Source organism: Trichosurus vulpecula, chromosome 6 (genome assembly GCF_011100635.1).
Source record: "Trichosurus vulpecula isolate mTriVul1 chromosome 6, mTriVul1.pri, whole genome shotgun sequence".
In the NCBI taxonomy this organism is placed as follows: Eukaryota; Metazoa; Chordata; class Mammalia; order Diprotodontia; family Phalangeridae; genus Trichosurus; species Trichosurus vulpecula.
In genome coordinates, this window is record NC_050578.1 from 225,356,475 (window position 1) to 225,500,653 (window position 144,179).

General features: G+C 38.8%; 1 protein-coding gene across 1 annotated transcript; it reads right to left on the reverse strand.

The window, feature by feature from the left end:
• Positions 1-7,186: 7,186 nt before the first annotated feature.
• STK33 (serine/threonine kinase 33) lies at positions 7,187-114,744 on the reverse strand. The gene is made up of 14 exons (XM_036763750.1): positions 114,343-114,744; positions 112,923-113,045; positions 99,442-99,555; positions 89,840-89,944; positions 78,194-78,332; positions 75,804-75,892; positions 58,841-58,925; positions 53,119-53,194; positions 44,893-45,005; positions 43,699-43,784; positions 30,595-30,819; positions 17,604-17,627; positions 16,632-16,715; positions 7,187-7,393 (listed from the first exon to the last, which is right to left on the reverse strand). Exons 1-14 carry the CDS (start codon positions 114,742-114,744, stop codon positions 7,187-7,189), a joined length of 1,872 nt encoding a protein of 623 aa, XP_036619645.1.
• Positions 114,745-144,179: the final 29,435 nt, after the last annotated feature.

The window sequence follows — 144,179 nt, forward strand, 5'->3', positions numbered from 1 at the left end:
ATATAGAAAACCATGTTACAGCCTCCTCGCCCACACTCATCCTGAACCTCCCCTCCCACACTGTTTGCCCATCTCTCCCCACAAGCCCAAGGAAAATTCTATTCATCCTTCAAAACTCAACTTTTAGGGCGCCTCCCAAGGAAGTCTTCTTTGAACACTGTGTTCTCTCTTTCCTCTGTGGTCTTACTAATCTTTAGGTCTGTGTTACTCATCTCATCACTTGATCACACATAATGAGAATCTCTGTTGGAAGGGGCTTCAGAAGTCTCCCGAATTGTAAATTCCTTCTACGACATTCTCCACAAGGGGTCGCCACAACTGTCTCAGATTATCATGCGACTGTTTGACATCTATTAATTCAGTTAGTGCAATGGAAGTAAATGCTTTGACTTGGGAGGCCCCATTCTCAGCTCAGCTCCTGATGCTGTTTGTGATCCTGTGAGCGCATGAATGGAGCTGCTAGCTTCCGGAGGGCAGGGACTGCTTCCTTTGTGGCACTTTCAATGTGAAACACAATGCTGAATATGAAACAGGCCTTCAATCATTATTTATTTAAATGAACTTAAGCCCAAGGGGGCAGTTAGAGTAGCGTAGTGCTGAGAACACTGGATTTGGCCTCAGAAGACCTGAGTCTGATTCTTGGTTCTGTAGCTTCCTGTGACTGGGTGATTTCTTTCATGAAACCCTTCAGCCTCATTGTCCTTGTCCATAAAATGGGGGTAATACTCTCTCTTCCAGGATTGTTGTAAAGAAAGGGCTTCATAAACCTTAAAGAGTTATAAAATCATGATTTGTCTTATATGCATACATATTTATGTGTAGATGTGAATATTTGTGTGTTTATATGTAGATAGATAAAACTCATGTCTATGGTACTTTGTTTACGAAGCATTTTCCTCATACACGATATTACACACATACACACACACACAGCACATTGCTTACCACTAAGTAGTTGTGTAGAGAGAACCCAGCTCTTCAGCTATCCTATCACAATCTTTTTTTTTTTTTTGTTCAAGGTACCTCTAGACAAAATAGTGGTTATTGCTGTGACCGACCTATAATTAGGGACCTCTGCAGCTGCCAGATTATGAGACGGGACAAGACTCACAAAGTGAGCATTAGGCTCTTCTGACTGAGATGGTTGTTATCACTATAATTCCTTTAACCTAGATAGCTTTACCAGGTGGTCAACGTAAGTATGCTCAGATATACGCATTAAGCATAATTCTCCTTGCCTTCTGTGAGTTATCCGCATAAGCTTATCTGATTTGCACTTGGAAAGAACTTTATAGATCATGTAATCCAACTGCCCCCTTTTATATGGTGTACTCTTCTAAGTTTTACCAGCCAGGAAATCCTCTAATAATGGTGAAGTTAGTTTGTGTAGAAAGAGAAAGTACAAACACCCAGGGGCCAGTCCTTGGATATGGTGGCTTCGCTAACTTTCCCTTTCATTAGATTTTCTCTTATGACCTTAGGAGAAGCAGAATTCTTTGGGGTGTCTATGTGGGGGAGGTAGGAGAACTTCTCTCTCCTCCCAAGCAAATAGGAGAGTTTACCAGACATTTCCGTTTTTTATGAAGACTCCGATTCAAGCCTGGGCACAGGATGATGTATGGCGGAAGTCTGGGTATGACTATCCAGGATTAGCAGGCAAGGAGGAGACACAAATGACCTAGATAACATGGCCTATTGCCAAGGATAAGACCTTTGAGGAAATCATTTCAAAAAGTAAATGTTGATCACAAATCTGCTGTTTTGAACAAGTGCATGTCCAGATGAGGGTTTGGTGTTCCACTTTTGAAATTCTTCCTTTCTCATGAACTTCCAACACAGGAACTAAGTTTTAAACCAGATGACAGGATTCTAAATTATGAATCATTTTCCTTCCCTGGGGACAAAACTAAAGCAGGCGGTTATCTGATTGGGAGGGGCTGCTATATCAAACTTGGCTTGGCTATCTCACCAGCACCGAACGCTTTCCCCAATCTTGTACTGTTTCTGTGTCTCTTAGAATGATCTACGCTCTTTGAAACAGGATGCTGTCTGCCTGATAAGGAAAACACCATCACTCCACTTAACGCTATCCTACGGCAGTGTCAACAGCTAGAGCTAAGAGGGAGAGGCAAGGACTCCAGCCATGGAGGTAGGTGGAGGAGGAGTGAAACGCTCCAGCAACTGGCCATAGATTCAGCTGCACAGCTTGCCCGTGCTCCTCTGATGAGGAATTATAGGAAATAGGAATGTTACAGTGATTCTTCAACCCCCAGCTGACCTGTAAAGGCAATTACGACACTTTTCTTACTGCTAGCATCAATCTCCTGGAGCAGCGCACGCATGAAGGCCCCCAGCTATGGAAATGCCTGACCAGGAAACAAGCTCCCTGTTCCCTCTTTGGTTGGGAGCGCATTCCAAGGTTGCTGGAGGCCTTATGCTTGCAAACGACTATCATGGCACCATGGATGGGATTTTAAAACATTTTCAAGTAGTCTTTATTATAAAATATTGTCATTCAAAGAGTACAGAATGCAGTAAACCAAATACAGAACTGAATTATATCCTGCTTTTGCTCTTTCTCACCTAAATTTCTCGGTGACTAACAGGAATTAAAATGTATACCTTTTGTAAACCCCAGGGCCCAGAGACTACTCCAAGGAGCTTACTCCTGGTAGCAAGACCTGAGCTCTCCCAGGTGGATAGATGCAGGGCCTCCACAGGCTTAGAATATTGCTCAGCTTTTCAAAAATCTATGCCCAAACTCAGAAACAGTCAGTCACAGGCCTACACTGTGAGGGAGCAAAAATACCCAAGCCAAATGGAGCTGAGCTAGATGGGGACATTTCTTCAGAAATTTCAGAGACACCCTTTCACTAATAAATGCTAAAATGCAGTTTGTCAAAGACCTTCAATTTCCAGGGAGATTAGTGCCAGCCAGCAGTTAGTCCCCCTTTCACTCAGCCTGGTCATTTGTAGGGTGGGGATGGAGAGGGTGGCACCAGTTGGCTGGTCCAGGACAGGTCTGGGTGACTCAGAACAAGCACAGTTAACTCTTCCACATGCAAACAGCTCAGGAGTGGAAGTCATTGCATATAGCTAGAATACTCTTCATGTTCAAGAGAGGTCATGGGCTATGGCTCTAGACCCCACTCCCATAGAAGGCAGCTGGTCTTCGGTAGCATCTGTCCCTGTAAGAGGAAGTAGGATGCCAAGAGAGTGTGCAATTTTATGGGGAAAGGAAATAATAAGGGTTAGTAGGGCCTAAGATGCAGCAACACCTTAGGGCAGGGAGTCCACAGAGCTAGTCCATGGATTACTTTGGAGAGCACAAGGGGCTGTGTAACTTCCTGCAGAAGCCACAGTGATTACTTAAATCTTCAGATACTAATTACTTGTAGGCTAAGAGGGGACAAGGGGAGTTATTTGGGACACCATCGACCTTCTACTTACTGAATGTACCTAATAATTCCAGATAATAAAATATTCAGATTTTTTGCTAGTGAGGTAGAAAAAAATTTATTGTACCAGCTACTGAACAGGGCTGAGGAAGGTAACCACAAGAATATAAGACAAATACTGTATTACTTTGAAGGAAAAAAAAAGGCAAAAAAACTGGCTTCACCAATAAGCACTAAAGTGATAATCATTTCCTAAACAGAAATCAAAATCAAACTTAAGTCCTGCTTACTGAAAAGAATTCAGGCTCCTGAAAGGGAAAATTTAAGTATGTGAGAACCATCTTGAATAGTGAATGACCAACTAATTGCTTTTCTAAATGACTTTAGCACTTGTGCATTGGGGTTGCAGGAAAAGTACAGGGAACTCAAAGTCTTTGTCTTTCTTTGTTACACATGACCCCAGTGCTAATGGCTGTAGCCACAAGTTGGCGTAGTGGGTCAATGCCTAGTCTGGAAAGCCTGCAGGTGGAGAGATAGTAATGGTCAGCTTCTACCCCCTGGCTGTCTCCATCTGCTAAAAGGGACCCTAAAAGGTACTCATTGTGTCTTATTAGGTATTGAGGGGTCTTCTCCGCTCAGAGACCACAATTCAAAAGACCTGAAGTATATGCCACCAAGGTTTTGGCATTCATGAATTTTGGTGTTTTGTACCTTGGTGGGCCTGGGTTTGGTTCTCTAGTGACTTATGACTTATATCAGGGTCCTCAAGTGTCTTCTGCCTCTAGTTCTGTCTTCTAGAAACAAAAAGGAAGAGAATAGTTCTCAAAAGTCAGGTACATTGAAGCTGTATTTAAACAATTAGAAAGTATTCTTTTAGGTGCCTTTCTACTTTGGGTTTCCCAGGTACTGTCAGAAGTGATGGGAAGGGCATAAAAGAAGGGATCATTTCCTTCCCTCCAGAGACACATATTGATCTCCACCCAGAGAAGTTTTTGAGAACAAAACTTCTTTGGTCAATTCCAAAGTTTTACTTAATGATGAGAAAGCATACCCGAACATAGCATTTAATTTGGATTCCCAAACCAGGTTTGGCTCTTGAAAAAAAATCCATATTAAGGAACAAATGCTTTGAATTCACCTAACCTGGAGCTTCCATATTGAAGTCAAATAGAATTATTAAATTAATGTATTTCAAAAGCAAAGAAATGCTTTTGCTGTACTCATCATTCAGGCACTCGATTTAAATATTCTTATTTAAAAAGAATGGAGGATTTGGCCACAAAGCAAGCCCATACATGGAACTGGCTGGGACAATGTAAAGCTCCATTCTGCAGGTACTCATTGGGAAGGGCCTACCCTTCTAAAGTGCCAAAAGGTCATCCAGCTCCTTCCCTGAGCATAGCATAAATTGTTGTCTTCATCAGTTACTCTTTGCTTGGTTTAAGCCCTTCTCTGACTTCATTTGTTTCCCTAACTTGTCCTTTCCATGGATTCAGTCACATTCACTCTCTCCTCTTCTGACAATCCTAGACCTCATACTTTTATTTATTGCTTACCCGAGCTGATGCTTGATCTGCATTTACACGGCCTGGACAACATACCTACTCTTTTGCTTTGACTGATTATGTCTCTCTGCTGCGTAGCAAAGCCTCTCTCACTCTAGGACTCATGGGACGTAAGTGCTGCCGAGAAAATTAAAGCATCCAGCAGTAGGCTTATGGTCATCAGAAGTCAAAATGAAATGGAATAGTTTGCTCACGATCCTGACAGCAGGCAGCATATTAATGGCAGGGCAGGAAGAAGATATGGCCAAGATGCTTAAGAGATACTTCAAAGTAACTCTTAGAAAGAAGAGTTCACCCATGGTGTGCTCTTAGCTACATTTGTGTGACTGACAGACAACTTTAAACAGATCCAGGGTAGGGAAGAGTATATGTAAATTTATATAGTATAATAGTGCTTTATTTCTCAAACAGCTGGTTTCATCTGGACCTCAACTCAAACCTACTGAGTGGAATAACTAATTTCTCAGGACCAAAGAGTAATAATTTAATAGCACCAATTTAACAGCAGCACTTCCTATCCTCAGAAGGCCATGACTCTAAACTAGATTGCTGTAAAAATTAAGAGCAGGACGAGGGCACTGAGCCTTCATTTTGAGGCCCTGGGAATCGACAAAGTTAAAACCCAAAGGCAGAATCAAAGCTGGGGCTGTGCCTTATTTTTTTCTGCAGAAAGCCCTGGCCAGACTCTGGGGCATCAGGGTTGGTGCCCTACAGGAACTTTTATGTGGAAGATAAAAGACTGGTGGGTTACACTTCTTTGAGAATTACTAGGTGAGGTGATCTCCAACTTGTCTAATGAGGCCACCTTCCTAATCAGGTGAATAGAAACAGGTTCTTCAAAGATGGGTTCACTTAGCATTGAAGAAAAGCTAAAGGCTAACAGAGCTGGTGTGTAGGTTGGTGGGCCCCCAGTGGTCTGATCAGGGATCAGAAGGCCTTTGGAGGAAACTCTACTAAATCCAGTTTGAAAAGGAAAGTTAAGCCCATTAGGGTGAAGTTGGATGGGCCAAACATTGCGGGAGAGCCCCAGGGGCCACCAACAATACTCGCAGAACCATATAGTTGGGTAGTAGGACTTGACAGTGGATCTACTGATAGCCAGGAGGTCCCAGCCTGCAGATGACTCACACCTTCTTGCCTCTGGCCATCAGGTAGATACACAAGGCCCCCTAAGTTCACACTGGCTTCCAGGTTTCACTCCTGCGAAAAGACTCTGAGATGATCTCATAAGAAGGGTTTGGAATGAAACCAGGCTACTACTCTTGAAGAGGAGAAAAGTAACTTCTTCTTCCTTGTGGCCTGTTTCTAATTAGTCTGAGAGGCCTGCAGAAGCATCTAATTGTTTGGTACAGACTCAGATGGCAAACCCTCAGCCAGCTGGCTAGAAGACGCTTGTGACACAAGTCTAAGGGAAATTAAACAAAACCTTCTGGAAATAGTTTCTCAGTTCAATACACTGACTAGCCACAAAGAAATTCTGCACACAGAAAAATAGACATCCCCTTTTTAGCAGCAGAACAAGTTCAGAATCTGTCCATGAGCTCAGCCAATCTCAATATGTTCATCCTCTCTTCTTTTATGTAAAAGTTAACTAGAATGGGTAATATCTGTTTTTATTGATATACTCAATACAACTGAGAAGATAACATCAGGTAGTTTAAAAAAACTTCTCCAATTTTCCAAGTTTAAAATGAGTTGTTTAAGTAATCTAAGATGACCTAAAAGAACAATGATCCGCGTCATGGCTGAAGACTTTGTGCTGTATGCCCAGAGCAAGGTGACGAGCATTTTCCTAGCAAAATCCTCCAGGGCAAAGTGCGCACAAGTAGTAGGATCCCCAGGGACCAGTTCTGCCCTCTCATACTTTTCCCTAAAAATATCTGTGGCTAAATTTAAGAATCTTAGGTAAAACAGAGCAGAAGGCTCATGAAACCCTCATGAGGGGGCTTGCCGACTCAGACTAAAAAAAATACTTACATATACCTCTACTCAGTGACAACTGTGCTCTGCCAACACTGCTGTGAATGGATGTTTGTTAACAGGGTACACACTGCTTTAGAAAGAGCTTCAGGTTTGAGCTGATACAGACAAAGAATCCTGCCCTGACAGGGGGAGGAGAGCTAAAAGCCTCAATGTGGCCCTGTCTGTTTTGTCCCTTATACCTTTGTTCCACCAAAAGGAATCCCAGCCCTGGTTCTGTACTGCACAGAGCTGAAGGATACCTTAGGATTTCTTTTTGATTTTAGATGTGGCAGGGGTTTTGGAGTAGTTTTTTGGTGACAATCCTGGGCATGGGGTGATGGAGGACTTATCCAGCTCCCCCTTTGGTGAAGGTGTAACTGGTTTGGAGGATGGGGAACCCTGAGGTAACATATTTTCTGAATTGTCCATGTTCCGCTTTGGACTGGCCGTTTTTCCACTAGCAGGGACCTAGAAACAAAAGAAAAGTCCAGAGTGAATTTTTCAAAAACCACATTAAATATTGGATAAGCAGGTGAACAAAAATTCTTCTGAATGTTGGGATGCTAGATGGATTTTAGGTAAAACAAAATAATGTAAGCATAGTGCTCTGAACATGTTAAGTTGTCATATAAATGTCACTTATTTTCTGTATCTATGTAAAACATTGTTACATAACAACAACCATTACTCACATATTAGAGTGCTTTAGGGTTAGTGAAATAAGCCTGGGACACTGTAGGCAGTATATGACCTGTTAATTGCTGTTAATCTCTAGCACACCGTAGGGGCAGGGACTCAACACTCGGCTACATCATATCACTCTACTGACATTTCTTTCTCAAAGGTCACCAAAGATCCCCTTATCACTAAATCCAGACCACTTCTCAGTCCCTTTCCTCTTTGATCTCCATTTTATAGGTGAGGAAACTGAGGTTCAGAGTAGGGAAGCAATTTTCCCAAGGTCACACAATTAGGAGGTGTCTGAGATGGGATAAAATTTGAACTTAAGCCTCTGACTCCATGTCAAGTACTGTTTCTACAGCACCAAGCTGTAAAATAAATATGAAATGTCAATGAAAACTCCTGTTAACAGCTCCATGGAAGCTCAGAATTGTGGAGTGTTTGATGTGATGGGAATTGAATAGGCTCAGTTTCAGATCCTCATCTGAGAACAGAAAATAACCCTTATATGGTGAAGTCCACTTTGACCTGACAGCTCTTATCTGATGTCATCGGTATTTAGAGACATTTTGATCTAGATTCTGTAATTTAGAGGAATGACTTTAAAAGTGCATTTTGACCCCTGCTCAGAGTGATCCTCTTCTTCATGGTCAGGAAATACATTTCCTGAGCATCAAGGGGATGTGTTTGGACTATTTCCTATTTGCTTCCCATCCACTAGACTGATACCAGTATTTACACCTATCTACTCGCTCCCCTGCAGACTTGAACTACCCTTTAATGTTCAAAAATGATGAAGATGGTATGAAGAAGGTAAACTGATTTCCTTCTAGCCACCAAGATGCATTTAGGAAGGGACTCTTTCCCATTGTTTCTTGGTGTTCTAAGGGAACTACACAAGTAGTAGGCAATTAAATGGGAATTGAATCACAGTAAATTTATGTTCATTTAAAAAACCCTTCTCTCGACCCTTCTAGTGCCCCATATTTCTGTTCTTTTTCATTGCCAAACTCCTTAAACAGTCATCTACATTTGATATCTCCCTCATTTCAGCACCATCTGAGGGAGGAGGAGGCATGATTATCCCTACCACAATAAAAGAAAACAATTCCTGGGAGATACCTTGCATGTGACAAGCTTTCAGTTATCAAGGCTTTGGGCTTCATAGGGTAAACAATTAATAGAAGGGACTTCAGATGTTAAAGAGCCCAAACTCCACATTTTGCAGATGAGGGAACTGAGGTTTTAAGTGGCTTGTCCAAGGGCAGGATTTGACTCCAGGTCTTCCTGATCCTTGTCCAGCACTCTATCCACCATGCTGCCATTTACTTTACGACATCGGGAAGCAGAAAAGACAATCCAGAGACCTCAATTCAAACCCCATTTTGGATACTTTCTAGTCAGATGACCTTAGGAAATTAATTTCCTGTCTCTGAACCACTTAGATGGCATGTGAGGTTATCAAATGCTTTGCCGAAGCCTCAGTATTCTATGTCCCTTGATCTAGCTGCCAAAAAGAAACCAAATTTGTTTTGCATGGCCTATTTCTTGATGTAGTGATGTTAACTCTTGGTGATCATCACTTCCATTTCTACATGCTCACAAACCATCTCTTCAACAATATAGTCTAGAATTTTTACTAGTAACAGAAGTCAAGCTTATTGGCCTAAAGTTTCCCGACTCCATTCTCTTTCTTTTTTATCAATTTGGAACATTTGTTGTTCTTCAGTTCCAGATCACCAATGGTGGGGTGAGACGTCTAGGTTTCTCCAAGACTCAGTTCACTCCTAATCTAGTTGTCTACACTAGCTGCTGCTGTGAACTCCCAGCTTTGTTCTCAGCAATGCTCATTCCTTTGGACTTTATCCTCCTCTTCCTCCCCTTTACCCATCCCCACCCAAGATTTCTCTTGCTTTATCTAGATCTATAAAGTGCAGCTAATTTCTAGAACACTGTAGGGAGCAGCATGATAAAACCCTTCTGTGCCATTCCATTGATATTGCTTTCTCAAAGGTCGCCCAAGTCCTATCACCAAAAATTCAGGCCTCTTCTCAGCCCCTTTCTTCTTTGATCACTCTGTAGCATTTAAGACAGCTGACCACAGTGTCATTTATTCTCCCTTGTAGTTTTCTGCAAACATTTCCTCCCCTAACCTATATACTTATAAGTTTCTTTGGCGGGAGGGTGGGAGGGGTGGGGGAAGAGGGCAAGTGTTCCTGTGTCCTATCTTTTTAACTCCGTTGCCTTGCATAGGACCTTGCAAATAGCAGGGTCTTAAGAAATGTGTGTTGAATTATATGCTACATGCAAAACACTTATCAACAGAATGAAACATATCTAATTTCTAATCCAATGGAATTTATAGGAGGAAGATTAAAGGGATACAATTAATTAGAACTAGTGGTGAAGAGCTAAGGAGAGAAGTCAGGGCTGGAGATAAGGTCTGAGGGTCATCTACATAAGAGCTGATCTTAGAAGTCTTGGGAACATATGAGATTGCCGAAGCAGAGTATGGAGAAGAGAAGCCATGGGATGACCTTTGCCAGGAAAGAGGAGACCATGAAGGAAGGGCTTCTGTGATACCACACGTAGCTAGTTCTCCTCTCACCTCTCTGATTGTGCCTTTTCTGTCTCCTTTGCTAGCTGATTCTTCACAAAATTTCTCTAGCCCATTAATAAAAATAGCTCACTTTTATCTATTGCTTTATGTGGATTTTCTTACTTAATCCAGGGAGGTAGATGCTGTGATTATCCCCATTTTACAGATGAGGAAACTAAGATGGTGAGGAATTAAACAACATAACCAAAGTTCCATCTACTAAGTGTCTAAGTCAGGATTTAAACTTGGTCATTTCTAACTCCAGTCCAATACCGTATCCATGGCACCACCAAGCTGCTTAAGATGAACATTGTCCAAAAGTCATCTTACAGGGCATGGTGAAGAAAGATGTCCAGAGACATATGGATAGGGCTTGTAGAGGAATTTAGCAGTGAGCATTGCTGGCCTAGGGGCCCTTTTTTAAATGGGAATTTCCAGAAAGAAATGCCCAATCAGAAGTGGCCTCTGGAGCAGAGGAAGAAGGTGGAGAGACCTTCTAGGATAAGGAGACTGCTAGAGCATGGTGGTGAAGGCAGCTTCCAGGCTAAGAGTCTACTGCAGCATGGTGGAGAAAGAAGTCCAGAGAGGCAGGAGCAGGGTACAAAGAGGAAGGAAGACCTTCACTTGACTCGATGTGACTTCCCTTCTGGCAATCTCATTCAGTCCCATAAGTTCTCATATTTGTCCTATTCAGATGATTCTCAATTCATCATCTCCAGCCCTGAATTCTCTCCTGAGCTCTAGAGCCTTAGTCCCGATCCAATTCCATCTCAATATAACTTCAAGCTAGTTTTAAACAAACTGCAATCTTTCCCCTAAACAGTATTTTTGTCTTTAACCTGGTATGAGAGGTCCTCCACACCCTTGCTCTACCTACCTTTCCAGCCTTACTTCATGTTCTTCTCTTCCATGAACTCTACACTCAAGCCAAATTGTATTACTCACTGTCCCTTGTCCAGTCCAAGACTTTCCTCACTCTATGCCTTTGCTCATGCCATTCCTTTACCTGGTATGCCCTCTCCACTTTCACTGTCATCTCTGTTTTATGAAACTTTATGTATCTTTCAAGACCCAATTAAAATGTTACTTCTTTCAAAAAGGTTTCCATGATGTCCTTGGTCTGAAATGCCCTCTCTCCTTGCACTTATCTCTTTTGACTTTGCCCTTGGCTTGGGTTAGTAACATGGTCTGCCCCATGCTAGAGTTATTGGATAGCCCTGCTTATCTGTGTCTCATCCTCCAATCTCTCCCTCTCTTCCTGTATATCCTAAGTTTCATGAGGGCTGGGACTATGTATTATCCTTATGTCCCTGGATGCTTTGCAGACAGCATGCAGCTTAATATACATTTATTAAGATTCAGCTATTTGCAAGGTCCTATGCTAGGTAAAGGGGATATAAAAATACACTGAACACAGATTTTGCTCTCAAGGTACTTACACTTGAATGGGAGGAGTCAGGGAATGAGCCAAGGATAGAAGAAAAGGTGTTATTGAAATAGTGGACCATAAAGTCAAGATTATGTAAGGCAAAAATGGGTCTAATATTTTGGGATAATGAGAAATCAAAGAACAAAAATTATCAAAAGGGGAAAAATAATAAATATGGAAGGAATAATGGATCAGAACTGGAAATACAGGTGATTGTGGTAAGAAAGGAGGATTTCTTGGTCCTATATATTAGCGTTTCAAGGGATGGTGAGGTCTAAAGAGTGGCACAGTGTATAGAGCTCTGGGTCTGGAATCAGGAAGACTCCTCTCTGTGAGTTCAAATCTGGCCTCAGACACTTTCTAGCTATGTGACCCTGGGCAAGTCATCTAACCCTGTTTGCCTCAGTTTCCTCACCCATAAAATGAGCTGGATAAGGAAATGGCAACCACTCCAGTATCTCTACCAAGAAAACCTCAAGTGGGTCATGAAGAGTTGGACACAACTGAAAAACAACTAAACAACCAAGAAGAGCAATCATCTTAGTAGGTGGTTGAAATAGAGTAGCTAAATAGGAATACAAGGTGTCAGAAGGGTCATTGGGATGTACACTGAAGTCTCTAGGATAATAATAAGAAAAAATGTGGAAAGGAAAAGTGAACCAGGTTCCAAAGTCATGAGAAAAGATGGAAAAGAGTCCAAGAGATTAGTCAATGGCATAGACTAAGCTTGGGGGAAGGTGGAATAGTTGAATGAAATGAACTTTAAAAGAGAAAAGGCTATTAAATGATGTTGGCAGAGCAAAGACTTGGATGCAGCAGTGACTGCGAAGTGACTGTGGTGGTGACTGTGACTATGCTAATTCTCTCCCCAGGCCTTGCCAGGAGTGGGGAGAGTAAGAAGCCAACAATGGAGAGGGCTGCCACAGATTTGGAGCCCTCAGGAGAGAGCCCCATTTCAATAAATGCAGGCCGGCAGAAGAAATACAGCAGGAAACAGCTCAAGGATGACGAGGAGTTTATCAACAGTGGAACAGTTTCCCAAGGGCACAGTAGAGATGATGGCAGGAAAGAGTAGAGACTAAGGTGGGTGAGGAATAGGGAGTAGAAGGGATAGCGTGAACAGGAGGGAGAATACAAGGAGAGGTAGCGAGGGGACAGGGCTTGTGCCTAGTGAAGTTCATCTGGATAACTGGCATTAGGAGAATGGGACATTGGGAGCAATCTTACCAATATCTCCAAACATCTGCCTGCCAGGGAAACCATCCTTAGCATACTTTCTCTTTTTAGTTTAATTTTTTTTTTAGCTTCTCTGGGATAAAACTGATTCCTTTTCCTTAGAGAGGACCCTGGAGAAATTCTCTGCCCATGACTTTTGATTTTTGAGAAACTCCACTTTGTGAGATTCTAGAAAAATTTGGCTTTTTTTAAAGCTGTAAATTTATAGTTGATTTTTTTTCTGATGAATGTTCCCTCACAAGTAAGTTCCACTGATCTAATTTGCAGACTTCTCATTTTTCATTGCTTGGTTATAACTTTTTATATTATTTAATTCTGTATAAGTATTGATATACTGCTATCTCATAGTGATAGTGATACTGTTCTGTATTACTGAATCCTGTATAAATAGCAATATTCAATTTAATGTGAGAAATCTGAAATCACAAGATTGCTACTCTCTAGTAGAAATGCTCATATTGTTCTTTTTTATTTACTATTTTAGTTTTCAACATTGGTTTCCACAAGATTTTGAGTTACAAATTTTCTCCCCATTTCTACCCTCCCCCCATTCCAAGATGGCATATATTATTCTGATTGCCTCATTCCTCAGTCATCCCTCCCTTCTGTCACCCCACTCCCCCCATCCCCTTCCCTCTTACTTTCTTGTGGGGTAGGATAGATTTCTATGCTCCATTCCCTATATATCCTGTTTTCCAGCTGCATGCAAAAACAACTTTTTTTGAGCATCTGCTTTTAAAACCTTGAGTTCCAAATTCTCTCCCATCTTCCCTTCCCACCCACCCTCCCTAGGAAGGCAAGCAATTCAACATAGGTCACACATGTATCATTATGTAAAACACTTCCACAATACTCATGTTGTGAAAAACTAACTATATTTCCTTCCATCCTACCCTGTCCCCCTTTATTCAATTTTCTCCCTTGACCCTGTACCTTTTCAAAAGTGTTTGCTTTTGCTTACCTTCTCCCCCTATCTGCCATCCCTTCCATTATCTCCCTTTTTTTGTCCTCTTCCCCTTACTTTCCTGTGGAGTAAGATTCCCAATTGAGGGTGTATGTTATTCCCTCCTCAAGTTGAATCCAATGACAGCAAGATTCACTCATTCCCCTTCACCTGCCCCCTCTTCCCTTCCCACAGAACTGCTTTTTCTTGCCACTTTTATGTGAGATAATTTACCCCATTCTATCTCTCACTTTCTCCCTCTCTCAGTATATTCCTCTCTCACTCCTTAAATTTATTTTATTTTTTTAGATACTATCCCTTCATATTCAACTCACCCTGTGCCCTCTGTCTATATATATGTATATTCCCTTCAACTATCCTATTACTGAGAAAGGTCTCATGAATTACACACATCATCTTTCCATGTAGGAATGTAAACATAACAGTTCAACTTTAGTAAGTCTCTTATGAATTCTCTTTCTTGTTTACCTTTTCATGCTGCTCTTGATTCTTGTATTTGAAAGTCAAATTTTCTATTCAACTCTGGTCTTTTCACTGAGAAAGTTTGAAATCCTCTATTTTATTGAAAATCCATATTTTTCCTTGGAGCATTATACTCAGTTTTGCTGGGTAGGTGATTCTTGGTTTTAATCCTAGCTCCTTTGACCTCCAGAATATCATATTCCAAGCCCTTTGATCGTTTAATGTAGAAGCTGCTAGATCTTGTATTATTCTGATTGTGTTTCCACAGTATTCAAATTTTTCTCCCTGGCTGCTTGCAGTATTTTCTCCTTGATCTGGAAACTCTGGAATTTGGCGGCAGTATTCCTAGGAGTTTTCTTTTTGGGATCTTTTTGAGGAGGCGATCAGTGGATTCTTTCAATTTCTATTTTACCCTCTGGTTCTAGAATATCAGGGCAGTTTTCCTTGATAATTTCTTGAAAGATGATGGCTAGGCTCTTTTTTTGACTATGTGTTTCAGGTAGTCCAATAATTTTTAAATTATCTCACCTGGATCTATTCTCCAGGTCAGTGGTTGTTCCAATGAGATATTTTACATTGTCTTCCATTTTTTCATTTCTTTGCTTCTGTTTTAGAATATCTTGGTTTCTCATAAAGTCACTAGCTTCCACTTACTCCAATCTAATTTTTAAGGCAGTATTTTCTTCAGTGGTCTTTTGGACCTCCTTTTCCATTTGGCTAATTCTGCCTTTCAAGGAATTCTTCTCCTCATTGCCTTTTTGGAGCTTTTTTTGCCATTTGAGTTAGTCTATTCTTTAAGGTGTTATTTTCTTCAGTATTTTTTGGGGTCTCCTTTAGGAAGTCATTGACTTGTTTTTCGTGGTTTTCCAACATCTCTCTCATTTCTCTCCCCAATTTTTCTTCTACTTCTCTAACTTGCTTTTCCAGATCCTTTTTGAGCTCATCCATGGCCTGAGACCAACTCATTTTTCTTGGAAGCTTTTGATGTAGGCTCTTTGACTTTGTTGACTTCTTCTGGCTGTATGTTTTGATCTTCTTTGTCACCAAAAAAGGAATCTAGAGTTTGAATTTGAGTCTGAGTTTGAGTCTGAGTTCATTTTCACTGCCTGTTCATGTTCCCAGCCAACTACTTGACCCTTGAGCTTTTTGTCAGTATATGACTGCTTGTAGAGAGTACTTTGTCCCAGGCTTTAGGGTCTAAGAACTGCTGTTTTCAGAGCTACTTCTACTCCACCATCATCCCAGGCTCGGTCACAGCAGTGCTCCTCCTCCCCCAAGAACTGCCAACCAGGACCACAGTCCAGACTGGTCTGTCCTGGTGCAGTCCATGCTGTGTGATAGACCCTTCCCGGTGACCATCCAGGCTCTCCTGGACTGGAGACCTGTTTCTCACTGCTATTTTGTGGGTTCTGCAGTTCTAGAATTTCTTTATAGGTGTTTGGAGGGATTTGGGGTGGGGGCTTAAGGAAGTCCCTGCTTTCCAGCTGCCATCTTGGCTCTGCCCATCCTTAGTGTACTTTCTAATAGCATGACCTGATACTTGAGTTGATACTTTTTAAACAATCTGTTTACTACAAAGTAAAGATTTGAAAACCACAAAAATATCCCTTTTCCTACAGCATTTTACTCCAAAGGAACTGTAGATTTGCTTTCCTGGATTTTCTTTCAAGAGGCAGATGTGATTTTAAGATCTTCTAAAGAGTTCTAAAGACTTTAGTTACTCTTCACAACAGTAAGAGAACACACACCCACACAAATTGTTTCTCTCTATTTAAGTATTAGTTGTTTTGTGGAATGAAGGCATAGCATGCCTAATATTATTAATTGGGTTTGTGAAAACAGAATGTGAGGGGGGCAGGAACTACATTGACAGGGGCATAAGATTTGTCAGGGAGAGTGAGTGTCATTATCCCCAGAAAAGTTGCAACTTGTTCAAAGTCACCCAGTTAGCAAGTGACCAATCTGATAAAGAAAACCGGTTTTCCTGACTCAAAGAGGGGACTCACTGCTACATAGCACTCCATCTTTCCAAAACATCCAATTAAGATAATAATGTTTCAATTATTGTAATAGCTGTAAAACAGCACTGGTCAGGGCAATACTATGTGGTATACACTTTTATGGTAGTGTTCATCAAGAGGTGAATGTTATTAGAAATAATCAGTTCATAAAAATCCATTCTTTACCCAAATTACACTGAAAGGTAGTCGGTCCCCTCTTGCTCCAATCTGAAGTGATCTTGTGAACAGAATTTCAAATGTTTTTTATATGTACAATATGATCAGAATAGAAATGAAAATGCAGTCATTTTATTTCATTTTAAAAATGTACTCACATTACTAGATGGCCTCAAGTTTGCATTTTTCTTCTTTACTGTCCCATTTGCTAATGTACTTGTGTTATTTTTTTTCTTGCTGACCTGCAAAATACAACAAAGAAACTGTAGTCCAAGAAGGAAAACACAGGAAAGTGCTTCTTTTCCACTGGTTAAGCATTTGAGGTTTATCAAAGAATAGCTGAATTTCGGATTTGGATGGGGGCTTCATCAGTCAATCCATATTGAACCATACTAACCAGTCAGTTCAATCTATACCTCAAAAAAGACCCCTGCTACAACACACTCAAATAGTCATCTTGGATCTACAGACAAAGGTTGGTGATGGTGCTTTTTTCTTTACATGATACCTTAAACAATATACATGCCCATTAAGGAACCCCTGAATTTTCAGGTGAATAGGGAAAACACCCCCAAGTCCCCCCCAAAATGTTTTCTAATTTGATGTGGAAATATCTCTAGCCTCTCTCAAATGGTTTCTTCCTGCAGTCAGCAGTGGGGAAAAGGACACTTGATTATGCACCTTTTTTGTTTTACTAACTAATAGCAGAAATCCCATTTTAAAATTAGTCCTAAAATAAATTTAAAACTAACTGTGAAGAAGTAAACCACGACAACTGTTTCTCACTTGAAGAGAGATGATCAGTTCACTGATTATATTATAGGTTCTCTCATCTTCACACGTTTCTTATAATTGAGGAGTGGCTTCTGTTGGTGGTATTTGCTAAGTTTTAATTCTGTTGTTTGGAAAACTGTGGGACAGCTGGGGGAGTTCTCACAAGAGACCGATTGAGTCCTTTCCTAATAAAAATCTCTTATTGGAATTAATTCTTTTATTTGAAACCTCTTTAGATTCTCACTCACTAGCCTTAAACCTGAGAAACATCACATCAGAAAACTATTATCCTACTCATTGACAACCCTTACTTCTATGTGGAGGGGGGTCCATGATTATAAAGGACTTTCACATACCTTCATTTGATCCTCCTGGGATTCCTGGAAGGGAAATAGTACACATATTTATATTTTTACATATGAAGAAACTGAAGCTCCAAGCAGTCTAATAATGTACCCAGGTCACATAAGTGACAGTATTAGTTCCTTCTGGTCATAACTTTAGTTTCTAAGGGTGGTCATTATTTTTTCCTCTGAAAGTAATTTTCCCATACAGATACCAACTTGGAACCTTGTCCATATGAATACAACCAATCCTAAATCATTAGGACCTGATTTTCTAGGCTGGGAATGATCCAGGCCCCAGGTTCATCTTTGTTCTTCTATGGTGTTTTCTGGCTTGTGAGATTCTCCCCAGAATGAAAGCTTGGCCTAGTATTGTTTCACTCCTTCATAAAATAGACGGTCAGTATTATTGACATCATACACCAAGTATGAAAAGGGATTTCTTGAGCACCAAGAAGTTCTGCAAATGTTCCTGACTATGCTCATTTCAATGAGCCCCAAGAAGACAAGCCTTCCTCAATGAGATCCACAGGGATACAATAAGATAGATCTGCCACACTAAGGCAGGGGATGCAAAGTAGGCTAGTGCACCAAGCGTCAGAAAGGAGTCAGAAAGACCTAGCTTCTGATACACGCTAGGTATGTGACCTTGGGCAAAACTTAACCTCTCCATGCCCCCCGCCCCAGACAACTCTAAAACTCTAAGTTGCCAGTGAGTTGCCTATGCTTATCAGTGGAGGGAGATTCCACAGTTGGAGTCCCCCACTTCACTGAAGTCACAGTTCCTCAGTAAAAAAAGAACATGCAGTTGAAGGAGTGGTTTGCTGAGTTGGTTCGCCAGAATATATAACTCGGTTATTGTTGGTGCTTCAGCCTGGAGATGAGCTGAGCCCAGAACTGAACAGAAGGGATGGAGTTGGGTGACACTGTGCTGGGAAAACCCTGCAGCAATTCCAGTCATGTGACATCGATCCTCATCATAACAGTCCACCATTTTCACACAATATGTTTCTGTTGATGCTATGTGGCAATAAGTCATGGAGTACTATGATCCTAGAAGAATTAAAGTCACAGGGGTTGCTCTCCAAGGGCAATGGAGAGACTTGTGGAAAAATTACTTGCATGCAAGACATGGCCTAGAAGACATTATTAGGAACTGATGTTATCAGATAAGGAGGTGGACCTGTCATGCTGCAAGGATGAGGGATGGGCAGGGGTAGATAGCCCATGGGTTGCACTGGTATCCGCAAGAATATATTGTTACAGAACAACCAGAAGAGAATCTGTAATTCATTGGATGATCCTCTATGGTGAATTATGGCAAGACATGTAGAGGAATTTCATGGGATTAGAGGAAATGAATATGAAAGGTGTATCCGGGCTGATGAAATCGCCAATCCCTTGAAGTATTGAAGAAGTCACATTTCATGTGTAACAATGAAGGCTCAGCATGTCTTGTGGACAGTAGTCTCCCAGGGGTGCAATTTTTCAACATGGTACAAACACCTGTTCCCATCAGGCTGTATTTACTAAGGACTTCAGAATGGTGAAATACCGAGTAAATAGAGTGACAAAGCAGGAAGTTCTCATGGGATAATTGAAGAAATGTGGCAGATGAGCTTCAATGTGAAAAAGTATGAGGTATTAAGGAAAAATAAACCAAACCAGAGTTAGAGAATTGTACCAAGAGTAGCAATCCAAGAGATGGACTACAGAATCGGGGGAGACTTAAACCCAATATTTTGCTGCTAGAAAGGCCAACAAAATTCTGGGGATCATCAGAAAAAAAACTTGGAAATTAAACCTAACATTATCCTTTCCTTGTACACCTTCATTCATTTATTAAGCATTTATTATGCACCTACTATGTGAAAAGCACTATGGTGGGAAACAGGGGAAGCAAAGATAAATGAGAAACCGTTCTTTCTCGCAATGGGCTGATGGTCTAGTTGGGGAGAGAAGGCAAGGCAACAGATAACTAGAATCCAAATTATGATAAAGTAAGTACACAAAAGGGGTGCAAGGATGGAGGCGCTGAGTAAATCAATCAAATCACCCCTTTCTATTTAAAGTGGGTGATACGATGTCGTGCCCTGATGGTTCTGTCAGGGAAGAACTCATCCTGATTTTTCACAAAGTGTGCCTAGGTACAACAGGAAGTCTGTTCCCATTGACTGAGGGACTTAGCCACACCCTCTTCAGCCTGTTGAAAATCAGCAAGCTAGTCGGCATTGGAGATTTGAGTTCCGGGCAGGGGAGAGAAGAGAATGTCTCAGCTAAACCTCTGAGAAGCAGCCAACTGGAGGGAAGAACAAAGATGCTCCCCCTCCTTGGCTGAAGAAGTTGTTTGAACACTGAAGTGCACAGAGGATTTGAACTCTTTCCTCAGCACCCCCAGAATGGCTGGCAGCGGTGTCTGCAATGGGAGCCAAAAACAAACAGACCATACAGCACACCCACGGAGGAACATCTCAAAGACTTCACTAGTTACTCCTTTGCCACACATGTTCTCTAAGCTTAAGCATAGTTGCCTCTAGACTCTGTAGGTACCCATGAAAGGGTAATGTTTGTACCACCTGAACCAATTATACCACCTCAGTAAATGCTCCTTTTGAAAAACTAATTAAATTTGGCTGACTAATTGACATCAACTGATAATCACTAGGAAACACACCAGAAGAGGGCTCATGAGCTATAACATTAGAAAGATATCCCTGAACCCTTCTGGGCTATTCTAAAGCCCTAAGGGCTTTGAAACCCTAGTAGCCATCTTCTGGAGACCCAATCTGTCCTTGTAAGTGGAGGTAGGGATAAGGACCCTCCAGAGTCTACATGTGTTAACAGGAGTATAAAATGATATGAGATTAGGTGACAGAGATTACTTCCAGCCAAGGTGAACAAACAAACCTTCACAGTAGCTGGAATCCGAACTGGACGTTATAGTATGTTGATATTTAGAGCTGGGGGGAGGCACATTGAGAGGCAGAAGACATTTTAGTTGTAGAAAACAGTAAAGCCCTGGCAGTAAGGGTCTATAGGTTGTGTTTGGAGGACACTAAATTGTCAAATTGATTAGAGGTTAGAGGTTGTGGGAGTTAAGGCTAGAGAGAAAGGTTTGAGTTAGGTTGTGGAGGCCCATGGATGCCAGATTAATGAGTCAAGGTTGGGGCTACTGAAGGGTTTTGAACAGGGGAGACACATCATAGGGGGAAAAGATCATGTACTTATATTTAGAGCCAAAAAATCTGATGGAAGCCATCACATCCAACCTCTTCTTTTCATAGAGATGTTGTGATTTTCTCAGGGTCACACTAGTTAGTAAGTGTCTAAGGTGAGCCATTAACCCAAGTCTTCCCGATCCTAAGTGTCTGCTCCACTATACAATGTTGTCCAACTCCATTTGAGTTAATAAACATCTATTAAGTATCTACCATGTGCAAAGCATGAGGCTAAGAGCTGGGGACTCAGGACAATTCCTGCTCTCATGGAGCTTATATGGAGCGAGTCATTATACATACAACATATACTACACCAGTAGGTATCATACCAGATGGAATGTAAGAAGAGTAAAGGAAGGATCCAGACTCAGCACAACTTAACAAACTAAAGAGGAAGAAGTCATTTCAACTGTGGCTGGGGTGGGAGCATCAGGGAAGGCCTCATGGAGAAGGTGTCAGAAGACAGGGAGGAAAAGAGAGTGCGTTCCAGGAACAGGAACAGAGCAGGCTATGCTAGTCCCCAGCAGCAAAGGGGGGAAGCTGGGGCATGATGGTAGAAAGGGAAGAGTCCTGGTTCTGGAGTCAGAAGATGTAGTTTCAAATGGTACCCATGACATGATGTATGCAGTTTAGGCAAGTCCCCTCACCCTACCTCTGGCTCAGGGTCCTCATCTGTAAAACAGGTGCAGAGTGGAGTAAATGGCCATTGAGGTTCATTCCAATTCAATGCTTACAATCCTAAGAGATCTATGATTGTGTCTGTGTATGAGAAAGACAAATGTGTCATCATCTGAAATCTAGATTTGATTGAGTCACGATGCTTCCATATCTGGTGTCTGGCAAACACTTCAGATTGATTATGGAATCAGAGCACAATAAAAACTTACATGTTTAGAGTGATTTAAGGTTTACAAAGTACTTTGCTTCACAAGAATCCTGTGAGGTACGTAGTGAAAGTGTCATTGCCCCAATTTAAAGGCAAGGAAGGGAGGCTCTGAGAGGCTGAGGCAGCCTTTCTACATAGGAGCCAGGGGAAGAACTTGGGTCTGACTTCAAGTTCATTTCCCTTTTCCCTACATCTCCCTGCCTGTCTATGTTGATGAAAAAGACATTGGAGTAAGGGAGAAAGAGTGAAGCGTATGCTCTAGACTTTTTAGAGCTAAATTTTAGATTGCCTTGTCCAGCTCTATCATTTTACAAATCAGAAAACTAGTCTCTGAGAGATGAAATCATTTGCTTAAGCTCATAGAGGTAATAATCGGTATTTCTTTAAATAAGAAAATGCTTCCACATGGGAAAATAAAGGCTAAGAAAGTACCTATCTAATCAGAGACCATAAAATCCTTATGGGTGTACACAGAAGACAGCCTCATTTGCCAAAACCTAGAAACACTAGTACGAAGGTAGATTCTCAGTCCCTTCCACCCACCCAATAACATCCATCCCTTCCTTTAGAACACTGTCACACAAAATCTTGGGTTGGATGGACCATGGTATGATGGTCATGACACTGCTAGTGTTCTGTCCTTAGCAGCTTTTCATTTGTCTGGGGAAGTTTGGGTATAGTTCTAGATGGAAGCAAAAGGATGCACAAGGTGACCATTCTAGGTTCATTCCAACCTTAAGATTCTCTAATTCAGTGACTTCAAGTACACTGGGCCAAATTCCCCCAGAGCAAACGATTAATTTCCAAAGGGGACACCATGTGTGCAATGGGAGATATGCTCTAAGAAAATTGAGGCTAAATATACATATCTTGTTATTCACTGGCATAACTTTAACCTGATGAACTCATCTGGTGATAATGGATGCAAAACCTGTAAGCTCTAGGCGTATCATTGCAAGTTAATACCAGGGCATGATTACGAGAAACTGTTACCATTTCTCTGAATTTTGAGTAAAAATACATGCTATTTAAGTAAAGTGGTTTATCACCATAGCAACCATCTTCAGAGTCATATTAAAATTATAGACCAATATGGAGTCCAAAGTGGCAGGACATTCAACTACATGCTCTGCTCCATGGTTTTGCTAGGAACTAGCCATTCACCTCTTGGAAAAATCTCACTGTTTCCAGAAGGACAAGGAGAGAGCAAACAAGAGGACTGTTTCTCTCCTGATCTTTTCTGAAGCAGAGGAGCTTGCTTCTCCAACCTTTTCTAGGCTCCACCTCCAGCCTGGGAGATCTGAATTCTGCACGGATTTAATAGAAATGAAATCTAACTTGTAAGTTAGTCAGGGATGCCAGTTTCTTTCAGCCCCAGCATATGGGGACTAATTCCATGGTCTTGATTCAGTAGGCAGGGCCCATAGGACTAAGCCCATTGACATTAATGCCTGTGACATATGTGTCCCAAGTAAGGGGAAAAAAATCCATCCAAAATGATGAGCTCTCTAAAACAGCAAGCTGGCCAATTTTATTAAAAGCGAGCTTCAGACATACTCATTTTCATTACTATATCAACGTACAGGAAAAGAGAGAATCGGAAGGGAAAGACATTAGGCTGTGCAATCCTGACTAGGAATGATACTCTTCTGGGATTGAAATGATGCTCATTGCAACCCAACTCCACTGGGCAGGATCTATATGGAGAGTGCACTAAAGCATGATAACCAAGGTGCTCTTATACGTGCAGTTGGAGGGAGGTAACCCCTCAGGGAGAACAGAAAACAATGCCTTGAGGGACTGACATCCCTCCAAACCCTAGTGGCCTTGCAATGGCTTGCTGGGACACTGGAACAGGCAAATGGTTGAAACTGGCATAGAGGAATCAAGAAGGGTGTGGGGAATGGGTTTTCTGAAAAAGGCTTTGGGTTATTTGTGCCCGGGTCCCAGTGCTGCTGCATGCCAGCATCTTGCAGCCTCCTACACAAGGATGAGCAATAGAATATGGAAAAGCTCCAGGGCCACAGTGGTTACTGACCTTGCAACAGGGTCATCGCAAAGGTCTATGCTCTTTGGTGTACTATCTGTTTAAGACCTCAGGCATGTTATAGCACAGCCCCTTGAGACTTTTGCCAGGAACGCAAACAAGAGACACACAGGCAAAGCCGTCATGCCAACCAGGTTATCCAGAATTTCATTACTCTGCAACATAGAGGCCTTGCCTGCCCCTTTTGTTCTTCAGTTTTCTAACACCCCCAGCTTAATCAGCACAGAATAATGGCTGACCTAACCAGCAGCCCAGGAGCCTGGATTCTGCCTACTTTTATCTGTTGCCTACGGGCACCCTCAGAGTAATAGAGGAGCTAGTGCCCTTGTAAAGGATATTGGGAGCAGCTGCTGACACACTCCTGCCTACACAGATCGACTGTTTTGACTTCTAGATCATAGTAAAATCCTGTGAGACCAAGAAGGCTCTGCCAAATGGGATAGGATGGGACGACAATAATCATGTGGACAGTATGCACGCTACTGTCCACACATGGCTAGTTCCCACTATTCCCAAGAGAACAGTGTTGACATTGCCTCTGAAAATGAAGGGAAAGAACATGGTTTATTTTTTAAAGGCTGCCTCCACCAAAAACTCTGATTTACACTCCCTGACAATGTGTTCCTATGTCACCCAGATGCACATTCACCTAACGATTGTGGTGGGCCTCTCTCACTTCGGCAGACAGGTGATGGTCTAAAGGAGTTGTATGCTGTATAGCGTCACTAGATACTGACTTACTTTGGCTTAATTGTTTTTCTTTGTGACAATGGAAGGAGTCTTTTGGGTAGAGAGGGGTTAGTAGGAAATTTTTATAGTATGAAAAACAACAAATATCAATACAACTTAGGAAATATGTTCTAGGAAAGGTTGAATTTCCCCTCCTCCTCCCACCAGGGCCAGAAAATTTTAAAAAAGGAATTATAGGTGCATGCAAGGGAGTATTGTCTAGTGGAAACTAAACAAAAACACCATTAAGAGACAAGAGACTTATCCTGAATCCCTCCCAGCTATCTTGCTCCCCAATTGTGGGGCCTCAGTTAAATAAATCACTTCCTCTCTCTTGCCTCCTCCTCTGCAGAATAAGGAGCATCTAGAAATTCCATGGTAACTTTGCTCATATGTCTTGTTGACATGTGTCTTGCTGTCGGGTTGTTTCAGTCACGTCTGACTCTCCCTGACCCCGTTTTGGGTTTTCTTGGCAAAGATACTGTTCTGGTTTGCCATTTCCTCTTCCAGTTTATTTTACAGATGAGGAAACTGAGGCAAAAAGGGTGAAGTGACTTGCCCCAGGTCGCACAGCTAGTTTGTGTCTGAGGCCAGATTTGAATTCAGGAAAAATGAGCCCTTCTGACTTCAGGCCTAGCATTCTATCCACTGTGCCACCTAGCTGTCCCCTACGTATATCTGGTGAGCTGAAATTGAGTTAGATTTTGCTAAAAATATAAATAAGATTTCTCTCATCCCACTGAATCGAATATTTTTTTAAACCTGACTTCTTTTATGACAAAGTAATGTACTACACTTTAATTTCTAGCCAATGGAAAACTATTTTCTATGAAGATCTTGCTTCCTTGGCTGTATATTTTCAAATTTATGGGAAGAGATCCTCCTGCAGAGGAATACCACACAAATACATGAGTACTCGACTCATCACACAAATTATTTTTTAAGTTTCTGAGGGCCAGACACATCAGTTTTTCTTTTTCATAGTTTAAAGTGTCAATTACACTGACAGATACTATCCCCCCAAAAGCATGAGTTTAATAGGCCATCCTTTCACTAAGCAAAAATCATTGCCTGAGGATTTTATCTTATATTTGCATTACTCTAGTTCATTCAGGACTGTGTCCAATGAATACTGTGACAACTAGGGATTCTCTTCATTTATGAAATGCCAAAGCAAGAAATCTGAAATCCAGACAGAGTTCTGATTCATCAGATGATTTCATTCCTTCATGCCAGCCCTCTCCCCTCCCTGTCATTGTTAGGGGCCAACTTAATTGGCAGACTCAATAATTTCTCTCCAGTTGTCTTTGCAGCTTAATGAGTAATGGCAGAATTTTATCATCTATCAGGCTCCTCTAAGGAATTAATGCTAAGTGATATGTTGGAGCAATCGGTAACCTTTTGTGAGGTGCCTCATTTGATGACTACTGGAGTTTAAGCCTTTATTTTATTAGTATCCAGTGCAGTTGATTAAGAGCCCACCACAGAGAGTTTGTAGGATTACTAATAACGAGAAACATTAACTGAATGTCCACAGCCTGATAGTTACCATACTGGATACATAAGAAATGTCATTTCTACTCTGAAAGAGAATGATTCCTCAAAACAGGCTGAGATGTTCATTTGAAGAGAAAAACAAGATTTTTAGGTACCATGTATCCCAAACGAAAGAACTGTCAGGTCACTACTAAAACATGAATAGTGTGCTATCTATCTATCTATCTATCTATCTATCTATCTATCTTTTTTCTATCTACTTTTTGTCTATTTATCTATCTAGCCTACATCTGTCTATCTTTCTGTCTAAACATCTATCTATCTTTCTGTCTGTCTGTCTGTGTAGCCATCTATCGTTTTTGTTTATCTTTGGTTTATCTATCTAGTCATCTGTCTATCCATCTATCTATCTATCTATCTATCTATCTATCTATCTATCTATCTATTTATCTCTTTTGTCTGTCTATCTTTTGTCTATCTATCTAGCCATCTGTGTATTTAACGATCCATCTATCTAGCCATCTATCTATCTGTCTGTCTGTCTATCTATCTATCTTTGTCCCTATCTAGTGCAAGTTTCTCCCCCTCAATTGGTCTGTCTGCTATTCTGTAAAATGAAAGAGAAAGAACCAGACGATCTGTATGGCACCTTCCAGCCCCGACATTCTATGACTAAAGTAGTTCAATATATAGAGAATAAGTGGAATAGAAATGTTTTAGTATCTTAATGTCAAGTGTATTAATTATTATATGAATCACGTGTGGACACAAGAGTAAATGGCCAGTCCTATTTCAAGCTTATCACTTCAGAATTTTAAATTCCTCAGTCCCATCAATAATTCTTGCTGTTCTACAAGGTCATCAGTTCAAACTCCACTGTGTACTGTTAATGAGGACTTGAAAGAACAGAAGTAACTCCTTAACATTAACCTGACTTCTGTATAATTTACAACAAATGCATATTGATTCCTATAATGCATTAAGAACATTACACTTTCCAGCCCTATAATGTGAAGTACCCTTTATCACTCTTTTTATAAACAGTCAGTACAGTTCAGAATGGCTTAGAAATGCAGCTCCTGGTCCCAAAGAAGTAACAATTATGAACTTAAACAACCCAAGTCTCAACCATTAAACTATGCAGTTGGAAAGTAATCCCAATGAATACCCACTACTTTGAGGCTGTTCCTGGCTAGAATGAAAGGAAGGGGAGGAGGAAACATTTTTAAAAACTCATTCGTGGTGTTATCTTGGATTTCTTCAATATTTCAAAAGATCTGTGGTTTTGTTAGTATGGATATTTCTGTCACCAATGCAAATCATAGCTTCTTGGAGACAGTACTTCATGAGCTGTTATGGCCAAAAACACTAATTCCCTTTTATGAAAGTCTTCTCACATTTTACTACCAGTGTTCTTGAAGCCATTCCCTCCCTTCTATCTCAGAAGCTTGCCACACAAATCATTCTTTCCCTCCCCCCTTCCAGCACCACCTTTACTATCTCCTTATCCATCATCTCCTTTTGTGACTCTAACAAACGTGACCTGGTCTGTCCTAGACTTAGAGAATCTTCACTTGCCCCACCATCTCTTAAATGTCATCTCTTAAATGATTATGTTGTATCTCTTCTCCCTTTCATAGTCTAAATCTGGATAGGGTTATTTACACTCATTTCCTCACCTTCCATTTACTTCGCAATCTCTTTGCAATTTTGCTTCCAATCTCACCACTTAACTGAAATAGTTGTTCAAAATTACCAATGGCCTTTTCTTTAAAACTCATCTTTTTTTTTTCTCTTCAGCATTTGACACTGCAAACCACTCCATCTTCATGAACCTTTTCACCTCCATGGACTACTATGAGGCTGCTCTGTCCTGGTACTTCTCCTACCAATCTTTCTGCTTCTTCTTGGTTTCCTCTACTGAGTCATTATCCATTTCCCTCCCATCAGACATGATTTCCCTCCAAAGCTCTGTCATGGGCCTCCTCCTCTCTCTTATTAACTCCCATGGATTCGTTTGTCTCCATATAGATGCCTCTTGAATCTGTGTCTCTAACTTTACTCTCTCTCCTGAATTCTAGTCCCAGTTTTGCCATCAGTTGCCCGCCATGCATTTGCTATCCATGATGTCCCATAAAATTTAACATGTCCAGTGAACAAATGTTGTCCATGTTACCTCTACAACATATCTCACATACTTCCTCTTCTCTCCCTCTACATGGCCACCACCCTAAATCAGGCTGGACTGCTACAATGGCCTCCTTATTGACTGTGCTGCTCCTAGTGTGTCTCCTCTCTACTTCTACCATCCAGATAGCTGCAAAATTGGGATTCCCAAATCACAGATAGGTCTGACCATATTATTCCCAGAATTTAACATAGTGCCTGATACTTAGTAGGTACTTAATAAATGCTATTTGACTGACTGATTTTCTGACTGGAAAGTAGCTGAGGCCCTGAAAAGTTACATGATTTGACCAGAGTCACGAAGCCAGTAGAGGGAAGATTCCAGGGAAGGGAAATTCAATTAAATGGCATTGTTTAGCACTACTCTTTCAAGAGTTTGAATAAAACAATGAATGAATAGTTCATACTTATATCAGTATTTCCATCTCATCCTTCTTTAGCTCTCTGCAGCATTTGACATTAATGATCACCTCTCCTGGGTACTCTCTCCTCTCTAGGTTTTCATGACACTGTCCTACTCAATAAATTCCAAAGTTCCTTGTCGCCTCCAGGATAAAACAGAACTTACTCCATTTAGCTATTCGACTTTTAAATATTTTATTCCTTTTCCTGGTCCTCATTTCAACTCCCATGTCTGTCATGCCTGGAATGCCCTCCCTCCTCACCTTCATTTCTTAGAACCCCTTGCTTCCTTCTAAGCTCTGCTTAATCAGTACCTTCTACATGAGGGCTTTTATGACTCACCCCCCTAAATAGTAACCCCCCAATTCACCTTGTTTTTATTTATGTACATGGTGTATTTTATTTCTTATATCTCTTAAATACTTATTTCTATACATGGTGTATATTTTGCATACACTTATTATCTACATTCTGTCTCCCCAATAGCATATAAGCTTCCTGCAGACAGGAACTATTCCATCTTTGTCTTTGAATCCCCATCACCTGGCACATTGCCTGGCACATAGTATGTACTTAATGAATACTTGTTGACCACCATCTAACATTATTGACAGATTTTGGTCATCACCCTTCAGACACTGTTCATTAACCTATGTTATGACTTGCCACTGTACATCATAGATAAGCCACTGCACCTTTTCTGCTGTTTAGGCAGTGCTTCTAAGACCTCTTTGTTAGGCCAGTTGATCTGTGGAGCATGAAGGCACAAGTTGTAACTAATACCCCTAAAGAGGGCACCAGGCCTCTCAGAGACTGCTAGTAAGCAACACATAAAAGCAGGTAGAACTTTGGTTTTTTTTTGGTGGGGGGCGCGATGTTGAGGTTGGTCCTTTATTCTGCTGTTTCTCAGTAGGAAGTACAATAAGAAAGCTATGAAGCAAGGCCCTGTTGGGGTGGAGTGGGCTCTAGGGAATTGGTTGCTCCCAAGTGACTTTCCCTATGTGTTTATGTGTGTGTTAATTTATGTTGTGTGTCCCTTGGGAATTCCTGGGCATTGTACTGAAGCAAAGGCTAATTTGTAATCTATAGCAGCAGGTTGTCAAACACTGACTGAGGAGAAGAGACAGAGATCTGCTAGCTGCCTAAAGAGTGAGGGCACAGAGAACATAGAACAGTTTGGAGGATGGGTACTCGCTATCCTGAGGTTCATGACAATTGCATTCTTGAGGCCTTGCCCAAATGACTGGTTGAGCTTCTGTCAAAAGTGCCAGGATCCTGGCAATTCAGAGGTCAGAGGACACTGGCAGTCCAGGTCTCCTCACAGCTTCCTGTGACTCACTCTTTTGGCACCTCGGCTAGATGGGTCAGGATAAATGTTCAGAATGACAATCTTGAAGCACAGTAAGAACACCAATTAGCAAAGATTAATTTATCAGGAATACTCTGTTCTTCCACTGATGCCCTACTCCAATGGCTAACTGTGGTGTGGGGGTGACCTGGTGATATTGAAGGTTATACTAATGGACCATACACTGTGTAACAGGTTCCACCAAGGTACAAGCTGGAAAGGAAAGTATGCCTGGTGGTCAACTGTGGGTCTGTCCTCCAAGGAGCAAACTGGCTAAGTTCATAAAGATTCATCACCTTGTCCTAGCCTTCTTTCCTTCCATATTCCACCAGGATCTCTCCCTGCTCCCAATCTTCCTTCTAGTCTCCCCTTCTCCTGCCCCCCTCCCATCTGGATACCAACCCTTCCTCCTCACCCATGAGGAATTCTAAAGGTTTCCACCAACCTTCAGGCCTGCTTCTCCCTACTCAACCATTGTGCAAACCTGTCAAGGAAGTTGTAGAGGGATTCCTACCCAGAGAAGAGTTGGAATGGATGCCTCCCCACAAGGGCATCTTTCAGCTCTGGCATTCTAGAATTCTAAAAATCTTCTGAAAACAGAAGCCTTTCCAAATAAATAAAGATCAATAATTATTGCAGGCCTAGGGGCTCTGCTATACTTTGGAGGAGAAGGAAACTTTTTCTCCTACCTGCTTTTCTGGCAGAGGGGTTTTGGCATTCCTATCATCAGTATTTTCAGTCACATTCTCATCATTGACATTCTCCTCTGGCTGAAAGTTTGTATACACGTGTATCTTGGTAGCGAGGTCATCCTTTAGCTCCTCCAGGTCCTCTTCATCACTTCCAGGCTGGTTCTTCCATTGTTTCATCAGCTCCAGGACATTTGTGGGTCTCACAGGAGTCAGTGTATTGCCCTAATGTTAACAGTTAATATTTAGTGCTTTAAACAACATGGATAATTAAACATTGCCTTATCTGATCACATAGTACATATACTATTTTCAGTTAAAACTAAAAAAACAGGCAACTTCAGAACTCACAGCCTTCACAACCATATTAAGCTGAAGTTGTAATAATTAAAGTTTGGAGGGTAATTACAACAAGGATAGCGTAAACAATAAACAAACAAAAACAAAATTGTGGAAAGGAAAAAAAAACACACCTCAGTTTGGGAGGTAAAAGACCCTGACCTCCAGATGAATTCTGCTTTCCAGTTTCTGGTGAGTGTCTTTATTGAATGAAGTTTCTGTTTCTCTTTTCAAAAGTAGTGGAAAGAGCATCATCAATCAGAACCAGGGTGACAGCTGCCTCTACCTCCAATTTTTGGCTGTTTCCAAAAATCAAACTTCCCTTCAAAGGACAAAGATTCACCAGAGGACAGTGCATTCAAAAACACACGCTCTAAAATCTGAAAGCAATGGTTCCCAAAAGTTTCAAACAATGGTGTCATCCTTAGAATCTCTCTAAAGCCTCCTAAGGTAACTACTTTGAATTAGATATTATTCATTTGTATGTGTTCTGGTATGGTTGTTAATCAGTTACAATGCTTTATAACCATACCTCATTTGTAAAAATATTACTTAAACCTGAGTCCTTTCTTTGAAATTCAAGACCTGTGACATTCACATGTAATTTGTGAAACTTAAGTATATTTTTGTTTACTGGAAGACACTCGTGTCTTAAATAAAGGTAGGAGACTTTGTTTAAATACTAGCATTAGCTACCACAAGGAGCATCTCCATAAAGAAATTTGCTAACTGTTCTCTCCTTTACAAAATCAGCCTAGCTTAGCTTTTATCTATAGCATATGTTATATATGTATGAGTGTGTGTGCATATATATCTATATATATGTATGTATGTATGTATGTGTGTGTGTGGTGGTATTCAGTTGTTTCAGTCATGTCTGCCTTTTTGTGACCCCATTTAGAGTTTTCTTGGCAAAGATAATGGAATGATTTGCCATTTTCTTCTCCAGCTCATTTTACAGATGAGGAAACTAAGGGAAACAGGGTTAAGTGACTAGCCCAGGGTCACACAGCTAGTAAACATCTGAGGTCAGATTTGAACTCAGGTCTTCAAGTGACTGGCAAGTCACTTAACTTCCATCTTTCTCAGTTTCCCCATCTATAAAGTGAGGAGAACATCTACTTCCCAGGATTGTTGTGGGGATAAAATGAGACAACATTTGTTTAAAATGCCTGCTACTATTATTATTCATGCAATTTAACAAATTTTCTTTTAGGGTCATTATATGGAAAGACAGGTTCCCAAGGTAGAATATTGCCTCATCACTGATTACACATTCAAAAAGCAAGTAGCTAGGAACAGAAAAGAATCCTTAAAAGCAATATGAAAGGAATGGCAGAACCAGTTTAACATCAGTGGAACCCAGGGCTTACCTTCTGGGGTCAAAGACAAAAATACAATACAGCTAAAAACAAAAGCAGAAGGTGCAGCACAATGCCATCCTGATCTCCTACCACAAGAGAATGGGATCATTCTAGTACCTGATGGACCACACTGTGACCAAGAAGAGTCTGCTGGATATGGACTGCCTATTCTGGATCTGCTGAGGGTCAGTCTTTAGGGGACCTTCAAGAAGTCAGTTTGGTTCAGAAGCCAATCTGGAGCTGATATTCTCAGTCCCGAGCCCAAAAGGACTCCTAAAACCATCCTGAAGCATCATGAATTCCCTATTCCAAGAACTGAACCAATCTCAAGAGTGTGTAGATGGGAAATAACTAAAGGCTGAGCTAGACACTTTGAGGATGTTCAGAAAAGAAAACAGATGCCCTAATTCTAACAAGTCCATATCTGCCCTCGTGGGTGCCAGACCCACAGCAGCTTGCAAAGGTTAGGTTTCTCAAAGCATTTACCTAAAAACTGCTTATTTCATCACTTTTCCTTATTATGAGAAAAATGTTGGGGAGTTTTCCCCTAGAACTTGACTCTTATACAGAATTTAAGGTTTTGAATGTTTAGCACTACATGAAAAATAATGTAAGATCAAGGGCTTTGGAGCTGGAAGTGACCTTACAGATCAATCATGTTCTGTCCACCTTTTGTAGAAATGAGGAAAATGAGGCCCCATGTGGTGAAGGTCCCATATGAACTAGTGGAAAAATTGGCACCTGCACCCAGGTCCATGGACTATAAATCCATGGGTTTTTCCACTATATTACACTGTCCTCTAATCTATTATTGACATCAGGAGTTTGAATGAAGAGAAGTACTCTTTCTAGAGAAGAATCCTCTTCCAGAGTTCAAATCTGGCCTCAGACACAAACTAGCTGTGTGACCCTGGGCAAGTCACTTATCCCTATTTGCCTCAGTTTCCTCATTTGTACAATGAGCTGGAGAAGGAAATGGCAAACCATTCTAGTATCTTTGCCAAGAAAACCCCAAATGAGGTCGCCAAGAGTCAGACAGGACTGGAACGACTGAACAACGTCACTCTTTCTAGAATAACAAATCTAGTACCAAGGTCAGCAACAAAGCATAATTTAAAGAAAGACTTCAAGTACTCGTACATTGACATTTTACAGATGTGATTTCTTCAGTGTTGTACCTTTTCTACCAGGGCAATCACGCTCTCGGCCTTTCTGAACATTTGTCATGAGCATCCTTCTGGTGATGAGGCTCTCTGAACTTAGCTAGACTAATTCTCCAATCACAGACATACAGATCTGGTCAGGCCCACCCTCCAGCTCTTTTCAGCTCAGTAGCACCTGCCCAAGCTTGCAAGCTACAGGCACTCTGCTATAAGCATCGGAGCATTAACAATACATTTGAAAAACTGCTGGAAGATGGTATTGTGTATCCTACTTCTTCAAAGTAAAATCACTAGTGCTGTTTTTAACATCTGTGACTCAGGGGTTGGCATCAAGGTTCTGCCAATGTTTTCTGCCAACACTAGACTCTCGCCATTCTTACTTAGATGCACAGTCCCTTGAATAGTGGAATACTTGTGTCGATAGTGGAAGCTAGTGAGGCATTGAATACACTTAGTATAATAATAACAGTGATAACACTTAATGAATATCTGCTATAGGAGGCACTGTAGGACATATAGGGACAAATAAATGCTTTAAGATTTTCAAAGTACTTTCCCCTACAACAATATTGTGAGGTAGGTAGTATAAGCATTAATCTCCCTATTTTACAGCACAGGAAACTGAGACCAAGGGAGGTTAACTGACTTGCCATTAGGCACAGAGTAGGTAAGCACTGGAGCTGAGACTTAAACCCAGGTCTTTGGTACTGGAAATGTGTCTGACCAGTGGGTGATATCTAGTCATGTCCCTCCCCTGTCCAAAATTCTTTTTATGTTTTCTTATTTCTTACCAGATAAAGTTTAAATTACTTTGTCTAACATTCAAGCCCTCTCTGATTTTGCGCTATACTCCATTTTCAGTCTTATCTCATATCACTGCCTTCTGCAACCTCCGCACAACCAAATTGCATTATTTGCTGTTCTACCTTCATGGTTAAGTGTTACCTATTGCTAGAATGTCCTTCCTCCCTCTTTGACCTGTACAATTCTTGTTGTTGTCGTTGTTCAGTTGCGTCCGACTCTTCGTGACCCATTTGGGGTTTTCTTGGCAAAGATACTGGACTGGTTTGCCATTTCCTTCTCCAGCTCATTTTACAGATGACAAAACTAAAGCAAAGAGGGTAAAGTGACTTGCCCAGGGTCACACACCTAATAAGTGTCTGAGGCAGGATTTGAATCAGGTTTTCCTGACTCCAGGCCCAATACTCTATCCACTGTGCCACTTAACAGCTAGAACTCCTTCTAATCCATCAAAGTATTCCCTCCTCCAGGAAGCCTTCCTTGATTTCTGCAGTTTATTATAATTATCCTTTCTATCATTCTAAATCTCATGTGTCTAGTGTACATCTAATGTGCATTGCAAGTTTACTTTGCCTGCAGCTAGGCTCTCTTATCCTTCTAGACTGTGAGGTCCATAAGAGTGGGAATTATTTTTAATGTAAACTTTGCATTTTTCCTGATTATTGCCTGATTATTTAAGCCATTGTTCTTGTCTTGCCCTGTTTCTGAATACCTCCTTTCATAATATATTTTCACTTAACATCCGATCTTAAAGGAATAACTTAATAACATTAGGATGGGGCTAAATGTATTCCTTTGGTAGATCAGAAGGGCATAGCATACCTAGGTTTCAGCAAATCTCTCATGTTACTCTTCATGGGTGGAATAATTCACTGATTCATCAAACAATCATTTTATCAAGTCCCTACTATGTTTGGCAGCACAGGGAACATAGAGATGAATGGCAGGATTTCTGATCTCAAGGAGCTGACAGTCTAATAGGGACAATAACTACAAAATGAAGCTGTATGAGAAAAGAGCCATATGAGAAGTCTAACCAGGTGCTATAGGAATTTAAGGGAAGAAAAGATTATTTAATAAGGAAGATACTTTGAGTAAATAGCATCTGAACTGGTATAAAAGGATTGCAATAGAGGGAGAGGGAGAAGAAACGGACTGAACAAAAGCAAAGGATGGGAAAGAGGAGGGGGTGTTACGGGAATGGCATTCAAGTCTACAGAGAGTAGGGGATAGTGGGAGATATGACAAGAAAGGTAGGAAGAGGCCAGAGAACAGACTCACAGATACCAGGCTGACAAGCTTAGACTCAATCCTACTGGAAGTAAGGCATCCTGGAAGGACTAGGCTTCAAGAAGATGAAACTGTTGGCACAGTGTAGGAGGGATGAGGGAACAGGAGGTGGTGGTGCATGCAAGTGGAGACATCAGTTAGGAGACTTGCAGCACGGAGGGTGGGGTGGTGATTTAAAAAAAAAACCCAGTGGTTGTGAACAAGAAATAAATCAGAGAAAATAATCCTAGCCGTACTGCCAATGGGGGTCAGCGGCTTTGAAGGGCAAGTCCTTCCTGAATCTGACCTTCAGAAACATAAGGAAGCTTTTTCCATGTTCTATCATATTCATTTATATGCACGCACACTTTGTATTACTTTCTTTAGAACACCTTGGTTACAGATAACACACTACAAAATGCACAAAACATCAACCAAATGATGGAAATCTTTCATCCGATGGAGCTCTTTGAAAGATGGCGCTACATTTTGTGTGAGTTGTTACATCAGGAAAGGTTGGCTTTGGAGCGGGGAGCCTCTGAGAGGCCTGCCATGTTTGCTTTGGACTATTTCAAACAGAGACTCTGAAGTGTATGTCGCAGGGCTGTACACATTTAAGCAAAGGGTTTTGTCTTTTAGAAGTTCGTAAAGTGGCGATATTCTTCTAAACTTCACACACTGAACTCCTGAGGGTAGTCTTGTTCAGTGCATGCTTCCTGGCACATTGTTCCTGCAGCAGATAATTCAAAGAGGCCCATAAAGGGAAAGCAACAAATTGTTATAAAGGATCCAAAGATGGAAAACTTGGACAAATCATCCAAGCCCACAACTGAATTATATTAATTAGTAACTTCGATTAAATGATTCTTCAGTAATCCCTCTCGTAGCTTGTGGGCCCAAGCCATGCATTGTCTTCAGCTGACAACAGAGAAATCTCTAGGCAAACCAGCTCCAAAGGAGTTGCACAGCTGGGATTTTGTCCAACTATAAGTGTGCTTACTACAGTTTGCCAGTGACTGCTTGTTACCTCATTTGGGAAATTATTTGGTATCAGAACAGCTTAGTACAAAGCAAAAATTAGGTAGCATTTTAAATAATTTTACCCACTCCCACTCCCCATTTGATCCTAGCAAGTTAACAACAATATGTGCCTGAACTGTGCACTGTGGTAGGCAATGGGATAAGAAAGGTAAAAATGACATGGTCCTTGCAATTAAGAAACTTTGTATTCTCCTAGGAAAGGGTTTTTTGGAGGGGGAGGGTTAGAGCTACAACATGTATACAGATGGGTATACTAAAAAGCAGTGGTGTCAAACTCACAGAGAAATGGGGGCCACTAGATGCTACAGAAGGATCTCTGCAGCTGCATATTAACTTAGTTTTAAAATTCAATATTATGTACGTTTTGCTGCATTTAAATTTATTTTGTTAAATTTTTCTCAATTACATTTTAAATCTGGTTCGGTCTCTACTTGAAGTGCTGTGGGTTGCATACAGTCTACGGGCTGTGTACTGGACCCATCTGCTATTAAGTCTATTAGACTGTGACCTACTTTAGAGAAGGGAAGGTCTTTTGCATATCTTTGTATCCCTAGTTCTTAGCATGGTGCCTGGCCCATCCTTTATTAAATGTTTACTAAGTAGGGTATGAAAGGGGCAAAACAGAGGTTTAGACAATGTGCTCAAATCAAATTTGAGACACTTCAGCTGGGAGATCAGGAAGGTTTAGACAATGTGGTGTAATATCAATTAAGTTGGGACTTTTTTACTGTTTTAGAATGATAAATTAATTAAGTGTCTTTGATTGAGCCTTACTAGGTGCAAAGCCCCAGGCCCAAATCCCTATCTATTAGGTGCTAAGCCTATGTGGGTGTGAAGCCCTCAGGGTCCTAAGGGGAGTTGCTAAGAACAGAGTCAATAGTAAGAGGCTGAGTTCTTGATGCTCAGATGACGTTTGATGATGGCTAAAGAGTGTATAAAAAGAGAGAACAGAGCTGTTTGCTTAAGGCTCTCACTCCCGGAGGTGAGAAACCCTGGGCAGCTGCTCTAAGGGCCTCCCGGCTCACCCAGATGTTGATGGTTTCTTGGTAACTATGAATTGTATTTGGTCTGTTTATAATGCATGTTTGTAATTTGTTTGTATTTGCTCTGAAGTTCAGGGTGCTGGCTTTTTCCCTTGAACTAAGTGAATGATATTTGTATGTTGGTTTGAAATAAGGTTGTTAACCCCTTAATATTACTTTCCTTAGTAAAGCAGATCAAAGAACCTGTGCTGGTAGTGTTCTTGTTGTTAGGCTTGTGTTGGTCTTTCACCCCCATGGCAGCTGCTAGCAGAATTGTTAAATGTGGTCAAATCAAATTTGAGATATTTCAGCTGAGAGATCAGGGAAGGAGGTGATCCATGGAGGAAGATAAAAATTCTGAAAGTCGGAGATGAGGAGCATGATGAGTTTGGGGAATCACTACAAGTTGAGTTTGGCTGGAAGAAAGTGAGTGAAGGAGAGTTCTATGAATCTGGGCTAAAAAGATAGGTTGGAGTCAGACTGCAGAGGGCTTGAGATGCCAGTTTTAATTTGGACCACTTAGAGGAAATGGGGAGCTACAGAAGTTTGATGGGTTTTTTGGGGGGTTAGGCAGACCAGTACCCAGTAAGCCCCTGTATGGAAATCACTGTTCTCGGTGCTGGGAAAGTTATGAAGTTTAAGGGAAAAAAGTATCTTCCTCATCCTCATGGAATGGATGGACAAGATAAATACTCAGATAGCCATAATAGACCTTGCATAATATATTTGTTAGGAGATTGTAAGACACAGTGGATATGAGGTCTTATTTGTGAGGCAAGGAGCACAAATATTTAAGTATTATCAAACTCCTGTGACATGAGAAAATGGACACTCGAGGCGGTAAAGTGACTGCCCTAAAACCACAGTCACAAGAAACATGATATACTAAAAAAATAATTAAAAACCAAAAAAAATCAAAACAAAGAAAGAAAACAGGACAAAATTAGATTCTTGGGGCACTCTGCTAACGACCTAACTCCAAGTTTATAACAACCAATTAATGACAACTCTGGGTCTAGTCATTCAAACAGTCCATTCAACTCAGTTCATCTAGCTATACTAGCATTCAGCCCACATTTCTTTACTCTGAACACAAGAATAACATGAGAGATTTGCTGAAACCTAGGTATGCTATGCCCTTCTGATCTACCAAAGGAACACATTTAGCCCCATCCTAATGTTATTAAGTTATTCCTTTAAGATCGGATGTTAAGTGAAAATATATTATGAAAGGAGGCATTCAGAAACAGGGCAAGACAAGACCAAAGGCTTAAATAATCAGGCAAACATTTTACCAGGGTAGAGTTTAAAAAACCCAGTAGGACCACATTTATGTAGCAATTTTAATGTAAAGGGGGGAAAGAAAAGAGGAGGAGGAAGAGGAGCAGGAAGAGGATTTGGTTTCAGTGTCCCACTCCAGTGGCCACAGGATAAAAACACAGATGATGAACATTTGAGGTACTAATAAGTTAACATCATTATCACATTAGGAAGAATAAACACTTCTGTCTGAATCAAAAAGAAATAACTTGCTGGAGGAATACAAATTGGCCATGTCCTTGTAGGGCTTTAAATTGATAAGCCCTAGAGATAGTTGGCATTTCAGTAGTTCAGGTGAGCTGAAGTAGAAGCAAGAAGTCAGGGAAGAATCCAGATCTTCATCTCTTGGGGAGAGATGGGACTTTTCTAACCTTACCCACTCCAACTCCCCTTCCTCAGATTAATTTTCTTAAAGCAGAGTTACAGAGTGAGTTCCAGAGAGTGTGAAACACAGCTGAAGAAGCAGAGACATAATCCAGACTTAGATATAGGGAGTCGGTCATTTGAGGCTTAAAGTAGTCTCAAAGGGAGTGACATCTAGCAGTATAGAAGAGAGCCAGGATTGGGCTCATGAGAGTTGCTGTGTCCCATCAGCAGCAGATCCTGGGAGCCCAGCTGAACAACCTGCCTAGAACAGATGTTGAGCTCAGGCAGCTTTGTGAGGATTCCATAAGAAAGAAAAAACTTTCAGGCCCAGAGGAGTGAGTAGCCTTTGCCACATCTTCCCTACTTGTGTCTCACTACCCTTTTACAACTATTCTTCCCACAGCTACTGTGTGTATTTGTGGGAGAGTGAGCCCTAAGTTTGTGGTGGGAATGTTTGGTACCTAAGGATCTTAACAATAACATTTTAGGAAATATCATTGCTTTGAGCTAATTATATCTACTGTTGTTTGGTTATTTTAGTTGTGTCTGATTCTCCAAGATGCCATTTGGGTTCTTCTTGGCAAAGATACTGGAATGGTTTGCCATTTCCTTCTCCAGCTCGTTTTAACTGAGGCAAACAGGGTTAAGTGGTTTGCTCAGGGTCACATAGCTAGTAAGTGTCTGAGGCCAGATTTGAACTCAGGAAGATGAGTGTTCCTGATTCCAGGCCCAGCACTCTACCCAATGTGACACCTAGTTTCCTCTAGATGACTAGTAATTGGAAGTACACCAGTAGTGGTTTGTTAGTGAGCTCATGCTTTCAGGAGTAGATACCCATAACTTGGCCCTGAAAACTTCAGGTAGTAGCTACCCTCTGGAGACTCAGTTTGCCAGAGTGAGTGCAAGTTGGGGGAGAAGCCAACAGGGGGTGCTACATACAATTATATAGTATTTGGCTTTTGATTAAATAGTTCCCGTGAAACAGTAGAAGCAGCCTCAAAAGGCTCCTGCCTTTCAGGAACAAGAAAGGCGGGCTTATGTGGCTTATGAGAAAAGAGAATTAGTCTTCGGTAGTTTGGGGGACATAAATGAACCACTGTTCATGATTCATGGAGAAAACAATCAGATTTCTGGAATTTAGGAGTCTTAGGGGCTATCTGGGAAATTCAGTGGAAAGAAAGTGGGAGCTATGGATTTTAAAGGCCCTGGAAAGTACCCCACCAGACCTGTCTATAAGCCTTCAGTCAGCAAACAAATTCAATTCATGGAAGGTAGGTCTAAATTATGCACTCAATCCAGAGGATCATGAATCTGTCATGAATACATAACCCAGGGATTACAAAAAAAAATGAGGTTTGTATGATGTTAAACTGGAGTTGTTCCTTATGGCCAAGAGTACCACAAATATGATGGCAGTTTCCTTAGTGACTAAACCAGGTTCCTAAGGCCCTCCATTTATCATTGTCATTTGTAACCTAGAAGCAAGTGAGGATTTTTTCTTCTTCTTCATACAAACTTTCCATCTATCAAAGTTGAATGAAGTATACCATGGCCTCAAGGAAACTACTCCTCCTTGTCTCAGGAAACGGGAAGTTCATTGGGAGTCCAAGCTGGGTTCTTCCACATTAGGCCTCTACCATGCGCCTCTAGCACAATCAGAGCAGGGTGGCACTTACACCAGAGAAGTATCCTGAAGGTAACCAGGCTGCCCACAATAAAAGCACAACCCAAAATTATGATGATAGCACATCTCTAGTGTGTGCTAGAGACATAAAAATAAGAAAAATAGCTCACATAGCTAGTGAGCAGCAGAACCAATTTTAGAATGAAGTTTAGTGTTCTTTCCACTGCATTCCATTGCCTGTCTGACAACGGGCCTGATTCTTTTCTTGTCATCGTATAGGAGATGAAAGGACAACCCAACAGGCAGTTAGAATTCAAAGAATCTTATTCTCATAGAATGTCAAGGCTAGAAGGAACCTGAGAACTCAGAACATGGGAATTGTAGAGCTACAAGTGAGTCTAAAGATACAAACCCTTACTGGGAATTGAGGTTTAAAGGGATCAGAACATGGAACTGGAACTCAAGAAGATGACTGATGCTAGAAGCAGAGATTTGTGGCATCACCTTCATAAAGATGACTGTATTTTTTTCACAAAGTTCAAGGCCATAGCTGAGACATAAATATGCTGCTGTGAAAATGACAAATGGCATGTTTATGTTTATGACTGTTTTAACATCACTTCATGGATGTAAGTTTTGTTTCCTAAATAGACCTGAAATTTCCCAGGAGAACCAATCTTCTATTTTCTTTGTATTTTACTTCCTTTTCTCCAACCCTATCCTCCTCTTTTCATAGCACCTACTCAAAGCCTTGTTGGATATCAGGCACTCAAGATATGCTTGGTGGATTGACTGATTGCAATGAATGATGTGGAAATATTTCCAAAGAAATATCTGGATAACCAAATAAGCCTTACAAGGGAGGTATTAAAATAATTCAACCATGTTTGTTTTCTAGTGTTGTTTTAGTGTTCCCTAAGTTCAGTGGTGGGTATTTCTGGCTTCTAGGGCAGCTAGATGGCACAGTGGATAGAGCGCTGGGCTTGGAGTCAGGAAGACTCACCTTCCTGATTTCAAATCTGGCCTCAGACACTTATAGCTGTGTGACCCTGGGCAAGTCACATAACCCTGTTTATCTCAGTTTCCTCTTCTGTAAAATGACATGAAAAAGGAAATGGCCAACTACTCCAGTATCTTTGCCAAGAAAACCTCAAATGGTGGGTCACAAAGAATTGGACATGACTGGAAATGACTGAACACCAATAACAAGATTATCTATCTTTAGTCTCACTCCTGAGCACTGCCACTGTGTTACCAACCGCCTAGTAGACGTTCCAAACTGCATGCCATGCGGGCATCGCAAACTCAGCCGTACAAAATGGATCAGATTGTCTTTCCTCCAAAGCCTACATCTCTTCCAAACTTCCTTATCACTCTTGAGGGCCCTATCCTCCACCTTGTCACCTAGGTTCGCTACTTTGGTGTCGTCCTTGACTCTGCACTCCCTGTTACCCCACATACCCAATCAGTTGCCAAATCTTGCTGTTTCTCTCTCCACAGAATCTCTCGAATATATTCCCTTCTCTCTGCTCATCTGGCCCCCACCCAAGTTTAGAATCTCATCACTTCTTCTGGCCTATTGTAATAGTCTCCTACTTTATCTCTCTGCCTCAAGTCTCCCGTTCACCCCTCTGATCTATCCTCCACACATCTGATAGATTGATTTGATTAAGATGTAGATCTGACCATGACATTGTCCTACTTGATAAAGTCTAGTGGCTGTCACCTCTTGGATCAAATATAAAGCCTTCTCTTTGAGATTCAAAGCTCTTTATAGTTGTTTAGTCATTTTTCAGTCATGTCCAACTTTTCATGACCCCATTTGGGGTTTTCTTGGCAGAGATACTGGAGTAGTTTGCCATTTCCTTCTCCAGCTCATTTTACAGATGAGAAAACTGAGGCAAATAGGGTTAAGTGACTTGCCCAGGGTCACAAAGCCAGTAGGTATCTGAGGCCAGATTTGAACTCAAGAAGATGAGTCTCCCTGGTTCCAGGCCCTGCACTCTATCCACTATGGTGCCACCTAGCTGCCCTAAAAAGCTCTCTATAAAGTGGCCTCAATTTACTTTTTCCAGACTTATTACACATTATTCCACTTGACACACTCTGTTGTCCAGCTATACTTATCGTCTTCTGTTCATCACTCGCGATGCTCCATCTTCTCTCTCCATGCTTTTCCACCAGCTATCCCCTATCCCTCAAATGCACTTTCTCTCACCTATACCTTTTAGCATCCCTAGTTTCTTTTAACACTGTTCATGTGCCATCTACTCCATGAAAGCTTTCCTAGTCCTCCCAACTACTAGCAAGTTCCCCCTGAAGAATAGCTTTGTATCTGCTTTGTGTCTCTTATATCCCCCCTGTTATGCATATCCCTCCTCCCTTGGAGGAATGTAAACCTCTTGAGGGCAGGCTTTTGCCTGTTTCTCCCTAGTGATTAGTAAAGTGCCTTAATAAATGTTTGATGACTGAGTCGACTGAACTTCTCTCATGGACCTGTCATGTCTCATCGTTTTGTATTGTAGCCACTTGTGCGCATGAAGTAGCCTCCTTCCTAGTGAGCTGTGGACACCAGGAGGGAAGGGACTATGACTTCTTGATCTTTGTTTTTGCCCTTGCGCTGAGCACAAAGCCCAGTTCAGAGTTGGCTGATAATAAATTCTTGTTGAATCGAATTAATTATCTTAATAAAATTTTGGAAGACAAAACCATCTGGCTGCTTTAGTAGGACTATATGTAAGGCTACAGAATCCAGTTTGGATACATGGGTAAGAACAAATAATATTATAACTCACAGTTATCCACCGGTTATCAAGCAGTTCTTTAGCTGTTATTCTGTGGGCAGGATCTACTTTCAGAAGCTGTTTCAAGACAGATTTAGCTGCAGGAAAGGAAAAGTCCCTGAAAATTCTCATTTCTCTTTAATGACAATGAATGACACTCACCTCAAAGTTTACATTTGGCTATGTCTGCAAGGCACAAGGGGGAGAGGAGACTTAGTAACTACATAAGAAATATCTTAATTACTGTGCAGAAAGTCTGACTTAACTGTGTAGACAGTCAAAAAGAGAATTTTTCAGCTATGGTCAGTTTTTTTCCCTGCATTCCTCAGCTTGATGGTTCATATAGTGCACATTAACCAGATTAGATATTAGCAAATATCTACTTTGTTCAGGCGACCCCTGATTATTGGAGCTGTTCCAACCTTAACTACCCTTAATAGATAGCCTGTCCCTTATAGCCATCTCTCTCTTGCTGTCTACTGTCTTGTTTCACTGTTGACAGTAGAATGTTTGAAAGAAGGGGATGAAAAGGAGGCCTAGGCCTCTTCAGAGGTAAGAGTGAGCACTTGACTCCCATGAGGACTAGGTACACTATGTACGTGCTCATCTCCTATCCAATGGGAAGTAGGATGTAATGCCTTTTCAAATTCTCTGGCTTCCTTAGGGAAACTCTAGGGCTCTTCTCAAGAGAGCTTTTAGATGAAGGAAATGGGCCTTAAACAAAGAAACAGGTTAATGACTGAGGGCCTAATCAAGAGGTCTGCTTTTTAAAAGCTTTATTGTTAACCAATGGCAGAACAGAAATGTATCATGATGTTTTGGGGGTTGGGGTGATTCCCCTTGTATCTGGCTGACCCTGTAGAGGGGAAGTATGCCTGTCTTGCTGGGCCTCAGAATCATGGTAGTAACTCCTTAGTAATAAATCTCTGCATGATATGCTCTTTCTCTCTCTCTTCTCTCTAGACCTTTCCAACCCTACTGTATGACATGGTTCAATTTGGACCTTGTACTTTCAGCTTCTATCAATTGCTTACACCATATCTGTTCAAAGTCATTCCACGGAATAAACCATCTCAACTTTCCTTTATAACAAAGTCACTAAGACAGTTTTCCTGTATTAACTAAAAAGATGTTCAAATTGTCATTGTTTTAAAGTATTTTTAACATTGTCTCTATTTGCTTTAATTGAAAAAAAATTATCCTTACCAGAGTCACTCACGGATTCCCACATACTATGTCCAAAGCGTAGTTCCCCTTTTCTTATTAATTCAAAAAGTTTCTCTTCTGAGCTTGCCATAAAAGGAGGTTGCCCACATAATCTATAAATAAAAGCAATGTTGTATTCAGACATCCAAAATCTCGAAGATAAAATTGATGATAATCATGGTTTACATTTCTGTAATACTTTAAAGGTTTGCAAAGGGCTTGACTCATAGTAACCCTGGGATGGAGACTCCTTCAAGCATTCCCATTTCACAGATGAGGACACTGAAGCTCATAAAGGTTAGGCAAAATGTTAATTGTCACACTGCTAAATGCCAGAGTTGGGACTTAAATCCAGGTCAGAAGACCTGGCCAGTACAACTCCTATTAGGGCAAGTTTTAATATCTCATCTAGCATTATTAGCTGACCTCCTCTTCTGAGCTAGGAACCAGACAGTGCCACAGCATCGAACATGCCTGAGGAAAGATGGAATGGGATGGGGAAGAGGGGGTGGTAACAAAGGCAGGCCACGAGTGCCCCTTCATTCATTGCTTTTCCTGACTCTTTATATTTAGCCACCATCACTCTGCTGCCTTCTCTCCTCCACTCCTCAATCCCACTTCTCTCCACCTTGCTGGGCTGGTGAGTTCCTTCAAGAACTCTATTTTGGGGATGAGGCCAAGCCCACCATGCTTCAAGAACTGTACAAGCTTGGTTTCACCAAGCCTCATTCTGGTAGAGGCTCCATGACAGGCTGTATCTGTAGTCAGAGGACCAGCTTAGTTAAATTCAAAGAGGATCAATCATTACCAAAATCTTGATCCCCAGATAATTTTCTGTCCTTTTCTCTTTTTTTTGGCCACAAAAATCCAAGAAGACTATATACCAAGGCTTGGAGGGGTTGTCATTCCTGTTAATGGACACAGTAATAGCTCCTTGAGACTGAATTTAATGCATAGAATTGTTAACACCAAGAAGCAAAAAGTCTAGTTAAATGTAAAAAATATCCATTCATCGTTCTGCCTGATTAATAATGGGCTCCTAATGGAAACCAGGATATTTAAAGGGCCTACCCCAATCTGTGAAGCTGACCTTGTTGAGGGCACCTATGCTTTCCTCCAGAATGTTCCCCGAATATGCCATTATTAGAGAGCATCTTGGACTGAGTGTGTCATTGAACTGACTCTGTGTGGCAATTCTTATGTTTTCAGTCTTCTATTTTACTGTTGATGGAATTAAATCAGCATTACCACAATAGATGGTCTATTTATTGATGTGTGTGCTATTACAATGGTCTCTAACCTCTTTAATCCTAAAGAAATGAGTTAAATCTTTAAGGTCTTAATCTGGTCATAATTTGCTAAACATTCTCTACATTTCTGTTCCTGATTCCAGGGAAAACCCCAGACACTAACACTTTCTGAACTAGTGCCAACTTGGGCTATATTTGGGATGACAATGATAATAATAATGCTCTCAGAAATAAATGGCTTTCATTGTTGTGGTCTAGTGTAAGCTTAACTGGACTGCTGCAGGAAAAAAACCCATAATGAAACTTGTTCTGGTAAGAGAATAGCATCTATCGAATTGTTTTGCATACATATATCCTAATACCTCCATAGTTTATTTCTCCAACTTATCCTGACCATCCTATCATCCTTTCTATTGCTAGAAGGAATGAGAAGAAAGGCTTTATGGGAAATCACTATTGCAGCAAGTACTGGCCATCTTAAGGTCTGGTTCATTGAGCCTGCTGCCAACCTATGATACCAAATCAGCTGATCACTCAGGTGCTCCAGCACAGCCTGGATAGCATATAATTGTAGCTTAAGGGCTAAATGTTTAAAGTTTAGATTTTTTTGGTCCCTGCAATTTTACATGCACAAAATTGTATCTAATGGTTGGTCAATCAAAGGATATGACATTTTATGACAACAATTTTCTGCACATACAAAAAAGGGAGTCCCAGAAATGATAAATGGCTTTAAAATCTTTCCGTTATTTTCTGTTGCATTAGTCTAAGTTAAAATAGCCAAGGAAGAGCACACAAAGAATATTTACTACTCTGAATCCTACCCTGAAGAAGGATGATGACTTACCCTGCTAAGCAGAGGTGGCATTAAGGTAACCATACAAGAATATGTATCCCCTCTGGAAAAGATAATTAATACATAGATCACAAGCTAGAGTGGTTCATCATTTATTAATACATTAACTTCGTAAACAAAGGTGTGTGCAAAAGGGCATATAATTTTATTATGATGCCATGTAGCCGTGATCTCAAGCTGAGAAAGGGGAAGATTCCTTTTTTAAAAAGGAGGGGCAGGAAACAGGTGCCTACTAAACTCACCAATGAAAATCTTTGTTATACTAAGAATTATGCAGGTGTCCAAAATGAAGGGGGGGGGGGTAATTATGCCAATATGGCCTGCTCTCATCAGAACACATCTAAAGAACCATGTTCAGTTATGGATGCTACAATTCAGTGATGGATGCTTAAAACCTACAAACCTTCACTTGATCCTACCACCCCCTCAAGCTGTCATATTATATCTTTTTCCCTTCTATAGCTAAATCCTAGAAAAAACTTGCCTCCATTCATTGCCTCCACTTTCTCACTTCCCTCTGATTTCTAAAATCCTCGTAATCTCGCTCGTGCCCCACTTGACTGAAATGGCTCTCTCCAAGGTCATTAATAACCTCTTTATTACTGATCCAATAGCCTTTCCACCCTTCTTGAACCCTGTGAAGCATCTGACACCGTTGACTACTTCATTCCTCTGAAACTACTCTGCTATATATTTTTCTGGATAGTATTCAAGGATTTCTCCCTACTGGTCTGATTATTCCCAGTCTCTTCTGTAGCTGATGATAAATTCATCTTCTGCTCTCTACAGGGCAGTGTAACCCAAGGCTCTTGTCTCTCTCTCTTTCTTTTCCTTTCTTTTTCTGTGTGTGTCTCTCTCTTTCTGTTTTTCTGACTGCCTCTGTCCATCTCCATCCATTTCCACCCATTGCTCTCCTGGTTCTGCTCAGGCCTATCCTGAATTAATTTTGCTTTGTTTGGTGTGTGTGTGTGTGTATGTGTGTGTGTGTACATGTGTATATGTGGATATGTATGTGTGTATGTGTATCTGCACATATATAAGTGTACGCATAGAAATAAATGGATAGAATTTATTTATCTACGACCATGCTGAGGGCATCCACGTGGGCATACACCCCGGTAGACAGTCTTTGTGGTCTTCTAACTGATGCTATGGTGGATCACGCTCCTCATAACAAGCTTTTACACACCTAGCCAGAATGGTTCTTAGATGACAGATATACCGCTTGTCATCAGGCATGTGTGTATCCACAGATATGTATATATGTATTAGTGCATATAGACATACACCTAAAGCTTTTCCTACTTGGTAGAACCTACCAGAGATTTTGTTACACTTGCATAACCTTTAAGAGTCTCCAGTATTACTCCAGTTATCTTCATGTTAAGATAAGTCAAGGTCAAAGGAGACATAATGAAATGTAGTTTTAAGTCATTAATTTCAATTTGGATTTGGTCAATTCCTTAAAATAAAGGAACCTCTTAAAAATAAAGCCTTTCCAGGCTGCGTGGCAAAAAAAAAGTCATCATGCAAGATCAAACTGCCATACGATGACATGGAAAATCACAAATTTACCAAATCCCTCCAACACACACACATGCACGCACGCGCACGTGCGCGCGCGCACACACACACACACACACACACATGCACTCATGACCTGAAAGTGGCAGAGTCCCAGAGGAATGATTACTGGCTCTGAATTCCAATTCTGCCTCTAATGCTCACCACCTATGGGACTGGGAGTCGCTTATTAAGCTCACCAATCTCAGTTCTCTAATCAGTTAAGACTAGAAAGCTTCTGAGGTTCCTTCAATCTCTCAAGCTATGCTCATGCCTATGTACCAGGAAAGCACATTGAATATGTTTTCTCTTTTTAAGGAGAATATAGTTTAAACTCCGAAAGACAAAAACTTGTTTGAGGCTCTTAAACATTCTTAACATGTTACATGTTATTAAGGAAGCATAGAATGTCAGATGGGGCAGCTAGGTGGCACATTGGATAGGGCACTGGAATAAGGAAGACCTGAGTTCAAATCTGGATTCAGACAGTTACTAGCTGTGTGACCCTGGGCAAGCCACTCAACCCTGTGTGCCTCAGTTTCCAAATCTGTAAAATTAGTTGGAGAAGGAAATGGCAAACCACTCCAGTATCTTTGCCAAGAAAACCTCAAATGGGCTCACAAATAGTTGGACACAAGTGCAATGAGCAAACAACAAAACAAAATCAGAACTGCAACAGTCCTTAGAGAGCACAAAGTCCTTTTTTCATTTTATAAACATTAAAACTGAGACCCCAAGAGAAGTGACCTTGGACATCCTGACCCCATGTTCCATGATCTGCCTACTATACCACTTGGCTTCTACCCACTCTAAGTCAGAACCTCAAAGTCTAAAGAGAAAAGCCATCTCACAGTTTATAACAAGATAATATTTAAATCTTCAAGGCATCATCAGGATGGGCCAGCAAGGCTGGAGGAGGAAGGGGAAGGGACAGGCTACCTCCTCTCCCTGCTCTAATAGAACTGATTTATATCTCATCATGGCTTGTAGGATGGACAAGGCAACCCCAAGAGAGGGTAAGGAAGTGAGACTAAGAGTCATTGGGTGTTAAGGGAAGAGGGCCATTGGATAGTCCTCTACACAGTTACAGACTACTATCTCCATATTGTCTTCTGTGCCAACCTATTCCCTGAAGAGTTTTGGCTCCCTGTGAAAAATTCCTATTTATGCTTACAACAACTCTGTGAGATAGGCTATATATGTATCATTTCATTCATTCTGTAGATGACCAGGATTGAGTCTAGATTCAAATCTATGTTGTCCTATTCCATGTCTAATACTCTTTCCAAAATGCCATCCTTCTCTTGCTTACTGTACTTCTAGTCTTTGCAAGGTATCCCAGGTCCTTAGGAATTCTCTAGTTGGGCAGAACAACAATCCCTAATTTTCCAAATGCACTCTTTAGATGCCAAAAATACTAGGACTGACATGACAGGGATTATCAGTGCTATTTCAATAATTCTGTACTTCATTTATGAATAAGTCCTATTTTCATTGTCAACTCAGTAAGCATTTACAAAGCACCTACTACACACCAGATATTGTTCTAGGCACAATCCCTGCCCTTAAGGAGCTTACGTTCTGTTGAGTGAAACAACATGTAGCCAGGTAAGTAAATATAAAAGCCATAGCAAGTAAACAAAAAGTATGGTATGGGCAACAAAATAAAAACTGGGGGAGTCAGAAAAAGCTTTGTAGAGGTGGTGGCACCTGAGCTGAATGAGCCTTGAAAAGAAAAAGAGGAAAGATAGGAGAGGGAGCATAGAGGCAAAGAAAGGGGCTTTTACTTTTATCTCTTGGCATGAATGACTCCATCTTTAAATAAGATTCCCTTATAGCATAAAATGAAGTCATGTCCACTCCCCTGGGTTTGAGTTTGACATCCACTGCTGTCTGCTTGCAGAATTTTTTATACTATGTTCTTATCATTACCAGTGTTCTTATCACTGCAATGAACAAGTCTCTAAGAAGTCAAAAAATCATATCTGAAAATTGTGTATTCTGTCTTTATCTGTCTTGTATGGAATACTGTCACCATGTACTTAGTAACAATTTGAGATCCAGTATCTCTCTCTCTCTCTCTCTCTCTCTCTCTCTCTCTCTCTCTCCCTCTCCCTCTCCCTCCCTCCCTCCCCTGCCCCATTTATGTGTCTGTCTCTCTGCACACACAAATATGGGTTAGAAATAGCTTATAATCAGAGTTTACTTGATTTATAGCAGAAACTTAGTGAGTGAAACAGCCTTTCCTATGGTTTATAATAATAATCCAAATAAAGTTTCTATATGATTTGTACCCTAAACATTCTGACCTGTTTTTTTCACCCAAGACAATGAACATTCCAGGCATGGAAGCACCCATGCAAAGCATTTACTGAACACTAGAAAGCAGGATATATAGAGGCAGGAGACCTTCATGTAGATTAGTTTAGATGGAAAAAAAAACATGCACAAGGAAGACTAATGTAAAGTCAGACTAGAAAGATAGGCTGGTGCCAGATTGCGAAGGACTTGAAACAACAAACAGCAAAGTCTGTATTTTCCCCTAAAGGTAACTGGGAATTACTGAAGCTTCCTGAACAGGGCAGTGGCATGGTCAGAGCTGTGATTAAGGAACATCAGTTTGGAAGCTATGTGGAAGATGGATTGGAAGGGGTAAGGGACTGGATTCAAGGAGACCAATTAATTAAGTTGCCACTGCAATAATCCAAGTAAAAGGTAGTAAGAGCCTGAACTAGGGTGACTGTGCATATGAACACAGTTGGAAAGAGAGTTGGAAGTACAAGATGTTGATATAGAACCAACAAGACTTTGCTGGTGGTTGGGTGGGGATAGTATATAATAACAATAATAATAATGAAAAATAGCATTTATAGAGAGCTTTAAGGTTTGCAAAGCACTTTTTGCAAAGATATCTTATTTGATCTTCACAACAATTCTGGAGGCGGACGCTATCATTATTTCTGTTTTACAGATGAGGAAACTGAGGCTGACATGAGGTTCAATGATTTGCCTACAATAACACAGCTATAAAATGTCTGAGGCAGTATTTGAATTCAGATCTTCCTGACTACCAAGTCCAGTGCTTTATCCCTTGTGCCGCCTAGCTGCCTCCAGAAGCCTGAAGGAGGACATCTAGATTGGGAACCTAGGTGACTTGAAAAACGATGGTGTTCTAGAAAGCAATAGGCAAATGGGTTTAGGTCGTGAGAAAAATAATGAGTTCTGTTGTAGACTTTTTGATTTTGAGATACCTACAGCACATTCAGGTGGAGATGACTAGAAGACTGTTGGAGATGAATGCCTGGTACTCTGGAGAGAGATTAGGGCTGGAATATTTCATTTAAGGAGGCTTTGTGTAGAGTTGAACCCACAGAAGTGAATGAAGTTCTCAAGTGACAAGGTGTGACAAGAGAAAGAGGGCCCAGAACAGAGCCCTGGTTACCCCCACACTGAAGAATAGGATATGGGTGATGATCAAGCATAGCATACTTAAAGGATCAGGCAGACCCTTCCTGGAAGAGAACAGAGAGAGAGCAATGCCACAAAAACCCAGGGAGAAGAAAGTGTACAAGAAGAGGCTGGACTCAGGTGTCAAAAGCTGCAGAGGTCAAGAAGGAGGAGGACTAGGAAAAGGCCATTGAATGTAACAGTTAAGACATTGTTGGCAATCTAGAGGATTACTACCAGTTTACTGGTGAGATCGGAAGCCAGATAGCAGAAATCTGAGAAGTGAATGGGAGGTGAGTATGTGGAAAATGGAACTGAGATGGCATTTTTTTTAGGAATTTGGCTGCAAAAGTGAGGAGAGATATGGAACAATAGCTTGAGGGGCTGTGGAGTCAAGTTTGAGCCAAGGCTAGGGGAAGAGGCTCTTTTCCTCTCCCCATATACAGAGTGCTCAATACTGCATCGACCAACATAAAGAGGCTAAAACACTAAGATTTAGGATTTGGGATCAGAGGACCAACGTTTAAATACTAATTCTGCAACTTAATTTATATTGGGCAATTTATAACCTCTCCATGAGTCTTAATTTCCTCACCTGAAAATTAGGGAACTGGTTCTAAATGATCTCTAAGGTCTCTTCCAGCTCTAAATCCTATGCTATTCCTTCATGTACATAATTTAAAATAAAGCATTTCTAATACACATAACTGATGACTGATAAAATACACTGTCAATTATTTGAAGATGGCTTCCTAGGTCATGGCTAAACTAATCTTTTAATAGATACAAGTTTGTCTTAATACAAACTCAAGATTCAGCATGATATGGTGTGTAGAGGAGCAGCCTTGGAGTCAAGAATACCTGGGTTCAAAGCCAGCCTTTAACACGTAGTGGCTGTGTGACCATGGGAAGGGAATTCTCAGTGCCTCAGGCAAGTCTCTAATCTCAAGTTAGAAACCAGCTGCCAATTGGTGCTCCTTGAAAGAGATCCCACACCAAGGAGTTACCCACTTTGTTGAATTCATAGATCCAGGATCAAAAAAGAAAAAACACGCTCATGAGCCTCTCTAGCAGGAAGTCCCATTCACTCAGATTTTGCTGGCTACTTACAGCATGTACATAATGACACCTATGCTCCAGATGTCACACTGTTGGCTATAGTCATGGGCATTGATCACTTCAGGTGCTGCCAAGCAAGCAGAAAACAATAATATTAATAATGCAAAAAATTATTGAAAAGCTTAAATACAAAGCATGAAGGATGCATGGATGGGGTTGTCATTGATTTTCCTTTGAAAACAAGAACCAGCAGATGTTTTAAATGAATAATGGCCAGGTCTTAAGAATCCATGTGGATGCGTCCTCACTTCTATTGCTCAGGTCCTAAGGAGATGATGACATACATTGAGGAACTAAATGGAATTTGGTTTTCTCTTTGTAACTGGTCAAAAGTGATTTCTCAAATCCTGAGTACTTTTAGTTAACCAATTCAATTCTACGTTATCTTCCACTCTGAAATCTCTCACTCCCATGTCCTCTTTCTGTTCATATCTTGTAAACCCCAGCTCTGGATTGTTCCTGCCATCTGCCTCTTCTGCTTCTACCCATGCCCTGCAAAGCCAGATGCAACCAGGCTAACTGGGACACTGCAAATCTGTTATCTAATCTCATCTGGGCTTTCACCGCACCATGACAAGACTCCTTCTTAATTGATTCACTGTTGCCTTCTACACATTGGCTGTTCTAAACCTTCTCTCCCTTCCTTGTGCCTAATAAGCCACTTCACCCACATCCTTTCAGGTGACTTTGACTCACTGTACTGAGAAAACGGAGGCCATTCACTGTGAGTGCTCGCTTCTCTCCACCTCAGTTCACAAGCCCTTGACATCATCCCCACCATCTTCTTTACTCCAGTTTTCCACATCAAGTTGGCCTTTCTCCTCAGCAGCCCCTCTGAGTGTTCCTCCATCCCATTGCTTTCTGTCTTCTCTAGCCGATTGACCCCACTATCCTTCTTCCTCCCTGTCTATGGCTTCCTTTACTTCTGGATGTAAACATGCCCGAGTCTCTCCTTAACAAAACTTCATGAGGCCTTACCATCCTCTCAGACTTTTTGTCTTCTATCTCTCCTCCCCTTATTAGCCAAAATCCTGGGGAAACATGGGAGGGGGAGTTGTCCTCTACCCTTGCCCCTATTCCTTTTCTCACTATTTCTCCTGAACTCATCATTCAACTGAAAGTTCTCTTTCCAAAGTTACCACGGTCATTTTAATCACCAAATCTGTTGGCAACCCTCATTTACCTCCCTGTAACATCTGCTACCATTGCTCATTCTTTCCTTCTACATATTCTTTCTCTCTCTCTTGGTTCTATTCCTACCTATATGACCATTCTTTCTCAGATTCCTTTCTGGTTTGTCATCTTCATAGTGCCCCCCCAACTGTAAGTGTTCCCCAAGGCTCTGTTCTGAGACACTTTCTCCTCTCTCTCCCTACACTTTCACTAAGTGACTTCATCAATTCTGAGGGTTTTAATTATCCCTTCTACATAGAAGATACCCAGATCTATATCTTGAGCCTCCACCTCTCTTTCAACTTTAGTCCTCAATCAACAATCGCCTATTGGATATTTCTAATAGGATACCTCCCAGGCATCTCACACTCAACAGGTCCAAAACAGAACTTATCTTTCCTTCAAAAGGCACCCTTCTGAACATCACTACTTCTGCCAAGGGCATCATCATACTCCCTGTCACTCAAGTTCACAATTGGTGTCATCATTGAGTCCTCATACTTGTTCACCTTACATATGTAATCTATAGCCAAATCTTATCGTTTCTGTAGCTACAACATCTCTCACATACGACCCATTCTTTCCACTCATACAGCCACTCCTCTAATTCAGGTTCTAATCACTTCTAATCTGGACTACTGAAATGGTTCCCAATTGGCCTTGTAGTATCGTGAATCCCCACTCCAACCCATCTTTCACACAGCTGCCAAACTGATTTTCTTAAAGTTGAGGCCTATGTTCAAACCCCTTCCCTTCCCCCTCTTAATAAATTTCAGTGGCTCCCTATCAGCTTAGGGTCAAACATAACCTTATCTGGTTGGTATTTAAAGCCCTTCACAACCAAGCCTGAACCAGTTTTGTTTTATTATGCATCACTCCCCTTCACAGACTCTGTGGTCCAATCTAACTGGCTTCTTTACTCTTCCTTATACATGGCTTTCCACTCCCATCTCATGTCTTTGTATTGTCTGCCCTCTCTCCTCCCCCTCCAACATGTCTGGAATGAACTCTATCCTTACCTCTGCTTCCCAGAATTCCTAGTTCCCTTTAAGACACCTTCTAAATGAAGCCTTTTCTGATTCCTGTAATCCTTAGTGCCTTCCTTCCTAAATCAGCTTGTATTTATTTTATATCTCCCTACATACATATATGGTGTTTCCCTCTATAGAAGAAAAAAATACACACACACACACACACACACACACATACTGACTACAGGTCTTCATACAGTTATTTATCAAAGGAATCTTTGTGCTCGTTTTTTTTTTTTTACATTACTTTTATATGGTTATCTTACTTGGTTTTTGCAGCATCTCCAGGAAGTAGACAGGTCAAGTATTAATGTCCCCATTTTACAGATGAGAAAAGTCTAGCATAAAGAGCTCCAGTGACATACAGTCACTTGGCTTAGAATCTAGGATGCTAGACTTAGGAGAGACCTTTTAGAGATTTCTAGGAGTTTGGAACAGATTATTTCCGAGGTCTCCTTCAACTCGAGAATTCTATGACAAAACAGAGGCCCAGAGGGATCAAAAGGCTTGCCTATGTTCACATAACTGTTTGGTATAAAAGCTGGGACTGGAACCCAGACTGAGTCAATGACAAAGTAGACTCCAAAAACCCTAGGACCTCCTTGCTTTAAAAACAAAAGTATCCCTATTCCCTTGAAAGCAAAGACTGTTTCCACTTTTGTCTTCATATCCCAGTGCCTGGCATACTGTAGGTGCTTAATGAATGTCTGTTGATCAATTGCCTGCACAAATTCAAGACAACAGCTATGTTTCTCATCAAAAAACAACCAATAATATAATTAAATGCCACCATTTGTTATTAAAGAACCAGGGAAAGCCTCTAGAACACTGGATGGATCTCCTATGGAGGAGTTATAGTGAAGAGATAAACATTGCATGGGATGAGAAAGCATGGATTGGGTGTGATCTATAATGGTGGATGAGATCACAGCTTCTCCAAGTGTGGAAGTACAAGTATTACAAAGATTCTCCACTAAAGCTTTACTATAATGTAGGGGTGGGGAACCTGTGGTCTCAAGGCAACGTGTGGACCTCTAGGTCCTCAAGTGCAGCCCTTTGACTGAATCCAAACTTCGAAGAGCAAATCCCCTTAATAAAAGGATTTGTTCTGTAAAAGTTGGACCCAGTCAAAAGAGCACACCAAAGGACCTAGAAGGCCACATGCTTCCCTATCCCTACTCTAATGTCTCACTATCCCTTAATATAGGCTTTTGCATTCAATTTTATTCAATTAAAAACATTCATTAAATGCTTACTATATGAAAGATGAGTCAATGACAGAGTAGGCTCAAAAAACCATAGGGTTTTTTTCACCTTGACTCAGGGCTTGTTGATATCAGCAAAAGGCTCCTTAAGCAAATCCCTTTAAATAGTCATCTCCCCTACCAAAATGTGATTTATCTAAATAATATTGATACACAACTTTTAAGGAACATGTCTGCTACATAAAATGAGGCACACCTGTAAAGCTAACTTTTAATTATCTTTGCTAAATAGAAAAGTGGCATCATAAACAAAAGTCCCACAACACAAAAAAGCATATTTTAGACAATTGTTTCAGGCCCCAAGTATGCATGCATGTGTTCACCTTTTGGGGAACAATTAACAAGAATAAAAATGGATTAACAGTAACAATAACTCATACTTAGTGGTGCTTTAAAATATTGTTGTTCAGCAATTTCAGTCATGGCTGACTATTTACGGCAAAGCTACTGGAGTGGTTTGCCATTTCCATCTCCAGATCATTTTACAGATGAGGAAACTGAGGTAAACAGGGTGAAGTGACTTGCCTAGGGTCATATGGCTAATAAGTATTGGAGGTTGGGTTTGAACTCAAGTCTTCCTGACTCCAGGCCCAATACTCTCTTCATTGCACCACCTAGATGCCCTCTTTGAGGTATACAAAGTGTAAATACAATTTATTCATTTGGCCCTCACAATGAAGGGAGGCAGAGGTAGAGAGTGCACCTTGATTAATGAGATGGGACTCAGCATATGGGAAGTCCTTTGCCCAAGGCCACAGAAAGACAACAAGAATTAGACAATACACTGTTAGACACGTTATTTCATTTGACTTTCACAACAAGCCTGTAATATTGATATTACAGGTATTACTATCCCCATTCTATGGATAATGGTCACACAGCTAGTTAAGAGTCAGAGCTAATATTGGAACCCAGGTTTCTCCTGACTCTATGGCCAGCATTCTTTTCCTAAATACTATGTTGCTTCTCTGGGTTGCATTCTATTTCTTCTTCCTTACTCTTCTTTTGGTGGCAGAACAAAGAAAAAGTCAAAAGTAGAAGGGAAAAATGAGAAGGAAGAGGACGACAAGGAAGAAAGGATGAGGATAATGAAAAAAGGATAACCAATACCCAAATATTTGAACATTGACAAATTGACCTTTAAGAAGGAAAAAAAGGTTAGCAGAAGTATTATGTTTAAAAAATCCTCTTGATCATCTTTCCATTTTGAAAGATTAAATATTCATGTGAATATATGTCCCCATCTCCTCAACTCTGGCAAGTTCTGGTATGGCCCCTGAAATGAATGCTCTTTATATTCACACAGTAAGGGCCCAGATATTTCCTAGTCCTGTCACTCACAGGGATAGCCTGGGGACCTTAGATAAGTCACTTTAACTCTCAAGGACTCATATGCCTAATTTGTAAAGTCGGGATAATAATGGATCTCTTGCGATCCAGATCTGAGATATGTGAAAGACACTTGCTTAGTTAGCTAAGGCGAAATGAGAATCACAGGGTAACAGAGTCTCAGGGTTAAAAAGGACCCGAACAATTACCAAGACCAATCATCTGCGCTGTCATCGTTGGCCCTACAGTGTGAATTATGTTGATCTCAATATGAGCATGTTCGGGAAATAAGAAAAGTAGAGCCAACACAAGGCATTGATTTTGTCTTTCGAGCTTCACTATCCCTTCCAAGGGTACCACCATCCTTCTGGTCAACTAGGTTTGTAACCTTGAAGTCATTCCTGCTCTGTTAGAGCAGGAGACAATTAGTTGTCCAAGCTTATCCATTCTATTCTAATGCACAACCTCCATTCACGTTCATTCCCTTCTCACCACCACTGCTCTGGCCAGCAATATATCCATCTCACATGGACTGTTGCAATAGCAGATACTTCAAAGAGGTATAAACTCATTGAGGGCAGGCATTCTTTTGTTTTGTCTTTGTGTCCCCAGGGACTGGCACAGAGCAGGTGCTCAATAAATACTTCTGGAATTGAACAGAATTTCAAGTCTCGATGCTGCCAGTGCCTCAGGCAAGAACTCCCCTGTCTTTGAGCTTCACTTTCCTCACCTGTGAATGGATTCGACTGAATAATACGCTCTCTAAGGCCATTTCCATCTTGAAAAATCTAAGTAATGAGTGTTCCTTATTACTCTTCAAGGGTTAAGGGAAAACCACATTATATTAGTAAAGCTTGATAGTTTATTTCCAATCCGTTTTTTTCATGATTTAAAACCTTGAAATGCTGGACTTACCCATATAAATAGGAGTCCCACAAGTTGTCTGAAACATGGCTTCACATCCGCCCTCCTTTTGTACCGCTAAACCAAAATCAGTCACCTAGGAGAAGAAACTCAAGAGTATCAAGGCGCAGCATTGTCAGGCAGTGGTAGAAATTCAGAGCTCAGGTAACAGTGGAGCAGGGCTGCCTTTGGAAGGTCTTCCTTTAACCTCATCACTAAGTTAATAAGGAGGACTGACCACATTATAGTTTGTTCTTAATTCAATTAAACAAACATTTGTTAAGCACCTAATAAATGCACTTTACTTAATTCAGAGATGAAACAAGAGCCTCTGCCTTCAAGAAAAAGCTTATGATTTAGTAGGGGAAATAAAAAACCATTTGCAGGTTTATCCTGCCTAGCAGTAATCTGTTTCATGAACACATGACTTTACGTGATTAAACAACTGTTATGGGGGATATTTAGAGCCATACCAACAGTAGTATGAATGGGATGTATTTGTACGTGTGTGCATGCATAGATATAGAGATAGAGATATATATACACACACATGTATATATACATCCTACTCCAGGATAAGAGTTCCCAGAGCTTGCCTGGTCTTCCCCAGTTAAGACCCTCTAGCTATTACTACATCCAAATACTGCCAACCATCCTTTCCACAACTGCGCATGTGTGTGTGTGTATATGTGTGTGCTCATGCACATATGTAGAGCCTGAAGGTCAAACCCAAATATATACATACATGTGTACATATGTTTATACGTACATATATACACATATATACATGCATGTATATAATATATAAATAAATGAATACACATATATGCATATGTCTATATGCATATATATGTATGTGTAGGTATATATATGTGTATGTGTGTGTATATATGTATATACACACACATATATGAACAGTCTCTGATGTCAAAAAGCTTACATTCAACCAGGGGAAACAACATACCCATATATAATTATGTACAAAACACAAAATATTTACAAGATAAATACAAGGTAATTGTCTAGGTGAAGGATAGTGGGAGGAGGGGGGAGGATCAGAAATGGCTTCATTTAAAAGGTAGCGTGTGAGCTGAGTTTTGACATAATTCAGATGGTCTTAAGAGGTAGGAATGAGGTGGGAGTAGGTTCCAGGAATGGTGGTGAAAAGAGACAGGAAGAGGAAGAAGAAGACTAGTCTAGTTGGACCCAAGAGTGAAGAAAAGAGAATGATACTCAACAACATGGGAAAAGATATGTTGGGACATTTAGTGAAGGAGTTTAAAAACCAAATAGAAGAGTACATGTGGATTCTGGAGGTAACAAAGGAGTCATTGTAGTTTACTGAAAAGGGGAGTGGCAGATCACATCCACGCTTTAGGAAAATCACATCTGTAGCTGCATAAAAGATGAATGATAGAGTCAGGAGAGACTAAGCATGAGAGACAAGACGGCCATTAGGAGGATCTTGTAATAGTCTAGGTGAGAGCTGATAAAGGCTTAAACTAGGATGGTGATCATGTGAGCAGACAGAAGAGGACAGGTTTGAGAAATGACATGACATGTCAACTTACTGGATATAAGGGAGAAGAGTTGAAGAGAATGGTGAGGATGTAAGTCTAGGTGGCTGAAGGATAAATATGACAGAGGGGTTGATTTTGACAGAAACATGATGCTTTTGGTCAAGTTGAATTTAAGATGCCTCTAGGACACTGTTTGAAATGCCCAATAGGCAATGGAAAATGCAGGATTGGAGTTAAGAAAGTAGGGCTTGATATAGATTTGGGAACTATCTGGATAGAGATGAAATTTGAACCCATGTGGATTGATAAAGTCACCCAAGGAAGCAGTATAAATGTGAAGAAAAGGAGGTCAAGGACTAAACCCTGGAGTATATCCACAGTTAGGAGTATGATACAGATGATGAGCCAGCAAAGGAAACTGAAGAGAGAGGGGGAGAGAGGAAGAGATGAAAAAGGAGAGTGAGAGAGGAAGAGAATCGGAGATGAGAGAAATGTCATGAAAACTCAGAGGACAAACTATGTAAAAGGAGAGCAAAGTCAGCAGTATCAAATGCTACAGAATTCAGGAAGAATGAAGACTGAGAAAAGACCAAAGAGAGAGTAATTAGGAGACCAATGGTAACTGTACAGAGAGCAGTTTCAATTGATGGGTTGAGTGGTTGAGTGAGGTAGTGGGAAGCTAGAATGCAGAGCACTGAGAAACAAATGAAAGGGAATAAACAAAGATGAGAATAGGCAGCTTTTGGACATTTTTGAGCATGGGAGAAGCTTGACCCTATTTTGTAGGTATCAGGAAAAGAAGAGTAGAGAGAAGACCGAATGTCAAAGAGGGATGCTAGTGGAGGCAGTATGTTGAAGAAGATGGGAGAGTGTGGAATCTAGGGTATTTGTATAGCGGCTGGCTTTAGCTATAAGAAGAATCACATCTCTTGAGCCTAAAGCAGGGCAAAATAGGGGATGATGCCAGGGGGCTTTGAGATGTATCTAAGGAAAGGAAGTTCATGGTGAATGAACTTACAAGGTACAAAGTGGTGACTGGAAGAGGCAGGCAGGTAGATTTTGAGGGAGAGGGGTCTGGAAGATCGGGATGGTCTTTAGTTATTGAGGGGATAGAGGAGAGGGACTAGACCTATGACTTCATTGATAAAGGGATCCCCAGGTGAAAAAACACCCTCTGCCAATGCAGCTCAGGACCTTTTCTGCAACTTGTAGTCCCTTAGATTTGTCTGGGGCAATGAGAGCTGAAATTACTTGCTCAAAGTCATATATCAGGTCTTCCAGACTTTGACGTTAGCTTTCTAAGATACGCTACATTACGGCTGCCTTCACTTGTTGAATAAACTAAAAGAAATGTTATGTTGGATTAAGATTAAGGAACATGTTAATAATTTATTAATAGCATTATTGAAAAATGTTATTAGTTATGGCAACTTTGTATGAAGTATTCCTGCATATAAATAACTACAAGTTAGAAAGTGGCAAATATAAAGGAGAGGGCTAAACAATGTTTTAAAGATATTTAAGAGGGATAGACCAATTCGAGAAAGGCTTCACAGAGTTGGTAGTACCTAAGCTGGATTCTTGAAGGAGATTTGCTTTTTAAAATTAATTTTTTTAATTAACAAAAATTGATTTTTCTCTCCCACCCATCTCCCCATTGGAAAAAGAAAAAAAAGAAAATCAAAACCTAGTAATAAATAAGCTTAGTGAAGCAAAACAATCCTTCATGGGCCATGTCCAAAAAAATGTTGTATTCTGCACTCTCAGTCCATCATGTCTCTGTCAGGAGGTGGGTAGCATGCTTTGTTATTAATCCTTTGGAATTAAGGCTGGTCATTGCACTGATCAGAGTTCTTAAGGTTTTCAAAGTTGTTTGTTTTTATAATATTACTGATATTGTACTAAATACATCATTTTCCTTGTTTTGCTCACTTCACTCTGTGTCAATTTTTTCATCAAAAGTTTTCCCAGGTTTCACTGAAGCCATCCTTTTCATCATTTCTTCCTGCACAATAGTATTCTATTACATTGACATACGGTAATTTGTTCAATCATTTTCCAGTTGCTTGGCACCATGAAAGAGTTCAGTAGATGAAAATGGAAAGGTATCCATTCTAAGTATGAAGAATGGTTTGCAAAAAGGTGATGTGAAATGGTTATAAAAGAATGGGAAATAGTAGTCCATTTTTGTTGGAGCACAGAGAATGTATAGGAGAGGAGTATTTGATAAGACTGGAGAGGTAGGTTGGAAATAAGATTGCTAAAGGTATTGAATGCGGGTTAAGGAGTCTGCAACTTATTCAGTAAGCAGTGGTATAACCACTAAAAGTTTTTGAGCAAGAATCACTCATGGTAAGACCTATGTAGTACGAAGGTTATTTTGGAAGTTGGGTGCAGAATGGATTGAAGATGGGAGAGATTGGAGGTAGGGAAACCAGCTATGAAACTATAATAGTTCAAATGGGAGATGATGAGTGCTTAAGGATTCACCTTCAGATCTGCTCCTCTTCTGTTTGGAAGAGGAAGAATTCTGTGGGAAATTGGATGGACATTCACATTAAAAACCCTAAAAGTATAGACATAGATGGGTCTTTTTTTAATATAATTAAAAGCATTATTAAAACAGAGACAAGGTATTGTTTCCAGTGTAGGAACACTAGAAACTTTCTTAGTACAAAGATAAAGCAAAGGTTCTCCTTGCCCTTATGATCATTTTATAGTTATAGAAATACTAGCAATGAGACATTATGTAGCTGCTACAAATTTCTGTTCTCTACTCTAGACTCCCATGGCACCCACTCCCCCAACCTTATTAGATGAGGCCTTTGACATACATTGCTGAGAAAAATCAGGATCATTCAGTCTGCTCCTTCTTCTTCCTTTATATTCACTACACAACTTTTTGACCTTATCTCTATAGCTTCCTTTACTTCTTGAAAGAACTACTTACACTTGTCTTCTATTTCCTCTCTTCTAAAAATGTAATCAGGCTTCTGACTTTATTATTTAACTGAAACTTCTTTCTCCAATGCTGCCAGTGTCCTTATAATAACCAAATCAAAGGTTTCCTTCTCAACATTTCTACTTTTTGACTTTTCTCCACCATTTGGCATTACTGACAATCCTGTCTCCCTACATACTCTCTCCTCTCTAGATTTCTGTGACACTATTCTCACTTTATTCTCCTCCTAGCCTGTATGACTGCCACTTTTCTATCTCCTTTGCAGGATCAGTATCCATATTTCACATACTAACTATGAGTGTAGCCCAAGACTTTATCCTAGTTACCCTTCTCATCTCTTTCCTATACTCATCAACAATGGGTTCAATTATCATCTCCATGCCAATTATTCCCAAAACTATATCTAGTAGTACTCTTTCTCTTAACCTTCAATGGTATATCATCAACTCCCTATTGGTCTTTCCAAAGTGGGTGTCCCAAAGGTATCTCAATATGTCCAAAACCAAATTCATTCTTTCTTTCAAATACCCGTTTCCCCAACTTTTGTTGGGAGCATCATCATCCTTAATGTGGTACAGGGTGGACAACCTCAGTACTAACTTCAATTCTATTCTCCTTCATCCCACATTTCCAAAAAGTTGCCAAATCTTGTCAATTCTATGTCCAAAATGTCTCTCAAACCTTCCTATCTCCTTCTCTCTACTCACATAACCACTATCCTGGCTCAGGTTCTCATTACCTCTTCAGGCATCTCATCTAGATCATTGCCAGAATCTTTTCATTGGCCTCCATGACTCCAGTTTCTCCCTATTCTAATATATCCAATGCCATATTGCTACCAAGGTGATTCCTCCTCTAATCAATACACTCTAATGACTCTTTACTTCCTCTAGGATTGAACTCCTCTATTTGTCATTTAAGCTCTTCACAATCTGGCTCTGCCTAATCTTTCTAGACTGATTACATAGCATTTTCTTTGCCCACTCTACAGTGGATTTCTTCAAGACTCAACCCTAGGACTAACTTCTGCATGAGGCCTTTCCTGATCCCCCAGCTATAAGGCTTGCTTTCTCCCCTCCCCACTCCCATTACCTCGTATTTGTTTTGTATATAACTATATGTGTACATTTTTATCAAACTTTAATAAATGAGATTTTATCTTTTATCTAATTTAACTCACTGGATCCACAAAAGGGCCAAAACTCAGAAGAAGTCAGGTCAGACTTCCAAGATCTTTAAAATTTTAAAGGCCAAAATAATTTGTTCTTGTTGATTTCTTACAATGCAAAATATAGTCAATTTTGGCATATTTATTCCCAAACTTCTTCCATGTTTCTATTACTTTAAAAAGGTATTACAATAAAGCTAGTTATCCTTCCATATGTGCATGGATATCACTATTTTATTATGTTATTCTGAATCATGATTTGTATATTATTTCTTTTCTTCATTCTTATCTCCCTTTGTTTTTAAAACATAAAAATGTAAGTAATATATCATTAAAATACAAAAAGCAGATTAATAAAAAGCTATGCCCATGCAAACCAACAATGCTGGAGGTCAATCTGCAATTACTGACCTCTTCATGCAATGCTATATATTTAAAATTAAATATTCCCCCTCTGGGTTTGGACTCTAGTTTGGATTTCAATATTATACACCAAGAGTAGAAAAGCGAGTGTGTTCACTGAGTACACAACCAAAAACTTGGATTTTCAGGGTGTTCTGGGGATTCAGTTACTTTGTTAATTGGCAACAATGAACAAAATATGTTAACAAAAAGAATGATTGTGAATGTTTAGAAAAGGAAGCAATGATCACAAAGTCAGTATGGTTTCATCAAGAATAAATCATGTCCCACTACAATGTTCACACACTTTGAAACAGATATCCTACTACTAAGCATCTTCCCCAAGGATAGAAAAAAGTTTGATATTCACAAAATATTTATAACAACACTTCTGGTATTAGCAAAAACCTAGAAATGAAGCAGTTCTCTATCAAATAAGAAATGACTAAACAAACAGTGGTACATTAATGTAATAGAATATCATCATACCATAAGAAATAAGCATGAATAGTACAGAAAAAATGGGAAGAATTATATGTGAAATAAGCAGAACTAGGAAAACAATACGCATGACTACAATCTTATAAATGGAAAGAACAAAATAAATGCAACTGAATATTACGTATGTCTCTAGGAAAGAGGTGAGAATATTCACCTCCCTCCATTGCAGAGTTGGGGCACTATGGATGGGCAATGACACATATACTATAAGATTCATTTGGTTTGTTGGTTAGTTTTGCTAAGTCTTTTTTTTTCTATTTTTCTATTCTCTATTTTTTTCTATTTATTTTTCTATTTCCCTTTCCCTGGGAAGGGAAAGGGCTAAGTTATAGTTATTAACAAAGATAATTTTAAAAGATATTACTAGTAATTGAAATTTTAAAGGACCTGTCATACTACACTAATTTCAATGCTCCTTTTTAGAGGGTATTTAGACTGGCGAAGCATCTGAGAAAGTCTCTTTTGTTATTCTTGTGGACCAGATAGAGAGATGTATACTAAACAATAGTACAGTTAAGTGATGCCAAAGTGGGGTGTATCAGAAGAACTAGCACCTTGGTGTGAGGAATTGCTAAGCCCTTTTCAGGGTTGCTCATTGACCTTTACTGTCCACCTGATTCACCCAACTTTCACTTGTGGCTCCACAAAGCTGTAGCATGTGCAATGGCCACATCCTGGTAAATTGTCTCCACAGGAGGAGGGTGACTGACAGGCCTCAAACTTGTTGGTGAGTTAGGAGGATGTCTACCTTAAGCATATGAAGACATCCCCAGCAGAATGGGTGGATGAGAACAATTTGTTCTAATGGTCATGAAGGCAGCTGGCGCAGGTGCTATGGAGAGCTTAGAGATTGGTCAGCCATCAAGGACACCAAGGTCATCTACTGCACCTCAGGCCATTGTCAGTTATCTTGACTTTTGTCCTGCCACTGGACTTTGATGACTCAGGAAGAGAGAGTGAGGCTGATGACTTTGTGCGATTCTGTGTCACTTAAATCCAATTCATGCACAAGTGAAGACATCACCAATGATGTCATTGTTCCTCTTTGAAAACAAAGGACAAACAACAAACAGCTAAGTGAATTGGAATTAATTGAATGACCAAGCCCAAAGTGTTTGGGGTCAACTTGGAATATGGTCTCTAGAGAAACATCTTAAGAGTCTGTGCTTAACTCTGTGCTATTTAACACTTTTCGCAATGATAAAGTTGGAAATGACATGATTATCCTCTTTATAGATAACACAAAGTTAGGAGGAATCAATAACACATTAGACGACAAGGTCAGGATCCAACAAGAAATCAACAGGCCAGAATGCTGGGCAGAAAACAGTAAGATGTCCTTTAATAGAACTAAATGTAAAGTAATAAGTAGTATGGTACAGGATATGGAGCTGCCAGAGTCAGGAAAAGAAGGGTTCAAGTCCTGCCTGATACATTCTGGTTGCGTGACTACGGACAGATCACATTAACTTTTTAGTGACCCAGGCAGCTCTTTAAAACAGGGTGCAGGACATTTGCTGAGCTGTACTGGTAGAGGACATTTCCCCACCAGCAGTAATAAACACAGATGAAATCACAGGTCTAGAATAATAACAACAATAAAAGTAAAGTCTCATGCTTGAGTTCAAAAAGTCAACCTCACAATTACAACATGGGGGTGACTTGGGTAGATAACCATTATATCTCAAAAAGATCTGTTGTTTTTATGACATTAGAGCAGATTAAATGAATAATATATGCAAAGTTTTTTGCAAAACTTACCATGTTAGCTATTAAATCAGTAGTTAAATGTTAGCTCTTGATATTACAGACTCAAAGTGAGACTATAGTACCAAAAAAAAGTCATGCAGTCTGATCTGCCCTGGTCAGACCATGTAGGGAGTATTATGTGGTATTGTGGTTATCACATTTTAGGAAAGAATTGATCAAATAGAAAGCAGTCAGAGGAACAGGGCCAAGGTGATGAAGGGCCTCAGGATCATGCCATGTGAAGACTGGATGACGGAACAGGGAATCAATGTTTAGCCTAGAGAAAAGAAGACTTGGAGTGGGGAGGAGGGAGGACGGAGAGCATAATAGCTTTCTTCAAGTTGGAAGGCAGTCATGTGGAAGATGGATTAAACTTTTTTGGTTTAACCCCAGAAAGGTGAATTAGGAGCAACTGGTAGATGTTGCAGAGCGGATTTTAGGATTAATATAAAAAACTTCCTAACAATTGGAGTTAACCAAAAGTGGGATGTACTGCTTCAAGAGGTACTGAGTTCCTCTTCATGGAAGGTCTTCAAGCAAAAGCTGGATGACTACTTATCCAGCATGTTTTAGTGGGATTTTGTTCAGGTGCTGGTTGGACTAGATGGCCTTGGAGATCCCTTTCAATTATGAGATTCTATGATTTTTGTAAATAAAATTGTGATATTACAGAGGGCAGCTAGGAGGTTCAGTGGAGACAGCACCAGGCCTGAAAGTCAGGAAGACTCATTTAACCTGGGTTCAAATCTGGCCTAAGACACTTACTAGTTATATGACCCTGGGCAAGTCACTTCACCCTGTTTGCCTCAGCTTCCTCATCTGTAAAATGAGCTACAGAAGGAAATGGCAAACTACTTCAGTATCTTTACCAAGAAGAGTCAGCCACGACAGAAAAACAATTGAAAAACAACAACTATAGAGGTCTTTTTATGTCATAGTTAAGTAAACCCCTATAGACTAACCCAATCCCCTCATTTCAGAAATAGGAAAAATGTGGCCCAAAGTGACTCAGCCGTCAGGTAGGAGAGTCAGGATAATAATCCAATGCTCTTCACCTTTCACTCCAGGTACTCTCCATTGCTAATTATTTTTATGAAGGAAGCTTCAAGAAGACATCAATAAAAACTTGGAATTATTTTATTTCTCTGAAGATATCGAAGAAGCAAAGACACCTACCTACATAGGAAACCTGTCAAGAAATATGGTTTGCATCTCAGCTTTATTACGACCTATGTGAATTTGGGCAAGTCACTTAATTTTTCTGGGTCTCAGTTTTTTCATCTGATAAACTTTTTTAAGACATCTTACTTGTTTCCCACTTCCAAATTTACATTTTTATTGTGAATTTTACAAAGATCTATAAACATGAATATTTTCATATACAAAGAATAGGAAAAAAGAATATATGGAAAATACAAAAAGTATAGAATGTATACAAAATGGTGAACCCATGGCATATAGATTCTTTTTAAGTGTACTTTAAATTTGACGAAGTGCCAACACTACTCTGCTTGTGTGCATCACTTCTGTGCTTCCTTCCGCTTTCTGTTTTTCAAATATTTCATTGACTCTTTTGTTTCTTTCTCACCTCTCAGTGGCTCCCCCTGCAAAATTCCCCTCCTTCTCCCTATAAAGTCTTCACTTAAAATAAATAGATATAATCAAGCAAAACAAATACACATATTGGCCACGTTTGTCTCATTTTGCACTTACATTCCATCACCTCCCTAATAAGAACTGGGAAGCATGCTTCATCAATAGTTGTCTGGAGTCATCAATAGTCATTGCATTGATCAGAATTCTTAAATTTTCCAGCTATTTTCATTTACACTATTGTAATCATTATATATAAACTCTTCTCCTGGTTCTGCTCCCTTCATTGGGCATTAATTCATACAAATCTTCTCAGGTTTCTCTGAATTCATCCCTTTTGCCATTTCATATGGCTCATTAATGGCATGCAGAGTGTAGTTACGTTTGGGGTATAGTTCAAAATTGCTTTCCAGAATGGTTGGACTGCTTTGCAGCTTGCCGACAGCACATTAGTGTGCCTATTTTCCCATAGCCCCACCAACAACTATCACTTTTTTAAAAATCATCTTTGCCAACTGATTAGGTTGAAGTGGAAAGTTGGAACTGTCTTAATATGTACTTCTCTTGTTATGAGTGATTTGGAACATTTTTATATGGTTATTGATAGATTGTATCTCTTATTTTGAGAATTGCACTTCACAGCTTTTGACCATTTATCTATGAGAGAATAGCTTTACTTTTATATTTTATCTATTTATACATACATATACATATATATATATATATATATATCTGTGTGGATTTGTATATATTTGTACATATATGTATGTGTGTATATATACATACATATATGTATGGGTCTATATGTGTATGTATATATATATATATATATTATATGTGGATATAATATCCATCTTCTACCTGAGAAATGTAAAGATATTTTCCTAGTCCATGGTTTCCCTGTAATTCTAACTATACCCATTTTTATTCATATAAAATTTTTGCAATTTATTGTAATTAAACATTTTATCTAAGATTGTCTCCACTCTCTTGGTTAGGTCAAAAATTTTCCCTCTATCCATTGCAATGAAAAAATCTCCTTCCCTTCTCTAATTTATGATATTACTTCTTACATCTATACCATGTATACATTTGGAGCTTATTAAAGTATCTGGGGTTAGATGTTGGTCTAAACTTAATTTCTGACAGATTGCTTTCCCATCTCCATAGTAGTTGTTGTATAATGGGTCTTTTCCCCCGTATCTGTGGTCTTTGGGTTTGTGGAACACTATCTTATTATGTTCAATTGGGTCTGGGTCTTTAGAAACCAATCTACTCCACTAATCAACTTTTCCATTTTTTTAACCAGTACCAAATAGTTTTGCTCATTACTCTTTTGCAATCTAGTTGTATATCTGGTATTGCTAGGCCTCCTTCCTTCTCACTTTTTTACATTTTCATATTTCCCTTGAGATTCTTGACCTTTCATTCTTATAGAAAAATTGTTATTATTTTAACAATTCTTTAAAGTAATCCTTTGGTAGTTTGGTTGATACAATACTGAATCTGTAGTTTAAAGTAGTAGTATTGTCATTTTTATTTTATTAGCATAGTCCAACCACAAATAATTAATATTGCCATAATTATTTATATCTTTTTTTCCGCAAGGATTGTTTTCGAATTGTATTCATATAATTCCTCTGTGTGTGTGTGTGTGTGTGTGTGTGTGTGTGTGTGTGTGTGTGTGTTGGCAAGTTGACTCTCAGATGGTTTATATATCCTGGAGTTGTTTTAAATGGTATTTCTTTTTCTCTTTCCATCCCACCCAGGCCCCAGGGTAGTAGTGTCAAACTCAAATAGAAACGGGGGCCACTAAATCATACATAAGGATCCCTGTGGGCTGCATATTGATTTGGTTTTAAAATGTTTTGTAGTATTTTATTTATTTTGTTAAATATTTCCCAATTACATTTTAATCTGGTTTGGGTCATACTCAGAAGTGTCGCAGACCACCTGCAACCCAAAGGCCACAGGTCTGATACCTCTATCTAGGGCCTAGTATGGTGCCTTGTCCAGAATAGGTGCTTAATAAGTGTTTATAGCATTGAACTGAATTAAAAAATAATTAATTTGACAAAAACCCTTGATTAATCATCCAATCAACAAGCCTTCAATAAGTACCTACTGTCTATCAGGCAAGGAAGATAAAAAGACAAAACCCAAAAGTCTCTGCCCTCAAAGAGCTCATATTGTGAAGCAGCATTTATACATATGAGTGAATTTAGTAAATACAAGATAATTGTATTTAGTAAATACAAGATAATTTGGGGAGGAGGTACTAATAGCTGGGCAAATCAGGAAAGATTTCATGTAGGAGGTGAGCCTTGAGCCAAGCTTTGAATGAAACTAGGAATCCTAAGAGGTAAGGAGGGAGTACATTCTAAATATGAGCAGCAGCTTATGCAAAGGCAAGGTCATGGAAGGGCATGTTTGAGGAAGAGTAAATCATCTGTCCTGAATAGACCATAGAGTGTGTGAAAGGGAGTACAGTACAGAAAGTTTGGAAAAGTAGGCTAAAGCTAGATTGTGAAGGGTTTCAAATGCCAAACAAAAGAATTTGTAGTTTATCCTAAAGTTTCTGAATGAGGAAATAACAGTCAGATCTGTGCTTCAGGAATATCAGCTTGGGGAGGATGGATTAGAGCAAGGAGAGACTTGAGAAAGTGAGGCCATTGCAATAATCCAGGTAAAAGGTAATGAGGGCCTGAACTAGTCTGGTGGCCTTGCAGGGGAAGAGAAGGGGACAGATGAAAGAGCTATTGTAGAGGTGGATCAATAAGACATTCATCTAGTGTATTAATTGTAGCTTATGCTGGATCCTTGTGGTTTTAGAATGACAAGGACAGCTTCCATCATGGAATATAGATTCAAACAATTTCTTCATGTACTTGAATCCTTCAATGAATCTGATCTTACCCATGTAGGTTCTACCACCAATATTGCAGATCATAACTCATACATTTTTGTCCTGTGTGACTCTAGTCTCCATGGTGGGCCAACCCAACACATTAGAAGCCTTCCACTAAGTCTCTTAGCATTACCAGTCCATCTGTTACCCTTTCCTCTTGTTAAATAGCCTGTCTTTTCCCAATTATGCATCTCTCTCTGGCATTCTTAAACCTTTTCTTGTGTGTAGTTCATCATTGGCAATGTGCAGAGGCCTACTTATGCCCACCACACCTATCACCATTGCCCTTGGTGTGACCTGCAGTTTGGTTCATTGGGAGATTGTTGGTCTTAAAAAAGATAAAATTTTATTTCATCCTTGGAGTCACTGAAAACATGGTATAATTTCCCAGCCTCCACTCTCTTTCTCCTATTCAGTTCTGAAAACAGCTCATTCTTCATCTGCAGTGGCCACTTAATATATTAATACTGATAGACAAGATCAATTATCTGTCCATCCAACCACACATCATAATCACAACAATAAGTATTCTTCTTCCACTTACCTTTTCTTATGTAGACTGCTAGGCTGAACTTTCAAGTGATTATAAATTATTATCTATGGGGAATCCCTCTTCCATTTAGATTCTGGACATTTTCTATGACAGTGCTGAAGCGTGTAACTCTCTGTTTTTGTACTACTTCACATGGGAGAATTGTTATCTCTGCTGCTGCATCTATCAAGGAATCTTGTGATGTTAACATATGTATAGGGGGTAACTAGTTGGAGAAGAACCTTGAAGTAGGGATTTTGGTTTATCAATCAATTAACAAATATTTATTAAGTGTCTACCATGTGCCAGGCACTGGGGATGCAAGTACAAAGGATGAAATAAGACCTACTTACAAGGAATTTGCATAGCTTTTTTTACAGTCAACAAAAATAAGTATAATAGGATCTTGTATTGTCAGTACTTTGTAATCAACCATGTGACTAAAATATGTGATCTACTTTAGAATGTCCTTTTCACAAATCTGTTTTTTTTCTAGAGTTTTCATCAGATATTTGCCAGATATGGTGATATATCACTGTCTTTTAATCCCTGCTAATGAGGGAAGTTGAGGTTGGTGGATTGTTTCAATTTGGTAGTTCTGAGCTACCGTGGAGTTAAAGTCAATTGGGTGCCCACACCAAATCCAGCACTAATATTGGCAAATCTCTAGAGCAGAGAGCCAACAATCTGCCTAACAAAAGTCAAACCAACCCCAGTAGGAAAAATAGAGCAGGTTAAAGCTTCCATACCAATCAGCATTGGAATCAGGGCCATTTGTAGCCATTGCATTTCCAGTCCAAGGAAAGAAAGCAAGAAAGCAAGAAAGGAAGGAAGGAAGAAAGGGAAGGGAAGGAGGGAGGGATGAAGGAAGGAAGGAAAAAAGGAAGAGACAGAGAAAGAAAGGAATATAATCTTTATGTGTATAGATCATTCTCATAAAGATTTTGAGGAAAAGATTAGGCCTATAAATCAATATTTATTTAGTAATGTCCTTTTATTCACTTGGGAGGCACAAAATCCCATCTGTTATTTTTTTCTAATTATCATTTTTCCTCCTTTTTCATATCATGAAAATCAAACCTTCAACACTTTCAAAAGTTTGTCATCTTCAGAATGAACCTCCTTGGAGTATAATATGTATTTTTGTTTGCTTAATGTTATTTCCACTTCATCCTGCAGCACTTTAGTAACCAAGATAGTAAAAATCTAGTGTTTTGGCTTTACTTGATATAGATGAAGAAAATAGTTTCCTGTCAAAAGGCTTATAGATTATTTCTTTTTTCAACTTCCTTCCTATTTCATCCTTAAAGATTCTTGGAATAAATGATCTAAATGAGTTTTCCACAAGTTTTTTTTTTCCAAACCTGTTTATCCCCCTCCATCTCTTCTTGATGTTGTACAAGGCCATGCTACTCAAAATCATCTACCGTTCTTCTCCACAAAGTTTTCCACCAGTATTCCCTTGTCAGTTTCTACAACTCCACATTTGACAAGGAGATCAAGTATTTGGGGGCTGAAATGGTTTCTAGGCTCTTAAGATCTCCTCATTATAGAAATTCATCAGTTAGAGGTATATAGCAAATGGCAATGATTCTTGTTTATTATTATTATTATCATTACTATTGTTCCTTTATTCATTTTCCATTTTTGGCATCAAATAGCTTACTTGAATAGGTCAGGTTGGAGTTATTTTATTTGCATACTACATCTTCACCTTATTTTGGTCCTTTTTTCTAAACTAGTGTTGATTTTCACCTTTGTTATAACAAGCCAGTGGTCTATACACAGACAGATGATTCATCATCAGTGATTAGTCAGTTCCTATCTATTAAAACATAGCCAATTTCTCTCTCTCTCTCTCTCTCTCTCTCTCAATATCTCTCTCTCTCTCTCTCTCAATCTCTCTCTCTCTCTCTCTCTCTCTCTCTCTCTCTCTCTCAATATCTCTCTCTCTCTCTCTCTCTCTCAATATCTCTCTCTCTCTCTCTCTCTCTCTCTCTTTCTCAGAGAGAGACAGAGAGACAGAAGCAGAAACAGAGACAGAGACACAGAGAGAGAGAGAGACAGACAGAGAGATATATTTTGTTCTTGGCCTCTATACCAGGTTCCTTCAGACTGTCTTCTTGAAGAAAGTAATCACAATATGTAAAGCGTAAGGTTTCCATGTGGTCTACAAACCTTTGGCCGCTTCTATTTCTTAACCCTGAATCATATTTTCCACTCACTGTCCTCCTCTTTTCCCATATTTTTATTGAGGTAATTGAATGTTAAAGTATATGTTGATTTAATTTGGATGGTCTTGAGTTCTTCTTAGAATTTCTTTACCTTCTCATCTTCAACAAATGACAAATGTTGGTTCATAAAACTCAATTATGTTGATGATGGGTTTTGGGTGCTTTGCAAATGTTTATCCTGAGCAGCACAACAGATGACCAGATAGTCCCCTGAAATGTTGTTTCTTATTGCCTTCGAACAATAATAAATACTATTGAATTTAATACACAATGCATTGCACAGTGAAATCAACTTTACTAATTCCTTTATTTGCCTCTCCAAATACAATCTAGGAACTATCATTCCATTTTGCTGCAACTTCCTTAAATTTTCTGGTTTCACTTATACTGAGAATACCAAGATTCATATTGTTCAGTTCTACAAGAGTATGCCAATTATTTTGTCATGACAAAAATCTTAAATTAGAGTAACTAGTTAAGTTCATGTTAGCCTAAAAACAGTGTGATTTTTAAGACCCTCTGTCTCTTTTTCACTACTCTGCCAGCAATAATGAAGAAACATAAAGAGGTCACATAGGACTAAGGGGCATGTATTATTTTGCTTTGCTTTGTGGGCTACCACAGCCAAATAATTCATCATCTAGTCATCAGGTGGTCAGCTTATTGGTGATGCTCCCCTCCCTACTTATCTAGGCTGTTGTAAAGTCATAAGCTTTAGCATGTCATTGCCAGGTCCCAGAGTCTTTGCAGCATGGTAGAGTTGCCCAAATTGTGCTCTGCTGGCATGGATTTTCAGAAACCATGTCACCTCCATGCCATGATGCAGCACCAGAGTAGGACTTATGTGAAGGCCTTACATGTGGCAGACACTTCATAAATGTTTGTTGAAATGCATTTGTTGGCTGAATCAAAGCATAATCTAGGTGTGCTTTTCTCTAAATTACAAACACATTTACATTATATGTCAGGCATAATTTAGAAATTAATTATAGTTCAGAGCATCTGTTTGCTCAGCATAACAAATGATTTAGAGTTATCCAAATGTGTATGTACATTAATAAAGTAGGTTTTTGAACAGAGAGTAAATGGTTTTTATTTTTAAAATGTTAAGCCTCATAGACGAGTATGTAACTGACAAGAATAATTGGAGAAGTTAAGTGGTATTGCTTAAAGGCTTTCTTATGCTGAAGAATATGTAACTTCTAAAATTATTCGTGTCAGTTACATCTTCATCTGTGAGAAGTCTTTTTAAAAATGAAAACCATTTAGTCTCTGTTCAAAAAGCTACAAATATGCATTTAGAGGGAGATAATGACTTTGACACTTGGGTATCACTTTCCACACCCACAGTTTCTTAGGTTTAACTTGATCATCTCTAAGACCCTTTTTAGCACTAATATTCTTACCTTTATGTTAAAGTTGGTTTCATTTTTTTCATTAATAGAGCTGCTTTTAACCAAAATATTTTCCAGCTTTAGGTCTCTATGAACAATATCTACCAAGGAAAAACATAGATAACTTGAGGTCAGTAACTGAAAGTTACTTGGAAAGGATACCAAGTGAAAGAATGAATGATGTCAAAGGAATCTATCCAAGATATTTTATAAAATGCCCCAAGGACTGCCAATGGTAAAACCTTTAAAAGATACAAATTTGGAGATTCTAGAAATCAGACTTGAGAATTCTAGCCCCATTCCTGTTCTCTCATTCCAGCAGGAGATAATGCACATAGCATTATAAGGGATCTCCAAAGACTGATTGTGTATCCCTGACTTGGTTAGCTCCTAGGTATGTGACATTGGGCAAGTCACTCATTTCACCTCTTGGGGTCTTGCATTCTCCTTTGTAGAGTGGAGATAAACACACCTGTCCTACCAATAGCCATGGGGATATTGTAACGAGAGTGCTTTGTAAACCATGAGGTGCTATGGAAAGGGAGCTATCATTATTACTATCTACACCTTTCCTCTAAAAACACATTTGCTGGCACTTCAATGAAAAAAAAACACCCTGAAGAAACTGTTGAAATAATTTATTTTAAACTTTCTTAGGAGGTGAAGAAAAAAGAAAAATGTTTCAAGGGGCTCACAGTTCTTAGCTATACAATAGGGACAGGGCTAGGGACTAGATGAGCAATTTCACTGGTAAATTTGACCGGTATTGTTTTCCTTTAAGCATGCTGATGTGCACCAATAGAAAAAATAGGGATCATCATCTTTATTAATCTTGCTAGTCCCTGGACTATCCTCACTAACAGTAGTCACCGTTCCTGAAAGCAAGCCTGGTAACTTCACACTGCTTAAGGGCATTAGACTCCAAAGTTTTATAATTTTTGCCTTCTGGGTGATGCTAACTCCATTTTACCAGTTTTCTTTTTCATGGTTTTTCTAAATATTCTTGCCCATTTGTTTTTTCCACATGAATTTTCTTTATCTAATGCTATAAAATAACCTTTTAGTATTTTGATTGATATTGCTTTAAATTTATAAGTTAATTTGAGAAATAGGTTCATTGTGACTACCTATGTTTGAACAAATTCCTCCATTTCTTCAGTTCTTCCTTGATTTCTGCCAAAGTCATTTTAAAATTGATATTTGTCTAGGTCTCATATGCCTTCATAAAGGAATGCTAAGATATTTAATCTTTTTTTTCATTATTATAAAAGGTATTTCTTTACTATCAGTTTCTGGTAGTAGAATTTAGAAACAGATGATTTTTGTGAGTTTATTTTGTATCCAACTCCTTTATAGAAGTTACGGCTCCATTAATTTTTCTTCTTATTGTTGACTAACTTTGGTTTTCTAGGCATACAGTCTGCCAAAAGAGATAATTTTACTTTTTCATTACTAATGCCTTTTCCTTTTATTTCCTTTTTATGCCTTATTTCTATTTCTAAGATTTTTTAAATGGTTAGATAAGAGTGCTGAGAGAAAATATCTCTATTTAGCACCCATTTTTATTCTTCCCTATATATAATATCAGCTTGTGGTTTCAGACACATACTTTTGATCATATTCTGGAAAAGTCATGCTATTGCTATGGTTTAAACTATTTTAGTCTACATGAGTGCTATATTTTATCAAAAGTTTTCTTCATCCGATGAGATAGGCTTTTTCACCCAAGGTAGGATCATGTATGTAGCTTTTATTTTTTTTTGTTAATAAATTTTATCCTATTTGTTATTTTCCTGGAAATAACTCAATGATACAGTGGAGACCCTTCTGGATCTGTAGTCAGCAGCCCTGGACTTGACGTCTTACTCTGTCCTTGATTTGTGACCTTGGGCAAGTCACTTACCTTTGTGGAGCCTCAGTTTCCTCATCTACAAAATGAGGTTTGACCTGATGACCTTTAAAAGTCACACACAACCACAAATCTAGGATTTTGTGATAGACGACCTAAAAATATTTTCTCTATTCCATTTTCAAAGTTTTTATTTCATTCTTCCCAACAATATCACTCTATAGCTTTCTTTTCATCTTTGGTTTAGGGATCAATGCAGGGAGCTGGATTTAAATTAAAAAACCCCTAGGTTTGAGTAATGGCTTTGCCACATTTTACCTGGCAACTTCCATAACTAGCCAGGTGACCTTGAGAAAATCCTTTTAGTCCACTGACCCTAAGTTTCCTCATCTGTGAGGTACAAACAATAATTCTTCCATTTCTACAAATTGCAGTTGTTTTAAATGATCGAATGAGTTAGTTTATATAAAGTAATAAATATAATTTCTCATTATTATTATTATCATTTTATTATTTTAATTGAATACATGTGACTGATGAGCTTCCTTCTTACCCTTTTTGTGAAGATATGCGATAGCTGACCCTAGGTCCCCAATGATCTGCCTCGTCTCGTTCTCAGAGAAGTGCCCTTTACTGTTCAGTATCTCTTTAAGTTCTCCATCCTCACAGAGTTCCATCACAAGGTACATCCGCTGGCATTTAAAAGGAGCAGAGAGAGTTATTTAGCGCTTGCACCAGTTATTAAGATAATTTTTGGATTGTTAAATGAGCTTAAGCTTTTAAATGCATAGATAGTAAAAAATATAAAACATAACAATCTGGATCACTCATCTTGAGTGATTTCATTTAAAATGCTATTTTGCCAAAGAAAGCATATCACATTATTAAAAAAGAGGAATTACTTCACTATGTTCAAATGATTTTTAAAAACCTTTGGAGCTCAACTGTGAGCACGGAGCAGAAGAGAGCAATTGGGTTTGTGGAGGGGAAAGTAGAGGTGATGTTAGTATGGAAGATTGTTCTAATGATTCTGACCTTTCTGGGACTATGCCAAACACAGTTGGTGGGAGTTCTAGAATCAGGTTGGTGTATCCAAACTGGCCGATATACTGCTGCTATTGCAGAGAGAACCATGGGAGGAAGAAAGTGAGGGAAGAAGCCAGGTAGGATTCATGTTTATGATTATTGCTATGCAGATGAAATGGTCTGAGCTGCTGACTAGTTACCCTGTGTATGTGTGTGTTTGTGGGCTCATGTGGTTGATTTCCTGACCCTCTGGTAGATGAGAGTCAGTGAGATTTGTGTTCCTCAGATTGCTTTGTGTATCAGTAACTGAGCTGTGATTTTCTCACAATTTATACTATTGGGGCAATTGGTTTATGATTGGTGTTTTGACTAGGTTGACACTATTTCATGGGAGGGTAAAGCTAGTAACCTAGGGAGATTTTCAGATCAAGCACATGTGGAGGAATCTAGAACACAAGGTAAATATTATATGTCTGAGCACTAAGATGTGCACATAAATGCAGGATAAGGAATATGGCAAATTGTGTCATACTCTCTGTTTAGGGCATATCCTTTCTTATTCTCCCAATGTTTGACACTTTTTTCTGGTCCTATAAAACGTCTCTTCTCTTGCTCCCTGAATTCTACTAATCTTTTAGCACCAACTCATGCTTTTGCTCCAAATCCTACCTTCGGTCTTAGAAACTTTCTGAGAAGACAGACCATCTTAGAGTCTCAGGGCAGAAGTGATCTTGGAGGTCATTAAGTCTAACCCTCTCCTTTGTTACACATGAAACTGAGGCCCATAACTTTGTAAATTAACCAAAGTCGTGCAGCAATTTAGTGTCAGAATTGGAACTAAAAACCGGGTTTCTTGACTCCTAGTCCATTATACTATGATGCCCCTATATCTGAGAAAGAGGTGGATCCACTTATCATGTTCTGGAGACCATAGAAAACTGTTTTATTTTAACTGTATCCCTCAAACTGCATTGATGGGTGTGAATAGGTAAGATCCTACTCACTGGTTTGCTTCAACAGTTGAATATATGACATGAATAAGAGCGATCCCAAGTTATTTTCAGATTCTATCCTTGTGCTGAAACAGTCTTGCTGCTTCTTTACAACCTCTTGCCTAGCCTATCTTCCTTGGAATAATGTTCTCTCTAATTACATACGTATATAGGTATTAAATAAAAATTGATATATCTAGTTGCTTCTTTCATATCTAATTAAAGGACTTAATCCCAAACCTTCTCATTCTACCTTATACCCCAGGAGACAAAGCAAGAGTATGAAAAAAAACCTATCTCAACTATCTCAATATACTTTGGTTCCTGAAGATACCCCTTAAATGTTTAGAAATAGAGACTATTGTCAGGTACTAGGATAGAAAATGAATATTTTTCCAACAAAATCTTAATCTGGATTTCTCTGCTGATGCAAGATTCAACAAGTAAATATTTAAAAATGTTTCTGCATTATTTCTTTGGAGATCCCACAGCTCACACTATAGAATTCAGTTCAATTCAGCAAACACGTATTAAGTGCTCACTATTGCCATACAATTTCTTAGGATATGATATACCCTCAAATTCTGATGATAATAGTACAGAGATGCAGGTGCACTCTGAATCAAGGGCTCAGGTCAGGAAATGCCTACCCTCTGAAATGGAAACTAAAAAGAATCAGCACACAATGATGAAGACCAGATACTCATAGGGATCTCCTCCAAAGGAATTTACCCTAAGAAATAACAAGCACGGTGTAGATAAGGTTAATACATTCCTCAAGTACTATTAAATAGTCACCAATTTAAGTAGAAAGTAATGTAAAAATAAAAAAATATTAAAAGTGGAAATATTAAAATAGTAATAAAATATAAAAATAGAGTGTACATCATTTACGTGTTAAAACTATCACAAAAAGAAGGGCAACTAGGTGGTGCAGTGCATGGAGTGTTAGGCTTGGAGTGAGGAAGACTCATCTTCCCAAATTCAAATATGGCCTCAGATATGCGTGAGCTGTGTGACCCTGGGCAAGTCACTTAAACCAGTTTACCTCAGTTTCTTCATCTGTAAAATAAGCCAGAGTAGGAAATGGCAAACTGTTCCAGTATCTTTGCCAAGAAAATCCCAAATGGGGTCAGACTGAAATGACTGAACAACAACGAAATTCTTTTGCAGTGATCTGCATAGCATCTAGAAGTTCCAGGAGCAAGAATCCATTAGATTTATTCTACCTTTATGCCTTTGCTTATGTTATGCCCTGTTTCTAGAATCCCACCACTTTGATCTCATTCCCCAACCCCTCACCTGTTGACATTGTTCTCATCCTTCAAGGCTCACATCAAATGCTACCTTTGAAGTGGTTCTTGTATAAATGAGTCTCTTCCTTGTATAACCCCCGGCCTTCCGTGCTCTTATGCACCCATCATATTCTCACTTTGGGGAAGTAGCACTAGGTCATGGAAAGGGTGCTGGTTCGCTCTGCAATCAGAGGAACTGAGTCCAAGGCCCACCTCTGGTGAATCTACTGTGTAAATGTGGGGAGCTCATTTCACTTCCCAGGTCTTCCCATCTATCAAATGAAAGTGTAGGACTAGGTAGTCTCTTCTAGCTCATGAATTATGAACTTTTTATATTAATTTGTAGCAAATTTATGTTAATAAATATCTAATCACCCCCACTGGAGCAGGGTCTAATAGCTAATACATTGGGTAATAAAGCCACAATCTAGAAATTTCACAGCAGTGTAGAATGATGGGCCAAATGGAATAAGATGAAATTCAAAAAGGGGTACACTTGGGTTCAAAAAATAATTTCACTAGTCCAGGATAATGAACAAATAAGTAGCAAGTTCTTATGGGAAAAACTCTAGGGAAAAGAAGTTTCAAATAGATACCTGACAAATAGAAAAGGTCACCTCATAAAAATGAGAAGAGAATGGATGGAAATATATATCACAACTGTGACTAAGGGGAAAACTCTTAACCAAATAAGGGATAGAAGAAATCACAAGGGATAAAATAATTTTGATGACAGAAGATTGAAAAGGTTTTATATGAATAAAATTAAGGCAGCTAGGAAGCTAGAGGGAAAAGGGGGATTGAAAACTGGGAAAATATTTTCATCAAATAATTCTCATATGATCTTTATATCCAATATGTACATAAGAGATTAGCAGAAATATATAAGATAAAGAGCAACTTCCCAATGGACAAGTGATCAAAGTATATGATCAAAGAGTTCTCAAAAGTGTTTAGCAACCATATGAAAAAGTGCTCCAAATATTAGAAATACAAATTAATACAATACTGGCAGAAAATTGGAAAAGATAACAAAAGCTGGAAATATTCAATGTTTGAGGGCTTATGGGAAAACAGAGACACTAATACACTCTTGGAGGAGCTGTGAATTGGTCCAGGCATTGTGGAAGGCAATTTGGAATTATGTTTTTAAAAATGAATAAAATGTCCATATCCGTTCACCATGGATATTCCAGTACTAGCATACACCCCAAGGAGAACAAAAATGAAAAGGTCCCATAAATACAAAAATATTCATTGCAGCATTTCTGTGGTGGCAAAGAACTAGAAACAAGGAAGTACATGTCATCTGAGAAATAGTAAAACAAGGTACATGAATGTAATGGAATACTACTGTGCTGTAAGAATAGGAAGAAGTCAGAGATTCAAGGAGAGGCTTATAGGACCCAACTCAGTGAGGCAAGTGGATGCAGAGAAGCAATAGGCACGATGATAGCGACAACATAAACAGAAAGAGCAATAAAATGAATCTAAATGTTGCATAATTATAATGCCCAAACTTGAACCTGGAGAAGAGTTGAGATGATTCACCTCCCTCCTTTAACTGCACAGTTAAATGGACCTGGATATGGAATATTGCACACGCTCTTAGATATGGTCTGTATGCTGGTTGGGTTTGCTGGACTGTTTTTATTTTTAACTCTTTGCTGTATGAGAGGTAAGGAAAGGGGAGGGAAATACTGAGAAACTAACAGAATGTAAAAACAAAATAGCTCAACTTTGAGTGGACTCAATATGGGTCAACAGTGTGACATGGCAGACAACACCAAACCAAAAGCTGCATTGCAAAGCATTGCATCCAGAACAAATGAAGGGGCATAGGCAGGTTGGAACACATCCAAAATAGGGGGCTACAATGCTGACAGAGCTGAAGAGTGTGCTTCCATCATCCTGGCTTGGATGAAAGATTTGTGTACTTTTGGCTTGGAAAAGAGAAGTCTTGTGTGAACACAACTATGGTCTTCAAATGTCTGAAAAGTTGCCCAGTAGAAGAGGAACTGGATTTATTCCACTTGACCCCAGAGAGCAGAATTAGCTGCAATGGGTGAGAGTCTAAAGGGGGAGTAGGTCAATGTAGGAGGGAGTAGCTTCCCCTTTACTGGGAGTATGCAGGCAGGAGGTGGATCACAACTTACTAAGGAAAATGTAGAAATGATGCTTGGTTAAATATAGATTGAACTTACTAAATGGACTTTGCAGACTTTTAACTCAGGTTGTGTATTCTAATGAACTTTGTTATCTCCCAACAGCACAATGCCTTGCATAATCATCCAAAACTGCTTGTTGTGCTTGAATATTTTTCCAGTATTGAACAAGGGAGGGGGAGCTCTGATTCTAGCCAATCAACATTTTTTAAATACAAATCCATAGGTTGTAGCAGTTTAATTCTTGATGGAAATGTTCCTTAACAACCAACTCTATTTGGTAAGCAATGTTCTGATCTGTAATATGGTTTCCTAAGCATGCAGACTACCAGGAAGGAGTGCGGTTTATCAGGTCAGTTATATCTCTATTATCTTTTAAAAATATGTTTTTATTTTGATAACTATTTCCCAATTACACATAAAAAATTTTAACCATCATAAAGTTCCAAATTCTCTCCTTTCCTCCCTCACTCCTCCCTGAAAAAGCAAGCAATTCGATATCGATTGTATGTGAGAAGTCAGGCAAAGCATATTCCATTTTAGCCATGTTACAAAAGAAAACACGGACCAAAAAACCTTCAAGAAAAATAAAGAATTTTTAAAAACTATGCTTCAATCTGTATTCAGGGTTCATCAGTTCTTTCTCTGGAGGTACATGGCATCATGGGTCTTTTGGATTTCTCTCAGATCATTGTCTTGATAAGAGTGACTGTCTTTCACAATTGATCATCCTCACAATATTGCTGTTTACTGTATACAATGGTCTCCTGGTTCTGCTCACTTCTCTTTGTATGAGTTCATATAAGTCTTCCCAGGATTTTCTGAAATCATCCTGCTCATCATTTAAAAAAACATTTTAAATGTATTATTAATTAATTAATTTATTATATCTTTAATTTAATATTTTTATTTAATATTTTAGTTTTCAACATTGATTTCCACAAGATTTAGAGCTACAAATTTTCTCCCCATTTCTACCCTCCCCCCCATTCCAAGATGGCATATATCCTGATTGCCTCATTCCCCAGTCAGCCCTCCCTTCTTTTACCCCACTCCCCCCCACACACCCTTTCCCCTTACTTTCTTGTAGCGCAGGATAGATTTCTATGCCCCATTCCCTATATATCTTGTTTTCCAGTTGTATGCAAAAAAACAACTTTTTTTAAGCATCTACTTTTGAAACTTTGAGTTTCAAATCCTCTCCCCTCTTCCCTTCCAACCCACCCTCCCTAGGAAGGCAAGCATTTCAACATAGATTGCACATGTATCATTATGTAAAACACTTCCACAATGCTCATGTCATAAAAGGCTAATTATATTTCCTTCTATCCTATCCTGTCTCCCTTTATTCATTTTTCTCCCTTGACCCTGTCCCTTTTCAAAAGTGTTTGCTTTTGATTACCTCCTCCCCCTATCTGCCCTCCCTTCTATCATTCCCCCCTTATTTTATCCCCTTCCCCTTACTTTCCTGTGGAGTAAGATGACCAATTGAGTGTATATGTTATTCCCTCCTCAAGTTGAATCCCATGAGAGTAAGATTCACTCATTCCCCCTCACCTGCCCCCTCTGCCCTTCCAACAGGACTGCTTTTTCTTGCCACTTTTATGTGAGATAATTTAACCCATTTTATCTCTCCCTTTCTCCTTCTCTCAATATATTCCTCTCTCACCCCTTAAATTTATTTCATTTTTTTAGATATCATCCCTTCATATTCAATTCATTCTTTGCCCTCTGTCTATATTCCTTGCAACTCCCCTAATGCTGAGAAAGGTCTCATGAATTACACACATCATCTTTCCATGTAGGAATGTAAACAAAACAGTTCAACTTTAGTAAGGTGAATTCTCTTTCTTGTTTACCTTTTCATGCAACTTTTGATTCTTATATTTGAAAGTCAAATTTTCTATTCAGCTCTGGTCTTTTCATTGAGAAAGCTTGAAAGTCCTCTATTTTATTGAAAATCCATATTTTGCCTTGGAGCATTATACTCAGTTTTGCTTGGTAGGTGATTCTTGGTTTTAATCCTAGCTTCTTTGACCTCTGGAATATCATATTCCAAGCCCCTCGATCCCTTAATGTAGAAGCTGCTAGATCTTGTATTATTCTGATTGTGTTTCCACAGTATTCAAATTGTTTCTTTCTGGCTGCTTGAAGTGTTTTCTCCTTGACCTGGAAACTCTGGAATTTGGCGGCAGTATTCCTAGGAGTTTTCTTTTTGCAATCTTTTTCAAGAGGCAATCGGTGGATTCTTTCAATTTCTATTTTACCGTCTGGTTCTAGAATATCAAGGCAGTTTTCCTTGATAATTTCTTGAAAGATGATGTCTAGGCTCTATTTTTGACTATGTGTTTCAGGTAGTCCAATAATTTTTAAATTATCTCTCCTGGATCTATTCTCCAGGTCAGTGGTTTTTCCAATGAGATATTTCACATTGTCTTCCATTTTTTCATTCCTTTGGTTCTGTTTTAGAATATCTTGATTTCTCATCAAGGCACTAGCTTCCACTTGCTCCAATCTAATTTTTAAGGTAGTATTTTCTTGAGTGGTCTTTTGGACCTCCTTTTCCATTTGGCTAATTACACCTTTCAAGGAATTCTTCTCCTCATTGGTTTTTTAGAGTTCTTTTGACATGTTGGTTAGTCTATTCTTTAAAGTGTTATTTTCTTCAGTATTTTTTGGGTCTCCTTTAGCAAGTCATTGACTTGTTTTTCATGGTTTTCTTGCATCACTCTCATTTCTCTTCCCAATTTTTCCTCTACTTCTCTTACTTGCTTTTCCAAATCTTTTTTGAGCTCTTCCATGGCCTGAGACCAGTTCGTATTTTTCTTGGAGGCTTTTGATGTAGGCTCTTTGACTTTGTTGACTTCCTCTAGCTGCATGTTTAGATCTTTTTGGTCACCAGAAAAGGAATCTAGAGTTTGAGTTTGAGTCTGAGTTTGAGTCCAAGTTCATTTTCGCTGCCTGTTCATGTTCCCTTCTTGACCCTTGAGTTTTTTGTCAGCATACGACTACTTGTGAGTAGAGAGTACTTTGTCCCAAGCTTTATGGTTCAAGCACTGCTGTTTTCAGAGCTACTTCTATTCCACCATCACCCCAGGCTCTGTCACAGCAGTGCTCCTCCTCCTCCAAGAAATGCCAACCAGGACTGCAATATAGATCCAAGCAGGGCACAGCAAGAGAATCTGCCTTTGTGCCCACAAAGCACTCCTTGGACTCCCGCTCTGATCTGCTGCTAGATTCCTCCCACCGTGTGAGCCAGGGACTTGGGAAGCAGCTGATGCTAGAGTTCTGGAAGCAGCCTTAGGAGCTTCCTGCTGCTGCCACCACCACCACCACCGCACCACCGCTGACACCCCCAAGGTTGGTAGCCCAACCACTCTGAACTCGATCACGTAGTTTCCCTCTAACTTGCTCTTTGGTGTTTGTGGGTTGAGAAGTCTGATAACTGCCACAGCTCATGGGTTCATGGCCCCAAGGCCTGTTCTGGCTGGCTGACTCTGGGTCTGGTCTGTCCTGGCATGGCCCATGCTGAGTTCCACTCCCAGCAACATGCAGTAGACCCTTTCCAGTGACCATCCAGGCTCTCCTGGGCTGGAGACCTGTTTCCCTCTGCTATTTCATGGCTAGAATTAGTTCAGAGCCATTTTTACAGGTGTTTGGAGGGATCTGTGGGAGAGATTAAGCAAGTCCCTGCTTTCCAGCCTCCATTTTGGCTCTGCCCCCTATTTTTATTTTTAACATTCATTTTAAAACATATTTTGAGTTTTGAATTCTGTCTTTCCCTCCTACCCCTCTTCACCCATTGAGAAAGCAAGAAATGTATATATTTCCACTACCAATGAATAAACCAGCATTTTGATTCACCAATTTCTTGTGAGTGCAACTGATCTGAATCAATTCCTTAGAGCTTTATCACCCTTGGGCTAAATAATAAAGAGGAGCCCCTGAAAATGCAAAATCTAATAACCAGATCTTTAGGATGCCACAGGGCTCACATTGAAATAGCCAGTCTTTACTCATTCAATACAATGCTAAGATTCAATGCTGAAATGTCCATGTCATTATTCAGAAGAATTAATGTAAAGAAGAAAAAGCTAGAGGAACACTAGGAGGAAGAGGTAGTAAAGTTAGAGTTTTCTGAATGTGACTCCTCCCTCAACCACTGACAACCTGGATGATCTTTGTCTCAAGTCACCATCTACATCTTTTTGCTAATTTGTGAAATGAGGAGGCTGCGCAGGATGACCTCAAGATCACGTGTCCCTAATTCCTAGGAGTTTCTGATCCACTCCCAGAGCAAGAAAACAAGGGGCAAACACATTTTCATAATGTAGATGTAGTCAGTCCTAGACTCTTGCAGTATGACTGGTGGGAGCCTCAGGATTTTCTAGACTTTTTAGTTGCATAAATCCATTTTAAAGTTCATCAAATAAGTTTCTATAGTGGGCTCATATTTTTGCTTGATAGCACTGATCAGACATGTTTCAAGCTCCCTAGTACAAAAAGTGGTCAGAAGCCCACTTACATAGACCAACCTGTCATGAATATTAGACCCATAAGACAAAATGCTTGTTTTAAATATATGTACTGCATACAATTACCTCAACAACAAATTGACACAGTATAGTTAAATGAAATCCAAAAGGAAAAAAAGGCATGCCACTGGTGGAAAAGAATTTGGTTAATTGTATTCAGAAACATCTACTTAAACTAAGGCAAGGTCTCTATTCAGAGAGTGCTTTGGATCACAGTGCAGCTGATCATGTCATATTGGCAGTTTGGGAGATCAATACCAATCACTGGGGCCTAATCAATCAAGTAGTCATTCCATCAATCATTCAGATGGCCCAAATGATAAGGCTAATCATGTTGGGATGCGTGCAGCCAGCCTAACTGAATTAAGGGGAAACAACACAATTGTGGGATGCAAATATGTTCTAAGAGTAGGCCAATTTCCTTAAATTTTCCTTTCAGCGATTCTAGACTTCAGGAAGAAAATAAACACTATAAACTCATCTATTTTCCTGGTGGCAGCAAGGTAACAACAGTTACCAGGTCTTTTATGAGTATAGCTCAGGATGGTACATTCTAAGGAGAGCTGGCTGTTTCCTTTTATGAAGGATAATCAAAGTATCTAACACTTAAAGCACAGCCAAGGATGCCACTACTATGCACAGTATGGAGTACTATGTGCTTGTCTTAGAAGCAGTAGACCGGGCAGAGCATTAGATTTGGAGAGGGCCAAGGATCAGGTTCTGGTTCTATAACTACCTGTTGTATTGTTGGCCTTGGCCAAGTCCCTCAACCTTTTTAAAGCACAGTGACAAAGTTCTAGAAGGGAAATGTATCTAAAGGAGGATGAACAGCATAGTGTGGCAGCTGAAGACCAGGTCATAGAAAGACAAGGTTGAAGGAGTCATTGATCCTGGATAAGAGATGATTTAGTGTAGTTGGTCGTCAAGTCCTAAAGATGTAGAATGATCTTCAAGGGTTGTCTACTCCTTATTAATGAACAAATTTTTCCCAACATCCCCAATAAGTAGTTATCCCCCCCTCAACCTGCAGAATCTATGATTGACTCATTGACTCTAGAGGGAAGCCATTGCATTTTAGATAGCAATTGTTAGGAAGTTTCCCCAAATATCTAGCCCTAAACTGACTCTATATCTATATTATCCTTTTTCCCAGGCCAAAGAACTCTCTCTGTGGCATAAATCCCAGGAGCTTCGCTCTCCTGATTGCTCCCCTCTGAATGTGCTCCATTTTATGAATACCCCTCACAAGATACGGCAATTAGAACTGAATCTTATCTGCAAAACAAAGACAGGGGAAGGGGAGATTGGACTGTAGTCTGCTAATGTTCTATTATTCTGTGAAACAGAAAAACTAAGCCTCAAATCACCATGCCTATCAGTGGGAGAGTACAAAACAACAGGTACTTGAATGAAACTATAATAATGTTAAGAAAAATTCAAAATTAAGTTAAATTTTATTTAAAAATTTTAAAGGGGCACATCTTTGTAGGTCCTAGCCAACATGAGAGAGGATTCATATTCTGGATGCAATAATCATAATCATAGGTGGTTAGTCGAGTATAAACAGTGACCTTACTTCATTATCTTGCATCAGACAAAATTCTGTGTACCTCTAAAAAAATAAAAGGGCAAAACCCAAAGGCAGCATTGTGTGGTAGAAACAGATTTGGTCTAGGAGTCAGGAGGCCTGGTTCTAGTTCTGATTCTAACACTAACTCAATATGTGACTCTCTGTACAGTCCTTTCCTTTTGCATCTGTAAAAAAGAATGGGTCAGACTGGATGATGAGAAAGAGAAAATTCTATCATCTTTGAAAACTAGCTTCCCAAGGGAATTGCACTTTCAAATAAGATGTCTCCTCTATTATTTCTCTGTGCTACATGGAGACATCATTGGACCCACAAGGCTGACTGTGCTACAATACATAGATTACATAAGTAAGAATAAGGAAACCCTTCAGATGATGGCATAGCAGCATGGTAATAAGAACAGACCTGGCTTGAGGTCCCAGTATGGCCACTTTCTCGGCTCTGTGACCAACCTCAAAGAAGTCATTAACTCTGCTCAAGATTCCATTTCTTCATCTCTCTGACAAGGCAGTTGTTACTCTTTTTAGCTCAGGACCCAACAATGTTTATTCTGTATTAATTACAACTTTCCAAATACTCCCACTCCTGCATCCTTACCTTGGGTGTTTCAAACACTCGTTCTAGATGAATGATATGCTCATGGTTCACACTTTTCAGGATGTTCACCTCCCGTTCAAGTAATTTCACAGCAGAGCTTCCAGCCTTAATTGATGAGGAAACACAAGATGAAATCAGAATGTCACTTCAACCTATTTCTGGGTAACAAGTGCATATTCTTTTTATATCTTTTATCTTTTCATGTTATTTCTCTTTCATATGGTGATAGGTAACTTATTCTCATGATTAAATTAGATTCACTTCAGTTTTGACTCTGGTCCCTTTCAAATCCTGGGTAGTCTGGACTCTGGAGTTGAGCAGAGACTTCACCTAACTTCCTTCTTTTTGCTGCTGCTAATATGTAGCTCTGTCTTCCCTTTTAAGTATCCTTAACCTCTTCCCTACTCCCAACCCCCATTCAGTTATTTGCCAAGTCCCATCAAGTCTGCTCCTATAACATTTGTCATCTCCATTCTCATCTTTCCTATCACATTATCCCCAGTGTAGCTTATTCATCTCTTGGTGTCCTTTGTCTAATCCATCCTGTACATAGTTTCGAAAATCATCTTCCTATGACACAGGTCTGATCACTGACATCACTCCTCTTATCCAAAACCCTTCAATGGTCCTTATTTACCACAGTACAAGGTCCTAAGTTAGTAGCCCAGCATTTCAGATTCTCTACAATTTCACTCAACCTACCTTTCAAGACGTATTTCACATTAAACTCTTTCCTATGTTCTATATTCTAGAAAAATTGGATCATAATATTTGGTTCACCTATTACCCTTGTATCAAAAAATTGTCATATTTAACCAATATAAGAATAGACAAGAAAGTCTTATTAAGACTTCTCTTCCACTAGATTGTGAGCCCTTCGAGGGTAGAATTTTGTCTTTCTTTGTATCCTCAATACGTAGCACAGTGCCTGGCACACAGTAGATGCTTAATAAATGTTTGTTGGGGGCAGAGCCAAGATGGCAGCTGGAAAGCAGGGACTGGCCTAAAGCTCTCCCCCAGAACCCTCCAAACACCTATAAAAATGGCTCTGAACAAATTCTAGAACTGCAGAACCCAGAAAATAGCAAAGGGAAGCAGGGCTCCAACCCTGGAGTGCCTGGATGGTGGCTGGGTAAGGTCTATCGTGGGAGCAGAGTAGAGCAGAGCCCAGCATGGGCTGCACATGGACCAGCCAGACCAGGAGGCACACAGAACAGGCCCTAGCACCCTGAATCAGTGAACTGTGGCAGTTACCAGACTTCTCAACCCACAAACACCAAAGACAACAGAGAAGGTTAGTGGGAAAAAACTGTGAGGATAGAGTGAAAGGAGTTTGCAGTTTGGCCACCAGCCCGGAGGCAGCAGAGGTGCTACAGCTACAGAACTACAGTTGCAGTTGCTTCTGGCCCCAGGCTCACCTGGTGGGAAGAATTAAGTGGCAGATCCAAGCAGGAGTACAGAACCTGCTCAGATCTGAGTCGTGGTCTGGGTTGGCAGTTCTTGGGGGAGGAGGAGCACTGGTGTGGCAGAGCTTGCTGTGTAGAAAAAGCTCTGAAAACAACAGCACAGCCGCTCAAGCTTGGGACATAGTACTCTTTACTGTACAAGCAGTCATACCCCAACAAAAAACTCAAGGGTCAAGTAGTTGGCTAGGAACATGGCCAGGCAGCAAAAACAGACTCAGATTCAGACTCAGACTTTGGAATCTTTCTTTGGTGACAAAGAAGACCAAAACATACAGCCAGAAGAAGTCAACATAGTCAAAGAGCCTACATCAAAAGCCTCCAAGACAAAATGAACTGGTCTCAGGCCAAGGAAGAGTTCAAAAAGGATTTGGAAAAGCAAGTTAGAGAAGTAGAGGAAAAATTGGGAAGAGAAATGAGAGTGATGTGGGAAAACCATGAAAAACAAGTCAATGACTTGCTAAAGGAGACCCAAAAAATACTGAAGAAAATAACACCTTAAAAAATAGACTAACTCAAATGGCAAAAGAGCTCCAAAAAGCCAATGAGGAGAAGAATGCCTTGAAAGGCAGAATTAGCCAAATGGAAAAGGAGGTCCAAAAGACCACTCAAGAAAATACTACCTTAAAAATTAGATTGGAGCAAGTGGAAGCTAGTGCCTTGATGAGAAATCAAGATATTCTAAAACAGAACCAAAGGAATGAAAAAATGGAAGACAATGTGAAATATCTCATTGGAAAAACCACTGACCTGGAGAATAGATCCATGAGGGATAATTTAAAAATTATTGGACTACCTGAAACACATAGTCAAAAAAAGAGCCTAGATATCATCTTTCAAGAAATTAACAAGGAGAACTGCCCTGATCGTTCTAGAGCATCCTGAAAAAGATCCCAAAAAGAAAACTCTGAGGAACATTGTTGCCAAATTCCAGATCAAGGAGAAAATACTTCAAGCAGCCAGAAAGAAACAATTTGAGTATTGTGGAAACACAATCAGGATACACAAGATCTAGCAGCTTCTACATTAAGGGATCAAAGGACTTGGAATATGATATTCCAGAGGTCAATGGAGCTAGGATTAAAACCAAGAATCACCTACCCAGCAAAACTGATCATCATGCTCCAAGGCAAAATATGGATTTTCAATAAAGTAGAGGACTGTCAAGCTTTCTCAGTGAAAAGACCAGAGCTGAATAGAAAATTTGACTTTCAAACACAAGAATCAAGAGAAGCATGAAAAGGTAAACAAGAAAGAGAAATGATAAGGGACTTACTAAAGTTGAACTGTTTTGTTTACATTCCTACATGGAAAGATGATGTGTATAATTCATGAGACCTCAGTATTAGGGTAGCTGAATGGAATATACATACACAGGGTGAGTTGCATGTGAAGGGATGATACCTTAAAAAAAATCAAATTAAGGATGAGAGAGGAATATATTGAGAGAGGGAGAAAGGAAGAGATAGAATGGGGTAAATTATCTCACATAAAAGTGGCAAGAAAAAGCAGTTCTGTTGGAAGGGAAGAGGGGGCAGGTGAGGGGGAATGAGTGAATTTTGCTCTCATCAGATTTGACCTGAAAAGGGAATAACATACACACACGTAATTGGGTATCTTACCCCACAGGAAAGAAGGAAGAAGGAGATAAAAAAGAGGGGATGATAGAAGGGAGGGCAGATAGGGGGAGGAGGTAATCAAAAGCAAACAGTTTCAAAAAGGGACTTGGTCAAAGGAGAAAATTGAACAAAGGGGGATAGGATAGGAAGGAGTAAAATATAGTTAGTCTTTCACAACATGAGTATTGTGGAAGGGTTTTACATAATGATACGCATGTGGCCTATGTTGAATTGCTTGCCTTCTTAGGGAGGGTGGGTGGGGAGGGAAGAGGGGAGAGAATTTGTAACTCAAAGTTTTAAAAGCAGATGTTCAAAAAAAAGTTTTTGCATGCAACTAGAAAATAAGATATACAGGCAATGGGGCATAGAAATCTATCTTGCCCTACAAGAAAGTAAGGGGAAAGGGTGTGGGGGAGGAGTGGGGTGACAGAAAGGAGGGCTGACTGGGGAATGGGGTAATCAGAATATATGCCATCTTGGAGTGGGGGGGAGGGTAGAAATGGAGAGAAAATTTGTAATTCAAACTCTTGTGAAAATCAATGCTGAAAACTAAAAATATTAAATAAATAAATAAAAAGAAGGGTGGAGTCCACTCCTGGGCAGGAATTTTTACTAATTCCTTTGAATTCCTCAATAATAATAAATTGCCCTTGATACCTGAAAAAAAAAAGTTTGTTGACTTAATTTAAGAGTACAGAAAACTGCTTAGTGGTTGTTTGACCTTGGACAGGTGATGTAATTTTTTTTATCATCTATTAAATGGCAGAGAGTGTGGATGTGTGCAGCTAGGTGGCCCAGTGGATAGACTGGAATCAGGAAGACTCATCTTCCTGAGTTCAAGTCTGTCCTCAGACACTTAGTAACTGTGTGACCCTGAGTAAGTCACTTAACCTGTTTGCCTCTGTTTCCTCATCTGTAAAATGAGTTGGAGAAGGAAACGGCAAAGCACTCTAAAATCTTTGCCAAGAAAACCCTTAATGGGGTCATGAAGAGTCTGACATGATTGAAATGACTGGACAGCAACAAGAGATGTGTGACTAGATGAGAGGCAATGTGGTTGCTACAACTGTTTCCTGAAATCAGGATGCCTTCTCCTGCCCCTATGCATTTTTGCATGGATCATCTTGCACACTTGGAATGTGCTTCCTCACCTCTGCCTTTCATAGCTCTCTCTTTCCAGGCTCAGCTCAAATCCCACCTCTTTCATATATCATCCCCTAACCCCTTAGTTGAAAGTTTTCTCTTCAAATTTAATTCCTAGAGTACTTTGTCTTCATCTTTCCTGGGTCCCCATCACATCTTGTAATATACTTATGTCTATGTGCATATCTTAATCCCCTCTTGTAGGATGTAAGCTCTTTAAGATAAAAAAATTGTCCATCTTTACCTTTATATTCCTAGCACTTAGCATAGTGCTATACATGGGGTACATGTTTAATAAATGTTTGCTGATTTGAATTAAATTGAAGAAGCATTGGGCTTATGGGTATGGAGACTTGGATTCAAGTCCTGTTTATGAATGACACTTACTAGTGACCTTGGGCAGCCATCTTTTATTGATCCTCATCTGCAAAATGGGCATCATAGTATTTGTACTACATCTTATAAAGACTTCTGTGAAGGAAGTCCTTTGTAAAGCACTATAGAAATAGGAGCTATTCATGTTTATGTATGCTTATTGTAAATTTCATTAGCTCTATTTTTCCCCTTCTCCTACCTAAATGCTTTCATTTTACAATGTATTCAACTGAGTTTTTCTTCACCATAATACTTATTCCTCTGTCTATACTAACACAAGAACATGAACATGAAAACCATGATCTTCCAGGCTATCTAACCACTTGGAGAAGATGAAGAACAATGTATTTGGGGCCTTATACAAGTGCAATAAGAAGGAAACAGACCTTAAGCAGGGGCTGACCCTGAGCCTGTGCTCACCCTGGATTCTTCTGGTTCCCTCTGGCTCTCAACAATAAACCCTAGAGGGACCCACCTTCCCTGAGGCCAGGATTACTTCATTCATACTGGATGGAGCACCCATTCCTGGCTAATGCTGTTTTTTATAAGCACAGTCAGAGGAAGGAAAGGAAAGGGGAGGGAAGGACAGGAGTCGAGAGACACTATTTCTAATCAAAGCTGAGTGTCTTCTAAGATAGTTGATGTCTCCCCTGTGGTTTGAGAGGCTTCAGCTATGTCCTCTCTCCTCAAATTGGTGAAGTTCAATACCAAACGATGTGGAAAGCTGGACATCTGAATTATGGCCTTGTTTCTATTATTAACTACCTACATGACCTTAGACAAGTCACTTCTCCATGATCTTCCCTTCCCAATGGCCCTGTGTCTTTGCCAAACATTTGTACTTTATATAGTCTGGAATCTCATTAAGGGTTCTCTGCTTTGTGCCAAGTCTGGTCATCTTCTGTGGAAAGCCTGTTGTAATAAATATAACAGAGAAGGACAGTGGACATCTGAGTATGAATTTGGTTATCAAATCACTTTCTCCTATTAGCTAGGTGGCAGACCTGGAGAATGACTTGGAATCTCATCCCTAACACTGACCATCAGTAGGGGCAAATTACTTAGCCTCTCTGACCTACAATGTCTATCTCTATAAAATGCAGGGGTGACACTAGATTAGGGGCTGGTGAACCATAGCTCTTAACTTGCTGGTGACACAAAAACAGGTAGCAGGACAAATCTGGCCCACAAAACAGAATTTAATGATTCCTGAACTCGATGATCTCTTAAATATCTTGTGATTCCAAAATTCATAAAGTTGGGAGGGAGGGTTGGAAAGTAGTCAAGCATTATGACATCTAGAGTTATGAGAAACCAAGGAAGGATCATAGATTTAGAGTTGGAAGAAATCTTAGAGATACAGTTCAACTTCCTCGTTTTACAGAAAGGAAAATAGGGATTTAGAGAAGTAAAATTATTTGCCTAATTAAACAAATATGATCAAAATCTGAACCAAGGCCTTCTGACTATTGACACAGAGACTTTTCCCCTATACTGTTATCGCTCAACTAGTTCACCCCACAAAGGTGATCTGATGCCTGGAAAAATTAAGCGACTTGACCAAAGTCACAAAACTATTAGGTGGTCTTCTGCAATCTCAAGCAAACCTCATTGCTTATTCTTATATTGGTTTAATATAGTTACTGCATTGTCTGAGTATCAGTTTCAACAAAGTAAGCTATGAGCTCAAAGACCAGGAACTTGGTCCACAGCTTTAGTCTTCTTTCTATTCTACTTAAAAGGTTCCATGCCAAGTAATTCAATTTGATGAATAGTAATCATTTTTCAATGAATTGAATTCAGAGCTTAGGAAATTATATGGAAGGATAATTATGGGATCTAAGGAATAACTTAATTTAGGAGTGAAGAGCAGTTAACATTCTGACATTGAAACCAGATATCTCGGTTCTAGTCTGGGCTCTGCCACTAACAATTTTTATGATAACTTCAGTCTCTAGATATTTCCATATTTTCTGTAAGAAGTTCTAAACTTGAATTGGATTATTGCTAATCTCCCTTCCATCTCTGATATTACATGTTTTAAGGTCCCTCCAACCTCAGATATTCTATGTATTAGGGTGCCTTCTTGCTCAAGATTCCATGGCTTGTGGAGTGGTTCCATACAATTTATCCTGAGTCTAAGAAAAGACCTCAGAGTTGCCCTGTTGTTTTGTCTGTATGTGTTATCTACATTTTGTTTTTGAAATCATTCTATGTAAACTAGAGCTAAGCATGATCTAGAAGAAGGGTAGAAGTAGAGCCAAAGGATGCGTGACCCTGTTCTTCAATTTACTAGCCAAGTGACATGGGGTAAGTCCTTTTACTCATTCGGACTTCAGCTTCCTCTTCTGTGGATTCAGTATTTTGGATGAGGTGGTCTCTAATTTCCCTTACCAGTTAGTTCTAAAATTCTATGAAAACGAAAGCATCTCTTCAATTTCCTACCTTCCTTCACTAATTTTCTGCATTATAGGAGACTCAAGAGAATTTAGAATTATAAGGACACTTAGGTTAGTTGTTGTTGATACTGACTACCCCCCAACTTTTCCTCTCATTCTTTCTCAATACCCTGAATTCTTGAAGGTCATGTCAGGGTTTAATTCTGGCTGACTCTCAAGTTGGAAAGGCTTGAGATATAAGCTCTGGAGACAGACTGTCTGTCTTCTGAGGACCAGCCTGGTTAAGGTTAGAGATGCTCACCTCCAGAAGGTTACCCACCAATGCACAAAGGTTTTAGGTCACAGCATCTCATTCTATTGTGTGTTAAAGTACAATTGTGCATTGCAATCTGTATCAATGGTAGGAGTACACATATCAATGAACTGACACATCTTTTTAAACATGAAGTATGATTAGTGGACTTTCCTTATTTCCACCCACTTAGTTTTGACAGAGCAAAAGTTACTGGTGACATTTTAAATTATATCTAGTCTTATCAATTTATATGAATTGAAATCTTTCTAACTAGAAATAATCCTTCTGATTCTTAGTGCCTTCCTTCACTGTTGACTCTACAATTATTTTTGTCTATCACCAATTTTCATGGAGTTGGTAGGAAACTAGTTATAGTTTGTTTGGGCAAAAAAAACCCCACTTTATTTCTAAGTATATTATGTATCACATCTACTCTAAGACAATACGTTGAAAAGTTAGCAACGTTTTCAATTTTTTTCCTTATAGGCATGGAAACACAAAAATAATGATAAACTACTCAAGTTTAAAAGACTGAGTTTTAGATCTGAAAAGAGATGCTTAGCCAATTTCCACTCAAATAGGAAATGAACAAGTAGTCTGGGAAAGAAGAGAGTAGACACTTGAGGTTAAGGAGTGAAGAGCAGGCAGCAGAAAGGTTGCCTTCAGATAGCAATGAAAAATGATAATAATAATGATTGCTGACAGTTATCTGGTAATGCCATTTACAAAATAACGCTTTATATATGCATGCATATTGTCTTATTTGATATTCTCAATTGTTTTATGAGGCATTGTTGTCTTGTTCTGTTGTTTTTCAGTTGTATCTGACTCTTCATGACCCCATTTGGGGTTTTCTTGGCAACAACATTAGAGTGGTTTGCCACTTCCTTCTCCAACTCATTTTACAGATGAGGAAACTGAGGCAAACAGGGTTAAGTGACTTGCCCAGGGTCACATAGCTAGTAAGTGTCTGAGGATGGATTTGAGCTCACAAAGATGACTCTTCTGACTCCAAGCTGGTGCTCTATCCACTGTGCCACCTAGATGCCGTGAGTTTCATGAGTCAGGCAATAGATATAGATACATACATATGCACACACATATACACATATACATATGAGTGCATATGAAATAATATCCTCATTTTAGAGATGAGTATATACTCCTGAAAAGGATAAATGACTCATACAAGGTCAAAAAGCTAGCAAATAGTTGAATCAAAGTTTGAACATAGGCTTTCTGACACTAAATTCCAGTCGTTGCTCATCTATAAAGCAGGAATTACAGCAAGACTTCCCTCACAAGATTGTAGTCAACATCAAATAAGATAATGTATATAAAACATTTTGTATATGGTTAATTATTAGATAACTCCAGGTTACTCCTAAAAAAAGAGTTAAGCAAATGGGAAAGGGCAGAAACTAGATCAGGGCATTCCACACTCAAAGACCCATTTTTTCCCTTTCTACTATACTGCCTTTGGCGATTACTCTACTGACTTAGCCTAGTGAATTGGTCAAGTATCATCCCTATGTTATAGATGAGGAAATTGAAGCATATGGAAATTAATGGACCTGCCCAAGGGCATGCAGCTAGTAAACTGGAAAACCAGGGCTCTGATACAAGTATTCCAATGGCAAATTCAGGGTCCTTTTTATTTTTTTAAATTTTTTTTACTATATTGTAGTTGCAACTGATACAATCACAACATGAGTCCTATGTTACTATTTAGTGACTCAGAAAGAAGGATTGGGCTGTTTCCAGGAGAAAAAGGATGTGGCATTTACTCTAGCCTGTTAGGAGGACCATGGGCTTGAGGAGACGGAACATGCACAGTCCAGTACAGTAACTGCCCCCATCAGTAGAGAAGGAGGACAGTAGATGGGTTAGTGAGTACAGTTTGATTCAGTGAAGAATTTCCACCTGGAAAATTGTTCCCTGCTTTTCACTCTCATGCTATCTGATTTATTCAATCCTCTTTCATTCATGGATTACAGATGATAACTGAAAGGCACCTTAGATGCCACCTAGTCCATGGTCCTCAGTTTATAGATGAAGAAACTGAATCCAACAGAGGTTATATGCCTCTCCACAGGTGGTACAGTACAGGGAGTAAATCTCAGTCAGGGCTGGGATCTGAACAGAAGACCTTAGATTCTAAATCCAAAGCTTTTTCCACTCTACTCCCCCAAATCCACATTATTAAATATAAAAGTCACATTATTACTCCTATTATTTATTACCTTAATTGTTATTAATGGTGTTATGTGCACACAGCTTAGCCTTTAGCCCTGCTGGTATTTCTTACCTTTTCTTTGTTCACTTTTTTCATGGCCCACTTGAGATCTGTTTCCTTGTGTGTGACTTCAGTGACCACTCCAAAGCTCCCTTGTCCCAGTTTTCTTCCAAAGGAATACATTTGCTGGAGGAAAAGAACAATATCTTGTTGAATTCTCTCTGTCAAACAGTAGATGTTGGAAAACTCAGATATTCACAGTGACTGAACTTACTAAGAATTAAGCAATACCACTGATGAGACAGCTAGGGACTATGATCTGAGGATTGTTGTCTTCTGGAAATAGCTTCATCAGAGATTAACTTCACTCCCAGATCTATGTATGCAGCCCTGGTCTCTCTACTGGAAACTAGTTTTGAATTAGCACGTCAATCAGTTAATAAAAGTTATCACTGTTTCATAATGAATAATTAATGTGGTTACTCCGCGCCAGGCATTGTGCTAAGGAATGGGAATACTAAAAGAAGTAAAAATCAGCCCCTGGTCTCAAGGAACTCACAATCTAATGAGGGGGAAAACAAGCAAATAAATATGTACAAACAAACTACAGAAAAGAAAAATAAGAAGTAATTAAAAGAGGAAAGGTACTAGGATTAAAAGGGATTGGGAAATGCTTCCTGAAGAAGACAGGATTTTAGTTCAGATTTGAAGGAAGCCATGGAAGTCAGTAGATGGAAGATTATTCCATACATGTGGGGACAGCCAGAGAAGATGCCTTCTTGTTCAAGGAATAGCAGAGAAGCCAGTACTGAAGAGTACATGACTGGGGGCTAGGATGGGAAGAGGGAAAGGTATAAGGTATAAGAAAAGTAGTGGGGATGGGCTAGGTTATGAAGGACTTTGATTACCAAACAGATGATTTTGTATTTGATCCTGAAGGCAATAGGGAACCACTGGAGTTTACTGAGTAGGAGTAAAGAGAAAGGATAACAGATAAATAGTCCTATGTGAAGGATTTATGAAACAACATGGAAAAAATGCATAGGACAAGAATAAGATCATAGATCATAGCTTTAAAGCTAGAAGAGTTAGTCCAGAATTCTTGCTTTACAGACAAGGAAACTGAGGCCCAAGGAGATCAGATAACTTACTCAAGGTCACATAGGTATTAAGTGGCAGAGCTAGGTAATGGCCCAAGGTACTCTGACTTTATCTCTAGGAGTTTTTCAGAATAACCAAAAAGAAGAGGTGGATTGTAATTTGTACCAATGGAGGCAATAACTCACATCAATGAGATGACAGATTCACTAAAGTACTACAATGAACTTATGGTCTGACCTCAGTGCATGTAACAACAATGTGGCTTGGCACTATGGTGGCTGTGTAAGACCATCAACAAGGGCACACAGAAGGGCTGCCAACACAGGTTCTTTGATCTGCTTTTCTAAGGAAAGCAACTTTAAGAGGTTAACAATCTGAGTTTAATTAAACATACGTATAGCATTCATTTAGTTCAGGGGGAAAAGATCAGCCCCTTGAACTTCATGGCAAATACAAACAGGAATTACAAGCATACATTATAGACAGAACAAATAACACCAGTCTATCCATAGCAATACGGAGTTACCAGAGAAGCACCAACATCTGGCTTATCAAAGCTGGGGGCGGGGGCTGTTTCAACAACTCGCCCAGAGTCTCCTTACCCACACTCTTTCAATGAGTGTGCCCCCAAAAGTCAAACACTAACCTTCCAGTACATATACCTGTTCAGGGCCCTGAGGGCTAGAGAGAATTTAGCATTTAGGGTGTGGGAAACCAGAGTGCGGGAAAGTTCCTCAACCACCAGCACCACATTATATGCAAATCAATGACTCCCTATTCCCTTAGTGCTGAGAAGCACTCCAAGACAGATAAGATCCCACTTTACCTGCCCCATTCAAACAAAGGCCAGATTCATTAAAGACACTTGATAGCCTTAGCATCTCAAAAGAGAAAAACAGCAAAAAGTCCTGCCCTGATTACCATTACAATGCATGATTTCTGAACTTGCTTGTATTTTTCCCTCTTTAATAAATTCTATAAAAGACTTATGATTTGTATTATGTGTAATCAAGGGGTAGAAGGAAAAAAAAGACCAGAAGCAAGACTGGGGTATTCAAAGGATGATGGCATTAGCAAAAGCTGTAAAGAGTCGATTACATTTTAAGTATAACACATCTTGGAACCCAAGAAAACAAGCTGATTTAGGGACCAGGAAGTCCAAAAAGTTTAGTACTACAAAGTAGGTTTTCAGGGATTAGAGCAGGCTTTCACAACCTAATTTGTAAGTGATAAGCGTAAATGGCCTCTGGGCTGCAGGTTGTACAAGCCTGGATTAGAGAAAGGCTAAAAATTAGTGAAAAGCAAAAGCCTCAGGGCAAAGGCAAAGTTGTCTTACTGGCTCTAAGTAAAAGGGAAAATGGCTGTGGGTCAGTGAGAACAAAAGCCAAGGGATAGAATCCTTCATAACTAGTACATTCTTAAAAATCAACACTTCAAAATTATATTCCACAAAATACTGGTATTCCATACTATAGAGGTTCTGGGAAGAATTTAAGTGCCAGACAGATTCCCCTCCTTCTCTAAAATGTGAAACACACCTAAAAATAAAGGATACTTATTATACAGGATGCCCCATAGGGTTGTTGTGGGAAAAGCAATCCTATCAATAAATGTTTGTTAACCATCTACTATATAAAACACTGAATTCTATAGATACAAAAACAAAACAAAACAAAAAAAAAAACAGTAAATGACCTCAAGGAGAGAGCTTATATTCTGTGGGGGAAGGGGTTCAACAGATAGAAGTACATAATTTTGCAAGGGAGCAAAAAGCACTAGTAGCTAGGGATCAGGAAGGCTTCCTCTGGAGGATGACATATAAACTGAGAGAGTACATTCCAAGCATGGGGTCAGCCTATGTAGAGACATGGTAACCTAGGACAGAATACATTCCTTCACAAACTCTCACTCTCCATTCTAGCTAAACTGGATTGCTAACTGTTACCCATATACAACATTCTATCTTCCATCATTCCATCTTTTGTATCCATACTACAATGCCTGGAACATATTAAGGGCTCAACAAATGCATGTTGACTCCGCGTCATATTTATACCAGCATTGATTATAACCTTAGTTCTGCTTTTAGAATCACTAACTCACTCAGATCAGGTGATTATTTCCTCCACTGAGAAAGACTCTGAGGTTGCCAAGTGGAATGATTATGGAGCCTTCGACAAAAATAGAGGAATTTGAGAAGAAGTAGGCTTATGGAAGAAGATAATGAATTCCATTTTATACATGTTAAATTTGAAACATGTCCAGTTGGAGTGAGATCTATAGATCTAGGCTAAAAATAATAATGAAATCCATAGGAATACCACATTTCAGGAAATCATATTAGAAAGCTGCCCAGAGTGTTAGAAATGAGACAAAGGATAGTTTCGTAGAATCCACAAGACATCATCAGAGAAGAAACCCAATGTATAGCTTATGCACTAAAATAGACACCAAGTAACAGAGAGGTTCAACATCAAAGAAATAATTTTTGCAAGTTACCAGACAGAGGCCCTTCAACATATCAAGGAAAAGTATTATGAGTAATACAGGACTACTTATAAATGACAAGTAATGAAAGAAAGGCAGCAGGAAGAAATAATAGATTGAAAAGTATAAGAAGTCAGTCTGTAAGTCAGGAAGTCAGCCTTTTTGTTCTACAAAGCTAAGTATAAATTTTTCAGCAGAAGGGAAGAATTCAAATCATTCCTACTAAGGAAATTAGAAGTGACAAGTGATTTTTATATGCAAATTCATCAAAGAAACTTAAGAAACCTAAAAAAAGTCTATTTGGAAAAAAAAAAGACCTAGAAAGAGCCAGTTTTATGTGATTAATAGAGACAAGTTTATTGTCTTTAAGCAGTCTTGCTGTGTCTGAGGAGACTGAGAGAATGCAGGGAGAACATGATACATGAAAGCCATGAAAAAAGATCAGATAAAGCCACCTTAGTGGAAAGAAGTATGGAATGGTGAGAATGGAACACCACAAATAAAGGTCATTTGAACAAAGAGGAAGGAAGACAAAAGCAGAGAGCAAAAGCTTGATCTACTCTTGACTGAACTGGGAAAAGAAAGTGTTAAAAAAAAAAAAAGAACAGTAAAGGAGAAAAAAGAAATATGGGTTAGGTTGGGTAAGATGAGGAGTAGGTATCTGGGTAGAGAGGTGGAGCACGTTATTATTTTAAGCAAAACAAGCACCACTTAGTATTCTGAAAAAAGGTGGTATGGAGGATGAGCCTGGGCAGAGGAGTGCTATGCATGCATGGGAAAGGATGGATAAGGGGATCAGAGAGAGTGTTTCAAACAAAACAGACCATGGGTACCTATTGCTAATTTTAAAACAAATAAGTAATATAACAAGATTAGAAAGGAAAATAATGTTAACAATTATGACTTTAAATAGTAATGAGCTAAAATTACTCCTAAAATGGAAGAGACTTACAGAATGGTTGAGAAAATAGAACATAACAATTTGTTGCATACATACAAGTAAAACCAAATTTGAAACAAATGCACATACAGAGTTAAAATTAGGGGTAGGAATGAAATTTATTATGCTCAGGACAATGTAAAAATTCAGGAATGCTGAACATGATTTCAGATGTGGGAACAATAAAAAATAGATCCTTATCAGTGCAATGAACAGGAAAATATTGTGTATAGAGGTGCCACAGATGAGAAAATAATATGAACATTGAGTATGCTTCAGTGAATGCTATATATAAACACTTAATGCTAATTGAAATGCAAAAATACATATAGTAAAACAAAATAGCATGTTACATCAATGTTACACTTTTAAAACTTGATAAATACATATTATATAGAGCCATACATATAATATCAGAAAAAGAAATAAGAAGGAAGTTATAGATCTGAATAGAATGGTAGAAAAACTGGATTGGATATAACTACAGTGATTTCTGGCTAGAAATATTATTTTCACTATCACAGGATACTTTTACAAAAATTCATCATAAGCTAGAACATAAGGAATTCATAAATGAATGCAGAAAAGCATAAATATTAAACACATCCTTTGCAGACCATAAGGCAATAAAAAGTATCATCAATAAGGAAATATGAACAATATAGACCTATATGAAGAGTAAGTAATAATTTCCTAAATAAAAAAATGAAAAAGAAATAAAATTAAAAATAAAAATACTATTGAATTTCTTGAACAAAAGCTAAACTTTTCAAATAGGCTAGTAAATAGATGAACCATTAAGTAATTTAGCTTTTAAAAAGAGAAAGAAAAACAAAATTGAATTTTTTTTTAAAATGAATATATAGAATTCAAAACAAATTGAGGAATGAAAAAATTACCAGAAACTACTGTATCCAAAAGGACTTTCATCCAAGATAGCTGCCTGAATAGAGGCAGGCAGAGCAACTTGTTCATATCCACTCCAGAAAAATCTTAAAAATTACACCAAGCTAGATAACTATCAAGAAATCCAATGAAAAATTATAGTAAGTGACTTGTTCCACCCTAGAACTGCACAAAAAGCCAGCCTGAAGACCAAGGGCAATATGAAAGGGGTTTAACAGTGATCCAATGCCAACAAAAGGAAACAAGCTGATAGCTTCCCAGAATTATAAGAGAAGGGCTAGAGATACATGAAGGCTGAAGGATTCTTTGTCCAGAGGCAGCAAAAGTGGAGAATCCTATGAGAAGGCCTGTAGGAGAGGGAGGAAAAAAGGGATCACAAAACCCTAACTTGGGGACCTTGAAAGCCACCAAGAGCAGAAATGACCAGCACCAGCATGGCAGCACTCAGAATGTGATGGCCCAGGGCTCCAAAGCCTCTTAAACTGAATATAGGACAACATAGAGGCCTGAAGATATAATACTTTGAGTATCAAAGATGAGAAGGGTCTAACCTTGGGAGTGGAGGTCAATGCAGGAATCCAGGTAACTCAGGGAAAGACCAAGCAGGGCTGGCCACCCCACCCAAAAGTTCATCAGAGGGCAGTCCTGGCTCTGATACAAAACCCCAGTCTAAGCGCTAAAGCTGTAGAAATGAATAAAACCACTATATAGAATTGTTATAGATTCAAAGATACCCCCCAAATCCAATCTCAGATAAAGTAATTCCATGACAACCATAAAAAGTACTTATTTCTAAAAGAAATGTCTACACTGGGCAGCCAGGTGGTGCAGTGAGTAGAGCACCAGCCCTGGAGTCAGGAGGACCTGAGTTCAAATCCGGCCTCAGACAGTTGACACATGTACTAGCTGTGTGACCTTGGGCAAGTCACTTAACCCTAATCACACTGCCAAAAACAAAAAACCAAACAAATAAAAAAGGTGTACATGAATACCTAAAAGAAATGAAGCAAGAGTTAAAATATGAAATAAAAGCTCTAAAGGAAAGAATTTCAAGATGGATAAATATCTTAGAACGGAAAGTGATAAACCTTACCCAAATAATGGACTCCCTGAAAAACAGAATAGACTAAGGAGAAATTAATGATTCCAAAAGATAGCCAGAAATATTGAAACAGAATCAAAAGGCTGAATAAAGAAGAAAACGTAAGCTATCTGGTATAAAAACAACTAGCCTGTAAAATAGATCGAGAGGTAATTTAATAATCCCTGGACTCCCTGAAAATAATGATCCAAAAAGTCTGGTCTATTATGCATTTCAACAAATTATAAATGAAAACTGCACACATCTATTTGAACCAGAAGGCAATAAAAAGACAGAATCTATCAATCATCTTTTGAAAGAAACCTCCAAAAGAAAAGTCTCTGAAATGTTATAGCCAAAATCCAGAGCATCTCTGTCAAAAAAAAAAAAAAAACAAAATTACTGCAAGCATTCAGAAAGAAGTAATTCAAATATCAAGGGACCACAGTTTGGATCATACATGATCTAACATTTCCTTCTCTAAACTCTGGAAGATATTAGAATATAACATTATAAAAGGCAAAAGATACGGCTTTACAGGTAAGAGTAAATTAGCCTACAATACTGAGGATAATTGTTCAGGGGGGATATGGATCTTAATGGAATAGAGAACTTTAAAGTATTTATGATGAAAAGACCAGAGTTGGGTAGGAACTTTAAAATACAAACACAAGAGTCCAAAGAAACCTAGAAAGTAAAAATTTATTTGAGCAATTAGGTTTAAAAATTATGTAATGATAATATTCTAATGGTGAAGAAGAAACAAGCACACCTTCTGAAATTTAACGTTTTCAAAGGATTCTGAAGGAGTTAAATAAGAAAAATAGTGGTTCTGAGATGACTTGATGCTGTTCTAAAGTTTTGAAAAAGGAAAAAAGAAGGAAGAGTAAAAAGAATACACTACTGTTAAAGGGAAGAAAAAGCAGGTGGAAATGATATTTCTCATAATTAGGGTACAGGGAAAAAAAGAGTATACAAACATAGAAGAAAGGATTGGAGAAATAAAGAAGAAAAAACAAAACTAAAATCTAATGACATGCCTTGGATTATCGTTTAGACAAAAGGAGAAGAGCTAAACAAATTGAGGCATATGAATAGGAAGGAATATTTTTGCACCTTAAGAAATAATGAAATAGATGATTTCAGAAAAATCCTAGGTAGCACAAACTGACAAAGAATGAAGTGAATAGAACCAGGAGAACCAAGGATAGCAACAGTGTAAAGAAAAATAATTTTGAAAAACTTAAGAACTTTGATCAACACAAGGACTAACCATGTCTCAAGAGGATATATGATGCACATTACTTCCTGACATGGAGGTGATGGATGCAAGGTGCAGAGAAAGAATATATTTTTAGACAAAAACACCATATTGATTCATTTTATTTAACTATGCTTATTTGTTACAAGGTTTTTAAAAGTGTTCTGTTTTTCCCTTTCTCTTGGTTAATGGAGGAAGAAGCCTTACTATTAGCAATAATATTTTTTTAAAAATATAGCCGTTAAAACATTTTTTAAATTCACAAAAAAGAATAAAGTTCAGAAGGAAACACAGGATAGTTTTCAAAGTAATATGTGTAATTTACTATTTTTTAAAAAAAATTAAGGAGTATGAAGTAAAAACTCATGGTTTCGCAAAGAATCCTCTTTCTGTTCTGCTTTGTGTATGAAAATGTTCTTTTCTAAAGGTTAAAGTTCAGAATAAAAAATAAGCATTAAAAAATAGGGTATTTGTGTTTACCCTTCAGAAATGTACACATACATGTATGTGTGGGCTTTCCTGATGGCAGTCTGTAGATTTGCTTAATCGATAATCTGTGAAAGACAAACAACAACCATTGTCTGTATTCAGAAGTTCTGTACAGTTTCTTCTATTATTTCTTCCACTGTGGTATTCGGGTTTTATGATTTGTCACATTCTTCTGGAAGACCTATTATTCTTAAGTTATTTCTACATGTCCTGTCAAGTCTAGTCATTTTGCCCTTTATGGAATTCATGTGTTCTTGTAATGTTGATGTCTTTTGCTTCTCTTCTGACAAATTTTCCTTCACTTTGGTATTTGTATTCCAAATCTGTCATAGTGCTTACATAGTTTCTATTTCTTTATTATGATTTTAAATCATGTAATTCCATTTTTCTTGCTCTAGAATATATGAGTTTTTAATCTGAATCTGGCCTACATAAATTTCTAATTTCTTATAAGATTTTTATTTCTCTTTTTAGGCATTTTGGAATTTCTTCCTGTTTTTCCATGATACCTAGAGATTCCACTGAATTTTTTTTCAATCAGGAAATGCAGTATCATTTTCCATTGTATCATAATATTTATTCAACATGCTTTGGTTTCTCTTTGAGGCTTTACTTATTCTTATATTTGGAGGAATCCTCTCTCTTGCTTTAACTCTTTGTGTTCCCTAGATCTTTCGGTGTTTCAACTTCTTTTGTATTCTCCATCACATGTTCTTTGGTCCTTCCCTTTCCCATCGCTGAAAAGGCCTCTAAGGTTGGGCTGCCTTGTGGCAGCAGTCTCCTTACATTAGAATATATGTGGGTAGGCTGTGTCTCTTCTAGGGAGAAAGGACTGGTCCCATCTGGGTTTCTAATCCCCTTGCATCTAGGCTGGATGCTTTGTTCCTCTTTAGCCTATGGCCCAAGAACCATACCCCACATTTTCTACCGTATACCAGATCTTTTGTCCCCTCTCCTTTCTTCTGAACAGTGGAGCAGAATTAATGTTTACTACTTTTTGAGGGATTTGGGCAGAGCCACTGCCTTGAGAGACCTTCATTCAAAGGCCTGAGAGCTTGTTTGTGCTCACTGGTGGCCTCATGAAATTAGCTGGAAAAAGAAGAGCTTAATGAAAACACTATTTTAAAGTTCTTTGGAGTTTACTCATGAATTTTTCCCTTGAGTAGGAAGGTCCTATCTTCTTATTTTGTGGATCCAGCTATCATGATTCAATAACTTCTGTGTAAGTCTTTCTTTTGATGCTTTGTGGTTTGAGAAGTTTTGCAGAAAGCAACTATTCCACCACCTTGGTGATCATATCATCTATCTCCCCTTCTTCAGGTGTATATGCACATGTGTATGCATATATGTGGACATAAGTATATGTGTATATGTTTAAATTGTTGTTCAGTAGTTTTGAGTCACCTCTGACTCTACATAACCCCATTTGGGGTTTTCTTGGCAAAGATACTGCAGTGGTTTGCTATTTCCTTCTCCAGCTCATTGGACAGATGAGGAAACTGAAGCAAACAGGGTTAAGTGACTTGCCCAGGATCAAACAACTAGTAAGTGTCTGAGGCCGGATTTGAAGTCAGGAAGATGAGTGTTTTTGTCTTCAGTCCCAGCACTCTATTCAGTATACACAGACACATGTATCTACATATCAAGAATATGCATACACATATATGTACTCTGTACATATACATGTGTATGTATATATGGATATATATGCACATATATTTTCTGAGCTTAATAAAACACTAACTAAAATGAGCATTTTAATATACAAAGAAGAACAGAAAAGAAAATTGATCACAAAATCACAAATCTCTATGCTATAATTGAATTTTTTCATAATGAACCTACTTTTTAAACCTTTTTATTCCTCCTAAAATCTTTCATAGGTTTGCCTCCCCAACACCCTCTGAGCTGAGGACCTTGCATCATATTTCATTAAAAAAAACCTGAGGCCATCCACCAAGAGGTCCGTCTTCTCCCCTCCTCCTCTCACACCATTCAGATATATTCCACCACTATCTCGTACTGATTCACCCCTGTCTCACATAAAGAGGTGGCCCATTTCCTTGCTAAGACCAACCTTTGTACAGGCATTCACGATCCTATCCTATTTTCTCTATCAAACTGTCCTCTCTATCATCTCCACTCTTTCACTTATCTTTAACTTTTCCCTGCCTAAGAGCTGCTCCCCTACTTCCTACAAATACACCCATATCTTTCCCATCCTCAGCAGTCTCTTGATCCCCATTTTCTTATCTCTCTCCTCTTTCATGGCTAAACTCTTTGAGAATGCTGTCTACAATGACTGCTTTTATTTCCTTTCTTTGCACCCTCTTTTTAACTGCAATCTGGCTTTCAACCTCATCAATCAATTGAAACTTCTATCTTCAAGGTTATCAACCGATCTCTTAATGGTCCAATCTAAGAACCTTTTTCAATGCTCATCTTTCTTACTCTCTTTGCAACCTTTGACCTGGCTGATGCCTCTCTTCTCCTGGATACTTTTTGCTTTCTAGGTTTTTGTAACACTGCTCTTTCTTGGTTCTCCTCTTACTTGCCTAGCCACTCCTTCGCTGGATCTTCTTCCTGGTCATGCCCACTAACTGTGGATGACCTACAACAGTCTTTCCTTGGCCCTCTTCTCATCCTCTACACCAAGGGAGGGTTGGTTTTTAACTTGGGAACTGTGACTTGTTTTAAAATATGCTTTGGCAGGAAATTGATTTCCTTTGTAATCATATTTTATTTTATGCATTTAGAAATATTATTCTGAAAAGGGGTCCTTAGACTTCATGAGACTGCTAAAGAGGTCCATTATACAAAAAAGTTAAGAATACTCTCTTCATACCAAAGGTGTCAAACACAAGGCCCAATGCAGCCCACAATACTCCTGGTATGGACCAAACCAGATTAAACTGTAATTGGGAAATGTTTAACAAAATAAATAAAAACACAATAAAACACAGATGATGTTAACATTAATGTTCATGGTTTTGTAAGTCAATATGCAGTCTGCACAGATCTTTATGTATGATTTAATGGCTCTTGCTTCTATTTTGAGTTTGCTACCACTGCTCTATACTATCTTGCTTGTTAATCTCATCAGGTCCCATGGGTGCAATTTTTATTTCTATACAGATGACTTTTATATCTATGTATCTAGCCCTAATCTCTTTCCTGAACTCCAATATCACCAGCTGCCTATTGGATACCTCAAAACAGATGTCCTGCAGACATTTCAAAGTCCACATTATCTTCCCCACCTCCAACCCCACCCTCCTCTCTTCCGAATTTCCTTATTACGTCAAGGGTACCACCGCACAATTAATAAATAATGGAGTGAGGATTCAAACCCAAGTCCCACAACTACCAATTGAGTAGTTTTTCACTGCCCAGCACTGTGTGATCATACTATGATTGATCTTTTTCTTTTCTTCTACCCAAACCTATCATTTCATTGGTTCAGGGAGTTCTTGGTGAGGAGACGCTGTTAATCAATGCAGTTCAGTAACTGTTGTGCAACTTATAGTCTTAGAAAGTTAACAAGAGGTCAAACAACTTGTTTGGAGTCACACAATCTATCTATCTATTTATCGGTGCGTATACATATGCATATGTGTACACATACACACACACACACACACACACACACACATGCACAGTGAGACTTGAACCCAGGTCTTCCAAACTCCTGGCCTGACTCTCTATTCAGTATGCCACTCTGCCCCTCAGATAAGGTGAGTGCATCCTAGGATAGTCTGTAGCTGCCAAACAAGTTGTGATTATAATTTCACAAGGAAGAAAAAAGGTTTGCCATGAAGACTTCATTACAAAAAGCTACAGTTTCATAGTTCTCAGTTTATCCACCCAATCTATCATCCAAACACAGCTAAACTCCTTTGTGGGCACGATTCAATTTCTCCACAAGTATTAACTTATTTACCCTTGGACACCGTATGGGTGGAAGTAACTTCAGGGGGAGAAATCTCTGGTTTAAAAAAAGCAAGCTAAACAATGGGTGGGTACAATAGTCAGGACAATTCTTTCTTAATTGCATTAAGAAGTGAAGAAGAAATTTAGCTACATTTTATAGAATTTGAGAGCTGGAAGAAACCCTAGAGAGCAACACACTCGATCCCTTTATTTTACAGAAAAAGAAACTGAGGACTATCAAACCTAAGTGGTTTGACCAAAATTCACATATTTAATTAAGTGGCAGAGCCAGTGCTGCCACTTTGTTACTTTCAGCAATTCACTTGCCTTATCTGGATCTCGGTTTTCTCATCAATGAGAAAATTGTACAGATCATCTCTTAGCTTTCTGAACTTCTCAGTCTATTTATCTGTACAATGGAGTTAATAATTTCACAACAAGGTTGTGAAGAGTATCATAAAATAAGTTAATTTCTTGGTGACTATAAGCTAAATCTAAGTCTTTATCCTTATCGTGGTGTGAAGATAATCAGAGACACCTGAAAGCTGCAGCAGAAATAGAGAGTCCTGGCAGGTTCTTTTGGGCTGAAAGTGTTTTGAGTAGAGAAAGAATGTATATTTCTTGTTTGAAGACCAGCCTAAGTTTATAGAGAAGTTGGCCCCTACGTGATTTTTTTTTCAGCCACAGCAACCCATTTCTATGGGTTGTCTACTAAGAGAAAGTAGTTGAAATCTACATCACTGAAGGGCCTACTCACACTGATGACATCATGTATCCTGGAAATATTCTTCTTTCCACAACAGAATGGATCGTAGGATTAGAAATGACCTGAGAGATCCAATCCTTTCCTTTTATGGGAGGAAACAGAGGCCCAGAAAACTAAGTAACTGGCCCAGGGCCACAAAGGTAGTTAAATGACAGGGGTCCTGTGGTACCTAATAAACCTTTTTGACACATTGGCCAATTTACAACAAAGAAATAAGTTATAACCCAGAAAAGGAACTCTGGGGTTATGTCTAGGTGGTGCAAAAATATCATGGTAAAGAAAAAAATTCATATGAATAAAACACCCTAACATTTAACTGATTTTTTTCACTTAGTTATTGTTCATTCACATTGACTCCACCCCAAATTGCCTGTTCTGATCGGTAATTAGGCTTGTTGTCTTAAAATTGGTTAGAGAATTGTTCAGATTTCACTATGGAAAATGGTCTGACCTTAGTTTACTGGATTAGCAAAACTGGCAATTTTCCTCCTGGTAGTTAAAATAGGTAAGGGTGTAAAGAGCTGTGTGTGCTCCTCCAGATCCATTTAAAAAATCATTCTGGGACACAGAAAAAGTAGTGCTTAACCCATACCTGTATAGCAGTGCAATTTTCCATCCTCATGTGAGGAATTTTTCCTTCTGCAGAGCTGGCACGAGTCCATTGTTGTTGTGAGACTTTTCTACATGTCTCAATTGTGTCTGAGGTTCTTAAGGGCTTTTGGCCAAAAAGGAAAAATACAATTATATTACAAATGTAATATTCCTATTAATATAAAGCCAATACTTTAACTCAGATAACTACATATAATCTCTAATGTAGACCAAGTCATTTTTCAATGGAAATGGAAATAGAAATGCTTTTTCATTCAAATTTTAAAAACCCTATATGACCTATCTCATGGTTTTTCTTGGCTTTGACTCTGGGGCTAGGCACCTAAGCCAGCAAGCACTCAAAGTATTGTTTTGCTGCTGTTGCAAATGCCAACAGTTGGCACATCTCCATTGATAGCTGGCCTATATTACAATATATTAGCATTTCTGTGCTGAGCCCAAATGTAAACAGGAATAAGTCCAAACTTGCCAAATAGGGTGTCAAAAGGTTGGCTGTCACTGGTGAAAAACAATCTTGTTCAGAGACTACATGCGACATTACATCTAGACAACCAGAATTATTCTTAAATAATAAAAATACCTTCAACCTATATCTGAACTTTAATCAGCATCAGCTGGTGAAGGTGCTTTGAAATTCAGATTTAATTTGAGCTAAAATCTAAGCTTCTTTCTCACAAGTGAGGAAATCTGGATTGACAGTACTTGCATAAGCAACTGGGTTAAGTTTGGGGGTATACATTGGGGCCATTTACTAGAGCTGAACTCCAGAAACTTGATCTGCTGGGTTAGAGAGGGAAGAGAATTTAGGTGGAATCAATGGTGCCATAGAGGTCAAACTAGCCAACTTTGGTGATATTTTCCATATAGAATTTAGGAGAGTGTGGGGGCAAACTTCCAAGTAAAGTATCAGAGCCTGGGCCACTATCCCTCTTTGTTTGTTCTGTGTAACTCTGACTGTTAACAGTCTGAGACTGTTAGGAGGCTGTGTGATATATCTCTATTCTTCATGTATGTGGGTCCACTTTTGGGTCCCATGCTGCTTTAGAATATGAAAAACTACATCAAAATGGGAATCTGAGTAATTATGACACATCACATATACAACCTACTGCTGCATATGATACTTAATGATTCAGTTCAGTCCTCCTTCCTATCCCTAGAAAAGGGCTGGGTATTGGGTATGAGGGTGTAATACCTTAACTATAACTTGCTTCATCAGGGTAGGGAATACATCTTATTCATTTTTGTTCCTTATCCAATGACAAGTAGAGTGCTCTTCACATAGTAAGCATTTAACAAATGTTTGTAGAATTGAATTGAGCACTCCTGGTCATTTAGGGTCATGGGCAATGGTTGATTTGAGCAATACCTAGAAATAAACATAAAAAATAATATGCCACTGACCAGAATCTGCTCACCTCTCCATTGCTAGAGAATTGTTCCTTTGGATGGAAAGATGCTTGTGAAATCACCGATGGGGATAAGCTTGGGGATGACCACTGGGATGGGAGTATGGAGAGAGATGGAGAGAGGATTGGTGACTCTTCCAAAGTACGTTCAAAGTTGAGAGATTCTTTCATGGTGCTGCTTTCAGTGCTTGAGTTTTTATTTCTGTTGGTGTTTGTTGTAAGTGGAAATTCTACACTGTTGATGATTGAAGTTTGGGATGTCTCCACCACAGAAATGACAGAACCAGAGCCATCTTTTCTTTTGCAGCAACATATATTAATGCTGTCTGGTTGGGAATTACCAGAACATTCAGGGCATTTTAGGTTTTTTCTGCCAAAGCTACAATCAGCCATTTTTTTTAGTTTTTCAGCCACATGCAGAGGAGATGAGGAGACAGTGTTTCAACTGTTTGAAGGAGGAACAAACGGCAGGAAAAGCAAGAAGCGAGCTCCTTCAAATAAACTACCTTCTGATTGGTGCAATCCTGCAAGTTAATGAAACACTAAACAGCCATTGGTACACCAGATCTGCAGAAACAAAAGAAATGAAAGTTGTCAGCTATTCTATCTGGCTAGAAACTAGAGTACGGACAAAGTCACTGCTAGGAGTACTAGTCAGAGTCTGAACACCTAGCTCCCCATGCATGGTCTAGCTGAGTGACCTCAGGCCAGTCCATTAGCCACCCTGGGCTTGAGTTTGCCTACTGTAAACTACAGGGATTAAGTTAGATTATCTTTAAAATCTCTTCTAGTTCTACAGGTTTTTGATTATATAACAATATTCCTGGGTGTAAGAGGTTAGGGCTTAGAACAAAACCACTGAGAATGTAATTTCTAAAAACTGGCCCCTTCTAGAAATATATCCCCATTGAATGGATCATTATCTCCTATAATTGCACAGGGCTGTCTGAACAGTGAATGGACATTTGCCTAGCACTCCAATCAGAAAAGTCGCCCTCTGTCTGACCATGATTGTGAAAATGACAAATAGTATAATGGAAAAAACATATATGACACATAAGTATGTGCTTTGGTATCCTTATTAAAGCAACAGCTTTATTCATTCACCTCTATTTACGGTAGAGCTGCAACATTTTCAAGGGAATTATCTTATTCTAAAAGTCTATATTATGAAAGTGTAAATAAACTCTCATCCTCATATTCCCTAAAAGAGAAGTAGAGATTATTGGGTCCTCTGCTTTTCCATTCATCTTGGGAGGATGTGACCTATGGTTATAAAGGTGGTTTATCTTGGAGAGGAATGGGCACTGAACTTGGAGTCAGAAGACCAAGATCTGAATCCCCACTTTGCCACTTTTCAGCTTTGTGACCTTAGGCTGGCTGCCGTTCAAATTTTCATAGACTCTCAGAATTAGAAGAGATCAAGCCAAACAGGCACCTGAATAAGGAATCCCTCTACAACATTCCACCCTCTGCTTGAAAAACTTGAGTGATAGGGATATATAACTCCCAAGAAAGTTAATGTGGAAAACCTTAATTGTTGAAACCTGGCTCCCTATAATTTCTACCAATTAGTACTGGTTCTCCTTTCTCTGGCCAAGCAAAAAAGGTAGTGTCTCTTTCATATGATAGCCCTTTGGATATTTGAAATAAATTGTCACACCCATTTTTCTGCTATATCAGTCTCTTCTTACTTAGGTCATGCCAGGACCTCTCAACAATCTTCATAGAAAATAAGACTTTGAGCTTAGAGACCTGGGAGATCATTTAATCTAACCTCACTTTACAGGTGAGGAAGCTGTCATCTCGGGAAGTTAAGTGACTTGCCAAGGTCACACAGCCAAGGGTAAAAGTACAGGCTTAAAACCTAGGTCTCTCTGACTCCAAACCTTGTACCCTTTTCAGTATACCATACTTGGAATTGAGAGGCACTGTGATATAGCAGAAAGAGTACTCGACTTGAAGTTAAAAGAACTGAATATGAACTTGAGTTCAGATATCTGGTCATGTGATTTAACTTCCTTTAGCCTCAGCATTCTCATATGGAAAATGGAGATAATGCTTCTATTACCTGCTTCAAAGAGTTTGTCTTGAGGAATGCCCTTCATAAATAAAAAACTACTACAGAAAAGGAAGTAGTTGTTATCGTCATCATCATCACTGTTATCTCATTCTCATCTTTTTGATCAATTCGACTTAGAAACAAACTCAGGACAAATCACTATCCTACTATTATTCTATTACATTCAATGCTTTATAAACTACTGCACAAGTCCATAAAAATGACTGCTTTCATAATTGAATAGGGGTATTGGACTGTGAGCTCATCTTCTGTTCCTCGAAATCATCTTTGAGACAGGATGACAGGATGGCATGTTCTTGGTTTTCATCCCACATGGTTTTAATTTCTGCTCCATGAGGTTTATATTTTGAAAGCTTTACTTTCCATGCATTCTGAAGATTTAGTATTTGATAATGGTGACATCTATGAAAGATGTTGTACTTCATTCTTTATGGCTCAATGTTACATCCAGGTGGTTGTGTGCAACAGCTGTATCATCATCATCAAGTACTGTTATAGTGCTTTAGGATTTGCAAAGCACTTTACAAATGGCATCTAATTTGATCCTCACAGCGTACCTGAGAGGAAGGTACTATTATTATCTCTCTTTTTACAGACGACAAAATTGAGTCAAATGAAGGTTAAGTGACTTGTATAGTCACAGAGCTAGTCAGTATCTGAAGTAGGATCTAAACTCAAGTTTTCTTGAATCCCAGTCCAGTGTTCTATCCACTGTGCCACCTGTTATCATCATCATCATCACCACCACCAGCATTACCACCACCACCACCACCATCATCCTTTACAGGAGTGAAAGGAGAAAGAAAATCCTTTTGGAATTTTCTATATTATCAGTCAATAAAAAGTATTTAGGTTAAAGCACTACCATGGGTCATGAACCAGAGAGAGAAAAACAGCCTGGAATTATCTCTACTGGCAAGGAGCTTACGTTGTCAGGTAAGACAACATATGCCTATACAAATACATGCAGAATAAATGCAAGGTGTGTAAGGAGGCCAGGCAGTGGCTGCTAAGGAAAAAAAAGAAAAAGGCTTCATGAAGAAGGTAGTGCTCAAGCTTCACCCTGAAAAAAAGCAGGGATTCTAAAGAGATAGATTCTAAGAGGAAGGATTCCATTATTGGCATGGGGGAGAGCCAGTGCAAAGAAACCAACACAGAATTTGGAGAGCTGTGTGAGAGGATCAGTGACTGGATCAAAAAGTGCAGGGAAAAGAGTCAGAACAATGAGCTAGAAAGATAGGTTGGGGGTGAGTTTGTAAAAGGCTTTAAATCTAAACAGTTTGTATTTGATCTAAGAGGCAGAGGAAGCCAACAGAGCTAATTAAGAGGGCAGTAATGTGATAAGATCTACACTTTAGGAAAATAACTTTGTTTTTTTTTATTTTAAAAATAGTTTAGGGGGCAGAGCCAAGATGGTGGCTGGAAAGCAGGGACTTGCTTAAGCTCTCCCCCCAAATTCCTCCAAACACCTGTAAAAATGACTCTGAATGAATTCTAGAGCTGCAGAACCCACAAAATAGTAGAGGTCTCTGGCCCAGGAGAGTCTGGATGGTCACTGGGAAGGGTCTATCGCATGGTGCTGGGAATGGAGTGCAACCCAGTGTGGGCCACGCCAGGACAGACCAGACTGGGAGTCAGCCAGCCAGGAAAAGGCCTTAGGGCTATGAATCATTGACCAGTAGCAGTTACCAGACTTCTTAACCCACAAACACCAAAGAGCAGGTAGTGGGAAACTGCAGGATCGAGTTCAGAGTGGTCCAAACACCAGCCCTGGGGGTGTCATCGGTGGTGCGATGGTGGTGGTGGTGGCAGCAGCAGGAAGCTCCTGAGGCTGCTTCCAGAACTCTAGCATCAGCTGCTTCCCAAGTCCCTGGCTCACATGGTGGGAGGAATCTAGCAGCAGATCAGAGAGGAAGTCCAAGGAGCACTTTGTGGGCACAAAGGCAGTTTCTCTTGCTGTGCCTTGCTTGGATCTGGATTGTGGTCCTTGTTGGAGGTTACTGGGGGAGGAGGAGCGCTGCTGTGACAGAGCTTGAGGTGATGGTGGAGTAGAAGTAGCTCTGAAAACAGCATTGATGGACCCTAAAGCTTGGGACAAAGTACTCTCTACTCTACAAGCAGTCATACCCTGACAAAAAGCTCAAGGGTCAAGTAGTTGGCTGGGAACATGAACAGGCAGTGAAAACAAACTCAGATTCAAACTCAGACTCAAATTCAAACTCCAGATTCCTTTTTTGGTGACAAGGAGATCAAAATATACAGCCCGAAGAAGTCAACAAAGACAAAGAGCCTACATCAAAAGCCTCCAAGAAAGATATGAATTGGACTCAGGCAATGGAAGGGCTCAAAAAGGATTTGGAAAAGCAAGTAAGAGAAGTAGATGAAAAATTGGGATGAGAAATGAGAGTGATGAGAGAAAACCATGAAAAACAAGTCAACGACTTGCTAAAGGAGACCCAAAAAATACTGAAGAAAATAACACTTTAAAGAGTAGACTAACTCAAATGGCAAAAGAACTCTAAAAAACCAATGAGGAGAAGAATGCCTTGAAAGGCAGAATTAGCCAAATGGAAAAGGAGGTCCAAAAAACCACTGAAGAAAATGCCACCTTAAAAATTAGATTGGAGCAAGTGGAAGCTAGTGACTTTATGAGAAATCAAGATATTCTAAAACAGAACCAAAGGAATGAAAAAGTGGAAGACAATGTAAAATATCTCATTGCAAAAACCACTGACCTGGAGAATAGATCCAAGAGAGATAATATAAAAATTATTGGATTACCTGAAACACATGATCACAAAAAAGAGCCTAGATATCATCTTTCAAGAAATTATCAAGGAAAATTGCCCTGATATCCTAGAAACAGAAGGTAAAATACAAGTTGAAAGAATCCACAGATCGCCTCTTGAAAAAGATCCCAAAAAGAAAACTCCTAGGAATATTGTTGCAAATTTCCTGAGTTTCCGGATCAAGGAGAAAATACTGCAAGCAGCCAGAAAGAAACAATTTGAATATTGTGGAAACACAATCAGGATAACATAAGATCTAGCAGCTTCTACATTAAGGGATTGAAAGGAGCTAGGATTAAAACCAAGAATGAGTATCATGCTCCAAGGCAAAATATGGATTTTCAATAAAATAGAGGACTTTCAAGCTTTCTCAGTGAAAAGAGCAGAGCTGAATAGAAAATTTGACTTTCAAACATAAGAATCAAGAGAAGCATAAAAAGACAAACAAGAAAGAGAAATCATAAGGGACTTACCAAAGTTGAACTGTTTTGTTTACATTCCTACATGGAAAGATGATGTGTATAATTCATGAGACTTCAGTATTAGTTTAGCTGAAGGGAATATACACATATATGTGTGTGTGTGTGTATATATATATGTACATATATATATATATACACATACATACATACATATGCATATATATATATATATATACATATATAGACAGGGGGCATAGGGTGAGTTGAATACGAAGGGATGATACCTAAAAAAAATAAAATCAAATTAAGGAATGAGAGAGGAATATATTGAAAGAGGGGAAAAAGGGAGAGATAGAATGGGGTAAATTATCTCGCACAAAAGTGGCAAGAAAAAGCAGTTCGTTGGAAGGGAAGAGGGGACAGGTGAGGGGGAATGAATGAATCTTTCTCTCATTGGATTTGACCTGAGGAAAGAATGACATACACACTCAATTGGGTATCTTACCCCACAGGAAAGAAGGAGGAAGAAAATAAAAAAGGTGGATGATAGAAGGAAGGGCAGATAGGGGGAGGAGGTAATCAAAAGCAAACACTTTTGAAAAGGGACAGGGTCAAGGGAGAAAAATGAATAAAGGGGGATAGAATAGGAAGGAGCAAAATATAATTAACCTTTCACAACATGAGCATTGTGGAAGGGTTTTGCATAATGATACATATGTGGCCTACGTTGAATTGCTTGCCTTCTTAGGGAGAGTGGGTGGGGAGGGAAGAGAGGAGAGAATTTGGAACTCAAAGTTTTAAAAGCAGATGTTCAAAAAAAGTTTTTGCATGCAACTAGGAAATAAGATATACAGGCAATGGGGCATAGAAATCTATCTTGCTCTACAAGAAAGTAAGGGAAAGGGGGATTGGGGGCAGTGGGGTGACAGAGGGGAGGGCTGACTGGGTAACTGGGCAATCAGAATATATGCCATCTTGGAGTGGGGGGGGAGGGTCGAAATGAGGAGAAAATTTGTAATTCACTCTCTTGTGGAAATCAATGCTGAAAATCAAAAATATTAAATAAATAAATAGTAATTTTTTAAAAAAAGAAAGAAGGCATCTTAGTGAATTCTTTATTAGACAAATATGGCCCTGAAACCTAAATGAGAGAGAGACAAAACAAAGAAGGTACTGTAGATCATTGACCATAATGAATATCAATGTTAAACTACTGAATCAATGTTAACAAAGAGGATACAGTGACATATTAAAAAGATCAGGTAATATGACGAAGTTGAATTTATACTAGGCATGTAAGCTTGGTTCAATATTAGGAAAGATACAAAATAATAGTCCACATTAATAACAAAATAAAACCATATATCAATAATTGCTTTAAAAAAGCTTTTGACAAAAAAAATAACCATTTATTTGAGAAATATCACAAAGCTTAAGAGTAAATGGACCTTTATTTAATATGGTAAATAATATCTGTATAAAAACAAGAACCAGTATCATTTGTAATTGAAAAATACTTTTAGTTCTTTGCAATTAAATTAGAGGTAAATCAAAGATGTCCATTGTCACTATTGTTATTTTATATAGTTCCAAAATTTCTTCCAAAAGTAACAAGACAATAAAAATTGAACACAATAGCATAAGCAAATAAAAACAAAATTATCACTTTTGTGGATTATATGATATTTTACTTCGATATCTAGATCTCTAAGTATATCTATATAGAGATCCACATTTATAAAATCTGTATACTTCTAGGGCATAAAAGTCTCATAAACAAATTCAGAATGGTAGAAATATTAAATATATCATTTACTGGCCAAAATGAAACAAAATTATAATACATAACAAATTATAGGGAGGACTGGACCTGTGATTATTTTGGTATTGGGAACTCCAAGATGAGGAAAGTCCTTCTACCTATGCAGATCAGTACCTTCTGTGTAACTTATAATCTTAGTCAGCTCCAAAAGAATCATGATGGAAAAAGCTATCCACATGTAGAGAAAGAATTACGGAGTTTGAATGCAGATTGAGGCAAACTCTTTGCTCTCTTTTTTTTTTCTTTTTTCTTCATTTTTGGTTTTGTTTCTTCTTTCTCATGATTCATTCCATTGGTTATAATTCTTCTTTACAACTTGACTATTGTGTAAATAAGTTTAATGTGAAGGTATATGTAGAACCTGTATCAGATTACATGCCATCTTGGGGGGAGGGAGGAGGAGAGGGAGGGCGAGAAAATTTGGAACTCAAAAACTTGTGGGACTGAGTGTGGTTAAACTAAAAATAAAAAAATTATCTGAAGAAATAAAATGTAAATAATCTCAAAGGATAGATAAAAATTAAAAAGAGGGGGAAAGGAAGGAGATCCTTAGAAGTACCAGATCTCAAACTATATTTAAAAAAAGAGTAACTATCGCAAGTATTTACTACTGGACAAAAAAGAGAGAAGCTGGCCATTGGGCCAATTAGGTATTAAAATCACAAAAGAAATAAAACATAGTAGTGATAGTCTATAACAAATCCAAGGCTATCAACTACTTGGATAAATAAAGACTCACCCACTGTTAGACAAAAACTACTGGAAAAAATGGAAATCAGAGTAGGAGGAATTAGGTTTAGACCAATATCTCATATGATATACCACAATAAGTTCAGAATGGATATGGTTGTTGTCCTTCATTCTCAAAGAGAACCAAAATGACATCACTATGTTAGAGTTCAGTTACAGTGTATCCAACTGTGGATGATCAGATCAATATATACTTGGAATGTTCTACCACAGGTTGGGCACAAATAATCCATATGAACCCAAGTAGGGTGGAGATGTTTCTACATTCCCACATCTCAGGTTTCTTTTGAGCTATTGCGATTCTGCTTTGTTCATAGAGCATAGTGCCTTCTTTGATGCAGGAATACCATGCTGGGCTGGGTGATCCTTTGCCACCCTCTCCCACAACCTACATTCAATTCCAAAGTTCTTCAGAGAGACCTTGAGAGGGTCCTTGTATTGATTATTCTTACCATGTGAGTGCCTTCCTTATGTGAGTTTTCAATAAAATAGTCTTTTAGGGAAGCATACATTTGGCATTCAAACAATGTGGCCAGTCTATTAAAGTTGCGCACTTTGCAGTACAGTGTGAATGCTTGGAAGTTTAGCTCAAGAAAAGACCTCAATGTCTAGTTCCTTATCCTGCCAGGTGATCTTAAGAATCTTCCTAAGACAATTCAAATGGAAGCAATTCAGTTCTCTAGTAGGGCACTGATAGACTGTCCAGGTTTCATAGGCACACATCAATGAGGTCAGAACAACACCTCTGTAGATCTTTAGTTTGGTAGGAAGTCTAATACTTCTTCTGTTCCACACTTTCCTTTGGAGCCTCCTAAACAATGAGCTAGCTTTGGGAATTCATGTAGCAACCTCATTATCAATGTGTACATCCCTAGAAAGTATTCTGTCAAGGAAAGCAAACATATCTGCAGCATTCCAAACTTCTCCATTTGCTGTAACTGATGGTTCCATGTACGACTGGTGTGGTGCTGGTGATGGAGCAACTATGTTTTCTTGGTGTTAATTGTTAGGCCAAAATTAGCACAAGCAGTAGAGAATCAATCCATATTTTGTTGCATCTCAGCTTCAGAGGCTGAGTTGAATGCACAATCATCTGCAAACAAAAAATCATGCAATCACTACCTCCACTTTAGTCTTAGCTTGTAGCCTTTCCAAGTTGAAGGGTTTGCCATCAGTGTAGGAACTCACCTTCATGGCCTGTTTGTCCTCAACGTGGCGGAAAACATCATGCTAAAAAGCATAGCAGCAAGCATACAGCCTTGTTTCACTGAATTGGTGACTGGGAAAATGCAAGAGCATTGTCCATCATCCAGAACCCGGGCAAGCATGCCATCATGAAATTGTTGTACAATACTGATGAACTTCTCCAGGCACCCACATTGTGACATAACGTTCCATAAGTCCTCATGAATGATAGTATCAAAGGCCTTAGTTATGTCAATGAATTTTGAATACAGACCTCTGTTCTGCTCTTGTCATTTCTCTTGAAGTCGTCAAGCAGCAAACATCATATTGACCATTCCTTGGCCCTTTCTGAATCCACACTGGCTCTCAAGTAGATGACCATCTTCCAGGTGAAAGACCAGCCTATTAAAAAGGATGCTGGCAAGAATCTTGCCAGCAATAATTAAGACAAGAACCCCCTGTGATTGTCACAGAACAATCTATTTCCTTTACCTTTACAGAGATGGACAATGGAGGCATCCTTAAACTGCTGGGAGATAACCTCCTCTTGTTACAACCTAGAAAATTTCAGCAGTTATTGTATAAGCAATGGAACCTTGTAAATCTCAGCTGAAATAGAAATAGCATCATGCACTTTGCCACACAAGAGGAGCTGAATGGCATTTAAAACCTCTTCTTCAGTTGGAAATTTGACTAGAGAGGGATTGAGGTTGAAGTCACTTAAGAAGTGAAGAAGAGGTTCTCAACCTATTGAGAACACTGTGGAAGTGTTCAGCCCATCTTTCCAGGATAATGTCCTTATCACTAATCAACATGGCTCCATCAGCACTGAGTAGTTGAGGTGGACCACATGTTTTTGGCCCATAAATAGCCTCAAGGGCATCATAAAGGTGCTTTTGATTGTTACTATCAGCATGAACTGAATTTCATCTGTCTTCTTACTGAGCCAAGAATCCTGGATCTCTCTAAGCTTCACTTGCACTTTATTTTTGATGGAGTTAAAGGCTGCCTTTGTAGAGACAGATAAACTAGCCTGCTGGTATACCCTGTGGAGTTCTCATTTTTCATTTAGTAGCTTCTGAATTTCCCCATCATTTTCATCAAATCGGTCTTGATGTTTACAAGTGTTCTGCTTAAGATGAGTAAATGCAGTGCTGTACTCCAAATCTCTGAAAGGTGCTCACTCCTTCTCTGCTCCACTGCTGAACATTGGGTCAATTACATATTCAAGTCCCAGAAGAAATAAAATGTAACAGCTTAGTGTATAATAAACCTAAGGATATCAACTGCAGGGGTAAGGATTCACCCATTGTTAGACAATAACTAATGGGAAAAATGGAAATCAGACAAGCAGGAATTAAGTTTAGATCAATATCTCACATGATATACCACAGTAAGCACAGAACAGATGTGATACCCAGATAAAAGAAGTTAGATCACAAACAGATTAAGGAAGGAGGTGAGATATCTTTGACAAATATTGTTTGACCAAACAAGGGATAGAGATGATCACCGAAGATAAAATGGACAATTCTTATTACATAAAATTGGTAAGTATTTACACAAGCAAAATCAATGTAGTTAGAATTTAAAGGGTAAGAGGGAACTCAAACTTCTTTGTAGGACATTTCGCAGATAAAAATACTGATATCCCACAAAATTCACATGAATATATAAAACATGGTTATGAACAGGCACCTCTCAAAATATAAAATGAAAGTTAATGACAACCATATGAAAAATGCTCCAAATAACTTTTAATAAGAGAAATGCACATTAACGTGATCTACCTCATACCGACCAAATTGCCAAAAATGAAAAAGAAAAAAATGGCTAATGTTGGAGGGGATGTGAGAAAATAGACACACTAATTCGCTATTGGTGGATCTAATAGTGGATTGGCCAAGTCATTCTGGAAAACAATTTGGAACTATGCTCAAAAAGCTATAAAACCGTGCATACTTCTTGATCTAGTGATATCACTTATAGATTTTGGGTCTATATGCCAAAAAAAGATCAAAGAAAGAGGAAAATGGTTCATATGCACAAAACTATTTAGAAAAGCACTTTTGTTGTAGCAAAGAATTGGAAACTCTAGGGTGCCCATCAATAGGGGAATGGCAAAACAAATTATGGTATATGAATGTAATGGGGTGACAAATGGGATGGATTCAGAGAAGTCCAGGAAGATTTGTATGAACTAGTACAGAGTGAACTATGTAGAACCAGGAGAATAATTTATACAGTGAGTACAACATCATAAAGAAAAATAATTTTTAAAGACATAAAATCTCCAATCAATGCAATGACCAATCACTGCTCCTGAAAACTGATGATGAAGAATGTTTCTCATGTCCTCTTAGATAAGTGACAAAATATAAGGGCAAGATGAGACATTTTCAGATAGGGCCAATGTATAAATTTGTTTTGACTGATTATACTTATTTGTTACAAGGGAAGGATTATTTGGGGGCAGGAAACTTGTGGAAAGGGAGAGTTTTAGAGATACAAAAAAGAAAGAAAAATATCAATGAAATGTAAAAATATTCAGAAGAAAGTATAAAGAAGTTTAGAAAGGGACATAAAAATATTCGTGTTCGCTTGTGTTTTCAAGTTACTACAAAAAAGAAAACTTGGGGGGAGGGTCAAGGAAATAACCAGTGACCAGAATTCTAATCATCAAATAGCTTTTTCTCCATGTTCATCCTTCTTGACTTCTCTGCTAAATGTCTCTACTAACCCATGACACTCTCTTGGTTTCCTATTACCTACCTCTTAGCTGTTCCTTCTAAATATCTTCTCCAATGGTTCTTTTTTTTTCCTCTTTTACTCTATATGATATTCCCCAGGATTCTGTTCTCATTCCTCCTCTCTCTATATTTTCTCCCTTGATGACTGCATACAACACTCAGAGAATTTTAATCTCACCTCAGTGCACATTACTGTTTCCAGCAAGTCTCTGTCTCTAGCACCAGCTTTTCTTTCAAATTCCATTATGTCCTGCTGGCACATCAAACCCAACATATCCAGATTTGAACTCCTCTTACTCACAAAGCTGGTCCTCTTCCTGGTTCTTTTATGTCAATTACTAGCATTGTAATTACCCACAATACTATCTTTAACATATCCCTTTCTCTTGACCCTTACTTTCTCTTAACACATCCTGTTGTTTCTTCTGGAATATCTAAAGGACTCCTCCCCTTCTCCCTGTTCTCACCACCACCAACTCTAGTTCACACTAGTTATCACTGAAGCATAGCTTTAAAAAGCATCATATACTTGGTGTTGTTGCCTCTTCCAATCCATCCATCCTCTACACTACATGCTATTAGACTAACTTTCCTAAAGTGCAATTCTGATCATGTCACCTCCCTAGTTAAAAAACCTTCAATGGCTTTCTATTACTACTGAAAATAATCTGAACACTTTAGCCTGAAATTATGGCTCTATGTGACTTTACCTATCTTCCCAGCATTATATCAAATGCCCTAATAGGTGGTAAGCACTATAAGGTCAGAATTTTTTTCTGATTTTTATTTATATCTCTCGTATTGACTAAAATAGTACCTTGCACATAATCGGTTCTCAACAATACCTTTTGAGTCAACAATTGTCACAGGATTTGATAGAATCAAAGCTAAAAGAGTACTGACATTTAACATATATGTAGTGAATAACGAAGTGTAAATTCAAGGGAAACAAAAGTTAATCTAGGATGTTAAAAATGATCAACATTACAGATAAAGGAACTAAACAATAATACTTTAGAAAGTATTTGATTTGAATTAAAGACCTAGAAATCAGAAAACCTCCTGGTAATCACATGCCTAGAATGATTCAAACAGCCTGTATTTCTCTGACCTACCAATTCCTTGAAAAAAAAGTAAGTCAAATCACATTTTTAAAAAGCCATGTCTTTGAAGGTTCCCAGCAAGACCACGGCTCTGAATCCAATAATACTTGAGGTCATTCAATATTAACATCACTCAGTGTTCACAAGTTGATGGGGTTTGTTTTTTAAGCTCTTTTAGATACATTTTGAGAAAAGAGAGACTATGTAAACAGAAGGCAGTGTTAATATGAATGACAGCATATAAAGAAATTGTGATAGAGCACAGGATTATCATACTAAAGACACAAGCAGTGAAATATGGGTCCACAAAAAAATGGCACAAAGCACTGCAGGAATATAGCTAATTATGGCTAAAATACATCTAAGAATGATGGAACTTTGGGAAGGAGATAAAGTAGGGATTCTTCCTTATGGAGGTTAAAGGGTTATCATAAGCACAAGGGAAGCAGGAAATAGCCACAAATGAGTGGGATATGAGCAGAAGGTCAAAAGGATAGAAGAATGGTCGGGGAGACATGGAAGTAAATGAGGTCAGAAATATAAAAGACAGCAGATTTAGAGTGGGTTCTGAAAAGGAGAATAAGACATTTGAACTTTGTATAGAGCAAGCATGAATATTCGAGGAATTCCAACTATGAAAACCAGGGCATTCCTTGAATAAGGCAAAAGGTCTTTTTCCAATCTACTAAGATGTAAAATGAATGCTCTGAGGGCCAGCATGACAGAGGAGAAAAAGGCATAAAATAAGTTTCAGTTTAACAATCCTGAAGAAATATCTAGACGTGTTCTTCAAGCTTTCCAGGAAATATTCTACCCTCCAGTGACCAGACATACTAGACTAGCTAAGACAGTATTATGTTTCACTTTCTTATCCAGGATAGTTGATCATCCATGTTGCTTTAAAACCTTAGTGGAAGCGCCAACCTGAGGAATGATTTTAGGGGTATTTTGGGGAATTCTTGAGTCTCACTCCTTCAAAAATAGAGGTTAACCTGGTAATATAAAGTTAGATTCTACAGAGATAAAAAAGAAAATACCTGATGTGACTCATTTCCGAAAACGTGTTTTCTTTCACCCCTGGTGTTTTACATTATGTAAACAAGGGTTGCCTAAGAACATTTCAATGGAAATATGCTATCCGGAAGGGACTTGCCCTCCCCTGGACTCAGAGGAAATTTTTTTTTCTATAGAGATTTGAGAGGGTACTGTAACACCACTCTCAATCTCATTCTCTTCTTCCTAATGAGAACGTTTGACTTCCTAGATCTTAGCTCCCAAGTGGTTGTGGAAGTCTCCAAAAGGAGACTATCATAGTTGTAATTTTACTAGGAAAAAAAAATCTCTATAATAGGAACAGTCCCACAGAGGACCAGTAAAGGCTGGTGGAAAGCTGGGAGGATGAAGGGTGGAGTGGTTGTACACAGAAGTCAAGGTTCAATTATTCTTTCCTTATTTCTCTACTCTTTCTCCTTTCCCCTTTCTCTTCCCTTCTGTATTCCTCCCTTTTCTTTGTTCTTTCCCTTGTCTTTTTCCCTCACCCAGCCACATTTCCCCAATCTTTGGTCCACTCCTCCCCTCAACCAGTGCCTGATCTCAAAATGGAAATTTTGCTATATGCCACTATACCTTTTAAACTTTGGCTAATGGGTGAAATGTAAATCAACTGTGACTTACACTTGTCTAAAACTCATTTCTATACCTGCAAATTGAAAGACAGGCTCTTTATTGACTGGCCCCCACATTTCACTTGCTAAATAGAGAAGTCTGCTCTCTCGTTCTGAGCTCATTAGATTCATGCCTGGAAACATTTTAGGGTTAGTCCATTTGAATGGAGTTTGCCAAAAGGGATGGGATTCTGATTGTTTATCTACAAAAATAATCATGTGAAAATGGTTTTATTCCTAAGAAACTGGCTTTATTAGAAAAATGGAACATAATGCCCAGAAAATTTTTAATTGATTCTTTCTTTGGCAGACGTTTTTGGTAGTTAGAAGCTCACTATTTTGATCAGTCATGCATTTACAATTTAAGTGAGTTTATTATTTTCTTCCTATACAAAATAGAAAATGTCCAATAAAAACAAAATTAAGATGAGCCCTAGTTCACCATCAGGGGATCTGTCACTAATTCACTGTGTGACCTTGGATAAAACCCTTCCTTTCTTTGGGCCTGTGCAGACTTCAGTAATCTCCTCCACTTTAGTGACCTTGGAAAAGTCCTTCACCCTATTTGGGCCTGTAAAGATTTTAGTAGTCCTCCACCTTTATGCTGCTGAGGACTCAAATTCTGAGTTACTCTGTCAAAGCAAGGGTGCAGTAGCAGACAGAAAATCCTCTTCCTTGCCCAGCAGCAGTATAAATAACTAGTTGCCAATGTTTTAGGCATTCCCTCCAGCACGAAGAACCAATCCACAACCTTGACCTACACCCTAGGTCGGGGCTCTCTACTACCTCCTCTCAATGCCTAGTCCTGCTTGACCCAGAAAAGGACTCTATGAAATTCCACATGAGTTTGTCAGCTTGGGACCTAATTCTACCTGGGATCCCAGCAGACCTGCCCTGTATCCATCCTCCCAGACCACGTGCACTGTGTACTTCCCCTCAACAAAGCCTGCTTGCTTCACTTTTTTCTCTGCCTACTTCCCTCTTGTGCTGTGTTTTCTCTTATACTGCTCATGCCCTAATCCCACACCAATTTTCTTCTAGCAGTTGACAGCTGGGAGTAAAGGTTGTAGAAACCTCAGCAACATCCCAAGCCATATCTTAAGAAATATATAACACAGAGTAGAAATCCTGTGCCCAGTAGTAGGTCCCACCCTTTTTCCCCAACACCTAGGCTGTGACTAGGGACTTGTCCTAACCGTGTGTTCCTCATGGGGAGACTATTGTCTTTCCTTATACTATACCGTGGAATTCTGACCCTCACTCATGCTACATTATGTCAGGACCTCAGTTTAATCTGTAAAATGAAATGGACTTGTCTAAGAGCCTGTGACCTATGGCATAAATGATGTCTAATGTCCCTTGAAACTCCAGTGTTTAAGACTTTTTTTCTTTCCTGGAGAGGTTTGGTAGGTTCTGGTCCTGTGATTTCAATGCCAATAGAAACTCTCTAATAAGGAAATTCTCTTTACCATTGCAGATAAGCAACTTCTCTGAAACTGGAGAGATGCCTAAGGCACTGAAAGTTAAGCAATTTCACGAAGATCCCAAGGTAGTACGTGTGAGATGTAGCGCCTGAGTCCTTGGACCCAGGTCATCCTGTCTCTATCTACTAGATTACCTCAACATATGCTGTGCAATATTGCATTTCTGACTCCATGTTCACAATTCTTTAATTTGCCCCAATTCTGTATATTTTATTAATTTCATAAGCTCTTCTATGTCTGTTTATTAGTCAGCATGTCTTCAAGTATTAGATGAAAACCTTTATGTTATTAGTTTGGGAATCCAAATTTGTAAATAACATGGCTTTCTCTGATTTCATAATAAGCTTGTATCTTAAAGGTTATGTTTAAAATGAGATTTTTAAGATTAAGGAAAATAAAAGAAACCTAGCTGCACCATGAAAAGCTATATAATTTTATATTAAAGATACACACTGACAAATGCCCATCAAATGCTAATGCCAGTTACAACACAAGATACACCTTTAGAATATTGCACAATTTAAGTCAGATGATTAAGCAATAATTAATAGTTATTAATACCAAAATAAGGAATAACTATTAGTCAACCATTGTATACTTTACACTTTCTTTAGTAATCATTTGTTTTCCTTAAATAAAACTTGGGGAGAAAGGGGAAGGGGATAAGACCTATTATTTCATTGATGTAAGAAATTCCTAAAGTGAAAGGACCTACTTATACAAAAATATTTATAGCCGCTCTTTTTTTGTGGTGGCAAAGAATTGGAAATTGAGAGGATGCCCATCAGTTGAGAAATAGCTAAACAAGTTGTGGTATATGATTGTAATGGAATACTGTTGTGCTATAAGAAAGGATAAGCAGGCTGATTTCAGAAAAAACCTAGGAAGACTTATATGAACCTAGATGATGCAAAGTGAAGTGAGCAGAACCAAGAGATCATTGTACAGGGTAACAGCAATTTTGTACAATGATCAACTGTGAATTCCTTAGCTATTGTCAGCCAATACAGTGATCCAAGGCAAATCCAAAGGGCTCATTGTGAAAAATATTATCCACATCCAGAGAAAGAACTAATGGAGTCTGAATACAGATCAAAGCATAATATTTTTCACTTTATTTTTTCATATTTTTTTCTTTGGGGTCTGTTTCTTTTTTCACAGCATGATTAATATTGAAATGTTTTACATAATTGCACATATATAATCTTTACCAAATTGCTTACCATCTTACAGAAGGAGTAGGTAAGGCAGACAGAAAGGAAACTTGGAACTCAAATTTTTTTAAAAATTAATGTCAAAAATTCTCTTTATATGTAATTGGGAAAAATAAAATTATTCAAAAATAAGATAAAAACAAAATAAAAATAAACTCCTTGTGAGGAAGAGAGATCCACAACTTTAAGTGCCTGGCCCAGAATCACACAGGCAGCAGCACAGATTAGAGTTAGTTCTGTGTGTGTGTGTGTGTGTGTGTGTGTGTGTGTGATTTATTTGTTTGTTTGTTTATTCATTTTTAGTTTTCCACATTCACTTTGATAAGATTTTGAGTTTTAAATATTCTTCCCCTCCCTCTGCTTCCCTCTCCCCAAGATGGCATGTAATCGGATATAGGCTCTACTTACACATTCATATTATACAGATTTTCACATCAGTCACCATGCAAAGAAGAATCAGAACTAATGGGAGGAACCATGAGAAAGAAGAAACAAAACAAAATAACAAAAGAAAAGGAGAACATGCTTCCATCTGTATTCAGACTCCAAAATTCTTTCTCTGGATGTGGATAGCATTTTCCATCTTGAGTCTTTTGGAATTGTCTTAGATTTTTGCATCGCTGAGAAAAGCGAAGTCTACCAAAATCAGTCATTGTACAACGTGGCCATTACTATGCACAATGTTCTCCTGGTTCTACTCATTTCAAGAGTTAATTCTTTATAGATTAAACAGTTCTTTCTGACTCTGATGCTACATCTCAATCCACTATTCTACACTGGTTTTTTCATAAGATATATACAATCTTGATAAAAGTAGAAGTAGACAGCTTTAAAAGCTGGTGCAAAAATGTGAAGTGAGCAAGTACATCTCTCATGTCTCTCTATGTCACTTTCTGCTCTCTCTCATACCTTCAAATACCCTTCTATACCAGCCCCTGATATAAATATTGTTGATATTATAGATTCCCATAGGTCCCACTGCTCTCCCAATCAGGACTATGCTCTATGCTCCCAAACTACTCCATTTCCTTGTTCCTCTTTATCATTCAGTCAGTCAATTGGCATGCATCTAACAAGCCAATACCAAGATCATAAGCAAGGAACCATGTTAGTCTTTTAGGGAATACACAAAGCCTTCCATGAGCTTACCAACTAGTGAAGGTAGTTAAGAAAAGAGATTGGAATTAGGAAGACACCACTGTTAGGAACTAGAGGAGCCCAGATCCCCCACAGACATCTTATTAAAACTATAAAAATGTACTAGAGGGCACAATGATAAAACCAAAGAGAAGCAGCTATAAACTCCTCTATCCAATCTAGGAATGTAGAAAAATACTGCCAGAATTCTGTGGAATCGTGGAGTAGAAACAAGATAGGATAGGTGGAAAAGGAAATAAAAACAACTCAGTCCTATAGTAGGAGAAAGGACCAGAGCAGCATACTTGTTTTGTGTGGTTGTGTATCAACCTTCCATATTCAGCAGAAGAAAATACCAGTCCAGTACAAGAGTAGGGTGACCAAGGAGCTTAATCTGTGACAGGAGACAGAACAAATCAACAGCCCAAACAGCCTAGAGCTGAATCACAAAGACAAGGTCAGATAAGTCCTGCAGAAGGTGAGGCCTAGTCTTAACCACCAAATCAATCAAGCCTACCCACATCATCCAGGAATCTGGGAGTGGAATTTGAACCAAGATCAAGCCCCCATTCTGGAAACTAAGGCTGGAGATATAAATAAACAGAAGAAAACAATGAACACAATGAGGGAATATTTTGAAATGAGAAAAACCAAAGAAGCAAAATCAGAAGATAGCAACTGCATAATGAGTCCAGGTAAATCCTCAGAGATACAAAAGAAGATGGAAGAAATCAAACAAAAGATACAAATATATAGAATATCTAAGAAGGAAAATAGTGGAAAGAAAAACACCTTTGAAGAGATAGTAGAAAAACTTGCTCAAAAAAAAAAAATTTACTCAAAATTTGAACTCCACAAAAATGAGAATGGGCCAAACAGAAAATAAGAACATCATGAGTCAAGAAGAAATGTTAAAACAAAATCAAAAATGGAAAAAAAGAAGACAATTTAAGTCATAAGTTTTCAGGCCAGAGAGTAGTCATTTCAGAATTATTGAACCCAAAACCATACCAAAAAATAGATGCCAAATTTCAAGAAATCATAAGTGAAAACCACTTAGATCTCTTAAAACCAGAGGTAAAAGTGAAAACAGAAAGAACACACCAGTCACCTCCCAAAAGGAACTGCAAAATGAAAATTCCCAGGAACAACACAGACAAAATTCAGAGCTTCCAAGTCAAAGAGAAAAGAAAAAAAGTAGTCAAAGAGAAATCATGCAAGTGCCAGCTAGCCACAATCAGGACTACACAATCAAGATTACCTGACAGCTGCTAGAGAGGAGAACTTTGGCTAAATATAAAAGTTAACAACCAATAGGAAAATGGCCTTTAATAGATCAGAGTGTATTTCAGAGTATTCATGATAAAAACTACAGAACAGAGTAGACCATTTGAATGACAATGCAGGAAACGAAACATTGAAAGGTCTACTCACATGGTCTATTGGAAGGAACTATGTGAGAATGAAATATCTACATGCTAATGGGGGATAAGAAACATTTGTCCTTTCAGAGTCCTGTTATCTTCAAGGGTCATAGAGAAAGTAAAACATGATAGGCAGGGTACTGGAAGGGAGAGAGCTTGTTCTGTCTTAATGTTTTAAGGAATATAAGGAAATGGAAGGGAGAAGAGGCTATAATGGGGATGAAAAGAGGAAGAGAATGGAACTCATTATCTCACACAATAGGGGTGCATGAGATGAAGACTATACAAACATGGGGAAAAAAAGGATGGAGGCAATAGGCATCACACAAAGTTGATTTTCATCTGAACCAGACAAAGGAAAGCAGAACACATTTACACAAACACCGATACACAGAAATATTATGGTGTAGCAATACATTAAATTCTTTAGGGAAATAAGTGGCAACAGGAAGAGGAGAACAGGGGTATAAAAGGGATAACAGAATAGCTAATGGAATAGTCAGAAACAAAGCAAACTCCCATTTCATGGGGGGATATAAAAGGGGATTAAGAGGAAAGAAAGGAATAAAAATATATGATTTGGGCAGAGCAAGAGAAAGAGAAGAAAAGAAACCGAGCAGAAATAGGTCACATCACTTATAATTTCCAAATGTCAGGTAAACACTTCTTTCATCACTTGCTCCTTCTTTGTAAAAAGGAGCAATGAGCCAAAGAGAGGGAAAAGTAAAAGAGGACAAGATAGAGATAAACACACAATTAATAATCATAGCCATGAATGTAAATGGGAGAAACTCACCTAAAAAAACAGAAGAGGAAAGTATACTGTTTACATGAAATGCATAGAAACATAATGATTTGCAGAAAGTTAAAATAAGGGTCTAGAGCAAAATCTAATATGTGCCAACTGAAGTTAAAAGAAAAAGCAGGAGTATTAGAGAGGATGTGGAAAGATTGGGACATTAATGCACTCTTAGTGGAGTTATGAACTGATCTAACTATTTTGAAGAGCAATTTGGAACTATGCCTAGAGGGCTATAAAACTGCCCACATAACCTTTGATCCAGCAACACCTCTACTAAGTCTGTATCCCAAAGAGATTTTAAAAAAAGGAAATGGACCTATACGTACAAAAACATTTATAGCAGTTTTTGTGTTGGCAAAGAGATTTTTGGAAATTGAAGGGATGTCCACCAACTGGGGAATGGCTGAACAAGTTGTGATACATAATTGTAATCATATATTATTGCTTTATAAGAAACGATGAGCAGGATGATTTCAGAAAAACCTGGAAAGACTTATATTAACTGATGCAAAGTGAAGTGAGCAGAACTAGGACATCATTATACACAGTAATAGCAAAATTGTACAATGATCAACTGTGAATGACTTAGCTATTCTCAGGAATGCAATGATATGAGGGAATTCTGAAGGACTTAGAATGAAAAATTCAGTCCATCTCCAGAGAAAGAAACAGTGGAGTATGAATTCAGATTGAAGCATATTTTAAAACTTTATTTTTCTTGCTTTTATTTGGGGGTGTGGAAGATTGACTGTGTTTTCTTTTTTAACATGGCTAATATGGATATATGTTTTGCAAGGCTGTACATGTATAATCTGTATCAAAGTGCATGCCTTCTCAAAGAGAGGATAGGGAAGTAGGGAATTTGGAACTCAAAAATTATTTTTAAAATGCTAAAAATTTTTACATGTAGTTGAGAAAAAACAAAATAACAGAGCATAAGAAATACTTGATGAGTGTAGAACTGAACAAATTAATATAGGTATTGTCATTTCTATTATATTAGATTACTCATGAGCAATTGATATTTCTCTTGTAATTTAGATTTGACTTTGCAGGGAAAATGTTTTGTAATCATATTCATATAATTCATTTGTGTCTGAGCAGGAAGACTGCCAAGTATTTTATATTGTTTATTTTATATTATTTGTTATTTTAAATGGAATTTCTCTTTATATCTTTTCCTCCTGGATTTTGTTGTTAACATAAAGAAATACTGACAACTTCCATGGATTTATTTTATATCATGCAACTCCACTGAAGTTAATTATTTTAACTAGTTTTTTTAATTGGCTCCTTAGGGTTTTATAAGTAAACCATCTATTTTCTGCAAAAGTGGTAATTTTGTTTCTTCTTTGCCTATGTTTATAGCTTTGGTTTCTTTTTCTTGTCTTACTGCTATAGTTAGCATTTCTAGCATTATTTTGAATAGTTTTTATATTGAATGGTCACCCTTGCTTTCCCCCTGATCTTCTTGAAAAGACTTCTAGGTCATCCCCAATAGAAATAATGATGGTTCTTAGTTTTAGAAAGATGCTACTTATAATTTTAAGGAACATTCTGGTCTTTTCTATGTTTTGTTGCATTTTTAACAGGAATGGATGTTGAACCTTATCAAAAGCTTTTTCTGGGGGGTGGAGCCAAGATGGCAGCTGGAAAGCAGGGACTGGCCTAAAGCTCCCTCCAAGGACCTTCCAAACACTGATTAAAAAATGGCTCTGAACAAATTCTAGAACTGCAGAAACCATGAAATAGCAGAGGGAAGCAGGGCTCCAACCCAGGACAGCCTGGATGGTTGCTGGGTAAGGTCTATCGCATGGAGCTGGGAGCAGAGCAGAGCACAGCCCAGCGTGGGCTACACCTGGACCAACCAGACCTGGGAGCTGGGTGGAACAGGCCCTAGTGCCCTGAATCAGTGAACCATGGCAGTTACCAGGCTTCTCAACCCACAAACACCAAAGACAACAGAGAAATTTAGTGGGAAAAAACTGCAGGGACAGAGTGAAAGGGATTCACGGTTCAGCCACCACCCCGGAAGTGGAGGTGGTGCAGCTACAGAACTACAGCTGCAGTTGCTTCTGGCCCCGGGCCCACCTGGTGGGAGGAATTAAGTGGCAGATCCAAGCAGGAGTGCAGAGCCTGCTCAGATCTGAGTCGCAGTCTGCGTTGGCAGTTCTTGGGGAAGGAGGAGTGCTGGTGTGGCAGAGCTGGCTGTACAGAAATAGCTCTGAAAACAACAGCACATTCCCTCAAGCTGGGGACAAAGTACTGTATGCTCTACAAGCAGTCATATGCTAACAAAAAACTCAAGGGTCAAGTAGTTGGCTGGGAACAAGGCCAGGGAGAGAAAATGAACTCAGATCCAGACTCAGACTTTGGAGTCTTTCTTTGGTGACAAAGAAGACCAGAACATACAGCCAGAAGAAGTCAACATAGTCAAAGAGCCTACATCAAAAGCCTCCAAGAAAAACATGAATTGGTCTCAGACCATGGAAGAGCTCAAAAAGGATTTGGAAAAGCAAGTTAGAGAAGCAGAGGAAAAATTGGGAAGAAAACTGAGAGTGATGCGGGAAAACCATGAAAAACAAGTCAATGACTTGCTAAAGGAGACCCAAAAAATACTGAAGAAATAACACCTTAAAAAATAGACTAACTCAAAGGGCAAAAGTGCTCCAAAAAGCCAATGAGGGGAAGAATGCCTTGAAAGGCAGAATTACCCAAATGGAAAAGGAGGTCCAAAAGACCACTCAAGAAAATACTACCTTAAAAATTAGACTGCAGCAAGTGGAAGCTAGTGCCTTGATAAGAAGTCAAGATATTCTAAAACAGAACCAAAGGAATGAAAAAATGGAAGACAATGTGAAATATCTCGTTGGAAAAACCACTGACCTGGAAAATAGATCCAGGAGAGATAATTTAAAATTATTGGACTACCTGAAAGGCATGATCAAAAAAAAGAGCCCAGATATCATCTTTCAAGAAATGATCAAGATGAACTGCCCTGATATTCTAGAGCCAGAGGGTAAAATAGAAATTGAAAGAATACACCGATCACCTGTTGGAAAAGATTACAAAAAGAAAACTCCTAGGAATATTGTCACCAAATTCCAGAGCTCCCAGATCAAGGAGAAAATATTGCAAGCAGCCAGAAAGAAACAATTTGAGTATTGTGGAAACACAATCAGGGTAACGCAAGATCTAGCAGCTTCTACATTAAGGGAATGAAGGGCTTGGAATACGATATTCCGGAGGTCAATGGAGCTAGGATTAAAACCAAGAATCACCTACCCAGCAAAACTGAGTATCATGCTCCAAGGCAAAATATGGACTTTCAATAAAATGGAGGACTTTCAAGTTTTCTCAATGAAAAGACCAGAGCTGAATAGAAAATTAGACTTTCAAACACAAGAATCAAGAGAAGCACAAAAAGGTAAACAAGAAAGAGAAATCATAAGGGACTTACTAAACTTGAACTGTTTTATTTGCATTCCTACATGGAAAGACAATGTGTATAATTCATGAGACCTCAGTATTGAGGTAGCTGAAGGGAATATACATATATGTATAGACAGAGGGCACAGGGTCAGTTGAATATGAAGCAATGATACCTAAAAAAATAAAATCAAATTAAGGGATGAAAGAGGAATATATTGAGAGAGGGAGAAAGTGAGAGATAGAATGGGGTAAATTATCTCACATAAAAGTGGCAAGAAAAATCAGTTTGTTGGAAGGGAAGAGGGGGCAGGTGAGGGGGAATGAGTGAATCTTGCTCTTGTCAGATTTGACCTGAGGGGGGAATAACATACACACTCAATTGGGTATCTTACCCCACAGGAAAGAAAGAGAAAGAAAATAAAAAAGGGGGGACGATAGAAGGGAGGGCACATAGGGGGAGGAAGTAATCAAAAGCAAACACTTTTGAAAAGGGACAGGGTCACGGGAGAAAATTGAACAAAGGGGGATAGGTTAGGAAGGAGCAAAATAAAGTTAGTCTTTCACAACATGAGTCTTGTGGAAGGGTTTTACATAATGATACTATGTGGCCTATGTTGAATTGCTTGCCTTCTTAGGGAGGGTGGGTGGGGAGGGAAGAGGGGAGAGAATTTGGAACTCAAAGTTTTAAAAGCAGATGTTCAAAAAAAAGTTTTTGCATCCAACTAGGAAATAAGATATACAGGCAATGGGGCATAGAAATCTAAGAAAGTAAGGAAATGGGGATGGGCGGGAGTGGGGTGACAGAAAGGAGGGCTGACTGGGGAATGGGGCAATCAGAATATATGCCATCTTGGAGTGGGGGGAGGGTAGAAATGGGGAGAAAATTTATAATTCAAACTCTTGTGGAAATCAATGCTGAAAACTAAAAATATTAAATAAATTTTTAAAAGAATTAAAAAAAAAATAAAAGAAAGCTTTTTTCCACATCTATTGACATAACTATATGATTTTTGTTATTTTTACTCATATAAACAAGTGTTTATAGTTTTCCTAATATTGAACCAACCCTGTATTCCTGTTATAAATCCAGCCAGGTCATAGTATATAATCTTTTTTATATACTGCTATAGTCTCCTCAACAATATTTTATTTAACATTTTTGCACCAATATTCATTAATGATATTGGTGTATATAGTTTTATTCTCTATTTTGACTTTCCCTGGCTTAGGCATCAAGCCTATATTTGTGTTATAGAAGGAATTTGGTAGGATTTCATATTTTCTTATTGTTTTTTTCCAAACAATTTATGTAGTATTGAAACTATTCCTTAACTGTTTGGTATTATTTGTTTATAAATCTATGTGGTCCTGGGATTGTTTTTGTTTTTGATTGGGAGTTCATTTATGGGTTATTCTATTATTTTTCTAAGATAATGTTATTTAAGTACTCTATTTTATATTCTGTTAATGTGGACAATTTGTGTTTTTGTAAATATTCTTCCATTTGTTTTAGATTGTCAGTTTCATTTGTGTGTAGTTGGGCAAAATAGCTCTTAATTATTGCCTTTATTTCTTCTTCATTGATCATAAATTTGCATTTTTCATTTTGTTATATTAGTAGTTTGGTATTCTTCTTCCATTTTAAAATCAAGTAATCTAATGTCTTGTCTGGCTCCTGATTTTATTTATTTTTTTCAAGTCTTGTTTTAAAAAATTATTTTTTATTTTTGGTTTATAACACTCAGTTCCACAAGTTTTTGAGCTCCAAATTTTCTCCCCCCGCCACTCTTCCCCCTCCCCCCCAAAATGGCATGTAATTAATGTTACATATACCTTCACATTAAATTTATTTTTATGATAGTCAAGTTGTAAAGAAGAATTATAACCAATGAGATGAACCATGAGAAAAAAGCAACAAAACCAAAAAAGAAGAAAAAGGGGGAAAAAAGAGAATAAATAGTTTGCTTTGATCTGCATTTAAACTCTGTAATTCTTTCTCTGGGTGTGGATAGCGTTTTCCATCATGAGTCTTTTGGAGCTGTCTTAGAACCTTGCCTTACTGGAGAAGTGCCAAGTCTATCAAAGTTAGTCATCACAGATACTGTTTGTCTGTAATTGTGTATAATGTTCTCCTGGTCCTATTCCCCTCCCTCAGCATCAGGTCATGTAAGTTTTTCCCAGTTATTATGAAGTCCATCTGCTCCTCATTTCTTATAGCACAATAGTATTCCATTACATTCTTATACCACAACTTGTTTAGCCATTCCCCAATTGATGGGCATCCCCTTGATTTCTAATGCTTTGTCACCACAAAAAGAGCTGCTATAAATATTTTTGTACCTGCTGGTCCTTTTCCCTCATGTATGATCCCTTTAGGATACAGCCCTAGAAGTAGTATTGCTGGGTCAAAGGGTATGCACATTTTTTATAGCCTTTTGGGCACAGTTCCAAATTTCTCCCCAGAATGGCTGGATCAGTTCACAACTCCACCACCAATGCAATAGTGTTTCAATTTTACCACATCTTCTCCAGCATTTATAATTTTCATATTTTGTCATGTTAGCCAATCTGACAGGAAAGATGTGGTACCTAATAGGTGTTGTGATTTGCATTTCTCTAATCAATAGTGATTTGGAGCATATTTTCATATGACTACAGATGTCTTACTTTCTTCCTCTGAAAACTGCCTGTTCACATCCTTTGACCATTTATCAATTGGAGAATGACTCATATAAATTTGACTCAGTTCTCTGTATATTTTAGAGATGTGGCCTTTATCAGAGACACTAGTTGTAAAAAGTCTTTCCCACTTTTCTGCTTCCCTCCTAATCTTGGTTGCATTTGCTTTGTTTGTACAAAAGCTTTTCAATTCAACATAATCAAAATTACCCATTTTGCATTTTGTAACACTCTTGTTTGGTCATAAATTCTTCCCTTCTTCATAAATATGACAGCTAAACTGCTCCTTGCTCTCCCAAATTGCTTATAGTATCAGCCTTTATATCTAAATCGTGAACCCATTTTGACTTTATTTTGGTATCCAGTGTAAGATATTGGTCTATACTCAGTTTCTGCTATACTATTTTCCAGTTTTCCCAGCAGTTTTTGTGAAATAGTGAGTCCTTATCCCAGAAGCTGGACTCTTTGGGTTTATCAAAGAGTAGATTAATATAGTCATTGACTACTGCGTCTTAGCCAGTACCAAGTAGTTTTGATGATTGCTGCTTTATAATACAGTTTAATATCTGGTATGGCTAGGCCACCATCCCCAGCATTCTTTTTCATTAATTCCCTTGATATTCTGAACCTTTTGTCCCTCCAGATGAATTTTGTTATTATTTTACCTAGTTCTATAAAATAATTTTTTTGGTAGTTTGATGGGTGTAGCACTAAATAAGTTAATTTAGGTAAAATTATCATTTTTATTATATTAGCTCAACCTAACCATAAGCAACTGATGTTTTTCTATTTGGTTAGATTCAACTTTATTTGTGCAAAAAGTGCTTTGTAATTGTGTTCATATAGTTCCTGGGTTTGTCTAGGCAGGTAGACTACCAAATATTTTATAGTGTCTACAGTAACTTTAAATGGAGTTTCTCTTTCTACTTCTTGCTGTTGAACTTTGTTAGTAATATATAGGAATTCTGAGGATTTATGTGGGTTTATTTCATATCCTGCAACTTTGCCAGTTATTTATTATTTCAAGCAATTTTTTACTTGATTCTCTAGGATTCTGCAAGTAAATCATCATATCACCTGCAAAGATTGATAACTTAGTTTCTTCTTTGCCTATTCTAATTCCTTCAATCTCTTTTTCTTCTCTTATTGCTAAAGCTAACAGTAAAAACTGAATAATAGGGGTGATAATGGACATCCTTTTTCACCCCCAATCTTATTGGAAATGCATCTGGCTTATCCTCATTACATACATATGACTTATCATTTTAAGGAAGACCTCATTCATGCCTATGCTTTCTAGTGTTTTTTTTTTTGGAGGAGGGAAGGCAGGGCAATTGGGGTTAAGTGACTTGCCCAAGGTCACACGGCTAGTGTGTCAAGTGTCTGAGGCTAGATTTGAACTCAGGTACTCCTGACTCCAGGGCCAGTACTCTACTTGCTGTGCCACCTAGCTGCCCCTCTTTCTAGTGTTTTAATCGGAATGGGTGTTGTATTTTGTCAAAAGCTTTTTCTGCATCTATTGAGATAATCACACAGTTTCTGCTAGTTTTGTTATTGATATGATCAATTAGGCTGCTAATCTTCCTAATATTGAACCAGGCTTGCATTCTTGGAATAAATCCTACCTGATCATACTGCATTATTCTTGAGATAAATTGCTGTAATCTTTTTGCTAACATTTTATTTAAAATTTTTGTATCTATATTCATTAGGGAAATTGGTCTATTATTTTCTTTCTCTGTTTTGACTCTACCTGGTTTGGGTATTAGTACCATATTTGTGTCATAAAAAGAATTTGGTAGGACTCCTTCTTCACCTATTTTCCCAAATAGTCTATAAAGTATTGGAACTAACTTTAAATGTTCGATGGGAGTTACAGGAAGAAATAGACAGCAAAACTATACTAGTGGAGGACCTTAACCTAACCTCAAAATAAACACATTGTAACTTGTAGATCCATCAGGCCCCGGAGATTTTTTCCTAGGGAGTTCTTTGATGGCTTGTTCAATTTCTTTTTCTGAGTTGGGGTTATTTAAGTATTTTATTTCCTCTTCTGTTAATCTGGGTAATTTATATTTTTGTAAATATTTATCCATTTCCCTAAGATTATCAAATTTATGGGCATACAAATGGACAAAATAATTCCTAGTAATTGTTTTAATTCCCTCTTCATTGGAGGTGAATTCACCCTTTTCATTTTTGATACTGGTAATTTGGTTTTCTTCTTTCTTTTTTTAATCAAATTGATGAAAGGTTTATCAATTTTATTGGTTTCTTTCATAAAACCAGCTCTTAGTTTTACTTATTAGTTCAATAGCTTTCTTGGTTTCAATTTTATTAATCTCTCCTTTGGTTTTCACTATTTCTAATTTGGTATTTAATTGGCGATTTTCAATTTGTCATTTTTTCTAGCTTTCTCAGTTGTATGCCCAATTCATTAATCTCCTTTTTCTCTATTTTATTCATGTAAGCATTCAGAGATAGAAAACTTTCTCTAAGAACTGCTTTTGCTGCATCCCATAAGTTTTGGTATGTTGTCTCATTATTGTCATCCTCTTGAATGAAGTTATTGATTGTTTCTGTGATTGTTGTTTGACCCACTCATTCTTTAGGATTAGATTATTTTGTTTCCAATTAATTTTTAGTCCATTATTACAAATAATCTTTATTGCATCATGATCTGAAAAGGATGCATTGACTATTTCTGCCTTTCTGCACTGGACTGTGAGGTTTTTATGCCCTAGTATATGGTCAATTTTTGTGTATGCGCCATGTACCAATGAGAAAAAAGTATAGTCCTTTCTATCCCCATTCAGTTTTCTCCAGAGGTCTATCATATCTACCTTTTCTAAAATTCTATTCACCTCCTTAACTTCTTTCTTGTTCATTTTGAGGTTAGGTTGAGGTCCCCCACTAGTATAATTTCACTGTCTATCTCTTCCTGTAACTCCCTTAACTTCTCTAAGAATTTGGATGCTATACCACTTGGTGCATATGTTAAGTAATGACATTTCCTCATTGTCTACAGTGCCTTTTAGCAGGATATAGTGTCCTTCCTTATCTCTTTTAACTAGATCTATCTTTGCTT

Coding starts and splice junctions, on each gene's coding strand:
- STK33 (XM_036763750.1), bottom strand. CDS start 114,744: ATGGCTGATTGTAGCTTTGGCAGAAAAAACCTAAAATGCCCTGAATGT. Junction 58,926..75,803: donor AAACCAACTTTAACATAAAG/GTAAGAATATTA, acceptor TTCTTCTCCTAG/GTGACTGATTTTGGTTTAGC. Junction 43,785..44,892: donor GGAATCCGTGAGTGACTCTG/GTAAGGATAATT, acceptor CCTTTCCTGCAG/CTAAATCTGTCTTGAAACAG.